This window comes from Artibeus jamaicensis, unplaced genomic scaffold (assembly GCF_021234435.1).
Source record: "Artibeus jamaicensis isolate MK-2021 breed Jamaican fruit bat unplaced genomic scaffold, CSHL_Jam_final scaffold_916, whole genome shotgun sequence".
In the NCBI taxonomy this organism is placed as follows: Eukaryota; Metazoa; Chordata; class Mammalia; order Chiroptera; family Phyllostomidae; genus Artibeus; species Artibeus jamaicensis.
Genome location: NW_026522059.1, coordinates 60351287 through 60495465, shown reverse-complemented (window position 1 = coordinate 60495465; position 144179 = coordinate 60351287). Strand labels below are relative to the sequence as shown.

General features: G+C 36.1%; 1 pseudogene; it reads right to left on the bottom strand.

The window, feature by feature from the left end:
• Positions 1-25674: 25674 nt before the first annotated feature.
• On the bottom strand, positions 25675-116912 carry LOC119034533 (Y-box-binding protein 1-like; annotated as a pseudogene).
• Positions 116913-144179: the final 27267 nt, after the last annotated feature.

The following is a 144179-nucleotide window of genomic DNA, read 5'->3' as shown; positions in this document are numbered from 1 at the left end:
ACTAGCTGATGCTGTGTCTGCCTTGCACATGGGAGATAGTGTACAGCCAAAATATCGAGTGATTCTCATTCCCCATGGCTCATTAAGATGAGATGAAAAGGGGCGAGAATCACATTTTCAGCTCCACATCTCTAATAGGGAAATGTCAATGGGCTGTGGCAAATTGCAATGACAAAATATTACTCTTTTGTGTATTTCCAATGAAGACACAGGGTATGATGAAAATGTGTACATAATTGTGTCAAAATCCAGAAAAATAATTCCAGACCCAATGCAATGATGTTCTCTACAATTGTCTGTGTTAGCCTGACATAAATATTCTTTCCGATGTCATGGAAGCGGATATCTCATGAAATATTATAATATGGTTATATTCTATATATATATATATATATATATCTTTATACACATATGTATACACAGAAGGCTAATACAAAATGAATCTGCTGTTGAGGAATGTTGAGGCTGGTAGAGATAAAAGATAAACACATGAATATGTAAATTTTAACATAATGTGTCAGGTGCAATTGGAAATTGTAGCAACTCTGTCTAGTGTAGTCCAAGAAAGATCCACAGAAATGATACCAGAATTTTGTACTTTAGTATGAAGGGCAGTGAGCCAGGTTTAAAACCATTATAACTAAAAAAATATGTATCTCTAAAGTTGAAAATCTTGAGATATAATACAATAATACTTTTAAAAGCCATAGGTTTTCAGGAACAAGTATAAAGGACACACAGACAAAACCAAAGGGGGGTAGGATGGAGGGTGGGATATGGGGATGGCTGGGGTGGGGGGATTGGTGAGAGAAAATGGAGACAATTATACTTGAACAATAATAAAAAAATGTGGAAAAACCCTACTATAATAAAAAAAAGCCATAGGTAACAGATACATTTGAATCGAAGTAAGCAGCTTGGGGTCTCTTATCTTTCCAGGAAGTGCTGGATATTCAACTGCTTTTGCCAAAACAGTAACAAAGAAAATATTTTGTTCCATTTAGTGCTAATGTTTCACCTCCTAAGGTAATGTTTTTCTTCCATCACAGTCTCATCTGCAGTAGTAACATCATTAAAGATATTATTTTGGATATGAGTATATGGACATAATATTTACCCTTAGTGGAAAATAATTTCTTGAGTTGGAATCTCATCTATTGAATTAGATTCTTGGTTTTGTTTCTTAATAAATATATTGAATTTAAGCAACCTATTTATTATGTTCTTAGAACTTTAGTTTACTAGACTTTCAATTTCTCAGCTTACCTACTACACAAAGTGGAAGTGACAAATGCTCTGTGGATCCTGCTTTATATTGAAAAAAGTAAAATGATATAAATGTGAATGAATGTGACATTATGGAGTCATGATTATCTCTGGCATTAATGTATGTCTGTTGAGTGAGGGTCAAAATGAATGTCCTGTTAATGAGAAACATGTTCTGCTGAGCTTTTCCTTTGAAAGGTGATGGGAGAATCTTAAGTAAAAATATATTTTTTTCTGCTTTGCCCTACTAATTATTGGTCATGTGACAAGTGTCTTACCTTTCTGAATATCAATGTTTCTCATGTGCAAATTGTCAATGGAAGTAATATATTTACATAATATATTTCTGTATACAATAACTTTTCATAGAATGGTTTATGAAGTTAACAACATACATAAAAACAATTGTTTCTTTGAGCCACAACTTGAAGAACTAAGGGACTCAAAGGTTGATTCCTCTCCTTTGTTATTGTATCCCAGGTTCTTTCAAAGAAAAAAGTATCATGGGGCTGTCTTCCCTAATTCTAGTTGTGCTACATTTCTTAAAATGTTGTAGAGATGATGAAATGAAATAGTATATTAATATTTAATTAAATTCATATTTATGCATAAGACACTGTTATTGTTATCATGCTGTAGAAAATAGGGGTGACAGACATGTAACATATTTGTACTTATTTCCATGTATAGATATTTCTTTTAATTCACTCAAATTATATAAACACCTGAATCCCCCAAATCATAAAACAAAGTAAATGTTCTGCTTGGATTTTTATGCTTTGATGATTTTCTATGAGTATGGAATATTTTAATTTAATTCTAGATACATAAGATACAGCATAAATGTCCTGCTAACTTAAGTGTTTTAGGAAAGAAAAAGCCCATCCGAGTCCCAGTTGCTCCTTATTCACACACTTAAACTTACTTAGGTTTCGTTTTAAGCTATGGCATCCTCAAAGAATTAGCTGTGGGCGAGGAAGAAATCTTGATTCCCTTAGAATAATCAAGTGAATTGCCCTGGGATAGGAAAACAGGAGTGAAACAAGGATTTGAGTACTTTCAAGCTCAGTATTAGATTTGAGGACCCTTGTCTGCCTACACTAAGGGATTTTAAACAAAAAGGTATCCATTTACCTTAAGAAGTACAAGGTTTATTCAAGAGCTCCTGATTTTTTAGAATATGATACGAGTCTTGGCAATGAGCAGAAACACATGACTTCACAACATGTCCACATGTGGTTCACACACTCCACATGTGCTCTTTCAATGGGTCCTGTGACCTAGCTGCAAATCGCATGTGTTTTACATATGCTTTGTATTGTTCACATCTGCTTTGAACATATTTTTTTCTGACAGTAGACACTCTTGTTATATTACCATTTGCTATAATAATTAAATTCAAGGAACTTAACTTGAGTGGATTTGTGGGGGGGGAGGGTATGTTGGGGGAGGGTGTTTGTTAGTTTTGATTTATATTTGGTGATGTGTTGAGTGATACCCATTATAACTGCTTATCGTATCTCTTTCTAGGCAATAATATTTCTGTGCGTAACCTCACTGAAGCCAGACTAATCCAGAGATATTCTTAAACTCCTATGACTTATATGAAGTTTATTGTTTTAGAAGAGGCCTTGAAAACATGCTCTGGACTTAGAGTAAGAAAAATTAAATAAACTTACATTTGCAAAGGGAAAAACTTATTTTAAATTTTATGTCGTAGATGCAGAGCTAAAAGAATTTAAGCACATACGGTAAAAACATGATATTAATCATGCAACAAAGATTTAAATTTCAATGAGAATTTTATATAGTAGATAACTGTCACAAAAGAAGATACAAAATTAATGTGGACACCTGCTTGTTTTACTAATATCAGGAGAAAATAAAATTCATATAATTTAATGAATTATTTTCTGTTATAGTACACTTGATTTTCTCCTTCCTTTACTCCCAGGAAGTTTCTTTTTTAAACTCATGGCTGTATCTCAATGCGTGCTACCTATTAAACAGGGAAGCAATACTTTTTATGAATTTCAGTGTATTTGTTTTTATCTGTCTTTAAAGAACTTTCTAAAAATAGAGACTTGCCCCTGAATCAAACAATACCAAGTTTAATTAAGTGTGAGAAGCAGGGGTCCCAATCTGTATCATCTATCAATATGTGGATGTAATGCTTATTAGCCTTAATAATACTTGGGGGTAAATGAAGCGCATTGGATTGCAGTTAAGTTGTCCATACACTGAGGACAAACATGGCACCACCCTATTCATCCCCCACAGCCAACAAGTTCCTAATGCCCCCTTGGCCAAATGTTAAAAGAGATTTGGTTCTCTAGGTGATTAAATCCACCCTGTGCCCCTGCAGACCAGGCAGCCGTAAATAAGCATTTTAAAAGAAGCTCAGGCTTTAATGAAGAACAGGGGAATTTCAATCAGTAACCAGAAACAGCTTTAGACATCTAGGGACAGTGGTATGCATATTTTGATTTGGTGCACAAAACACTCATTGTTTTAGACACATTCCAAAGACTGTATTAGTAAATGGTTAGAGGATTTTAAACATTTTGAAGCATTTAGAAGCAACAATCTAGAGTAAAAAGAAGCATCCTGGTGAGAAATGATTATACTTAATTACAAATAAATGGCATAAAATGAAATGCAGGAAAGAACAGTCACCAGAAAAGGAAAATATATGAAATGCAGAATGTAGCAATTCTAATCCTTCCAGGCACTGCTTATGAATTTGAGTATGTATTTAGAAAGAACTTTTAAATAAAGAAGAAAACATATTTTATCTTATATGTAATAACAAGCACATTAATACAATGTATAAAATCATCCCCACTAATGAGTTATCAGCATTCTCAGAACTAGATAAAATTTCACTCCCACTCCCATATACGTAAATATACTTAGACAAGATCAGAAAAACATGAAAAGGTACAGGTAGGTCAGAGGAAAAAGTGAGAACTGGTAAGGGGAGTAAGGGGAGGAACACAAATTTAGACAGATGCAATGAACATAATATAAAACATGTATCTTCTTCTGTGGGGATCACTATTATGACTAAACTGGATAGTGAAAAGTACTCAATTATTTGGCCTTATTTTTTCATTCTGTTTGTAGTGAACAATTACCCTATATATCTTATTGTGTATGAGACTGAAATTCATCAAGCTATGAATTGAGAGATATAATGTAAGCCAAATAACTTCTAATGGTGAAGTGGTGGCAAAAATGGTACTAAAAATTGGTAAAGTGACCCCTTTGCCTCACACCGGGCAGCTGTATGTCATGCCTGCAGAGATGATCTCTTACAGGTCTGCTAACACCTTGTTGAATTGAGTGAAAATAAAGATATTTTTATTACTTATTATCATACTAACTTGCATGAGACAAATGACCACCATAAGGATGACTCCACTTCGTTGATCTCACTCCCAGAGTAACCACAACTTGACAATGTACTTTGCTGCTTCCATGATATGACCAGGTAAATATCTAATTGTCACTGCATAGTTAAACAAATTCACAACTAGAACTAGATTTCTATATCTCCCCAATTCCCCAACCCTTCCATTCTAGCATTTTGCTGACTCGTTAAAAGTCAAGGCCATTCTCCTAGATACTTACACCTAAAACACTGAAGTTGTTCATAACCTTTCTTTTTATTTTATGTCCACATCTAGCTGTAGACAAACCCTGTTGACTCTCTTCCCAAAGGCTATGTACTCAGAGTACAAATTCTTTTTCCTTCTTCATCATGGCTGCCCTTGTCCAAGATACCACCCTTTTTTTGTCTGGATTCTTGCAACTGCAGCCTTCTAATCTCATTGTCTCTTGCCTTCTTTCAATTTTTTTGCAACACATCAAAGGCATTTTTTTTTTGTAAATCGTGTTTGATGTTGGCCCCTTTTTCTTTTATTGCAACTGTTCATGGATGGGCCAACTTTAAAAAAGATAGTATTCTTAATGGAAATGACTACACACTTAGGTTATAAGCCTAAATATCTTTACTTAATGCATCTATTGCCTAGTAAGAACAGGCCAATTTTTGCATATGTGACTTTAACCACCTTTGAATTAGAACTGTTGAATTTTAATCACTTCTATTATTTATTTATTATTATTTTTAAAAAACAATGATTATATTTCAATATACAACTTGCTTACAAACAAAAAAATAAAACAGCACAGTAAAAAACCAAAAAACATGATATTACATTTGCAGTGCATGAGATATAGTTAGCATTTTAGTCATAAATGAGCTCTTAAGAATCCAGTTACAAAGACACTAATAATCCACAGGAACTGGAAAAAAGAAAATGATGTCATTCAAATGGCAATTAAGAATTAAAGCTATGACGAGTGTGCTGAACAATGACGGAAGAATGACTTCTCTGAGGCACCACACTGTAAATGCTGTGCTCTACAGTCTAACTCTCATGCACACTGACAGATTGAAGAAGACCCTCTACAATTAGGGGTATGCTACCTTTTGACTAAAAAATATCAATTTTGGACATCATTAGTCCCCAGCATTTCTGATGAATTAAAATGATTTCAATGAATTAGTTACTTCTATTATTTACATCATAGACATATACAAGCCCAATAGTATATCTCATAGAATTAAGATGGTTAATGTTTATTTGAGAAGGTATACAATTTATGCTAACATCATATTCAGTATGCTGTCCCATTAGTTTATACTCTTATGTGTATGCAGGCATGAGCAAATGCCAGAGATGCACACACGACACACTCATATGCTTGCATTTCTCCTTGGAAATATTTGGTATCACATACAAAGGTAGATACTGCATTTGATATTGAAACTTGGCCTTTTTTGTCTTGAAACTATGAGAAAAATTCCTGGATTCAGCTTAAGAAAATAATTATTATCAAGAAAATAATTTCTGTAATTTTAGTCTAATACTTCTTATGCCCTAGAGATAGAAGAAACCTAAGAATTTATGGTATAAAAGTGGGGTACAATCAAGAGTGAGAAGTAGGGATGGCTGGAGTGGGGGGAGTAGTGAAGGGAAATGGAGACAACTGCACTTGAACAATAATAACAAAATGTGAAAAAAATACATAGATTTGACTGCCACATGGCTAAACTGAGGCACAGGACAGTTTAATGGTTATGCAAAAGGTATGCTGTTATTAAATAGCAAGAAAGAATTTATTTTATTTAAACATTTTTAAATTTAGTTGTTCAGGTACAGAATGGTGTGTTGCTTTTCAGCTGTTGTTTCATGAATGTGCACACAGAGAGCAGAGACATGTATTTGTTTTAAATAACTAAGCTGCAGGATCCTTACAGATAGATAAAGGGTATATATGGCTCCCTAGGGTCCTTTATGTCACCATTATTATGGCACATTGTTTCTGACCCTTCCTTTTATTCTTATTTTTTTAGTGTCTCTCTATAAAAGGAAACATTGGTACTTTGAAAAAGAAATGCATCAAGTGATAGTATGTTTTGAATTAAATGTAAATGTATATGTATAGATAGCTTAATAGGCAACTAATCTCATTAGCCCTACTTCATTGACAGTCATTTAATATGAAAACTCATAATTGACACATTGGGGAAAGGTGAATCAGGGATATAATGGTTGAAACTGAGCGTCATTTCTCTTCATACCAAAAGTGGGAAAATGCACACTTTTCTCCTTATTTTTTCCTTGCTTTTTGATGGCAATTCATTTTCCATTATTTCAGTCAGGCCTGGTTCTTATATGAGGCTTTATTTTTAAAATTCATAAACTTGGCCTTTATACTTGTACTTCTTCCATAGGAAACACTTTTCTTGGCTTCCTATGTGGATTAACACAGAAATTTAGAGGAAAAGATGAAGTCGTCAGTAGGCCTGTTTATAAGGCATCTGCCACAGTGCATGACAAGTATTCTAGACTGAAGAGCTTTTAAGAAATATAAGCTTTTAATGCCAAGTTTGCTATTGTGTTAACAAATACTTTTGTATAAACTCAAACTCCACAGCTATATGAAACATCTTTCTATTTATTTTCTTGGTTTAAAATTTTTATTGCAGTCAAGAGAACCATCTTTTATGGTCATGCATTTTAAATGCACAGTTGGATTAAGTATTATTACTTTGGTCTAATAAACAAGAAGATGAAAACTGAGCAGCTGAAGAAAGCCCTTAAAACCCTGAACTTTTTGTCACTTGACTAGGCCACCTGGTTACCTACAGCGAGACCTTGACCTATGTCACAAAAGTATTGCTGTGAAGATTGAATAACGCATAGCTGCAAGTAATTTTGAAGGGCAACTCTGAATGACTCTTGGGTGTTAGTTCAGCCTGGATGCCCTGTGAGAGAGCAGACAACCATATGATGCACTTGGACGTTGGTGCTAGACTTGACTACGGGCAGGCAACTAATATGCCTTATTATTTTAATCATAGTATAAGGTCAAAATTAAAATCAAAATACTCATTTAAAGATCAAATTATATTCAGTCCAAAAACAGATGATCTTATAATTCTGGCTTTGCCTGTTTTTTCAAAGAAAGAAGGAGGTGGAGAAAATAATTTATATTCATAATTAAAAAAACTGTTAAGTTCTTCAAAGGGAAAGGTAAGAGATTATCTCTTTAGTCTAAGATTTTATTTTTATGTTTTTTTTTCTTTTCTTAAAATAGGGAGAACCAGTTCTTTGTTAAATTAATTCAAGTTTCATATCTTTTTTCAGTGTAGACTCTGTTAAGAATTTGTCAGCAATCCATATGTGAATTCCTGTGTATGAAAATGGATGTGAGCAGCTCAGTGAACAGGTAAACATTTTAATTTTTTTATTGTTGTTCAATTACAGTTGTCCCCACCCCCCAGTAATCTCCCCTGCCCCACCCACCCCCACCTCCCACATTGAATCATCTCCCCCTGCCCCGGTTGTCTTTGTCTATGGGCCCTTTATACACGTTCCTTGATGACCCATGTACCTTTCTTTGCCCTGTTACCACCCTTCCCTCAGGTCACTGTCAATTTGCTCTTTATTTCAATGTCTCTGGTTTATTTTGCTCATTAGTTTGTTTTGTTGATTAGGTTTCATTTATAGGTGAGATCGTTTTATTTGTATTTTTAAAGAGAGAGGAAGGCAGGAGAAAAAGAGGGAGAAAGACATCAGTGTGTAAGAGAAACATCCATAGGTTGCCTTTTGTATACCCACAACCAGGAACCTGGCTTGCAACCCAGGCACATGCCTTGACAAAAATGGAACTGGCAACCTATAGGTTCACAGGACAACACCCACCCCACCGGGCCCCACAAGTCAGGGCAATGAACAGTAAATACTAATCAAATAACAAAACTGCTTTGCAATTTATTGATTAAAATCTAAGTAAATTCATTTTACTACCAACATTTGATTATCTTTAATTATAAGAGATATTAATTAATAGGGATAGATGCATTTTGTTGGACTCTGTTTGCCATACTTATTCTCGAAAGAGGTTTCCCCTATTTCATAAGAAAAGGTATGCTTTTTGTTCCCAACTTTCACCCTAGCCCAGGTTCTCATCACAGTCCTGGGCAATTGTCTGTCTCTCTCACCATCCTTTCTCTCTCACTAAATCCTTCCTAAACAACATGTGCACTCTATTTTTTCTTATTTAACTTATAGGACTTCCATTGTTTTCTAGAGGATGAATTTCAAAACCCATAGTCTGGTAGTAAAAATCATTCTACACATACCCTTTATTTATCTGCCCAATTTTATCTTTTACTATTTCTCTATATAAACCTTGATTGTTATTATTTTTCTAATGTTCTTCATTTTAAAAAATATTATATTCGTTGAAGTTATATTGGTTAATAAGATTGTATAGGTTTCAAGTGTACAATTCTATGACATATCATCTTTTATATTGCATTATGTGCCCACCACTCAAAGTCAAATATTTTTTGCCACCGTATATTTGACCCCTTTATACTTTACCACCCGAGACTCTTTCCCTGTAGTAACCACCATTCAGTTATCTGTGTCTATAAGTTTCAGTTTTATATTCCATATGTGAGTGAAGTCATATGATTCTTAGCTCTTTCAGACTGACTTGTTTAGCTTAGCATAATATTCTCAAGGTCCACCCATGTTATTGCAAATGGCAATATTTTGTCTTTTTAGAGTTTACATACTTTTTATCAAATCTTCTATCAAAGGGCACCTTGGTTGTTTCTATTGTCTTGGCCACTGTCAGTAATACTTTAATGAACAGAGGGCTGCATATATCTTTACAAATAAATGTTTTCGAATTTGCCAGACAGATAGCCAGAAGAGAGATTGTTGGGCCATATAGTAACTAACTGTATTCTTAATTTTTCAAGGAACCTCCATAATGTTTTCCATAGTGTCTGTGCCAGTTAAAATTCCACTATTAGTGAATAAGGGTTTCCTTTTCTCCTCCACATCTTCAACACCCATTATTAATTGTCTTATTTATAATAGCCATTTTAACAAGTGCAATGTGCTCTCGTAGTTTTGATTTTCATTTCCCTAATAGCTACTGAAGTTGAGCATCTTTCCATATATCTGTTGGCCATTAGTAGTCTTCCTGGGAGGAGTGTCTGTTCAGATCCTCTGCCCATTTTTAAATTGGATTGTTTGTTTGTTTGGTGATGAGTTTTATGAGTTCTTTACTTATTTTGGATATTTACCCCCTTGTTGGGACTGTTTGGAACTATATTCTCTCATATGATTGGTTGACTTTTTTGTATATGTTGGTGGTTTCTTATGCTGTGCAGAAGCTTTTTAGTCTGCTATAGTGCCATTTATTTAGTTTTGTCTTTACTCCCCATGCCTTTTAGATAAAAATTCATAAAATGTTCTCTAAGACCAAGGTCCACATGTTTAACACCTATGTTTTCTTATATGCAATTTATTGTTTCAGGCCTTATAGTTAGGTCTTTGATCCATTTTGAATTAATTTTTGTACATGGGGACAAAAATTGGTCTTGTTTCATTCTTTTGCATGTGGCTTTACAATTTTTCCAATACCATTTATTGAAGAGGTATTTTTCTCCATTGTGTGTTTTTGGCTCCTTTGTGAAAAATCATTTGCATATATACATGTGGTTTTATTTCTGGTCTCTCAATTCAATTCAGTTCCATTGGTCTGTGTATCTATTTTCCTGCCAATACTATGCTGTTTCGATTATCATTGCTCTGTACTATAATTTCAAGCCAGATAGTGTTATACCTCTAGTTTTGTTCTCTGTTCTCAGGATTAATTTGACTATTCAGAGTGTTTTGTGGTTCCATACAAATCTGATGATACTTTTGTTCTATTTCTTTTAAAAAAGTCATTGGGTTTTAATGGGGGTTTTGTAAAATCTATGTTGCTTTGGGTAATAAGGACATTTTAACTATGTATATTCTTCTAATTTTTTTAGCGAGGCCAAATCTCTTTATTGCTCCAATTCTACCCTGACTTTCCTGTTCCCCATAGTACAGTTAGGAACCATTATCAGATTCCAGACTCAAGGATTCCCTTTGAGGACCCAGTGCAGGGGTAGGAAGAACCTAGTGTTCAACTCTTGGAGTTCTCTCAGAGAGTACAGTCCCAGTCCTACAATGCAGGGGACCCTACCAGTTGCCAGGTCTGTCCTCTTGGGGAGAATTTTCAACCCCTTGGTTATGTTTTTTTTCTGGCTTTAGGTCATGGGCTTCTTGGGGGATCCTTCAGCATGTGTCAATTTCTGTCTATCATTGGTACCTGTGGGAGCATTGTAGTTCCCTTTCTTCAGGCGCCTCTATTCAGGCTCTCTCTTTTCATTGTCTTTTTTAATCTCTTTAGTAAAGCTTTGTAATTTTCAGTATATAGATTCTTTACATTATTTTTAAGCTTATTTCCAGGTATTTTAAGCTGTCTGTTGCAATTACAGAAGAATTTTTTCATTTCTTTTTCTGAAATTTCATTGTTAGTGTGGAATTTTGTACACTGGTTTTGTATCCTGCAGCTATACTGTTTGTTCATTGTTTCTAATATTTATTTGGGTGGAGTATTTATGGGTTTGTATATAAAGGATCATGTCATCAGCAAAAAGTGACACCTTTACTTTTTCATTCCCAATTTGGATGCCTTTTATTTCTTTTTCTTGACTGATTACTCGGATTAGGACTCTCAGTAATATACTGAATGAGAATGGTACAAGTAACATACTTTTCTTGTTTCTGATTTTAGAGGAAAAGCTTTTAGTTTTTTACTATTATTATATTGGTTGATGGTTTGTTTTATATGGGCTTTATTATGTTGAAGTACTTTCCTTCTATATGTATATTATGAAGTGTTTCAATCATAAATGAATGTTGTACCTTATGAAATACTTTTTCTGTATCTATTGATAAAATCATATGATTTTTATCATTTGCTTTGTTGATGTGGTGTATTACAGTGATCAATTTGCATACGTTGATCCATTCTTGTGTTCCTGGAATGAACCCTACTTGATTGTGATATATTATTTTTTAAATATATTGTTGCATTCAGTTAGCTAGTATTTTATTTAAGATTGTTGCATCTGTACTCAGAAAAGATATTGGTCTGTAGTTTTCTTTTTGGTGTTATCTTTGCTTCATAAAATGTGTTAGGAAGTATTGCCTCTTCTTTGATTTTTTGGAAGAATTTGAGAAAGGTAGCTATCAAATCTTCTTTGAATTTTTGGTACAATTAAATAATTAAGTCATCTGGTCAGAATTTAATTTGGGGGGAGATTTTTGATGTTATTTCAATTTCCTCACATTTGATTAGTCTACTTAGATTTTCTAATTCTTCATGATTCAGTCTTGGAAGGTTATATATTTCTAGGAACTTAGCCATTTCTTCTGGGTTATTGAATTGTGTGGTATACAATTTTTCATAATTTAGTATGCTCCTTTGTATTTCTGTGATGTATGTGGTAACTTCTCTTTCATTTCTGATTTTCTTTATATAAGTCTTTTCTCTTTTTTCCTTAGTAAGTCTAGCCAGGGGTTTGCCAATTGTGTTAATCTTTTCAAAGAACAAGTTCTTCATCATATTATTTTTTTGCATAGCTTTTGTTTTCTATTTCATTCAATATTGGTCTAATTTTTATAATTTGTTTTCTTCTAATGACATAGGGATGCTTTTTTTCTTCTTTTTCTAGTTCTTTAAGATATAATATTATATTGTTTACTTGATATTTTTCTTGCCTCTGAGATAGACCTATCATGACATAAATTTCCCTCTTATAACTGTTTTTCTGCATCCTCAACAGTTTTGATGTCATATTGTCATTCTCATTTGTCTCATATCTTTTGATATCTCCTATTATTTATTCTTTGACCCAGTCATTTTTAAGTAGTATGTTATTCAGTCTCTACATATTTGTTTGGGTTTTTACTTCCTATTTTTGTAGTTGATTTCTAATTTCAAAGTCTTGTGAACAGAAAATATTCTTGGTATGATTTTAATCTTCTAACATTTGTTGAAGCTAGTTTTGTGACCCAACATATGGTCTATCCTTGAGAATGTTCCATGTGCACTGGAGAAGAATCTGATGTTTTGGGATGAAAGGGCTCTGAAAATGTCAATTATATGTATTTGCTTTCATGAGTCATTTAAGGATAATATTTCTTTATTGGTTTTCTGTTTGGATAAACTATCTTGAGCTGCCAATGGAATATTTAGGTCCCCAATATGATTGTGCTTTTGTCAGTCTCTTCTTTTAGTTCTGTTAGTAGTTCCTTTACATGTTTAGGTGGTGCCTGTTTGGGTGCATATATGTTGAAAAATATTATGTCTTGATGTAGTGTCCCTATTATTATTATTATATGTTCACCTTTGTTTCATGTTACCTTTCTTCCTTGAAATTTAATTTTTCAGCTGTAAGTATGGCTATACTGGATTTTTTGTGGATGTTATTTTCTTGGAGAATCATTATCCACTTTTTAACTTTGAGTCTGTCTTTGTCTTTACAGCTTAGATGTATCTTCTGAAGGAAGCCTGTGTTTGGAATTTTTTTTTGGATCCAATTTGCTACACTGTACCTCTTTATTGGTGAATTCAGTCCATTGACATTTAGGGAGATTATTGATGTGTGAAGATTTCCTATAGGTATTTTATCTTTTGTTTTCTGGTAGTTCTGTGCCTCCATTTCCTCTTTTCCTTTGTTTGTATGTCTGTTATTTTTTTGGTGGTATTCCATACTCCTTTCCTTTGTTTCCTCTTTTTGTAAGCTGTGTGTCAGGTGTTTCTTTGTTGTTTTCTTTTGTTTTTGAGTGAGATTGCCATAATTTTTATAAAGAACAAAGTTTCACTCGTAAAGTCATTTTCTTGTTTGAATGCTTCTGATCTCCCTACTTTGCAAATCCTTCACTCAATCCTCTTTTGTGTTTTTGTTGTCACAAATTAACCTTATTTTATGCTGTAAGTTTGTTGGTGATCTTACTCATAGTTCTGTGACCTTTTGCTCTTTTGTTTCAAATAGAGTCATCCCCTTGAGTAATTCCTACAATGGGGAACTTCTGATGGCAAATCTCTTCAACTTCTGTATGTCTGGAAAAACCTTTATTTCTTCTTCATATTTAAATGATCGCTTTGATGGGTATATTATTCTTAGATGATAATTTCTCTTTCAGTAGTTTGAATATTTTGTTTTACAATCTTCTAGCTTGTAGAGTTTCTGCTGAAAAGTCCAATCATAACCTAATGGGCTTTCCTTTATAAATTACCTTCTTGTTTTCCTTGGCTTCCTTGAGAATTTTTTCTTTGTCATTAATTTTTGACAGCTTTAATACAATGTGCCTTGGAGAAGATCTTTTTGGGTTATGGTAATTAGGTATTCAGTTTGCTTTTTGAATTTGAGAATCTAGATCTTTCCATTGGTTTAGGAAGTTCTTGTCAACTATTTGTTTGAACAGGTTCTTCGTTCCCTTATTCCTCTCTTCTTCTGATATGCACATTATTCTTATTTTGTTTGTTCTGTTGGAGTCACACAGTTTTTATACAGTTATTTCACTTTTTTAATGCTCAAGTCTTTCTCTTCTTCCCTCTGCAATATTTATTGATTTCTGTCTTTGACATCACTAAGTCTTTCCTCTATCTGGTCAGCTCTATTTTCTATGCTTGCTATTTCATTCATTATCTCTTTTATTAAGTTCTTTATCTCCAGAATTTCTACTTGGTTCTTTTTTAAAGTTTCACTCTCTTTGGTGAAGCACTCATTTTGTTCATTGATTTGGTTTCTGAATTCATTAAATTGCCTATGTTTTCTTGCATATTGAGTTTTTTCAAAACTGCGATCTTGAATTTTCTGTCATTTAAATAATATATTTCCATATATTTAAGTTTGTTTTATGTAAGTTTTTCATTTCTTTTCTGACCTGCCTCATTATCTTGGTTATTCATGTATTTGGTGCCTACTTTGTTTAAGCATTTATGTTTGAGTGGCATTTTTCTAGTAGATTGATCTAGTAGATTTTTTTCTGTAGGTGGTATTGAATCACAAAGTTTTTAGCTTTTTTGCACTCCTCTAGCTTTTAAGATCTTGGTAGGGTAATGAAAAATAGCCTGTGTTCCTTGGGAAGATGAATGTCTCCCCTGTGATCTGATCATTCTGGTCCCAGGAAACCAACCGTTCAGGGCAATATGGTGGTTTATGGAGCTCTAAACTTGTGAAATCATAGTACTGTCCTCCACAACCAGACACCTCTGGCAGTACAGTTTCAATGGGTAGGGGTGGGGTGAGATGGGGGAACCTGGCCACCTTCTTCATTGCTTTTTCTCCCAGCTATTGTGACAAACAAACCTCTGTAGCAACCTCCCATGCCTCCACCTAGCCTTGGGGTTAGTGATGGAGGGCTAAGGAAAAAAAGTGTTTCTGTAGTACCAATTCTGGGGTTTGAAAATAATGTGCTCTGCAACCTGACACAAAAGGTGAGTGGAGGGAACCTCAATGAGATTAAGGGGTGGCAGCCAGGCTCCATGGGTTTGTTTCTCTGCCTGGAAGGCAGACAACTGAGGCTGTATCTCTGTGACTTGTCCCTTCCCAGGTCACTGGTCTCAGCTGCAGTTCATACTGCCCACTCTACAAGATTCTCCCTGATTGTTTTTGTTCCTTCCTGCTGATGGGAATGACAACCACAACCTTATTCCTCCCTTCTCTAGGCTAAGCCCCACAGTGAGCTCTGAGCTGCAGAGCTGTGTTTGCAGTTCCTTTGAGCTCTTCTCCCTTCTTGCTTACCTCGTTCGTTCTTATTGACTCATCTTTTTAAAAAAATTTTATTGAGTTATTTTTCAAGTACAGTGTTTTGTCTATTTCTCCCATCCCAGCCTCCACCACCACGTGCACCCCACCTCCCTCCCATTTCCACCCCCCTTAGTTCTCGTCCCTGTGTCCTTCCTATTTGTTCCTCCAAATCCCTCCCCTTTTTCCCCCTTAAATTCCCTTCCCTCTCCCCTCTGGTCACTGTCCCCTTGTTCTCTATTTCAGTGTCTTTGTTTTTATTCTGCTTGCTTGTTTGTTTTGTTGTTTAGCTTCCTGTTAAAGGTGAGATCATATGGTATTTGTCTTTCAACACCTGGCCTATTTCACTCAGCATAATGCTTTCCAGTTCCATCCATGTTGTTTCAAAGGGTAGTAGCTCCTTCTTTCTCTCTGCTGCATAGAATTCTATTGTGTATATGTACCACAATTTTTTGATCCATTCATTTACTGATGGGCACCTAGGTTGCTTCCAACTCTTGGCTATTGTGAATTGTGCTGCTATGAACATTGTGGTGCATAGGTTCTTTCTGACTCATCTTTGGATGTTTCACTGTGCATATCTCTCAGAGGTACTTGTGTTTTGAGAGGATATCTTTTGTCTAATTATAACTGTTCAAATTGTTGAAACTTCAATTAGAAAAATCAAAGGGATCTCTCACACAATCATTCCTATGACATCACTTCCACATAAAACCTTTACTTCAATCAAACTATTAACCAATCCTCATGACCATTAATTCAACAACTATCATCTGCTCTGTGTAAGATTTTGTCTCATGCTTGTGACAATTCAAAGGAATGCCAGGCAATGGCTCTCAATTCCCTTCAGTGGGAATTGCATGCTCTTCTTTCAGCCAGGAAGGTATTGCTCCTTTCTCAGCTTCATGTGGAGATTTTCCTGGAAAGATCTAGTCTTAATGATCAGTTATTTTTTCAACATATACAAAAATTATATCATTGTATCAATAAATTTGCTTATCAGATAATACATAGGAAGTAGGGACCCTATGCTTAATTGTAGCCATTTTAGGCTCTTCCCATTATCCATTATAAATAATTATTAATTGGGAAGATACATAAGGATGTTAGAGAATATGTTTTAGTCATATACAACTTTGAATTCTATTTGTGCCACTGTCTAGTTGTGTGTCCTCAGGCAATTTATTTAATCCTTCTTAGTGCTTTTTTTTTATCTTATAATGGGCATGATAATAACTACTCCATAGGGAGCTGTAAGTACTACACATTTAATCACCTTTTCTCCTCATGATGAAGAGGTACTAAAATTAGAACCTGTGAATTTATTCTTTGGATAATCATTTTATTTTTAAAGAAAAGATTACTGAAGAATAGTAACCCATTGCTGCTACAATCAAACATGAATTATCTTTCTGGTTTATGTATACATTTAACATTTATATCTGTATGATTATATTATTGATGATTTGAGGTTATTTCCCCCTTTAAAAAGGCCTAGTTTTGATATTTTGTGATAAATAGGAGAAATACATTTTCTATTTGCAAGTATCATTAAACACAGTTTTCACAAGACTGGAGTTTTTCTATTTAATCATATTTACCTAGTAAAAAACTTCTTAGCAGAATATTATGAGTTCACATAATTAGTATATTTTGGAATGGCCCCAATCTTTGTTAATATAGACTGCTTATTTACTCAGAAAGAAGTTTTCTCTTCTGAACTGTGAGCTGCATTTTCCCCTTATATGCCCAGGCAATCACCTTTTGGAAACTATAGATCCTGACACTTGGGGGTTCTTAGCATAGGAAACTGTCACCTTAGAAAATTTAGATGCCAACCACTCAACCAGAACAAACCCTCATAGTATTTAGCTCTGCAAGCTACCTAGTTATTTCTTAAGCTTTAATAAGAAATATCTCCAGATTGGGAAGTGTTGTAGGCACTGACAATCTTTTTCTAGGGCCTCAACATCACAGTGCCTGAGGTTTGTGTAGCCACCTATGGGACTTATAAATGGTTCTCATAAAAGCTGAAAGTATAGAAGCCTATGAGATAGAAAGCACCAGCAAATTAATTATTTTTCTTACCTCAGTGGAGTAATCAACCTGAACAATTATGGAAAATAAAAGAATAACAATTTTTTGTTTGAATAAGAAGAAAGTTTAGCAGTTGAGTGAGTGTGATCATTATGGATACTTATTATTTGCATATATTATCTGAGGACTTTTTTTATTTTGACAAAATGTACATAACAGAAAATTTACCATCTTAATCACTTCTAAGTATACAGCACAATGGTGTTAATTATATTCACATTGTTGTGTGTAACACTCACCACTACCCATCCTTCAAATTTTTTCATCATTCCATCTTGTACTCTCTACAGGGGAGTAAATAATAATTCCCCATTCCTCCCTCCTGATTCCAGCCCATGGTAACCACTGTCCTACTTTCTGTCTCAATGAGTTTAACCAATAGGGTACTTCATATATTTGTTTTCCTTCCTTCACTTTTCACCTCCTAAAAATATAAATTCTTACCTTTGTTGTCTTTGGAAATGTGGACTCGATTACAAACAATTAGCTGAGAAGTGACTCAGCCCCATGAGAGCCCATGTGCTGGTATCAATTTGATTACAACCCAAGCAACACAGGCCTGATACCCCTCTGATGAGTAGAGCTTGGTGACCACACCCCAGGGCTGCTCCTCAGGTTTACTTTAAGAGACTGTTAAGTGACCCTGCTGAGGCAACTTTGGATCACAGATGCCCAAGCAAAAACATTTACCATTACATTGTAATGGAAAGCAGATTTTAACATTCAGGGAAAATGTGATTTCAGAAATATTAAAGGTTTTTATGGAAAAGGCAACTTTTTAACTCCGTTCCTGCAGGAAACAAATTCCCCCTTGGGTGTTATGTAACATAAGCATGGTTCAGGCTTTGAGATAGGGTTTAGGCAATTTAATAGGGGACATGCCACAAACCCAAGATATCCAGACTTGAACTTAAAAACAATACAGATGGAAAATATATAAAATAATCAAAATGTACACAACATTGCTCTGATCAGGAAATAAGTTAATCAAAAGAAATGGCTTGCAAAGTATTTATAACTTAATAATTTGAAATATTCCTTTTTTCATAAGTTGTATTTTAATGCTTCATTATGTGATAGATGAAAAGTATAGTATTATATATAATAAATTCCTAAAATTGACTTATTTTTTCATTCATAATTATTTACATGTATAGAGAATAATATACTGCCTACAGAGAATATCAAGTTTTAATTCACTTAACATATAAATTGGAAAAACATACATTAATTTTTCCTTGGATCCTCTCTTGGTGTTATCATCTCTAGTAATGATTATCATAATATTGTATACACTATAATTAAAGTATAATTATAATTATAGTATACACTATAATATTGTATACAATATAATTAAATCATTTTTAAGAAATTTATAAAAATGCTGAAGTTTTTCAATACTCATCTCTAAATATACAGATGTCAATGCTAAGATACCATAAGGCATTAAAACTGAATTATGATGCATTGATTCAAGCAGGAAGCGGTATCCATTGATATCAGTGAAAGAAAATTACTGGTTTAATCTCTCTGATGCACCCCTGAGAAATAAGCTGGCATTTGCATGTTATAAACAGCCAAACAGCATCATTTATATACAAAACTTTACAATCAAATGCCCGTGTTAGATCTGATTGAATTCTTTGGTAGTACAGTATACTGAGTAAAATGCCAGGAAAATCAAGTTTTATAGGAGAATTTCTTAAGGGAAACTAAGTTCAAAGCCCTTCAATCACAACATCAGACACATTTATATTCTTATATTAATTCAATGGTATTAATACTGATTTATAGTCTAAAGGGAAAATAATATAAAATTTGAATAACTGGAGGACATGCAGTAGACCTTTGCTATGACCTCTGCTTTTGCACGTAGGCAATGTCTTCACAGTGGAGATACTACCAGTTTGGAAGCAAAGGAAACTTCAAAAACTATTTGTGAAGCACTTCCCTATATCTGTTTCCCATAACTCCTCACACATCTTGAACTGTCTTAGAGTTTACTAACATTAATGGACTCCTGTAGTACTTATTTTGTATATTACATCCATGCTAAAGTAAAAATTGTCCATACCTTTAAATTTGTATCCATATTTTTCTTTTCCTTTGGATTTAATTTTTGACTCTAATAATCATTGCTAAATGATATCAATAATGTCTACATGAAACATTAAAGAAACCTATGTTTTTCTCACACAGAGGCTGATGTTGCAGTTCTTGCCAGAGAAGAACCTGAGTTCTGTTGGCAATAACCAATAACCACCAGGCAGGTTTTGCAACTATCTGTCACCCACCCTCCCAGCTACACTGATTTTATCATTGCTCCAAACACAACAATCTATTTTCCATTTTCCACTCCATACATTTTTATATTCCATTCTGCCCTATGAGATGCTTTTCCCTCTTCTTTTCAGTGACAATCCTAAAATCCTCAGTGAAGCTTTCTTTAGGCATTCAGACAAATTTTATATATAGCACTTTATCTTTTTTCTGCTTGTAAGTAGATTGTGTTTGCATGTGCAATTCCTAAAATTGTTTTTAATCACATATTACTGCAGGAATGTGTCTTTGTTTGTCCTCTGTAGTCCCTTTAGTGCTAATTTTTATACAGGATAGTGAGGAGTCATGTTTCACTGAAATCTATCGTCCTTTTAAATTATAAGGAGTCAATCAACCTACAAAGATGAGTAATCTGTTCACATGGACACTCTATGATCTCACCTATGCCTTTCTCTTCAACTTTATCCTCAATCTACCATTGTTTTTATGCTCTTGTGGTCAAATTGTGTGTCTTACAGCATGCGCTGTTGCTTGCATGTGTGTGCATGATTTGTAGGCCCTCTGTCTCCTTGTCCTCTCATTTTCTTCCCATTCTCCCAACAATTCTTAATCATCTTTTAGAATTCAAATCACACATCATCTCCTTCTGGATCCCCTAGTCCCCAAAGACACATATCTCTCCATAAGTAACATCTGGCCTTGGATGATGCCTAAGGTATTGGTGTCACTGTGGGCTTCATATTACATAGTATTCAAAGGTACCACTGATGTCTCGCTTTCCCTTGGTGAACTGTAGATTCTTCAAGGAAAAGGACTGTGGCCCTGGCCGGTGTGGCTTAGTTGGTTGGAGCTTCATCTCGTAACTAAAAGTTTGCGATTTCAGTCCCCCCACCATCTGGGCATTTACAATCCCTGGTCCAAGTGCATATGGGAGGCAACCAATCCATGCTACTCTCTTGCATTGATATTTCTCTCTCTCTAAAAGCAATGAAAAAATATCCTTGGATAAGGATAGAAAGAAAAGTGCTCTGTTTTATCTGTCCCTGAAATTTTTGCACATGGCCCAGGACTGTCACACAGCAAACAGGTAACAAATCTGACCAGAACTGAGGCTACAAGAATAGAGTGCCTGTTTCTGAAGTAAATTGTCGCTTTCTGCCTGGGACAGAACTTCAGCGACATCTTTAAGTAGGTTAACAACTATGTCCAATAAAACAAGTGAATATGTTTTTAAAACTCTAAAGATCTGTCAAGTGGTGGTGAATTTACTATGCAAGAGGATTTAACAGTGGACTTGCTTTTTAGTGATTATGAATATACAAATTATTGAGACAATTACAGACTTTTTTTACTTAGTCAGAGTGTTTCTTCACCACAAGCAGTCAGAGACTTGGGAAAAACATGAGAGTTTTCAGCTGCTGGCTTTCTGTTTTTATGTGCAAGGAGATGAATGCTGTCCCCTTCTCCACTGGCTGCATATGGAACGGTTCAGGCTCAGTTTCCTGCCAGCACCGAGCCATCATATCATAGTGCTCCTGGGAGAAGCTCAGGAGGGTGGTACAGTCTCCGAAGGAGACATGGCACTGGGGCAAAGGCCCTGACAGAGGCTCATGAAGCAAGGAAAAAACAGAGGGGCTCAATGAAAGATGGATGCATACACAGAGGTTATTTTGCTCTCAAAATGTGCCCTTGCATTCTACATTCTCCCCAAAATATGTCAAGAGCTACATTTATTTTTATTAAATTTTACTTGTTTTCACTTCATGTTCTCCATTCCTATTGAATTACGCATAAATCTATGAACTCTTGCTCCTTTGTACTTCTACCACTTCATATATTAAATTAAAAAATGGAAGTGTAGCATTCCTAACATCTTTTAAATCTATCATGTATATGTAGAAAGATCTAAGATATTTCAAGGACTAAGATTGAGGGGAAACCTGCAGTGGCTGATGTGTGGACTATGGAAGGGTTCCAGACACACATGGATACTCTCTGTTTAAATGATTGCAGTAGTCAATCCCACCTAAAGCAGTTGTAAGGGCTCTTCTTTAGCATTATTTTTATGTTATTTTTTATTGTTTAAATATTATATTATATCTAATTACATTTAAACAAGATATTATTTAAATAGGTAGCTTAATGCTTTTTTAACTGCCAGTTTCTACTCTGAAATGAGTTTACTAAAATACAGATTTTATTTATCCTAACAATAGAAATGAATGAATTAACCTCCCAATTGATATAAATGCAAAAATCACTATGCTCTCTACCAATGTAAAATAAATTAGATATAACTATTTTTGGGGAAAAATGGGCCATCAGATTTTTTTGGCTGTGAGACTCTACATTGTTAGTCTGGGGCATACTTACTCTCCATCCATGGAAGAAAGGCCATCTTTTCCTGTTTTACACACTGTTAAGTGTGTATCTTATGTTTTCTCACATTTCTTGCATATAATATAAAGAAAAAAGACATATAAAAAGAGAGTATTTTAACTCTTCTTTAATCCTATCCATGTTTGGGGGGGTGGTTTATGGTGTGATTGCTTTTGTATTTTCTCTACTTTTTTTCTAGTTTTACTGAAATGATTGACATATAACATTGTAAGAGATTCAAGTGAACAATCTAATGATTCGATACATGTATATTGCAGAATGATTATCATAATATGTTTAGTTGACATCCATCACCTCATATCGTTATAACTTTTTTCCCTTATGATGAGAACTTTTAAGATGTACTCTTAGCAACTTTTAAATATGTAAAACTATAGTCATTGTGTTGTATCCCCAGACTTATTTATCTTATAACTGCAAGTTTCTACCATTTGACCATCCTCATCCAATTTCCTAATCTCCTAAACCCCACCTATGGCAACCACTAATTTGAGCTTTCTTTTTATGTTTCCTTTTTTTCAGATTTCACCTATAAGTCAGATCATGTAATATTTTCTCTGTCTGACTTACTTCATTTAGTATAAAACCCTCCTACTTTCTTGATGACTTTCTTTTTTCTCTAATTTTACAACAAAATGTTTATTGAAGCTCAGTGTGAATATTAAGACTAAATTTAGAAACTGTCTCACATTCACAAAATGTCTCACAGGTCATTTAATTAACCCACCTCCTGTTTACACATATTCAAACACTACATTTGACTTCTGGTTGACTTTTCAGTTTTTTTTTAAGATTTTATTTATTTATCTTTAGAGGGGAAGGGAAGGAGAGAGGGAGGGAAACATCAATGTATGGTTGCCTTTCGTGCGTCTCCTGCTGGGAACTGGCCTACAGGGAACCAGCATGCAACCCAGGCATGTGCCCTGACTGGGAATCGAACCGTGATTGTCTGGTTCGCAGGCCCTCGCTCAATCCACTGAGCTATACCAGCCAGGGCAATTTTTCAAGTTTTGTTACAGAATTTGCTGGCTACTTTTTATTCATAGTTATTGATGAGAATAATCTGTAAAACCTGAAAAAAATATTTGTGTTTCCCTGTTTTTTAGATGCATGAGATAAATCCACTCTTCCTCAGACACTGATATTTATTTACATCTTAGCCATGGTGGCTAAACATTCATGTACTTTACATTAATGGTGAAATTACCTTCCTGATACAGGGTTAACCTTACCTTCAACTATGCTTTGATCAAGTGTGGGACAGCAGGGATAACTGGTACTTTACTCTGTCCACAAGAGAATGTGCAAACACTAGCTATGAAAAAGCAAACTATATTGCTATTGTGACTAAAATAATTTACTGTGTGGGGATGTGCTTACTTTATTTCTTACTCTTGGGATCCCATCTGCTTCTCTTTTTTCTTTTATGCTGCATATGTCAATATTTAGAGCCAACTCCATTCTTCAATGATGTGAGAGAAATATCAGTTTAAACTCATGTCACTGATTACAAGAGTGAATTGGAACTATAAAAAGTGATTATGAATTGGGGACTACGCCTTACATTAAGTGAATCAGAGAAGATCTGGAACTTTGCCACCAAAGACCCATAGGCACTGAAACTATAACTTAGTTATAAAGGAAAAGAACTCTAAGAAGGAAAGTATTAGTTAAACTGAAATGAAAATAGATATGGAATATATTAGCTAAACAAATCCAGAAATATTTTAAGAGTTTCATTTCGAAATTAGGTTTTCAACATATAAACTTGTTTTTTTTAAACATATTCCTTTAGTAATATGGAATTCTATCTTATTTTGTTATTTACCCAAAAAGTATGATCAATTTTAACAAGCTAATATATTTTTAAATTGATAATAAGTAAATTAAAATGCATTAGGACTCAGCATTCTTAATTTTAATGTGCTGTTAATATTTATGTGTTAATTTTTCTACTTACATCACATAACAAGGTTCAAGTTACCAATAAAATCGTACAAAATTCTGCATATTTTCTTCTAACAATCACTTCAATGAAACAGTAAAATAAAGTTATATAATGCATTCATTAGTACTTAAAATATTTTGGTCTATAGTTATTCAAGAAGAACAATAGAATTAATTTGAAATAGCCTTCATTAAAATAGTCTTCAGCTGCTAACTCCTATTGTGCCATCACCTATTTTTTTAAATGTGTATGAATGATTCACATAAACTAAAAATTTGTATTGAAAACATTCTTACAGAGTCATTATATTTTAGTGAATGGTGTTTTCAAAGTCATGATCCTTCTGGTTGAAAGTGCTAAAAAAATTCAAAAGAAAATTTTCTCAGCTACAAAGTTAAGGAATTAGAGTTAAAACAAACATACAAACAATAAGAAAATTGCCTATCTACCATCATTAGGCTGGAAAAAACAAAAGAACACTTTTATGCAAGGAGCTCAGTCAGTTGCATTCCACAGAAGACAAGGGTTAGAGATAATCAATCTGTGCTATGCTGTGTCATAAGGGTATAGTGTTTTGTTAGGAAATACAAGGTCTGTCCATAAAATATCCAGCCATGTAATCTGAAAAATAGAGACATTTACTGAAAAGATACAATGTACATAAAAAACTGTATATAGGACAATGATGTCTCAGTTTCCTTCAAAGTAGATACCTTGGAACCTCACCCAGTTCCAATGGCCATCAGCTGTCCTGTCATTTTTTCCTGAATCTGACCGAAGGTCTGAAATCTCTTCCCTTTTGAAGGTGATTTTAGTTTTGGGAAAAGTCAGAAGTCGCAGGGTACCAAATCTGGGCTGTAGGGGGCCTGAATCACCTGGGTGATTTGATGGTTTAGCAGAAAAACTGCATGAGATGTGATGCATGAGCAGGCATTTTGTCATAATAAAGCTGCCAAGCATAAGTTGCCCATAAGGGCAGCCATTTTTGTCATACTGTATCTCTCAATATGAATGAAGTCTCAATGAATGAAGGACATTGAGGTAGTACTCCCTATTAAAAGTTTGACCTGGTGGGATGTATTCCTGATGGATAACACTTTCCCAATCAAAAACCACAGTTAACATTTTCTTGGTGTAGAGACCCAGGTGACTTCCCTTGGGATAACTGGGCCTTCATTTTTTGATCATAGCCATTTGTATAGACCCACCATTTATCTTCAGTTATGACCTTCTTGAGGAAATCAGGTCCATCGGTAGTGGTTTGAATCAAGTCAGTATCAACTTCATCATAATATTTCCTTTACTCTGGGAGCAGAAGCCACAGAACAGATTTTGCCACAACATGTTTAATGCCAAGATTCTGCATCAAAATCTCAAACACAGTATATTTTGGAATTCCCAGATCAGCTTCTAACTCTTGCACTGTCCCTTGTCAGTCTTTGCTGATTGCAACCTATAGACTTGCACCATTCTTAGGTGTTCTGCTTGTCGCAGGCCTTCGAGAATGTGGATCACTTTCAACAGATTCTACACTGTCTTTGAAGTATTTGCCACAATTTTTTTGCACTGCACTCATTGCACTGTCCCCAAAAGCCTTCTGAATTTTCTGCATAGGTTTCATGAAGGAATCTTCAAACTTAATGCAAAATTTTGGTGCAGATTCATTGCTTTACTCACTCAGTCAATTTAAATGCAATGGCCATACAGTACACATGCTCACTCAATGGTGGCTACCTCCCTGCCTGACTAGCACAGTGAAGTCATCATTGTTCATGATGTGCATCCCAGTCCACTCTTCTTGGTTACCAGGTTACATTGATGTCACACAAACCACTGCACACACCATTCTCATTATATTAACCATGGTTGGACTTTTTTCTGGACAGACCTCAGTATACATATATGTGAGCTCCTATCTATAATCATATATACATATATATCTATATATGCATGCATGACTATAGATGACTGTATATGTATACATGTATATGTATATTTATATATGTATGTATGACTATAGATGACTGTATATATACACATATATGACTATACATATATGTATATATTACTATAGATATGAACTCATATGTGAGTGATAATTAATTTTGAATAATGTAATATGTTTAAAATAAGGAGGAAACAAAACTGTCACTGTTTGCAGATGACATGATAATGTACATGGAAAATCCTATAGACTCTACCAAAAACTGCTCAAACTAATTAATGAATTTGGCAAAACAGTAGGATACAAAGTCAATATCCAGAAATCAAAGGCATTTTTGTACACTAACAATGAATCAGCAGAAGCAGAAATCAAGGAAAAAAATCCCATTCAATATAGCAAAAAGAAAAATATAATATCTGGGAATAAACCTAACCAAGGAGGTAAAATACCTGTATGCAGAAAACTACACAGCACTGAAGAAAGAAATCAGGGAAGACACAAACAAATGGAAACATATATCTTGTTCATGGATTGGAAGAATTAACATCATCAACATGTCCATACTACCCAAAGCAATATACACATTTAATGCAATACCAATTAAAGTACCAATGGCATATTTCACAGACATAGAACAAACATTTCAAAAATTTATGTGGAACCATAAATGATCCCAAATCGAATAGCAGCTGCATTTTTGAGAAAGAAGAACAAAGTAGGAGGGATCACAATACCTGATATCAAACTGTATTACAAAACCACTGTAATCAAAACAGCCTGGTACTGTCATAAAAACAGGCACATAGACCAATGGAACAGAACAGAGAGCTCAGAAATAAATCCAACTCTCTACAGTGAATTAATATTCAACAAAGGGGGCAGCAACAGAAAATGGAGGAACAATAGCCTCTTCAACAAATGGTGTTGGGAGAACTGGACAGCTACGTGCAAAAAAATTAAACTGGAGCACCAACTTACACCATACACCAAGATAAATTCAAGGCAGATAAAAGACTTAAGTATAAGCTGTGACACCATTAAAGTCCTAGAGGAGAACATTGGCAAGAAAATCTCAGATATTCCACGTAGCAACATTTTTACTGATATGTCCCCTAGAGCAAGAAATATAAGGGAAAGAATAAACAAATGGGATCTCATCAAAATAAAAAGCTTCTGCATGGCTAAAGAAAACAGTATTAAATTAAAAAGACAACCAACTGTATGGGAAAACATATTTGCCAATGATACCTCAGACAAAGGTTTAATCTCCAAAATATACAAAGAACTCACATGACTCCACTCTAAGAAGACAAGCAATCCAATTAAAAAATGGGAAAAGGACTTGAACAGACACTTCTCCAAGGAGGACATACAGAGGATCCAGAGACAAATGAAAAGATGATCAAAATCACTAGCTATCAGAGAGATGCAAATTAAAACCACAATGAGATACCACTTTACACCAGTCAGGATGGCTATCATAAACAAAGCAACAAACAACAAATGTTGGAGAGGTTGTGGGGAAAAGGGACCTTAGTTCACTGTTGGTGGGATTGCAGACTGGTACAACCATTATGGAAAACAGTATGAAATTTTCTCAGAAAAATAAAAATCGACCTGCCTTTTGACCCAGCAATTCCACTGCCAGGATTATATCCTAAGAAACATCAATTTCAAAGAACATATGCACCACAATGTTCATAGCAGCACAATTTACAATAGCCAAGAGTTGGAAGCAACCTAGGTGCCCATTAGTAAATGAATGGATCAAAAAAGTATGGTACATATACACAAGGGAATTCTATGCAGCAGAAAGAAAGAAGGAGCTACCTACCCTTTGCAACAGCATGGATGGAACTAGAAAGCATTATGCTGAGTGAAATAAGCCAGGCATTGAAAAACAAATACCACATGATCTCACCTTTAACAGGAAGCTAAACAACAAAACAAACAAGGAAGCAAAATATAACCAAAAACCCTGAAATAGAGAACAGGGGGACAGTGAGCAGAGGGGAGAGAGGAGGGAATTTAAGGGGAAAAGGGGAAGGATTCACAGGAACAAGTATAAAGGACACGTGGAAAAAAACTAACAGGGGTTGATAGGGGAGGGAGCTGGGGAGCACGGGGGGGTGGACTGGGATGGGAGTAAAAGACAGAAAACTGTACTTGAAGAATAATTAAATAAAAAAATGAAGGCCACAAAAATAAATTAATATTTTCTGAATCAGCTTTTGGAAGACTACTTGGAGGTCAGGATATAATGTTCTGTCATAGATTCTATTCTGGTTTGTTTGCCGTAAGAATGGAAGGTGGATTAGTGATGCACCTTCCTCAGAGAATGCCTGGGTGGCAAGTGCTCTGGGTGTAGGTGCTTCCTATGTGTCATTAGCTTCCCAGGCCACTGTCTCTTCCACACAATCACCTAGGTCTACTGCTGGACCCATGATGAGTGCACATGTACACATATGCACACATACACAACACTCTACCCACAGAGTTTCTCCTGCTACAGAACTGAATATCATATTCATCTTAATTGTCCCTGAGTTCCCTATTGTTTCTAAATTTTACTGCCTTTAGGCAAGGATCCTCTTTTTGCAACATTATTTTCCTATGAATATACAACCAGTCAGTGAAATGAGTTGGATATTGAAGGACACAATCAGACACCAACTGTGTGAATTCTCCCACTGACTTGTTCAGATATTCTCAGTGGACTAACTTATTTCTGCCTCACAGATGAAATTTCAAGAAAGTTCAACAGTATTTTTGTTTGTTTTTTGTTATTATTACTTAATAAATATTTTTTCATTCCCAGGTATTAAAAAAATCTAAACGAAACTAATACTACATGGCTATTATACAAACTCTATTCCAATTAAATTTTTGTCATATTCTAACCTAGGCTGTCCTAGAACCTCGGAATACAGATTCTGAAGGAGAGAGAGAGGTAAGGTCATGGTGGGTAAGGTCTTACATGAGGATTCCACCGAGATCTAGCAAGGGAGCCTTCTGGGTGTTATACAATTTCAAAAATGACCCTTTCTTTCCCAGGTGGCATTTGCAGACCTTCTTATTTAGAGACCTTCACCTACAGTTCTTAGTTTTGGGACATACCCCTTTTCCAGCTGGCAGACACTTAAAATTTCTTCCTTCTCCTAAGCTTTTGACAACTTGTCTCTTATTTTGGTATAGTCCACACTCAAGTGTTCTTCTTGGGCGGCTTCTCTTTGAGGACAGTTCCAGAGTGGCTGCTTCTATGACCATATCTGCTCCACAGAAAAATATGTCATTTGTAGAAAGTAGCTTTCTCTCAACTGCCCTCTTCCATTTTGCTCTACTAGTTCTAGTCGATTGTCATAAAAATTTGAGTGTAGAAGTTAAAAACCCATCTATACTTTCCAAATTTCAGAGACTACAAATCCAGTCTTTATGAGTGCTTTGACAATAGCTTTAATGTGCATTGTGTTCTTTCTTCCAATCTCTGCTTCTGTCTCAAGGGATCCTGACCAATAGCTCTGAGGAATCTCACTAGAGGCCTCCTCCACCTCAGCACCCACTGTAGGACAGTGATGGGCAACAGAGGACAGCACAAACGGAATTTATGAATATGTCCTTCATGTAAGCATTCTTGGCAATTGTATTATTTTCTTCTTTTGGATACTTAGTTGAAAGAGACCATTTCAATGTTTTACTATATTTGTCAAAAGTTTCAATTTGATCTTGTCTTCTCTATTTCTAATAGGAGCCTTGACATTATTTTCTGGTCAGTGAAGAGGTACTGTTCTTGTTTTTCTGAACATTTATGGTTTGTGAAGTAAGTACCACATCAATCACTTTTGGGGACCTAGAACAGCAATGGAAGACTGGGAATATAGGTTCAGTTCACAAAATAAAAGTTTTTGAGTTGTTTCACTGCTTATAGAATATGTTACTTTTATCCCCAGGCATCTTCACCTTTTAATCTAAACAACCGCATCCTAAAGCATTCAACTGTGTAGATGAATAGCTTTCCTTGAATGTGCAGCGGTATTATAGAGTTCCTGTTTTCTGCCAGTCACTTAGTATTCTAATGATCAACAAAATGAAAAAATATTGTAATAGAAAGATAAATGCCTGCTATATCGACACACATACATATTATTAAGTATTTCAAATAATGAGAATTGATAAAAGAATACATAATCACAGAATCAGGAACACTACAAGGCACATGTATGTGTTTGTGTGTGAGCAGCATGCAGAGGAATGTTAGACACAGGAACTTTCCTAGACTTTATTTTCACCTCTTGACCCTTGGCCTTGGGTCAAGTGTTCATTTAGGTAATTTTATTTCTAGTTGAATCAGAATTCTAGAAGCACTGCCAAATTTGGAAAGGTGCCATAACTTGAACTTTTCTGGGTCAGTGATATAGGTTTTCTTTTTGCCATAGCAGTAAAAAATGCTGCCAAATGCCATTCTCATATTTTCAGATGGTCATTTAAGACATTAAGCAAAGACCTTGATATTCATTTTATCTGCTAAAAAACAAGGCAGCTTGCAACCATAAGTCACTTATACTTTGATCTTCCTTAAACATTCTGCAAAGTTCCTAAATAATTTTTCTTTTTTAGTTGATGCTTTGTTATGTGTTGTTGTGCTGGTATGGTTTTGGTTTTATGTCACACTTGATGTGATGTCTTATAAGCTATATTGCTTCCTATCATATTGCTCCATTATGCACAGAGGGATTAATTCAGTGATTCATTTTATCAATGCCTACTTGCACATCCTTTGAAAACTCTTCTCAGAAATAGTGTGAAGGGTAAAACTAAGGCAGCAATTTAATCTCTAGAAGCTCTTTGTTCTTAGTTCCAAATTTGTTTTTCTAAATGGGAAGCAAACTTTTATAGTGACTCAGGTTCATCTTCATACTTAGCATTAGGAAAGTATCCTCACCTTTACCAGTCTGACAGCTGTATTGGGTTGCCAGGTACCTATACCTGGTAGCTGGTATGCGAAGATCTATAGGTTATTGTGGACCCAAAGAGACCATTTACCCATTCCTAGTGTTCTAGGGCACTCCAGGAAATCAGGTGAGCATCTATTTCTAATGTTTTTCATATAAAAATAATTACAATAGTACTAAATTAAGCATCCCAAGTCCCCCTCTATGGTGCTGAAGAGCAATGACCCTGGCTTCAGTGCCTGTGGAGTGATGGCATTCCCCAATCTCATTACTGGAAATTCAGCCTTGTCATTTCATGTTTTGTGGTGCATGCAATGTTGCAGGTGGGATTTTCTTTCAGTTTAAATACATGACTGTAGCAGAATGTTGGAGTTCTCTTTCTCTGAAGGAGGATAAGTAGCAGCATTCATTCATACATATATGGACACATTTTCTTAAGTACCTGTTGTATGCTAACATAATGACATTTGCTGAGGGAGTTAGAGAAGTATTCATGATCTCAAGAGTAGGGCTGGTTACATTGAAATCTTCTATTTTATTTGAACTTATCCTTAACTTCACTTCTTGCTGAGCAACAATGATGACAGGCACCACTTTTTGGTCACTCATCACATTTCAGACATCATGCTATGTACCTTGTAAAATCAGCTCATTGATTGCATTATTATCTTTACAAAATAAACCCTACCAGTTTCCACATTCAGAAACTGAGTCAGAGAGAGGCTAATATCTTGCCCCAAGCAACACAGTCAGCAAATAAAGTCATATCACAATAAGTAAAATGATGGAGCTGGGACCTCAATTCATATTTGTTGTACTCCGAAGTCATTTATTTTAACTTATGTTTTATACTTCCTCCAAAGGACTGAATTAAAATTGAGGTTCTCGTACTCTCAAAGTAAAGAAAAGTGAAAGCAGGGAAATGATCATTTAGAAACACTGTGAAGCCTGCTTCTGCATCAGACGCCTAGGAGACACTGCAGAATATCTTCTTCTCATCCCTCACATATAAACCTTTTCAAGTGTCCTTCCTCTTTATACTTAGTGTTGTTCCATTGCAACAGTTTCCTGACTTTTTCCTCTGTCTCGGATTTGGTCTTGTTACTCCATCTTCTTCATTACCACCTAATGATCATTCTAATACTGACCATGTCACTCTCCTGTGGAAAACTTTCAACAGCCCTCTGTCTTGCAGCCTTTCAAGGCTGGGCAAGTTCACTTTGGGATTGGGGAAGATGGAAGAAAACCCATGGAGCTGTGGGAATGCTTTTAGTCAAGGGTAGGGCAACCCATGCATGCCACAAGCCACATGTAGCACCACGGGAAGTCAAACTCCTTTATACACTAAACAAACATAAAGCTGGCAGGGTGCCAAGATGTTGTATGAAAAAGTGTAATTCTGCTCATGTGGGCCCATTCTCAAGATTATGGGAATACTGCTTATTGTGCCCAGTGGGGGAGCCTGACTGATTCCATTTCCCATACAACACACCCCTTGAGGGTTTGTCACCATATAATCTACACAAGGGTGTCCTCCTTGAGGGTCCCTTGGTGAGAAGGGCAGAGGCCTGCATTCAAATGCTGCAACAGCAGTATAAACTATAGCAGCATGCAACCAAAACACAGGCACTGCCACCCAAGACAGCAAGGACCCATCGCCATTCAGTAGTTAGGGATGCCCACCATTTCTTCAAGGGATCATGAGTCAGGTGTTCAATAGCATGGGTCTCAGAAACTAATGTCCAGCACATAAGAGATAACAGTGTAGCCACTGGGTTATTTCTGTTCCTGGTGGGCCAGCAGGCACCATTTCCAGCCATTGCACCTTGGCTAGAGTATCACCCTCATCATTCCCAGGGGAGGCAAGAGGTGCATGCCTGGTCACATGGTGTACAGTTTTGTTTTGTTTTTTTGCTTCTTGTGGCCTAGTTCCCATAGGTCTTGCCACAAGACCTGTTCCCATAATGGCCTATGAATGGCCATCCATTTATTTTCATGCCAGGTAGAGATCCACAAAGTTAGTCCCTGGTACACTACCAAACTGTCTGTGCAAATAGTCAGGAGCAGGGCTTCATTGACCACCATGAGCTACACAGCTCAGTTCTGCCCCCTGGCACCACTATCAAACCAGATCATGTGTGTTTCTGATTGAATTGCCAGCAGTCCACATGGCAGGCTGACCCTTGCTGGACCCATAAGTATCCCATGCATCTGAAGGAATAGGTGCCTACCCTTCATGGAAGGGGCTAGCTTCCATTTCTTCTATATGGGCAGGAGCAGTAGATTTTTTAATCTACATAGGTAACAGGGCCCAACACTTTCTGCAACTTGACACAAAGGGGACTAGTCAACAGAGTACTCCTTTGTTGCAGATAAGCCCCCCACTTAGCCAATGTGGACATCTGAGCTGTCCCACTGTGAGGCTTGGCCATCCAGTCCCATAATTTTCCTGCCATGGGATAAGTGGTCTTTTCTGCCACAGGGCAGTAGCCTCTGTGGCCAACAGGGCAGCATATGCAGCAGCCAACTGCTTTTCAGTCAAAGAGTACCACACCTCTGCTCTTTTCCAGAGTTGGGACCAGAAACCCAAGGGTTGACATAGCTATCCAATCACTGCTACAAAACCCACCCAAAGCCTTATTGTGTCATATGCATATCTAGCTCACAAGGTCTAGCAGGATCCAGAATGTACAAGGCCTAAGTGCATTTATTGATAACGCTATGCTATTTGGAACACTTGTTCCCAGGTCAGGGTCTAGTCCCAGCTCATTCCCTTGTTCAGCAAGGCATACAAAGGGTGAATAACTTGAGCAAGGTGTGGTGTAAACCTTCAGCAGGACCCCAAATCTCTGGAACTGTTTCACAGTGGTAGGGGTAATATTGCCCTGAATTTTATCTCTTACCGGAGCAGGGATTACTTTTGCTTACCCAAGCAGACAACCCCCAAGAATCTGACAGATAATCCAGGCCCTTGCTGTTTGGCTTTGTTGACTGCCCAACCACATGACTTCAGGTGTGACAGCACTTGCAGCACTGCTTTCTCTAACTGTAAGAGAATCACTGGTTAGCAAGATGTCATCTATGTAATGGAAAAGGCACACTTCTGCAGGACGTGGTCCTTTAACCAGGTCTTCCACCAGGAGCCTGTGACAGATGACCGGGCTGTGCAAGTACCCTTGAGGGAGCACTGTAAAAATTCACTGTTGGCCCTCCCATGTGAAGGCAAACTTATTTTGACTCTTCAGAGCAATATCAATGGAGAAAAGGGCTTTTGCTAAATCAGCTACAAAGTGGTAAGATGCCAGCTCATTAGTTAACCAGTGCGTCAAGTCCACCACAGAAGGAACCACTGCATGTAGTGGAGGAACAACCTTACTGAGCTCCTGGCAATCTACCATTATTCCCCATGTGCCATCAGGCTTTCTCCCTGGTCACATGGGGTAGTTAAATGGACTGTGAGCAGCCCTAATTATCTCCACCTTTTCTAACTCTCCTATAGTTGACATAATTCCCTCATGTCCCCTGGGTAACTGTTATTGCTTCACTGCCATTGCCTGTCATGGGGGAGGCAATGGAAAGGGGGGGATGCTCAGCATGTCCCTGCAGAATGGCTTTTACCACTCATACCCTCAGGTGAAAATCTCCTGCAGTGGTGTGTAACCACAGTCCTTGGAGCACATCAATATGCAGGATATACTCAAGAGTAGGGGACACATAAACAGTATATTCACTGGGGGCAAACATCCAATACCCAGAGAGAGCTGCATAGCCTTCACCTTTATACTATGTCCCCCATGACTATCAATAGGGGCCTCAGGCCCCAGAAACTTCTCAGGGTTTCCATACAGGAGGGCACACTTTGCTCTTGTGTCCACTAGAGCCAGGACCTGCTGAACAGGTGACCAATGGATTGCCAATTCTACCAGTGGCTTCTGACCCCCATCCATACCCCATTGATGGATTCCTCTGCCTGCCCCCTATTCAAATTTCCACAGGATATCTCCTCCCTCTTCTTGGGAGGTTGGCACAGCCAGGTGGTCTTCCAGTCAAACTGGACAGGCCTCTCATGTTTCATTCCTGGGCTTCCTGCTCATTGCTTTCTTCTTCTGGAGCTGCAGGAAAGGTTGGTCAGCCTGCAATTATTTCCAAAGTTCTAATAAGTAGATGTTTGGCTTCCTATGAGTCTTAGTTCGATCTACTACTCCATCTCCTAAAAGGTCTGACCAAATCTGTGTCTTGGTCCCCCACATGGGGGTCTGTTTGACTGAGAAACAGAGGAAGTGTGGGACACCACCTGTACTCCTTTCTGCTGCCTGTGAGAGTCTGCCTTCCAAAAACTCACCACCATCATGGTGGTGCCATTAATGTGGCAGCCAACAAATGAGACCAAGATTGCTATGAGGAATCCAAACGAAGAGGAGGGGAAGTGTTGCAACAGTAGATCCCACATTCCTGCTGTAAAGTATTCATCATCAGGGCACTGGGTATTGGGATTGAACATAGGTGGGCGCACGTCAGCAGCTCCCACAGGATTTGCACTAAGTCTGCATAGGACTGCTATTTACTCACAGTGTCTGGCACTTCTCCTGCATCTGCCCAGACTGTACAAATAGCAGCCATGACCCACTCCAACAGAGGATGTGATCCCTGCTCCACTTTACAGCACCAGCTATTCTGCAGCCATTGGTGCAGAGATGGGTGAGTCATGATGAAAGCTAAATTTTCCATCTTATTATCAGTGTACATGATGCTGTACATCCCTAGATCCCAAAGGTATAAGAGCTATAATGCTAAGGGCTTCCTGGGTCACTGGCAAAACTAATTCAAGAGATCAACCAGTTTATTCTGTGCATAGGAAGGAAAGGTTGTGTGTTCAACCAATTGTGCAGGGCCAGCCAGATATCCTCCAGGCGCCAGGGGCTGCTGTGACTTCATCTTCTGTAGCACTACTGGGCAGGCTCTCAGAGAACTAGGCTCCCCCATGTCATCCTCCTCACTCTTGTCTGCTATGACCAGGGAGGGACAGAGCTGTGACTCTGCCATTTGGAGGTCTTACTTCAGGGTGCAGATCCTAACCTCCAAGCCTTCCTCTTTTCCTTGAAGTTCAGATAATTCTGCTGCATTGCAAAGCACAGCCACCATCCCAGCTCACTAAGAAGAAACCCCAGCTGGGGGCTGAAAGAAACCCCAGCCCGAGGCCCCCACAGTTGCCCTAGAGCTTGGTTTCTGTAGGGTCTGCCCTACAACCTGTAGGGCCCTCTCTATTGTGTCAGATGGTGACCAGCCACCCTTCCAGTCCCTGTCTGGGGGTCCTGCTGCTGGCTTCTCCATATTCATATCCTACTACGATGAATCCTGCCTGCAGTGCCAATTGTGTTGCAGCCTTTCAAGACCAGGCTGGTTCACTTGGGATTTGGGCAGATGGAAGAAAATCCACTAAGCCGTGGAAATGCCTGACATGCTTTTATTCAAGGGTGGGATGATGGACAAACAGAGCAAGCCATGTGTTGTACTGCAGTAAGTCCAACTCCTCAATATACTAAATGCCCAGAAAGCTGGCAGGGTGACAAGATATTATATAATAAAGTGTGATTCTGTCCTTGTGGGCCCATTCTCAAGATTGTAGGAATACTGCTTATCAGCTGGTAAGGGAGCCTGCTTGACTCTACTTTGCCTATATCCTCCATCATTGGATCCAATACCCCATATGTGGCCTGAGATTTAGCCCCAAATTTCCTCTACTGTCAAATGGTTGCTTCCTACTAGAATCCCAGCCTGTACAAAAACGTATATATCTTTGTATACGTTATTCTTTTGTATACATCCTTTACATGTGTGATTTCTGTCTCCTTGAATGCTTGTGGACCTCACTGTATTTCCAATACATCCAGCACACATCTCTATCTTAGAACTTCCCATGTGAAGTGCTAAGGTAGAGGTTTTTTTCTCTCCCAGCAAGCTCGACTCCTTCAGTTTATGTTTTTTCATATTTGAACCCTCAGTGCCTAAATAAGGGCTTAACAGGAAATGTTTGCCAAACTGAATTAAAACAAAATGACTGCAAAATCAACCAATGAAGAAACAAAAATCTGAGACAGAGCTAGCTCTAGTTTTCCTAGTAAAACATGGAGATTGCTTTGATGAATATTTTGAGAAATTAAAAGAGGTAGGTTTACCACATTTTGCATTTATTTGTTATGTGATCTCAGACCAAATGCATCAGGATCTGAAGCAAATCTCAATTTTCTAATTAGTCGAGTGGTTGCATTGGGTCATCTTTGGACATTATTCCAGGAGTAAACTCAACGTTTACCATTCTAACTACCCTGCATAACAGAAATGACACTTCGGGAAATATAATTCTTCTAGAGCCCACAGTATGAATCAAGACAATACCTACACACAAAGAAAAAGTAAACCATAATAAAACGTTTGTTTTGTAATCAGAAACTGCTCCCCTGACCCAACTACCCACCCTAAAATGACATGGCACTAGATAGAAGAAACAGAGCAAGAAAATGAAGGCAGACAAATACAATATAGCACCCCAAGAGGAAAGAACACACTGGGGCTCTCTCATGGCCTTCATGTGTTTTAGTATTTTATTGTACATTGAAAGCTGTCAGCATGGTCCTACACTGTGCTTTGATAGCTAATGAAGGAGCCCACTGAAACCTTACAGGTCTGAAGATTTGGGAGCAGCCATCCTTGGCTCCAAAAAGCCCTGCTTTTTCAGTGAAACAACGGAAACAATGGTTTAGCTTGAGAAACAGGATCAGCTAAGGCCTTGGATTCCGCATGAAAAAAAAATCCCTCATTTGTGTGGCTGGGCTATCGGTTTTCTGGGGCTGGCACTTCAGCTCTTTAGCTACAACATACTCAAGTTACTGGTCTTTGAATGCCATCCATCCATAGAGTTCACAAAAATGATAACACATTGCCTGCAAGTCATACACAGTATATTTCAGTCAAGTCCCCTTTTAGAAGGCTAAAATTGTAGTTCTAGAATTTAGGGTCTTTATGGGTTGAGTGAACACATGGAAATAAAAGTTTGTTGTCAATTTTTTACATTGTTAAAGGTCTAAGACTTTGATAAAATGAAATTAGGTCACAGTTAGCTGGTCCCTGAAACTAGAATCCTTTAGAAGTTATTAAGAATCAATTAAACATTGTTTTCTTAGGTATTGCCATGGTCCTTTGGCAATTTATCCAGGGTTTGGACATTCATAGCTTTTCATACATTCATAGGTGCAGTGTATATAAGTATAATTTAGATGAAGGATAGTTTTAAAACTCATTAGTGGATCTCAGGGGCAGAATAAAAAAAAGTTTTGCCAGAAATTTTCTCAGCTAACTTCCCTGCATGTGCCCAACTTTAAAGCATTTAGCAGTTCCCACAACCTTCTTCAGAACAAAGTGACAAAACTAAGGACCATCTTTACTAAAGTCCCAATAAAAATTATGCTGAATTATATAAACATAAAGAAAAGTATATAATTTATAGTAACATCAAGACTTAAATTTGTTTTCAGAAAAGTAGACAGTTGGTCTTACTCTAGGAAATTATGAAAGTCATAATTTAAAAAACCATTGTTGAGGGATTTGTTAAAAGCAGATTCTGGGTCTCAGCTTTTCACTGAATTTATGTTGAACCCCCCGAAGCAGACATTGCAAATTTGTACATTCTAATGAGTGAACTAAAAACACATATTTCAAAGCAAATAGCACTCATAAATTACATTTATGACATGAGGTTGCGGACTGCTGTGCAGGGAGAACCCGATAATGGTGCTAATATGCACTCTCCCTTGATTTTCTCAGTTCCCAACATGCTCTAATTCTGCACTACAAATCTTTAAATGGCAGTTATATTTTAATTAATGTGATTATGTGCTGCCATTAGCAAACCCTCCTCCAGCACATTTCTCCTGCCAAGCCCACTGATGCCAGTAAACCATTAACATAAAAGGGCTGTTTGCTTATTAAATTCATCTACACAAACAGGCAAGGGTTGCAGTTGTTGATTTGCCACCAAAAGATCCGAATGAGAAGGACTTGTTCAGATCCTGGCTGTTGCAATTATCTGGTGTAATTAAGTCTAATTTATAAAGCCCCCCTCAAAAGAGAAAGTAACAATTTTTGTTAATTAACAAGAGCATTTGTGAAGCTCGTTAACTCCATCATTCACAGCTGCCTGGAAAAAATGAAAGCATATGGCTGTTTCATAGGACATGTTGTATATGAGTATTTGGGCATTAATCTGTTTTCAAGGTCTAATGATTGAAATGGGAGCTAGAAATGAATGTTATAGTGTGGAGGAAAGAAGATCTACTGTTTCCATGTATCTTTACAGCAATGTGAGTGCTTTGTCATTATCTTGTGCATACAGTTTCATTATTCTGATACAGCACTCCACACAGCCTCATACCACCGTGCCCATAAGCCTGCGGGGTACAAGAGCACTTATCTTTCCTGATGACTGTTGAATCATTTAAAACACGTTATTAGTGAAACAATTAAAATGATATTGGTTCACAATTGTATTTATAGCTGGCAGGCATAATGGAATATTCTGAACAGCAGTTGGGGTTTCCCAGAATGGATGGAAAATACTGTTAGAGACAAGAGAAACCTCTAAAGAAAATCTAAATTGCAAGAGCACATTAATTGTGTTGCAGTATTTCATTTAACTGAGAACAAAGGAAAGGTAAGAATCATATTATCAATGTTTTATGAACATGAACAAGTAGGAAAATTACTATGTCATTTGTCACATATCTTCTATTGGAAATGAAAATTAAAAAGGCAGTATTTAACTTTAACTTGAGCACACTAAGTGCATCATGTTGTTAAACATTTTCATTTTCAAAGGGGGCACCAAAATAAAATACAAGTAAATTAATTAGCCAACAAATAACAGAGAAAGACATTGGTCAGAATCCATGGGAAGATTTCCAATGAAACTTAGAGATTATTAAATGCCTATAAAGGACAATGAAAGTTGTCTCTACTGAGTTCCACTTATGATCCTTAAGAAATTACTGTAATCAGATTATTTTATAAGGGAATACAAATATGTTATTTCTTTCTTGCCTTGGTCACAGAAGTCACTGGAATTAATCAGAGATGGTTGGCTGCATATAGGTAAATGAATAACAAAGTTCTTCTCTCAAATAAACCAATTCATTTGAAACAGGCCATAACTGGTATTGTGAATTGAAACTGTCAATTATACCACATGGTGTGTGTGCACTATGTTTATATCTGCTTGGAGGAGGTAGGAGTAAAAGACAGAGTTGGGGTAGGTGACAGTAAGAATGATGCTGACTGGAATAAACAAGGTTCAGATTAGTTTTCCCCTATGGAATCAACTCATTTGGGAACTCAGATTTTTTTTTTTTTTAGTGAAAGGCCAGTTTATTAAACCAATGAGCTGAACTCTATAGTTCAAAACAGTTTATTTTGGGGTTGTATTCAAAATACAGACCTCAATCTAGATAGTTTTATTGCTGTCAACAACTTTGCTGACAAAAATTTGATTGGGTTAAACATAAATATAGAAAGTCCAAGTAGCTTAAGTGTAGCACTAGCTATCAATCTGAGCACAGTTAAGTCCACAGCATCAATTATTTGGATAAAATTGGGAACGCACAGAGAGGGAACGGAGAACAAGTGTTTACATACAAGAAGACATTAAAGTGGGAAATTAAAATAGTGAGATGAGGTTAGATGAAGGCATGTTTTATTGGTTGAGAGGGCCTGGACCTGTTGAAATGACTGCATCAAAAAACGCAGACAATTTAAGGAAACTAGCAAGATTGTGGATCTTAAAAGTAGTTGATTCCAATAGTAACAGCTAAGTTTACTCAATCACTACATACCAATCATTGCTCTAAATTTATGAACCATCTTAAAAACTACATGGCAATCCTTAACATAACTCTGTTAGCTACCGATATCTTCATTTAACAGATGAGGAAATTTGTAACTTGCCCAATGACACATGGCCAGCCACTGAGAGAAATTTTTTCAATTGATTAGAGTAGTTGTAATCTATGAAAAACGCAACATATATGTAGCTTCTATTCACATACCACTTCCATTGAGAAGTAAATATTTAAAAATATTTTCTATGACAGTTTCCCCATATTTGTTTTTTTCAGTTCTGAAATTACTAGACTGTCTATTTACCTTGCAAGTCTATCTTACTTAGAATTACTAGGACCCACTGTTCAATGAAAGTACATCTATTAGAATTATGTTGGAGTTTCTTATCTGTGTATACCATTCTATTCCATTTTGCTCAAATTTCATGTATATATAGACATATATATGTATATATCTGTATTTATTTTCAGAGAAGGCAATCTAAAATCTGTAAAAATATTATGAAGAATTTAATGAGATACTGCAGTTATGAAGTTCAAAGCTTGAAAGAAAGAATTGCTTTCACTTGTTATATTAATCATAATGTCCTGATGGGTACCAGACTTATTGGAATACTTTGTCAGGCATATTAATATCTAATCACTATGTTGTACACATGAAACTAATATAATATTATATGTCGAATGTCATTGAAAAATAAATGTAGCAAATTTTTTTAAAAACCTAATGTCCATAGTGAAATAATCAACAAGATACAGATACAGTTAAAAATACTGACAAAAGAAAGACAAGAAAACTATAAATGCATGTGTTGTTAAATACTGAAAGGTTCCATCATAACAGCTTGTTGTATTTCCTAGACTGAGAATTTTAGAAACCATTCTGGATTTCCACCAAGATGGAGGCACAGGTGGAAACACTCTGCCTCCTTTCACAACCAAGTTTAAAAACAACCAAGTTTTAGCAACAAAAACTCAGCCAAACCACAGAAAATTGAAAAATTGAACTATACGGAAGTCTGACAATGAGGAACCATTCAACCAGACTGGTAAGAGGAGCAGAGCCAGCAGCAGAGTGGGGTCAGGCAGGAAAGATCCGCCCGGACTGACCCAGGCGTGCAACCCAGGTGCGCCAGCAGCCGTGGGCGGATCCCAGGTGTGGAGTATCAGCGGGTGGACCCACTGAGGGCTGACCATGGTCACACATTCGAGTGCAGACCACCGGTGAAGGAGCGAGCAGTGAGACTGAGACAGACTGCGCAGGCTCCAGCACTGGGAAGCAGCAGAGGGGATCACTATTGTCCCTCTCTGACCCTGACCCCACATACAGTGTCACAAACCAGTGACCTGGGTGGACCCACCCTGGTGAACACCTAGGGCTCTGCTCCTCATACCTAACAGGCCCAAACAGAGCAAAACATTATGGCTCAAGAAGAACAGCTCAAAGCCCAGAGCCTATAACTCTAAGCGACCAAGAAATAGCCAACCTATCAGATGCGCAGTTCAAAACACTGGTGATCAGGATGCTCACAGAACTGGTCGATTTTAGTCACAAATTACAGGGACATATGAAGGCTAAACTAATTGAAATGAAACCAATAGTAATGGAAAGGAAACTGGGATTCAAATCAAGGGAGCGGACCAGAAGGAAGAAAAAAATGACCAAACAGAAAAGGATGAAGAAATAAGAATTCAGAAAAATGAGGAGAGTCTTAGGAACCTCCAGGACATCTTTAAACATTCCAACATCTGAATTATAGGGGTACCAGAAGGGGAAGAGGAACAGCCACTAGTGGAAAATTTATTTCAACAAATAATTAAGAACTTCCCCAATCTGGCAAAGGAAATAGACTTCCAGGAAATCCAGGAAGCTCAGAGAGTACCAAAGAAGGTTGACCCAAGAAGGAACACACCAAGGCACATCATAATTATATTAGCCAAGATTAAAATGAAGCAGAGAATCCTAGAAGCAGCAAGAGCTAAGGGGACAGTCACCTACAAAGGAGCCCCCATCAGACTGTCAGCGGATTTATCAAAAGAGACCTTACAGGCAAGAAGGGGCTGGAAAGAAGTATTCCAAGTCATGAAATCCAAAGACCTACATCCAAGATTGCTCTATCCAGCAAAGCTTTCATTTAGAATGGAAGGGCAGATAAAGTGCTTCTCAGATAAGATCAAATTCAAGGAGTTCATCATCACCAAGCCCTTATTATGACATGTTAAAGCAACTTATCGAAGAAAAAGAAGTTAAAGAAACATGAACAGTGAAAGGACAGCAAACTCACAGTTATTAACAACCACACCTACAACAAAAGCAAACTAAGAGGACAGCTAGATCAGGAGCAGAACCATAGAAATGAAGATCTCATGGAGGGTTATCAACAGGGGAGTGGGAGGAGGAGAAGGGGGGAGAAGGTACAGAAAATAAGTAGCATAGATGGTAGGTAGAAAATAGATAGGGGGAGGGCAAGAATAGTATGGGAAATATAGAATCTAAAGAACTTGAGACAGGTGGTCATAAACTAAAGGGGGGAATGGTGGGAGAGGGGGTGTGCAGGGTGGAGGGGAATGAAGAGGGGGAAATAGAACAACTGTAATGGCATAATCAATAAAATATATTTAAAAAAGGACTTTTAGAAACCATGGAGAATTACACGTATAGTTTCTTAGGAATCTCAGAAGAAGATATTATATAAAGGAGTCCTCATCTAGTCTGATGGATTTAAAAATGTTTACTAAACTGTATTTATAAAAGAGTCATGAGGCCCTGGCCAATTGCTTAGATGGCTGGAGCACTGTCTCATACACCACAATGTTGATGGTTTGATCACTGGTTTGAGTGTGTATGGAAGAAAGCAGATTGATGTTTCTCATTTGATGTCTCTTTCTCTCTCTCCCCTACCCTCTCTCTCTAAAGTCAATAAACATATTCTCAGGTGAGAATTTTTTTAGATGACATCAGAAAATAAGGTAACCCAAATATACAGTTCAGCATTTACTGACATTAAAATTGCCTAAGTAATATGTTTGATTATAGCTTCAAACATTTAACTCTTAAGGCACTATCATTTTAATTACTCCATCAATAGACTAAAGCTTTTTAGCTTTACAATGGACTCTACATTGTAAGGCAACTTACATGTCATTCATATTCTCATTGTATAAAAATCAATTTATACAAGATGATAAGTAAAAATATAATAACCGCTAATAGCTAGTTCTCTTCTATATAATCAAACTCGATTTTAGTTTAATATTGAATTGTAGCCAATGTTAGTGAGAAGTATTCCTGCTTTGTGACAATGTCATATACATTTGACTTGAAAGATACATACATATATGGCAAAACTACCTTCAACTCTCCTGTACTCACAAATCTACCTGTGTATATGTATAGTTACCCTAAAACCAATTTCAGAATAAGTCAAAGTTTAGCAAAAATTATCCTTCTCAAGGGAGTTAATCAAATTGAATTTTACTAATCAATGTCACCCAATTAATTTAATAAAAAAATTTTAAAAGGTGAATAGAATTCATCTTTGCTCTACAGCACCCTTCCAGCTGGTGGCGCTATGTGGCTGGTACTGGATTCTGGTTAGTACAGTGTTGTAAGGAGTGACTATGGCTGCAGTGCTTTCCCAGCCTGGCCAGCTTCAAGACCACTGTGAGAGAGGGGAAGGTACTAGGCAATGCAAGTAATAAGCAGAAAAAAATTATATATTAACTTTCCTTAAATATTTTTAAATCTTTATGGTTAAATATTTCTTAGAAAAAAATATTAGAATTCACTCAAATAGGTTGTTTTTCACATTTAGGGGGTATTTATTTATTTTTTTAAAATTTTTTTATTGATTAATCTGTTACAGTTGTTCTATTCCCCCTTTCATTCCCCTCCACCCTACCCCCCCATCCCCACCATTACCCCTTCTTTAGTTTATGACCATGTGTCTCAGGTCCTTTAGATTCTATATTTCCCATGCTATTCTTGCCCCCCATCTATTTTCTATCTACTGTCTATGCTACTTATTTTCTGTACCTTCTCCCCCCTTCTCCTCCTCCCACTCCCTTGTTGCTAACCCTCCTTGAGATCTTCATTTCTATGTTTCCACTCCTGATCTAGCTGTCCTTTTAGTTTGCTTTCATTTTAGGTGTGGTTGTTAATAACTGCGAGTTTGTTGTCCTTTCACTGTTCATGTTTCTTTAACTTCTTTTTCTTAGATAAGTCCCTTTAACATTTCATATAATAAGGGCTTGGTGATGATGAACTCCTTGAATTTAGGGGGTATTTAAAAGGGTGTTACATGCTGATTTTTTTAGTTCCTTTTGTTTATACTGAATTAAAAGAATAAAGAGGAATATAAAACTTAACTTTTCTAATAATAAACTTTATTATGCCTAATTTTTGCCCTCCTCATTTAGAGAGAAAGAGATAATGGGTAGGAAACTAAAGTGAACCTGAGTCCAAAACTGAAGTGGGTTATTTCCTTATCTTTCCCAAATTCCAATATTCTTAAATATTTCTCTGGCTTCTCCATGGCCCCTCCAAAGAAGAAAAAACCAGGAAGTTGGGGAAAAGTTTGTTTCACTATACTAGTGAAGCAAAATGATAGTGGAATTCAGTGTGGTTTCATAATGGGTCCAGTTAAATTTAACTACTGTTTTCCTTTTTTAATTATTTTTTAATTGTTGTTTGAATATGTTTGTTTCAATTTTCTCACCACTACTTTCCCTAGCCCCACACCCCTATCTTCCACCCTCTATCCTTCTCCCCTTTGGCTTTGTCCATGGCTCCTTAATACGTGTTCCTTGATGACCCTTCCCCTTCTTTTCCCCGTTATCTCCCTCCATCTTCCCCTCTGGTTACTGTTAGTTTGTTCTTTATTTCCATGTTTCTAATTATATTTTGTTTGCTTGTTTGTTTTAGTGATTAGGTTCCACTTATAAGTGAGATCATATGATATTTGTCTTTTGTCACCTGGATTACTTCACTTAGCATAATATTCTCCAGTTCTACCCATGCTTTCATAAAGGGTAAGAGGTCCTTCTTTCTTTCTGCTGCATAGTATTCCATTTATAAATGTACCACAGTTTTTCCTCCACTCATTTACTGATGGACACCCAAGTTGTTTTCAGCACTTGGCTATTATAAATTGTGCTTCTATGAACATTGGTGTGCATAGGTTTTTTTTAATAGATTCAATGCAATTCCTATTAAAATGTCAATAACATATTTCACAGATATAGAACAAACATTTCAAAATTTATATGGAACCACAAAGAATCCCGAATAGCCACATTAGTTTTGAGAAAGAAGAACAGAGTAGGAGAGATGACTATCCTTGACAACAAACTATATTACAAGCCCACAGTAATCAAAACAAACTGGTACTGGCATAAGAACAAATACATAGAACAATGGAACAGAATAGAGAGCCTAGAAATAAACCCAAGTCTCTATGGTCAATTAATATTAGACAAAGGGGGGAAGAAACATACAATGGAGTAAAAATAGCCTCTTCCACAAATGGTGTTGGGACATCTGGACAGCTACATGCAAAAAAAACAACAAAAAAACTTGACCATCAGCTTACAACGTACACAAAAATAAGCTCAAGATTGATAAAAGACTTAAATATAAGTCATGATACCATAAAAGTCCTGGAGAACATAGTCAGGAAAATCTCAGATATTATATGCATCAATATTTTCACTAGTATGAACCCTAGAGCAAGGGACATAAAGGAAAGAGTAAACAAATGGGATCTCACCAAAACAAGAAGCACCCTAGCTGGTGTGGCTCAGTGGATTGAGTGTTTGCCTGCAAACCAAATGTCACTGGTTGGATTCCTAGTCAGAGCACATGCCTGGATTGTGGGACAGGTCCCCAGTAGGGGGCGCATGAGAGGCAACCACACATTGATGTTTCCTTTTTCTCCTTCCCTTCCCCTCTCTCTAAGAATAAATAAATAAAATATTAAAAAATTTAAAATGATTAAAAAGCTTCTGCACTGTGAAAGAGAACATCAGTAAAATGAGAAGGGAGCCAACTGTATGGGAAAATATATTTTCCAATGATATCTTGGACAAAGGTTTGATCTCCAAAATATATAAAGATCTTACACAACTCTATTCCAGGAAGACTAACTTCTGTTTTTTCAGTTGTGTGATCATGACATCAGACTCTGCTCTGTTGGAGTCTGTCAAGTATCTTGGTGTGTTCACATGCTACCAGAGCAGTTAGGTACCAAGTGGAACATTCTCTTTGGCAAAACTCCCATAATCCCTTTGTTTGACCATCATTTCCAAATGTTATTTTCTAATTACATTTATTTTATTTTTTAAATGTTTTATTTTATTTTTTCCATTACCATTTAGTTCCCTTCTATTCCCCTCACTTCTGCAACCACCACACTGTTATCAATGTCCATAAATTCTTTTTCTTTTTTGCTCCATCTCTCCACCCTGTAACCTCTGTCCCATAACCCTCACTAGCTGTCATCTGCTCTCCATTTATGAGTCTGTCCCCATTCTCCTTGTTAGTTCAGTTCATTAGATTCCACATATGAGTGAAATCATATGGTATTTGTCTTTCTCTGACTGGCTTATTTCACTTAGCATAATGTTCTCTAGGTCCATTCATAGTGTTACGAAGAGTAAAATGTTCTTTGTTTTTAGAACAATTAGTTATGCACTGTGTATATGTTCCAAAGTTGTTTTATCCACTCACCTATTGATGGAGACTTGGGCTACTTCCAAGTGTTGGCAAGTAAATAATGTTGCAATGAACATAGGGGTGCTTATGTTCTTTTAAATTAGAGAGGAGACAGAGGGGAGACAAGTTGTCAGGAGCTACTGTAAAGGACACATGGACAAATCCAAGAGGGAGGGTGGAACAAGGGAGGGAGGTGGGTTTGGCTGGGTTGGGGGGCAGTGGTGAGGAGAAAAGGCAGACAACTATAATTGAACAACAATAAAGTAATTAAGTTAGAGTTTTTGGTTCTCTTGGATATATTCCCAGAAGTGGTATCACTGGGTCAAAAGGCAGGTCCATTTTTAATTTTTTGAGATCTCTCCATACTGCTTTCTACAGTGGCTGCACCAATCTGCATTCCCACCAACAGCGCAAATGGTTCTCATTTCTCTACTTCCTTGACAACATTTGTTGTTTATTGACTTATTTATGATAGCAATTCTAACATGTGTGAGATGATATCTCATTGTTTAATTTGCATTTCTCTAATGATCAGTGACATTGAGCATCTTTTTATATGTTTATTGGCCATTTGTGTGTCCTCTTTGGAGAAGTGTCTATTCAGGTACTTTGTCCATTAATTGAGGTCTTTTTCTTTTGGTGTTCAGCATTGTAATTACTTCACAAATTTTGGATATTTATCTCTTTTTTAAAATTTTTTTATTGATTATGCTGTTACAGTTGTTCTATTCCCCCCTTCATTCCCCTCCACCCTACCTCCCCATCCCTACCATTACCCCCCTTTAGTTTATGACCATGAGTCTCAAGTTCTTTAGATTCTATATTTCCCATACTATTCTTGCCACCCATCTATTTTCTATCTACTGTCTATGCTACTTATTTTCTGTACCTTCTCCCCCCTTCTCCTCCTCCCATTCCCCTGTTGCTAACCCTCCTTGAGATCTTCATTTCTATGTTTCTGCTCCTGATCTAGCTGTTCTTTTAGTTTGCTTTTGTTTTAGGTGTGGTTGTTAATAACTGTGAGTTTGTTGTCCTTTCACTGTTCATGTTTCTTTAACTTCTTTTTCTTCGATAACTTGCTTTAACATTTCATATAATAAGGGCTTGGTGATGATGAACTCCTTGAATTTGATCTTATCTGAGAAGCACTTTATCTGCCCTTCCATTCTAAATGAAAGTTTTGCTGGATAGAGCAATCTTGGTTGTAGGTCTTTGGATTTCATGACTTGGAATACCTCTTTCCAGCCCCTTCTTGCCTGTAAGGTCTCTTTTGAGAAATCTCCTGACAGTCTGATGGGGACTCCTTTGTAGGTGACTGTCCCCTTAGCTCTTGCTGCTTCTAGGATTCTCTGCTTCATTTTAATCTTGGCTAATATAATTATGATGTGCCTTGGTGTGTTCCTTCTTGGGTCCAACTTCTTTGGGACTCTCTGAGCTTCCTGGATTTCCTGGAAGTCTATTTCCTTTGCCAGATTGGGGAAATTCTCCTTTATTATTTGTTCAAATAAGTTTTCCACTGGTGGCTGTGCCTTTCCCCCTTCTGGTACCCCTATAATTCGGATGTTGGAGCGTTTAAAGAGGTCCTGGAGGTTCCTAAGATTCTCCTCATTTCTTTGAATTCTTGCTTCTTCACTCTTTTCTGTTTGGCCATTATTTGGTTTCTTCTGGTCCACTCCATTGATTTGAGTCCAGTTTCCTTTTCATTGCTATTGGTTTCCTGTGCAATTCCATTCATTTCAATTAGTTTCGCCTTCATATATTTGTCTAATTTGTGGCTATAATCAACCAGTTCTGTGAGGATCCTGATCACCAGTGTTTTAAACCGTGCGTCTGAGAGTTTTGCTATTTCTTCATCGCTTAGATCTATGGGCTCTGGGGCTTTGAGATCTTCTTGATTCATTTTTGGTCTGTTCGCACCCTTTAAGTGTGAGGAGTGGAGCCTTGGACTCCCAGGTCCATGTGTTATGATGCTGTTTGTTGAGGTGGGGTCAGAGTAGGGAAATGGCGGCGCCCCCCCTGCTGCTGGCCGTGGGGACCCGCTGGGTCCCGGTCCAATCACCCACTCCCTTGCTTGTCTATCTGCGCACCAATGCGCGACCACAGTCAACCCGCAGCCCTGCTCCCTCGCTGTTTCCCCGCGGTTGCTCACTTGGTCGCTCACTCAGTGGCTCACTAGGTCCAACCCTGCGCCTGGATTCCACGCACCTGAGTCCGTCTGACGGAGTTTTCCTGTGCACCCCGCTCCACCAGCTGCTGGTTTCACCCCTTACCAGTCAGGCTGAAGAATTTGTTGTTAACAGACTTCCGAAAAGATCAATTTTCTGTGTTCTGGCTGTGTTTTCTGTTGCTAATATTTAATTGTCTCTAAACTTGGTTGTGTGAGAAGGTGCGGTATATCCACCTATGCCTCCATCTTGGCGGAAGTCTACTGGATTTTATCTCTTGTCAGATTTCCTTTGCTGTACAAAAACTTTTTAGTCTAATGTAGTCCCATTTGTTTATTTTTTTCTATTGTTTCCATTGCCTGGGGAGATATATCTGATAAAATATTGCTACCAGCAGTGTCCAAGATTTTTCTGCCTTTGTTTTCTTCTAGGATTTTTATTGTTTCAGGTCTAACATTTAAGTCTTTGATCCATATTGAATTTATTCTTGTGTATTGTGCAAGAAGGTGGTCTAGTTTCATTTTTCTGCATGTATCTGTCCAGTTTTCCCAACACCATTCATTAAATCAACAATCTTTAGTCCATTATATGTGTTTGCTTCCTCTGTTGAATATTAATTAACTATAAGGATGTGGATTTATTTCTGGGCTCTCTATTCTGTTCCATTGATCTATGTGTCCATTTTTATGCCAGTGCCATGCTGTTTTGATTACTATGGCCTTATATTATAGTTGATATTAGGTAGTGTGATTCTTCCAACTTTGTTTTTGTTTCTCAGTATCACTGTTATTATGTGAGACCTTTTGTGGTTCCATATAAATTTATGGAATATTTGTTCTGGTTCTTTGAAATACATCATTAGAATCTTGATAGGAATTTCATTAAATCTATAGATTGCTTTGGGTAGTATGGACATTTTAATGATGTTAATTCTTCCTATTAATGAACACAGTATATGCTTCCACTTATTTGTATCTTCTTCAGTTTCTTTCTTCAGTGTCTTACAATTCTCTGAGTACAGGTCTTTTATATCATTGGTTAGTTTTATATGCCAATAGAAATGTAACAGAAAGGGAAATTAAGAAACAATCCCATTCACAATTACTTCAAAACATATGAAGGAATAAACTTAACCAACATTGTAAAAGACCTATGCTCAGAAAATTATAATTGCATTTAACTTGATTTTGTCACATCTCATGTTCCTGTGATGCTTTGTCACTACCTAATCTTCTAGGCCCTCAAGTAATCCTCTGCCCTGATGCTTCTTTGCTTCATTTCCCCCTGCTTCTGTTTCATGGCCTGTTGAACAATCCCAGGGATATTCTTAAACTTTATAAAATGCCGCACACTCCATATTCATCCTTAACTAGTTATTTATTACAGGATCCAAAGCTTGGAAAGGCATTGTTGTACTGTCTAATTGCCAGCTTCTGACCACATGTGCTGCCCTGGGTACCCACCTTCCCAACACATTCTACTGACTTTCTCATCACTACTATCCTCCATTTTTTCGTAACTGCTCTCTAGTTAAGGGCTTGTGTTGCTGTTCCATTTCCCAGGCTCCATGCTCTGTGAAAACCTTCTCACATGGTTGTCCATCCAACTGCCCGTGTTCATGGCTCTTAACTTTGATCTCCCCTGATACCTCTACCCCACCATCCATGCACACTTAGATGCACAGAATACACACTACATTTATCCATCCCCACAAGTAAATAACAGATCTGTCATCTAGTAATGCCATCAGATTGAAACATTTGAACTCTAATTCTTTCATCTTTATTCAAAGCTACATAATTATTGTGACTCTCTTTTGCTCTCACATACATGTGGTACTTTTCATGATCTCCATTTTCCATTCACCCTTCCTATATCCTTTTCCACATGATACAAGCCATTCATCAGCAACATCTCCACCAAGCTTGGCTTGTAGTGCTCAAGAGTTCAGGTATTATAAACTACCCATTTCTTGATTTATGCAAAGAATGTTAGAAGATAGTATAACAAGGCAGAGTTCATCTTTGATTACCATATGATTAACTTATATGCGTGCAACTTTGCACTTGCTCTTAGCTTCAACTCAGGTTTGGGTTTGTCTGTGGCATAGTTGGTCATGGAAACCATAGATCTACCAATCCTCCACATTACAGTATCTCATCATCTGCTTTCTAAAGTCTATATTTTACATGATATATTTAAATTAGTTGGTGCTTTTCAAACTATACCAGGACCAAAGAGGCAGAATAAAAATCTGTCTGTATCCTATGTTATCAAGTAAATAAAGCATTTGACATTACCTGCCAGAAAACACATTAAAAGAAGCAAATGTACAAGAATTTTCATTTTAATTCTGCATGGAAAAAATCTTGAAAATTTCCAGTGTCTAGCAAATAAAAATTAATTATAAACATATCAAAATACATAACTCCTCACAGCTATTCTCTTAATTTGCTCTTTATTGTTTTATTTTAGTGATGGCAAAATACTTGTATATAGTTTTTTATGCATATACACTCTTTTTTCCTAGGCAATTTATTTTAATTTAATTTAAATTTATTGTTATTCAGTTACAGTTGTCCTGCCTTTTCCCCATTACTCACCCCTACCTGGTCTCCCCACTCCCACAGTCAATCCCCCACATTGTCCATGCCCATGAGTCCTCTATTGACATTCCTTTGCTTCCCCCTTCCCTTTTTCCTCCTGTTATCCTCCTCCCCTCTGGTCACTGTCTCTTTATTTCCAAGTCTTTGGTTCTATTTGTTTATTTTGTTGATTAGTTTTCACTTATAGGTGAGATCATATGGTATTTTTCTTTCACCATCTGGCTTATTTCCCTTGACATAATACTCTCCAGTTCCAACCATGATATCTAGAAGGGTAGGAGCTCCTTCTTTTTTCTGCTGTGTAGTATTCCATTGTGTAAATGTACCAGTTTTTTGAGCCACCCATTTGCTGATGGGCACTTAGGCTGTTTATAGCACTGACTATTGTAAATTGTGCTGCTATGAATATTGGGGGTCATCGGTTCTTTTGAATTGGTGTTTTAGGATTCTTAAGGGATAGCCCCAGCATTACACACTCCCAATCTCAAATCTTCTAGTTCTAGTTTTTTTATAAAGTCACAATTTTGAAATTTTAATATTAGTATTATGCATCTTTTAGTAATATAATCCTGAAGGTTGGAGAGGTAACAATATTTATATTTATTACCATTTTCAAAACCTCAGGTCAGAATTCAAAAATTTTTAAATTATAATCTTTTTTAAAGTTATATTTAATTTTTAATTGACTATATTATTGTTGAAATTATCAAAAAGTCATTATAGCTGGTGTGGCAAAGGGGATCTTACAGCATTTAATTCAGCACTAAAGCCTCAAATGAGGGTAATAATTATATCTATGAAATGATGCCCTGTGGTTGGTAGCCACAGGAAAACAATAACACACACTTATCCTTAATTATCCCAAAATAGAGTGTGTCTGGTGTCTGTATTATAAGTGAAATGAATGGGCAAAGTCAGAGGGATAAATACTGGACTCAAAGCTTCCACTAAGTTCTTTTTGTCCCCTAATTATCAACATAAAACAAGAGAGTCAAATATAGCCCACAGAACACACTATCAGTGACAATGAAAGCTCACCCACTGTCCTTCTGCATTGGCTGTTCTCTCCCCAGCAGGAGTCCACAGGTCTCCAAAATGCTGCTTACAGGGGGCATGAGTGTTTAAATTACTGGCTGAGTCACTGGGTCACATAGACCTCAAATCAGAATTGCTGTTGTTTCTTTAGGAAATGAAAGATTAGTAGAAATATGAAAATTATAGTCTGTCATTTTCAGGAAAGTCTCTTTGTTTTAGGCATTCTGAACAAATATGCAAGTGCTATAAACAACCAAAACACTAAAGTTTTTTTCGATGTTACAATTCAGAGAAATAATAAGTGTAATTGATAGGCTTGGAGATCATGAAGAAGCTGTTGTTTCTTGAGGGTTTTTTTGCACCACAATGTTCTATTACTGAAATAATTACTTTTATATCTGATGCTGATATTGGAATCTGCACATTTCTGGTATAAAATAACTTTAGGCATTTTAAATATGTTTTATGTCCAAGTGAAAACCAGAGAGCAGCCTTGTTGTTACTAAACCACTTTGGTTATCCTGTATTTCCTTCTGTTTGAAGAGGGTACCACAGTCATTCAATGTACAAGGAAAGAAATCTTCTGCTCAAATACTGTTAGGCAGTGGTGAGAACCCTGTCAGCTGAATGACTTCCCAGGTCTGCACAGCATGTTGAACTCCAGGCTGGCTGATTCACTGCTTGCTAAATCACCCCTGCTTTAATATCCTGGCCCTGCTGAAGGCAAGGGGTAGATGGACTCCTCAAGACAAGCCTGCCCCTGCTGGATTTCATTCAGCTGGAAAAATGAATATGTAACAGCCACTGGGAATGGTTTTTGCTTACATGGGAAGTCCTCCCAGCCACTGCTTTAACTCTGGTGACCTTTCCTCCAATACTTGAGACTGCAAGGAACTTGGCAATGTGGGAGAGAGGGAAAAAATTAGTTTTCAGAATTTGGGTTGGCAGGGCTGCAAGCTACTGAGACCATATGAATTCTGCAGCGAGAGGCCAACTGTGAAGACTGAGGTTCACCCCTGTTAGAGCAGAGAGGCTGTTTAATGATACATGCACCTCTTTTTTAAAAAAGAATATTTCTGATCAAGGTGCCACACCTGTTCCTATGCTCCTCCCACCAGCCTGAATTAAGTTCCTTTTGCCCTTTGCATCAGTCCTGGAAGATGTTTTTCTCTTGCTGAAGACTGGATGGTGACTTTTGGTTAGTTAATTGTTAGTCTGTGGACTTGCAGCATTTCTCATTTTATCCAGAGTGAAAACTGAAACCTCCACAGGAAGCTAGCATGTCCTTATAAGAAAGACTGTTTTCTTGCTTGTCAGCACTTTAGGAGGTGAGTGTACACAAAGCACCACTTTTCACTGGACTCAAGTTCCTGTTTGTGTTTTCAGATAGCTACGTGGAGGCAAAGAAGTACCATGTCCTAGACCAAATTAGGGATCTATGGCAAGTCTGTCATAGGAGACAGTAATACATATCATTCCCTATCAAACTCTGCCAGTGTTTATTGTTTTCAGGTTTACTGGCTAAATACATATAAAGTTCTCTTAAAGACTACCGTGCACATTCACCTCTCTTGAAAAATCACTATACACAATTGAATACTGCATTTAGGAAGTACAGATGCTTTTATTATTGCTAATACTACAAAGTAGAATTCAGAATACTTAAAAATCATGAATGCTGTGGTTTCTGTTTTATTGGGAGGAAATCCTCTAACTCTCAACCCTCATTTATTACTAAATGAGTTTGGATCAATAGAGAGAATTGAGAATTGGTTTTGATCTCAAGGGAGAATGATTCTTCAAAGGAATTTGTTCTTTGTCAGTTTGTTACACAAATGGCCTCTAACCCTGCTTTGTAAGGTTTGAAAGATCTTTTTGTATGATGTGGAAGACAGCAATGGCTTGCTTCCCTATTATTCTAAGTGATGGTTCTATTCATGTGAATTTAACTTTCACTGGATAGGTAAGATTGGAATACACTGTTTCTAATTATTTCACGGAAAGATTAGTTAACAAGTTTGTAATTGCAGTCTTGATACTACCTTAGGAGAAACCTTCTCAAATTAGAATAATACGCAATGTCTATGAGACAATTTCATACAGCAAAACACCTACTATTTGATGTCAACTGGACCCCATACCTCTCATCTATGGTGGTTAATCAGTTACAAAGTCAATTGAATCCTCAAATATTGCAGAAATATTTGGCTGCTGAAAACTTTCTGATCTGTGGAACATATTAGCCCTTGATATTTCAGGAACATAGCCACTATTAACTTTTAATAGACATGGTAATTTTTACTCACATGGGAGAAAAATAAAATCCTCTTGATATAGCAATGAAAATGTGCCAGCAAACAAGTAGGAAATTGAAAAAAATTACTCAGTCTTTTCTTAGAAAAGTATACTCTGTATTTATATCTTATGTAGATGTTGACTTGATTTACTTTCCATACCACAAGGAATATCTTTTGTAAGGTGATGTTAAACTAGTTTTTGATGATAGTGGATTAAGTTTATGACAATTAAGTAATGTCAAATTAAAGTTATGACTCTAAAAATAAATTTAGTGATTTTTAGCTTAAGTTTTGTTACATGAAATCAGATGAATGTTAGACAAATACTCTGCATGAGATATTGGTTGGACTTAAAAGGTGATGATAATGTCTTAATTGCCAATATTGCTTTATGAAATATAGCAGTGAAAAGTTTAAGAGAATAACCTTTCAGGATTAATGCTTTAAATTAACAACTCACAACTTTGTATACTCCATTGCAATCAATCATGTTGGAGAGACATGAAGTTTGTATTCAGGGATACCTCTTACATTTTCTAGGATTTCTTGGCCTTGTTAATTTAGATCTTACTCTCCATGCATGCATGTAGCCAAGATAATTACTAGAAGGCAAGATCAAAGCCAGTATATTACAGTCCTATTCCATTTTCTGCTGCTGTGAGCGATCTGCCTGTCCTTTGATGTCGTGTGCTTCTACAAGGAAAGTGCAGAGGATAAAAATACTACACCATGTAATCTGGCATTTATCCCATGAGAGCAGGATTCCAAATTGTGACACATGTCAAGAAGTTAAAAAAATAACTTAAAAGAGTCCTATGGTTTATAAAGTGACACACTCTGCATTTAAACACCATCAAACATCATTTTCCATTACAAATTTAGTCCCATATATAAAATTCAAAGAATTTTTGTAACTTTAGTAGAAGAAAATAGTTACCATATTTACTAGCAATTACATTTAACATGTGCCTGAGCTTTTATTCCCCTTAATGAGGTTAGTTGAGAGGAAGCAGACACAGAGTGTACACACTACTATTTGTGTTTGTACATCTATTCAAGTATCTATAGTCAGTGCGTGTGTACCCTACACATATCTACAGCTGGTTTTAGTTTGCTATGAACCTTCTATCACCTTATGTCATGAGGTTGAACAACTGGCATATTGCTGGACTACTTCTTATTGCAGAGAAGTTTTTGGTGTATGATATTATATTTAACAAATATTTCCCTTATGACTTATCCCTAGCAATGGTCTATTAGATAATAAATGTTGTTAGTTTGATCTTACTCTACCTGATAATATCCTTCCCTACCCCAGTTTACTTTTTAGACATACATTACGTGTGTGTGCAGTGTGTGGTGTGTGTAGTGTGCTTACCTGTCCTTGAACTTAGAGACTACAGTATGCTTTCTAAATTACCTTTCTTGGTAAATTAAATGTTATTAGAAAATAACATTCAACTAGAAAATAACATTTCCAGTTGATTCGGGTGCATTCCATTTTGGACTCAGAGCCCTCCAAGATACAGTGATCATACATAAAAGACATAAATGTTTGGTCAGGACAATGAAAAACTGTTCATGGCCATCACCTTTAAGGCACACCCCAAGTTGAGAAATTTGGTTCAATAGAATATGACTTCACCCATGCACTTCACTTCAAATTTAAATAGAAATTATTTTTATTTTGAAAAATAACAATTTTCTCTTTTCTTATAAACTAAGTTTTAAAGAACTTCCAATTGCAGAATGATTGTAAGGTGTAATGAACAAAACTACACAGAAATGTATTATCTCTGACTTACTGTATCTCAAGTCTAACTCCTGATTTCTCCTCCAGAACCAATCTGGTCTCAGTTTTCATGCTAATACATGCTGCATCCATCCATTCTTCCTATTCCTTTAAAATACTTGGATCAACCTAGATTCTTTATTGTTGGGCAACCACATGCAAACCATCAGCAAATGCACCCAGTATCTGATTGCACCTTGAGCCCAGCATCATCACCTTTCACCTGGAATCTTGCAGTAACTCTCCTAACTGGTCATCTTGCAGCCAGAGGAGTCCTGTTGGGCTAAAAGTGTGTAATTCCTACGCTGAGTGTCACCTTAGGGCTTCCCATTTTCTGTAAAATAAAATGTGGCATCCTTAGTAGGGCCTAAAATATTTTCTTGATGTGGTCCCATCTAACATGTTTCTCCTCTCATTTCCTTTTCTTAACTCACTCTTTTCTACAACAGGTCCTTTGGATCTATATGCTAATGGCATCCTTTACCAAAGTTGCTCTTCTTTACCTCAGTAGCTGCAGTAGCACCTAACTCACCCCATCATTCTACATTCTCTTTTTGTTTTGATGAATCACCCTAATTTTCAAATTACGTACTCATTAGTTTTTTGTTTATATCCCTCTTTCCTGACTACAACATAAGTGTCATAGGACTGTGGCCTTTTATTTTTTCTATTATTGAATCTTGAATGTCTCAACTATGTTTAGCACTACTTAAGTATCAATATTAGATAACTGAATTAATGAATTAATAAAATCAGCCTTGGCTGGTGTAGCTCAGTGGATTGAGCATGGGCCTGCGAATCAAAGGATCGTGGTTCGATTCCCAGTCAGGGCACATGCCTGGGTTGCAGGCCAGTTCTCAGCAGGGGACACATGAGAGGCAACCACACATTGATATTTCTCTCCCTCTCTCCTCCCCTCCCCCCTAAAGATAAATAAATAAAATCTTTTAAAAATTATCTAAACTACTCAGGTTTGTATATTTCTATTTGTTCTAAAGCATAACCTTGCTCTATTATTCTACAATCGCTTCAATTGTTGACACCATTCAGAAAATAATTTTTTCTATATACTATATTTTAAACTCATAATATCCTTTGCTTTTTTATCTACTTACTATGACTGTGTATTGTGGAAGAGACTCAATTTTCTTATTTATTATTGTTCTAAATTGTGTGTTTGCACTTTCTATACCTGGGCCATCCACCCCCCACTGTAAGGCTCTATTTCCCAGTCTCAGTAGTAAGTAGCTGGGGCGATACAACCACATTCCAGTAAATGGAAGTTGTGTGTGTGTGTGTGTGTGTGCACGCATGCGCGCATGCACCTGCCACACATCTTTGAAAGGAATGTACAGGCTATTTTTGGAGCAGACTTTTTAATATAAAATAAAGTTTGTTTTATTCTTTTTTCATAATAATAACTTTGAACCTGGGAGATAGATGCTCAGACCGACTCTGCATTTCTCAAGCCTCAGTCACTTCTAAATGTTACCATGTAATGACATCTTGCCATTAGGATGAGTAGAAGTGATTGATGGGTGTCATTTTTGAGTGATTGATGGGTGTCATTTAAAACATGGCATACATGTTCTACTTTTTCCCTTTTCTGTGTGCTGAACATTGGACATGATTAGTTCCAGTTTCCACTGTATGAACTAAAACCAAGAATTATGATGAAAAAGTGGAAAGAATCTGTCTCTTATTGACCCCTGAAGTGGAGAGCATAAACTTACCTAACCTGGAATGATGTATGTAAAGGAAACAAAAGTCTGTTCCTTAATCAGTTATTTGGGATGTGTCAGTAACTCAGACTTTGACCCTAAATAAAGCACATTTCCTTATTCTTCACCCTTCCTCTGGTCCAAATGTGAACTTGGAATGTTGGAATGTTGGAGCCTGAACAACCATCTTGGACAATGAGGTGAAAGTTACTGGTAAATGACCTGAGGGACTCAGAGGGCTTTTGATCTTGAAACTTATAAGAACCTTGAGATTCATATCACCAGACTTGTGAAAGAGTGAAAAAAGGGGCTTTATTTGGGGTTTCTTTCACTTGAGCTGAAGCTAATTCCAATGAATAAACCATGTTGTATTTCCTACTAACTGAATTATATACAGATGCTCTTTGGCTTAGGATGGGGTTACATACCAATAAATCTGTCATAACTTGAAAACATTATTAAGTCCAAAATGCATTTAGCGCACCTAACTTCACAACTTGCTTACCCTACCTTAAACCTGCTCCCAACACATACATCAGCCTACAGTTGGGCAATTGTGTTGATTTTCATCTCAAAAATAATTGTCTACCTCTTCTCACCAGAAGCAGGACACACAGCTGGGCATTCTGTAAACATGATGGGATGCAAAATATTCCATATCCAAAAAAATGCAACCAAAGAGTACAGTGCAGAGTGTTGTTGCTTACAATTGTGACCATGTGTTTCTGCTGGCTACCACTGCCCAGCATCATGAGAATATTGTCCTGCATGTCTTAGCTTGTGAAAAGATCAACATTCAAAATTCAAATTGTAGTTTCTATCAAATGGGTATCATTTTTGCACCATTGTAAATTCAAAAATTCAAATATAGGACCATCTGTATGTGCATTCTGTAATTATTTTAGGGCTAGCTCAGAAGCAGTTCTGCTTTGTCTGAATGTTGCCACAGTCTGGACATCAGCACATTTTTACTTATTATCCAGGAGAGCATGGTTCCTCTGCAGGCAGCCCTTCTTCATGAGTTATTATGTCACATGGACAAACGAGTGGGTATTGTTGTAGACCTGAGATACAGGAGTTTTCATTACAAAGTTTCCATTTGTCTTGTTTGAAGAGTTGCCTATTTCTTTTCTGTGATATCCCCAGAAGATAAATTTGTTGCAATAAGATAAAGGAAACTACACTGAAAACCACAGCAGACAATTCAGGTCAGTTTTAAAGTATATTTTCCACACTTCATATTATTAGAGCAAGTCTAGTTAAACTTTGGTGCTTACAGACAATTCTTGCTATTATTTTTAATATAACCTGGTGTAATATCATTCCTGAAACAGCATTTTAGATTCCCAAATCTTCACCAACCCCACCTCACCCTACCTTTACCTGGAATCCTTATGAAAATAAGGAACCCAAATTGTCTCCAAATTCACATCCTAGAGTCTCAGGCCAATATTTTGATTTTTCACATATTTGGAGGATAGCTTTACAATCCATCTCATTTTAGAACAAATTTCTATAATCATAATCAAGAAAGGATAAGAAAATATTATATGTTGATATCATGACTATACATATTAATATAATATATAATACATATGGTATATATATTTTGGTATATATGGTATATATATAGTATATATATATACATACATATGGTGTGTATATATATATATATATATGGTATATGGGGGAACCCTTCTCTCATTTTATTTAGCTATAAAAAGATAGATTTTAGTATGTTTCAGAGTCATAGGCAATTAATAATTGACCATTTTGAAAATAATAGTGACAGGTAATAGTGATGAACTAAAATAATTTAAGTTTAATGTTGATAATCATAATTAATAATTTTAGTACAGTACAGTTTCTGAAAACACTCAAATAGCAATTATTTCATTTGGTTTTCATAGTGTTTCAATGAAGGCAGCAGGGTGAGCAGTTATTAGCATATTACATATATATATGTATATATTTAGATATGTAACCTAAGGCTCCTATAATAAGCAACTAGATAGCACCTGCCAGGGTTTCCAGTTCCAGAACCTATCATCTTTCTACTGGCATACAGGGTACAAATTAATAACTTAAAATTCCTCTCTGGAAGTTTGCATTTCTGTCTAACTTTGCACATATGGGAAATAGTGCCAACGATATGAAGACAGAATATGTAAGAGTTAAGCTTTAATAAGACTTCTGCTTGCTTCACTGGAGTTCTGATCAGTAGGGGGAGCATACTTCAAGCTGAAGACAGGAAAGTTATTAATTAAATATTTTAATGAAGTTAGGTGTTTCTGATACAGCTTCTCCTAATGCAAAAATTGTTTTTACCCTGAAAAAACTGTAAGAGCCAGAAGATAAACATGTATGGGAAACTATCACTCATAATTTTTATCCCTAACCATTACCACCATTATGAAAAATATATCACCTATTATATTTTATGTTTTCTATAAAACTGAAAATTTTATAGAAAATGGGGCACCTTTTGTCTAACACCAACAATGTGTGGGGATCCTTTCTGGTCTGTGCGCATGTGCCCTGATAATGTTCATGGAGAATGATATGTTTTCCTGTGAAAATTCTGGGGTGGTAATTCTGGATACCTTGGAGTCTGTATGTAGCCTGCTGCCTGAATATTTTGGGCAGAGTTTCTACTCAGTATTATCAAACAAAGAGTGATTTATTTGTTGTTGTTTAATAAAATTTAATTCTTCCATGAATCTGCTTGATTGGTATGGCATCTTCTGGGGAGGACCAGTTTCTTTAATGATTATTCCCATGCCTAACAAACAGTGATTTCTTAAGGGAACTCATCTGATATAAATGCCTTAAATATGATTTGGTAGTTTAAGGGGGAAACAAGGAAGTTTGAAAAGGGGTCATTGAGGCAGCTCAGAAACCTCTGTAAATATGTGAAAATATGTGTTTCTCCCCTTTCCCTGAGCAAGTGGCACAGGAACCCACATAAATGATGCACAAAGCTTTCATGATTTAGACCCTAGGTTACGTATTTAAGTGGTCCCCACTGTATTCACATATAAACAGTGGCACTATGTATTAAGAATAACCTTTAACAGGAAGCTAAACAACAAAACAAACAAGCAAGCAGAATAAAAACAAAGACACTGAAATAGAGAACAAGGGGACAGTGACCAGAGGGGAGAGGGAAGGGAATTTAAGGGGGAAAAAGGGGAGGGAATTGGAGGAACAAGTATGAAGGACACAGGGATGAGGACTGGGAGGTGGGAGGGAGGTGGGGAGCACGGGGCGGGGGGGGGGCTGGGATGGAAGAAGTGGGCAAAAAACTGTACTCAAAAAATAACTAAATAAAATTTAAAAAAGAATAACAATAACAAAATAACTATAACATTATTAGCATGATTTTATTTTTATGGATCTTTGGCTAGTTTGACATCTATTTACTGGCTCTTAGGAAATTTCTAAAATGCCAGTTATACATACTTTATGTCAGAGAAAATAGACAGTTTTAGTTCTACTCATGGCAGCATCCATAGGAAAGCTTCCCAGACAAAAATTTGGGGTTCTTGAGTTACAATGAACATATTATATACAGGCTACATTGTTATCAATTAATTCAACTGACTTCTTCATCAATTTTTTTCCCCTTCAGTCTTGATGGTTTCATGACCTAGACCCAGGCAATACCCTTAGGCAGTCCATGTGATAATTGACACATTTTCTAACACGGAATAGTGATGCCCAAGTCACTGCTTTCAGGCCGTGACTTGAGCTGATTGGAGTCTGCAGCAGGGGGGCCTTCATCTTCACACATCAGAATACCTTGACAGCTCTCCCAGGGTATTCTGGCAGGGAAGCATTGCTCTCTCTCCCCCAGGAAAATAGATGCAAACACCTCTGGAACATTGTAATGGTTGCTAGGCATCAAAATGGTGACATCTTTATGATAAACACAGTATGCAGAAGAAGGTCTAATAAAAGAATAACAAATTATTACATCCAGAGAGCAATTTTACAAGATTAACAGATATAATAAATTACCTCTAGAGTCAGAATACCAGGTTACCTTTTAAGGTATTTCACAGTGGAGACAAAATGAACTGGCCTATAAAACCCAGAGAATATAGGAAAAGATAACAAACTGCTTCTTCACATTTCTGAAAGATAACCATGTTACTTGCCTTATATGGTAGTACACTTGGCAAGTAATTATTGTAAAATAGGGTTATTATTTTTCATACTGCTATTGGAAGTTCAGTAACATTGTGATCTATATAGTAACTTAATACAAGATCTATACCAACTTAATAAAAAACTTGTGGCATTTTATTTCTAAAACAACTTTAATACATAAAATGTTATATAGTAAATGCCAGGACTTGAATATATTTTATAATAATTAGCAAGAGTGTTGGTGTTTCTATAAAGGGCAATGAATTTCTTTACTCGATGTTTTTGATCAGGTGTTCAAAAAATTAAAAGTTAATTGTTTCTAGATTTCTATATTTAATTTTATTTTTTAATTCAATGCTTCTTTATTTTTTTCTTGCCTGTACTTATAAAAATGAAGGAATAAATATGCTTAAACATTGGAGACATGTGATTTGTGATCTATGGATTTATTATTTTCTTTATTAAAAAAGTAATAGTTATTCGGACACTTTCAGTGGTGAGTCTAGTCTTCTCCAACAAATGCAGAAAGTTAAAAGAAATAATAAAGGGAATGGAGAAAGGGTAAGAGAGGAACAGAGGGAGAAGAGAGAGGAAAGCAGGAAGGAAGGGAGGGAGAGAAGCATGTATTCCCTCAGGCTCTCCAAGTCTTAGCCTCTCTTCAAATGTCCTGATACCTGAAGGTGAAAAGTTGAGTTTCCATTAAAATATTTTAAGTAGATTCTTTAACTTTTGGCTCATTGGATATTAATAATGCAGCTAGTTTTTATGGGTGATTATTTTGAGCCATTAGTTGTTATTGTGGGTGGGCCATTAGAGTCAAGCTTGACCTAAGGAAATATTGCAGTAAAAAGTATTACATTTACAGTCCTTCCATTATTTTCATTGTGGTTCATGAATCCTTGAGTTCAGGAGTATGTGTATTCATCTCCTTCCCACCACCCTCCACCCTCAGAGTGCTTTCTGTTGTGGCTGTCATATAGTGGTGATTTCTCAGTAGGTGAGTGAACACAGTGTTCTAGGACTTCAAGGGCCTAACAGGAGAGTCCTCACCTGAACAGAATAATAAATATTCCTTTTGACTGATCTTGAGATCTAATGAAGGTGAGTTTGCTGACAAAATAGTTCTTGTAGTGGAGGAGGGGAGGGGTGATTTAATATTGATAATTACTGGTTATAGATTGGAGAAAGAATTGAGGATTGAATAATAAGGAAGGTTTGAATTTCCTCAGAAAGAATTCATCATTATCCTCATTGGGAGATATAAAAAGAGAAAATGGAAACTCAAAGAACTTGAATATCTAATGAACATTAATTAGATAGCTATCTGTGGGAGTCATTACTCATTTTTCTTTTAAATAAGAATTGCTATTCTAATTATTATGTAGAAAATGTTTTATTTATTTCTTCCCTAATGCTCTCCCTTTCTTTGTGTAGATCCAAGTTTCTGACCTATTTCAGAAGAATCCCATGTGTCTAGTTTCCTCATCTGTAAAAATGGGAATAACAGTATTATCTTGGCACATTTAATGCACTTAAAACAGTGCATCTGAAGTCCTAAACAGTATCTTAAGAAAAATGTTCTTTATGAGAGCTGTCATCCTGACTTCAAATTTGGTTCTTGTAGCATTGATTTCAATTCTGGGCTAATCTCTGTAGGCTTTCCTAGGAATATTTTAGCTAATAAAGTTATTTACATTTTTCTATAACAACTGGAAAAAAGCATGCTTACTCACAATGGGATAAAGATAAGGATATGATTTGTTTTATTGGTGTCACTGCAGTAATTGTTATTGTTATAATATTTCCATATAAAAACAGGTTAATTAGTTCTGACTTATTAGGAACCAATTAACACAGATGAATAAAAATGATATAATAGCATTAAGTAATAAATATTCATTTGGAAAATGAAAAATTCAAAGAATATATGTACAAGTGGAAAAACAGCAGGAGTTCTTGCCTAGGAAAAGTCAGGGTGAACCATTGGGCTATGTTTCTATAAATAAGTAGTAGACCGTTTTAAAAGAGGAGGTTTTAGCTTTCTACAACTGTATTCCCTAGGTTGCATGCCTAATATGTGCTGAATAACTTTGAAGATTAGCTCATTTTCAATGTTCCTTATAATGTTTTGTACTTGGCTTGGAATAAAGAAAATATCCCACCAGCACCTGCACCAAAAAATTGCCTTTTCAGCTCTTATTTCAATAAAACATTCTCTGCACTTTATAGTAATTAAATATAGCCATAATCCATGGGTCATTGAAAAAAGATCGCCAGTTTTTCAGTTGCATAGTGACTGTACCTTTACATGCAATGATTTTTGTGTTACTGTGTCATATTTAAAGAGTCTTGCATAGGAGAAATTCAAAGTATTTTATAAGCATTACACCGATTAATCCTACAAGACAAGGGTTACTATTCCCAGGGTAGAGATGAAGATACAACAGTGAGGCTACCATGCCAGGAAAAAAGTTTGTTTTATGTCTTTGCAGAAAGAAAAGTGTAACATATCCAGGACTTTTCAATTAAAGATGCATTGGAGACTGATTTTGGGGACTGAAGAAGAAGCATAGGTCAATGCCAGTTTCTGAAGTTCTTAGAGCTAAGTTAGTCTCAGCTCAAAAAGCTGAGGCAATATTTATGAATTTGTTACCTAAGCGTTCTTACTATTCTGAATTAACAACAGGCTCAAGATACTAGAGGACTGTTCAGAAATCTTGCTTCATTAAATGAGGGCATTTTTCTTAGAGATTTTGTTGCCTGGACCTCAGAGAATGGGCACAAGTATCTTCCTTTGCTTGGATGGGAATTGAGTACTGTTGGGACACAGCTCACCTTGTGACCTCTTTGTTTCCATCTGTCTTAGCCTTTCACCTGACCTCTGATCTTCAGTTCAGTTTAGTTCCATCAATTTTGGGGTTTTATAAATTTTGACCTTTTATTGGATTTTTTATCTGTGGTCTTTTTCTTGACCTTTGTTTTGCTCTCATATACGTTAGATATTCATAGATAAATAAAACTAAGAATATGGCACTCTTCCTACAAGAATCAGTGAGTAAATAAAAGAAAGACATGCCAACTGGAAAGCAAAGGGAAAGTGTAGGACACACTTCTACTAATTTACAGACAGTTGAAATAGATCAATACTTTTTATTTTGTACAAAGAGGTAAAAACTTGAAAGAAATCTTTTTCTGTAAAATTAAAATTCTGATGAATACTCTACTTAATATCAAATTAAAATGATAAGAATATTATAATTCTTAATATCATAATTAGAACCAGTGCTCATGGCTACAAATAAATGCCAAATCTATGGGAAGATTATTCTAGTTAAACTCTGTATTTAAAACTGGTAAATTTAAGTTCTTCAATGTTATTATCATTTGAGAATAACCTTTATATTTTATTTATTAATTATCTAAAGTCCCTAAGTTATTTTTTCAGAATTAATGAATGTAACACCATTAAGCAAAATAAATGTTGTTGTTGTTGGGTTTTTTGTGGCTGAATGTTGTCAACTTTTAAAAAGTAAAAATAGCTCAAAACCCTAAATATTTCAAAATACCATGTATTATTTTTTTAAATTTTCTTAGGGTTTTGATTTGATTTACTCACTGACTATCTCTAGTTCTAGACTGAGCTCTATTTGATCTTATGATCTCTTATGGTGTTCTCTTAAGACTTACTCTAGTTATGTCTTGTGGTTTACAATTCAATATGTTTCCATATGTTACTACTCAAGGAAATGTCATTTTCTTCCTAACTTTGACTTAAGGCTGCCATTTTTGTGCTGATGGAGTACACAGATGTTGGTGTTAACATAGGAGGTGAGTAGATAGCTATATCTTTGTCTCTAGAAACCCCCTAAAGGTTACTTATAAACATAGCCAGAAGAAGACTCATTGTCTAAGCTATTACCTGAATTTGGAAGCCACAAGATTAGGAGAATTCAATTCATAAGCAGAAAGGAAGACTGAAACCAAAACATGGCTGGAGATAGGCTAACTGCAATCAGGTTTAGGAATCTGTATGGTATTAGCTATAAATATTTTCTGAAGGAGATAGAGATAGACATAGAGATTATAGATAGATAGATAGAGAGATGATAGATAGATAGATAGATAGATAGATAGATAGATAGATAGATAGATAGATGATAGATAGATAGAGAAATTAGTTGTTTAGTTCAGGACCCTGTACTAGTACTGCTTTAAAGTATTTCTCTCCTTAGCCTAGGATTTATGTATGAACAACATGATCAAAGGTTGGGAATGTGGCTCTGGCTGGTGTAGCTCAGTGGATTGAGTGCAGGCCTGCAAACTAAACAACTGAGGTTTGATTCCCAGTCAGGCCTGCCTGGGTTACAGACCAGATCCCAGCAGGGGATGCAGGAGAGGCAACCATACATTGATGTTTCTCTCCCTCTCTTTTTCCCTTTCCCTCTAAAAATAAATAAATAAATAAAATCTTTAAAGAAGGGTTGAGAATGTAGAATAAGATTAAGGATATGTCACATTGAAATAAGCCAGGCAGTGAAAGACAAATACCATATGATCTCACCTATAAGTGAAACCTAAGCAAGAAAACAAACAATCAAGCAGAATATAACTGGAGACACTGAAATGAAGAACAAACTGACAGCAACCAGAGGGGAGGAGGAAGGGAATAAGGGAGGAAGAAGGTTTTTCAGGAACATGTATAATGGACACATGGAAAAAAACAAAGGAGGGTAGGATCAAGGGTGGGAAGTGGAGTTGGCTGGGGTGGGGGGGGAGTGGTGGGAGATAAGTGGAGACAGCTGTTCTTGAACAACAATAAAAAAGTGAAAAAATACAAATAAAAATAAATAGTTAAAAAAAGAATAAGGATATGGAGTTGAATAAGAATGACAACATTCTTACTACCCAATAATTTCTTCATTATTACAGCTATGTAGATAGATTGTGGTTGAGAAGAGTTAAAAATTTACAACTGTGATGTCCTCGATAGAAAGGGATCACCCCTTTTTTCACTTAGTCAACTCTTTATAAGTGTTACTTAAATTGATTTTAAATAAAAACGAAAAGTAAAATCCATAAAAAGTTGGTCTTTGTAAAAGGGACATATTAATTATAACAATAATAACAGTTACCATCTTTTGAGTGGCTACTATGCACCAGAACAAGGTTACCCTATTTGCATATAAACCTTAATTTAATACTGTTAATTACCTTGCAAGATAGGAGATGTTATCACCTCGTTTTTGTTGAGGGAGCAAATGAGAAAGAATACATGATCTACAAAGTAAAAAACTGGTTAAGTGATGTCAAAGTTTCTGCTCTCTCCTCTAACATAAGCCATGGTTCTTATCTCCCTAAATATGGTCCTAAGAAATAATTCATTGATTTATTTTTAAAAACATCTATTGAGCACCCACTATATGTCAGATACCATGCTATATTTATGGTAGTAAATTGATAAGTAAAGCACTGTTACAACCTTTGATAACCAAGAATTTTAATGGAAGAAAACCGACAAGTAAACTGGAAATCAGAGAGCATCATAGTAAGGATTGTTACAAAAAAAGTATACTGTTAGGGAAATAATAGCAGTGATTTAAAAAATGGGCATTAGGAAGGGAAGTTAAGGGGAAAAAGGGGGAGGGATTTGGAGGAACAAATAGGAAGGACACAGGGACGAGAACTAAGGGGGGTGGAAATGGGAGGGAGGTGAGGAGCAAGGGGCGGGGGAGGCTGGGATGGGAAAAATAGACAAAAAACTGTACTTGAAAAATAACTAAATAAAATTAATTAAAAAATAAATAAATAAAAAATGGGCATTAAACACATATATACAAATTATACACATATGCACACACATGTACACTCTGGATGTATAGTTAAAAGAAGCAAAAATCAATTTATAGTGAATTTTCATTTTTAATTTTTTAACAGGGATATTAATTGGTCATAGTGAATATAATCAATATATTTATATGACTTGAAAAGTGTCATCCAATTCTCACCAGTTAGAATATTGGAATGTGAGCCAATTAGAATATTTCATTGCTTGTAGATCTAACACTTGCTCATAAAGACTTTTTTGGGGGGTCTTGGATAATATATTTCAATCTTAGCTATTTATCAATTAAATGCTAGATAATTCTTAATTTTCTATGTCTCAGTTAAATAAAATTTTACACTCAGTTCTATTCATTCTCATTACCTTCTTTTTCTATACAATTATATTCACATTCCCCACTTAGGTCTCCCAAATCTGTATCTTCACTTTACTTCACTTGAAACCCATGGGCATATTTTTAATTGTTGATGGTCTTTATAGCTCTAACATATATTTTACTTACCAATGAGATTAACTTACTTTTTCTATAAACTCCTTTGTCTACAGTCATAAAAATAGTTGTAACATCATTACTTGAATTTCTATTGAGAAACTACTCTCTTTTTTTCAAAATAAGATTTTATTTATTTAATTATTTTTTTTACAGAGGAGAAGGGAGAGAGAAAGAGAGGAAGAGACACATCACAGTGTGTGGTTGCCTCTTTCACATCCTACTGGAGACCTGGCCTGCAATCCAGGCATGTGCCTTGAGTGGGAATAGACTGGCAGCCTTTTGTTTTCAATCCACTGAGCACACAAACCAGGGTAAGAAACCAGCCTTTCTTATACGATACTGCCATTATCATATTTCATCTAATTCTAAGATGCCAGTGATTATGACTTATTTTTATTTTACTTTGCATGAAAAATTACAATTATGTAATAAGGCAGTGCTACCTTCTTACTTAGAATACTGTTTTATATTTAAAAAGGCATTGATTTTATCATCAATTTTTTGCACTTACATTAAAAGCAAACTGTGAAAAGAAAATAATTTGTTTAAGCTAATTCTACTTACCCATCAAATCATACACTTCTGAACTACTTTTAGAATTGAAAATTGTTAATAATGCCTGTGCTTTAACATTCATTTGAGTCCTAGAGTGACTGTGATGTAGTATCCATAGAAGAATTAAAAGTCATTGGTGCTCAGGTCTTAAGCCAGCTCTTTTTCGTTTGTTTTAAATAATAAACTTTATTTTTTAGAGAGAACTTATGGTCATGGCAAAACTGAATGGAGAGTACAGAGTTCTTTGTCCCCCCACATATACAACCTCCTCTATTATCAAAATCCCACAACACAGGGGTTACCATCAATGACTATATATTCACACATAATTATATTGCAAAGTTCATAGTTTATGGTTCATTACTGTTGTACATTCCACGTAATTTGGCAAATGTAGTCACATGTATCCATTATAGTACCACACAAAGCATTTTCACTGCCCTAAAAATCCTGTGTGCTTTGCCTGTTCATTCTTCACTCTCTCCTAACTCCTAGCATTCATTGATCTTTCTACTGTTTGTGTTGCTTTGCTTTTCTCAAAGTGTCATATGCTTGGAATTATATAGTATGTAACCTTTTCAGACTGACTTCTTGAACTTCACGATAAGCATTTTAGTTTCCCTTATGTTTTTCCATGGCTTGAAGCTAATTTATTTTTATTATTGAACAATATTTCATTATATGAATGGACTATAATTTTGGTATCAATTCAGCTGCTGGAGGATATCTTGGTTACTTCTAATTTTTGGCAATTATGAACAAAGCTGCTATAAATATTTCTGTGAAGGTTTCTGTCTGGATATCAATAGTTATCTTATTTGGGTAAATGCCAAGGAATGTGATTTCTGGCTAGTAGGATAACAGTGTTTCAAAGTGGGTGTGCCATTTGGCATTTTCACCAACAATGAATAAGAATTCTTATTAATCCAAAACTTTGTCAGCATTTGGTGTTGTCACGTTTTGCATTTGAGTATTTGAATTTAGACGTGTTGTGGCATGTTATTGTTTGAATTAGAAATTCCATGATGACATTTGTGCTGAATATCTTTTCATATGTTTATTTGCCATCTTTATATCTTTGTTCAGATTTTCCCTATTATTTATTTACTTGTTAGTTTCAAGAGTGCTTTGTACATTTTGGACAACATTTCTTTATCATATGTGTATTTTTCAAACACATATTTGCTTTTCGTCTATGGCTTGTCTACTTATTGACATTTTCCTCCAAGAGGCAAATGTTTTTAACTATAATGAAGCCAAGTTTATCAATATTTTCTTTAATGACTCATACCTTTGATGCAGTCTTTAAAAAATTACCATACTCAAGATCACCTACATTTTCTCCTATATTTTAGGTTATTTATAATTTTGCGTTCACATTTAGATATATAATCTATATTTACTTAATTCTTCTTTGTCTGCTTCTAATTTAGGATAATATTTATTGGCCTATTAGAGTTAGAAAGGAGTTAGAAAACATTACCTCTATGTTTTTTCTGTTAAAGTGATTATAAGAATTAGTATATATATATTTTTCTTAAATGTTTGGTAGAATTTAACAATAAACCCAAATGGACTTTTTGCTTTCTTTTTTTTAACACTATTAATAGTTGACTCAATTACCTTTATAGATATAAGCACATTTATCTTGTGTGTTTTTCTTTGTGAGAGTTTTGAAAGATTGTGGCTTTTAAGGATTTTCATTTCATCTGTTTATAGATTGTGTGGGCATAGAATTGAATATAGTATTTCTTTATTAAACTTTTAATGTCCATGGAATCTCTAGTGATACAATTTTTTTATTTCTTATCAGTAATTTGTGTCCTCTGTCTTTTTTTCTTATTCTGGCTAGAAGGTTGTTGATTTTATTAATCTTTTTGAAGAACTCGCTTTTGGTTTTATTAATTATTCTTTTGATTTTTAATTTTTAATATTATTTATTTCTGTTTAGTCTCATTTTTCTGATTACTTTGCATTTAACTTACTCTTTTATTCTAGCATCATAAGAATAAAATTTATTCTTTTATTCTAGCTTCAAATCAGATTATTAATTTTTGGATCTTCTTTTCTAATTCAAAGCTATGGATTTCTCTTTAAGCACTTCATGGTTGCATCCCACAAATTTTGAAAGTTGTATTTTAATTTTATAAATTTGTTCAAAATATTTATGAGTTTGTTTTGAAATTTCTCCTTTATTCCATGTGGTATTTAAAAGTGTGTTCACTCTCAAAGTAATTGGTGACTTCCAGCTACCCTTTATTGAATTCTAGTTTTATTACATGATGTTGTGGCAAAATATATGATATAATTTCTATATTTTAAAACTTGGTAAGGTATGTTTTATGACCTAGAATATGGTGTATATTGGTGAAGGTTCCACGTGACCTTGTAAAGAATGTGTTGTCTATTAGATGAGGTCATTGTTGATGTCATTTACAACCAGTTGATGGAAGTGCTATTGAGTTCCTGAACCACCTTTTCAGTTACCAACTGAAGTTTATATATGCTGCTAAACAAAGCTGATCTACCAACATATCAAACAACCTTTTAATTCTTAGGGATAACAGTAGATGAGAACTCAACTTTGGTTTCTGAGATTTCATTCCAAGTCTCCAACACATATTCATGAGCTGGTTTTGGTGTCAGTGATTTTCACAGTTGAACATGATTAAGCAATGATGCTGTCAGACAACATTTTCCAGACTTGGACATATCAAAGATATAACTGGGTATCCTTTCTGGTGAAGTGCTGGACTTCTCTAGTAAAATTCCATTCTATAGATTATTAGACTTTATGGAGAAATGCACATATTTATCTTTCTGTTATTTAGGCTATTATACAGCTCTACTAAGGTAGAAATTAAGTAGTTAAAATATAAAGCAAGTGATTCTTATTTCTAGAAATAAAAATGCATTTTGTTTGAAAGAAACAAAATTTATGTTGAAAATATAGGCCCACTCATTATTTGTTATTGCTTTAAAAGATATTAAGTCACTTTTGCATTTATTAGGTAATAAATTTCAGTCTTCCAGATTACTTATATGTTTATATTTCTTCTTCAAATTCTCCTTTGAACTGGCTTTACCATCTTAAATGTTTCTTAATTAATAAATTTAACAAATGTGAGACATGAGTTCATTTTCCCCACAAAGATAATTATTTAAGACCTTTACTAACAGGTGCTTGCAGTTTGTTGACTTTTTTGAAAATACCAAGTAGTAAACTTTTGAAAAATTGTTTCACATCTGGTCAAATTGAGATTTATCTTTACAGGTGTATTGAGAAAAAACAGAAAAAAAAGCCCCAAAACATATCAGTCCTTACAAAAAAGAAATATCATTAGATAAAAGTAATAAAACCTTGATGCTGCACAGAATGCAGATAGTTCTAGTCATCTGGTAAAAGAAAAAGCAAGCACTTAAAGTCTTAAGCTCCAGTCTTTAGTTGATTTCTCATGGCTGGAGTTTCATATTTCTTTTATTTATTTATTTATTTATTTATTTTAATATATTTTATTAATTATGCCATTACAGTTGTTCTATTTCCCCCCTCAGTCCCCTCCACCCTGCACAACCCTCCCCCATCACTCCCCCCTTTAGTTTATGACCATGCGTCTCAAGTTCTTTAGATTCTATATTTCCCATACTATTCTTGCCCCCCCCAATCTATTTTCTATCTACTGTCTATGCTACTTATTTTCTGTACCTTCTCCCCCCTTCTCCTCCTCCCCCTCCCCTGTTGCTAACCCTCCATGAGATCTTCATTTCTATGGTTCCACTCCTGATCTAGCTGTCATTTTAGTTTGCTTTTGTTTTAGGTGTGGTTGTTAATAACTGTGAGTTTGCTGTCCTTTCACTGTTCATCTTTTTTATCTTCTTTTTCTTAGATAACTCCCTTTAACATTTCATATAGTAAGGGCTTGGTGATGATGAACTCCTTGAATTTGATCTTATCTGAGAAGCACTTTATCTGTCCTTCCATTCTAAATGAAAGCTTTGCTGGATGGATCAATCTTGGATGTAGGTGTTTGGATTTCATGACTTTGAATACTTCTTTCCAGTCTCTTCTTGCCTGTAAGGTGTCTTTTGAGAAATCCGCTGACAGTCTGATGGGAACTCCTTTGTAGGTGACTGTCCCCTTATCTCTTGCTGCTTCTAGGATTCTCTCCTTCATTTTAATCTTGGCTAATATTATGATGATGTGCCTTGGTGTGTTCCTTCATGGGTCCAACTTCTTTGGGACTCTCTGAGCTTCCTGAATATCCTGGAAGTCTATTTTCTTTGCCAGATTGGGGAGGTTCTCCTTCATTATTTGTTCAAATAAGTTTTTCACTTGTGGCTGTTCCTCTTCCCTTTCTGGTACCCCTATAATTCGGATGTTGGAGCATTTAAAGATGTCCTGGAGGTTCCTAAGATTCTCCTCATTTCTTTGAATTCTTATTTCTTCATCCTTTTCTGTTTGGTCATTTTTTCCTCCTTCTGGTCCACTCCTTTGATTTAAGTCCTAGTTTCCTTTCCATTACTACTGGTTTATTGCGTATTTCCATTCATTTCAATTAGTTTAGCCTTCATATGTTCCTCTAATTTGTGACTAAAATCAACCAGTTCTGTGAGCATCCTGATCCCCAGTGTTTTGAACTGTGCATCTGAAGGTTTGGCTATGTCTTCGTTGCTTAGATTTATTGGCTCTGGGGCTCTGAGTTGTTCTTGAGCCATATTTTGATCTGTTTGTGCCTGTTACGTATGAGGAGCAGAGCCCTAGTTGTTCAACAGGGCGGGGCCACCCAGGTCACTGGTTTGTGACGCTATATGTGGGGGCGGGGTCAGAGAGAGACAATGGTGGTCCCCTCTGTCACTTCCTGCCACTGGGGCCTGTGCAGTCCATCTCATCCCTGGCTCCTACACTGGTTTATTGGTTTGGCTGAAGGGTTTGTTTTTGTCGGACTTCCATGTAGTTCAATTTTCTGTGGGTTGGCTGCATTTTTGTTGCTAAAACTTTGTTGTTTTTAAACTTAGTTGTGCGAGAAGGTGCAGTGCTTCCACCTACGCCTCCGTCTTGGCAGAAGTCTCATATTTATTTCTTCTTGTTGGATGACCAAATTGGCTAATAGTAGAGCTGGTAAGCGTATTTCCTCAGCCCCGCCATGCTCAGCCCCAGGAGCCAATGAGTTCTCAGCTGGTGGACTGGTTACTCATGTCTCTTTGCAATGTTGTAGTTTAGAGTTTTCCAGATGTCTGCATCAGTGATTGAGGTTGCAGAGGTACTGATGTTGAGGTGACTGCTGACCTTGGGTCTCAGCTTCTTGATTTTCCTTATCCTCCTCATTTAATCTTCTCCAGGGTGTCTTTAGCAAGAGGGCCCCTGTGGATTTGTGGTCTGTACCTCCATATTTTGTCTCACTGTTCTACCTTGGTCTCCTACACCCTGGTTGCCTGATTGTCAGCACCCTGCATCACTTCTCCCTGTACCAGAGCATTGAAATACTGAGGTTGACACCCATAGGATCTCCTCACGTATTAAGGTGGAACCATTGCCTACAGTAGGGCCAGAGCCATTAGGTCTGGCCTTTCCAAGCATTCTCTGATCCATCATTCTTTTCCCCACTCCCACTCTTCTGGTAATTCTGCTGGTAATTCGGTGGAGGACCCCTGCAATGTGGATAGCATCTATAAGGGTTAGTCTGCTGTGTATTTACGGCCTTGCACTGGAACTCCTCCAGGGCCTGTAACATTTGCTGCCTCTGCACACTTCTCTCTTTCAACATCAGACTCTACAGCCTCTCCATCTCTTCCTATACTTCAAAGATACTTCCTGAGGTTATTCTTCTTTATGGCAGTCTGGTGGACACATACACCTTCCTTGGTGGCATTCCTATTGATAAAACCCTATCAGTTCCTTACATTGAATTATTTTACTGTTCTAAAAAAAGGTTTCTTGTGATGTCCCTCTTGTTCCTGCTGGCAGGTGCCACTGATGTGAGGCCTCTCAGGCCTCCATTCCCTGGGCAACTGCCTGTGGTGTGGGGTTTGGTGGGGGTGGGAGGGCTACTGGATTTGGGTTTCTCTGCTCACAGTTGTGGTGATGGTGACTGGGACCAGTGGCAGCAGCTGTGGCTCCTCCCAGGTGATGGTAACTAGGCCTGAGGTGATGCAGCTACTGAGGGGTCTCTTGAGATCCACTCCTTGCTCCAGCGATGATGAAACTGACATAAGTTCATTTTAAACCTGTATGTTAGTCACGACATTGCACTTCTGAAAATCATACTTTCATATAATTAAATCATGACACACCTATGCTTCAGTGATTATAAGACACTGTATATCCACTAAGATTTCATGCATTTTATTCCATTATTATTATTTTTTGACTTGAAATTTATTGGGTTGACATTTGCTAAGAGGATCATATAGGTTTCAAGTGTACATTTCTATGATACATGATCTGTATATTGCATTGTGTAATCTTCTTCCTTCTTCATATATTTAGCCCCCATTACCCTTTACTACTCTCCCACCTTATTCCTTCTGGTGGCCAACATAGTGTCATCTGTGTTTATGGGTTTCAGTTTTACATCCCCCATATGAGTGAAATCATATAGTTCATAGCTTTTTCTGACTTATTTTACTTAACATAATATTCTCTAGCAACAAGCTGGGAGCCAGGGAGTCAGGCACGGGAGCCGGGACACTCCAAACCCCTGTGATGGCCCTGGGAAGCAGAGGAGACAGCTACGGGAGCCAGGACATCCTCAGCCTCTGTGCCGTTGCCATAGCGATGGGTCTGGACGCTGGGGAGTCAGGTACCTCAGCTTGGACATTCTCAGCCTATGTGCCACTGCCATAGCCATGGGAATGGACGCCGGGGAGTAAGGTATGGGAGCTGGGACACTCCAAACCCCTGTGACGGGCCTGGGTGGCAGCAGAGGAGTCAGCTACAGGAGCCGGGATATTCTCAGCCCCTGTGCTGCTGCCATAGCAATGGGTTTGGGCACTGGGGAGTCAGCTGTGGGAGCCAGGACACTAGAGGCCCCTGTGCTGCTGCCATAGAGAGGGGCCTGGGTGCCAAGGAGTCAGCTACCAGAGCCAGACACTCCAAACCACTGTGATGGGCCTGGGCACCAGAGGAGTTAGTCATGGGAGCCGGGACATTCTTGGCCCCTGTGCTGCTGCCGTAGTAACGGGTCTGGGCACTGGAGGAGTCGGCTACTAGACCCTGGACATTCAGCAGTGGTAGGCGACCAACGTGGGGACCAGCGGGAGGACCAGCGTGAGAGTATGTGGAGACGGAGAACATCGAGAAACTTGAAGCAGTCTGCACCACTAAACATCACAGGTATCATACCACAGAAGTTCAGACCATAAGCCCAGGGTGTCAGAACAGATCAATTTTAGAAGCTGAGACTAACAAGAAGAGTCTCAAACAATGGGAAGACAAAGAAACAATCCACAAATAAAAGAAAAAGCAGAAACTTCAGAAAGAATGTCACATGAAATAGAGGCTGATCAACTATCACATAGTGAATTCAAAGCACTGGTTATTACGAAGCTCAAAGAGCTCACAATGAACTACCAGAAACTACAGGGGAGATACAGTAATCTCTCTGCAAGCTACATCAACATGAAAAAGGAAATAGAAACTATCAGCAAGGGACAAGAGAAAATGAAGAATACAATTTCCAAATTGAAGAACAAAGTAGAAAGATTCAAAAGTAGGATAGATGAAGTAGAGGATAGGATTAGTGAGTTGGAGGACAAGGTAGAAAGCATCTCACAGAAGGAGCAAGAAAATGAAAGGAGGCTCAGAAAGAATGAAGAGGAATTAAGAGAAATGCAAGACAATATAAAACGTAATAATATTCAAATAATAGGAATACCATAAGGAGAAGAAGAAGAACAAGGGATAGAAAACATATTTGAATGAGTAATGAGAGAAAATTTCCCTAATTTGATAAGAGAAAAAGTCACACAAATCCAGGAATCACAGAGAGTCCCAATCAAGAGGAACCCAAGGAGGCCCACTTCAAGACACATCATCAAAATGGCAAAATTCCAAGACAAAGAGAGAATCTTAAAGGCAGCAAGGGAGAAATAAGAAGTAACATACAAGGGAGCCCCAATAAGGTTAGCTACTGACTTCTCAATGGAAACATTCCAAGCAAGAAGAGAATGGCAAGAAATATTCCAAGTAATGAGAACCAGAGGCCTACAACCAAGGCTACTTTACCCAGCAAGGCTCTCAATCAAGATAGAAGGCCAAATAAAGAGCTTCCAAGACAAAAGAAGCATAAAAGAATATGCCTCCACCAAACCAGCTCTACAAGAAATACTGAAAGGACTGCTTTAAGGGAAGGAAGGAAAAGAGGGAGACAGAGAGGAACAAGTATCTATCAATAATAACCTTAAATGTAAATGGATTAAATTCTCCAGTCAAAAGACACAGAATAGCTCAATGGATAAGAAAGCATGACCCACACATATGCTGCCTACAAGAGACCCGCCTAAGGACAAAAGAGCATCACAGACTAAAAGTAAAAGGTTGGAAACAAGTTTTCCAAGCAAACGGACAAGAGAAAAAAGCTGGGGTAGCAATTCACGTATCGGACAAAATAGACTTCAAAAAAGGGCCATAAAGAGAGACCCAGAGGGTCACTTCATTATACTCAAGGGAAGAATCCACCAAGAAGACATTAACATTGTAAACATATATGCTCCAAACATAGGGGCACCCAAATATATCAAGAAAATCTTAGAGGACTTCAAAAAAAATATAGACAGAAACACAATTATAGTAGGGGATTTTAACACCCCACTATAAAGAATGGACAGTTCTTCCAAACAAATTATCAACAAAGATATTGCGGCATTAAACAACACCCTAGATGAAATGGACTTAACTGATATATATAGAGCCCTTCATCCCAAAGAAGCTAAATACACATTCTTTTCAAATGCACATCGAACATTTTCAAAGATAGGCCACATGATAGGACACAAAATGAGCCTCGAAAAATTCAAGAAAATTCAAATCATGCCAAGCATCTTCTCTCACCACAAGAGACTGAAACTGGAAACCAACCCCAAAGAAAAAAAAAACAAAGCACCCCAAATCATGGAGACTGAATGGTATACTATTAAACAACGAATGGGTCAAGAATGAAATTAGGGAAGAAATCAAAACGTTTCTGGAAACAAATGAAAATGATCTCACAACAACTCAAAACTTATGGGACACAGCGAAGGGAGTCCTGTGAGGGAAATGTATAGCAATACAGGCCTACCTAAAGAAGATAGAAACATTTCAAACAAACAACCTAACCCTATATCTGCAAGAACTCAAGGAACAACAACAAAGACAGCCCAGAGCAAGCAGAAGGAAGGAAATAACCAGGATTAGAGCAGAATTAAATGACATAGAAACTAAAAGCACAATTCTAAGAATCATTGAATCGAGGAGTTGGTTCTTTGAGAAGATAAACAAAATAGACAAGCCTTTAAGTAGGCTCATCAAGAAAAGAAGAGAGAGGACACAAATAAACGCAATCAGAAATGAAACAGGAGAGATTACAACTGATACCACAGAAATAGAAGGGATTGTAAGAAATGACTATGAAGAACTGTACGCCAAGAAATTTGAAAACCTAGGGGAAATGGACACATTTCTAGAAAAATACAATCTTCCAAAACTCAGTGAAAAAGAAACAGAAAATCTAAATACACCAATAACAGCAAAAGAAATTGAAGCAGTAATCAAAAAACTCCCATCACACAAAAGCCCTGGACCAGATGGTTTCACAGGAGAATTCTACAAAGCATTTAAGGAAGTGCTAACCCCTATTCTCCACAGACTATTCCAAAAATCCAGAAGGATGGAAAACTCCCAAATTCTTTTTATGAAGCCAGCAACATCCTAATTCCAAAACCAGATAGAGACACAACAAAGAAAGAAAACTTCAGGCCAATATCGCTGATGAACATAGATGCTAAAATCCTCAAAAAAATATTGGCAAATGGCATCCAACAATATATCAAAAAGATCATACACCAAGACCAAGTGGGATTCATCCCAGGGATGCAAGGATGGTTCAATATTCACAAATCAGTAAATGTAATACATCACATAAACGAAAGCAAAGACAATAACCACATGATCATATCAATAGATGTGGAAAAAGCTTTCAATAAGGTACAACACCCATTTATGATAAAAACACTCAGCCAAGTGGGAATACAGGGAGCATTTCTCAAAATAATAAAGGCCATATATGAGAAACCTACAGATAATATCATACTCAATGGACAAAAACTAAAAGCTTTTTCATTAAGATCAGGAACAAGACAAGGATGTCCACTTTCACCACTTCTCTTCAATATCGTATTGGAAGTTTTAGCCACAGGGATCAGGCAAGATAAGGAAATAAAAGGCATCCAAATTGGAAATGAGGAAGCAAAACTGTCACTGTTTGCAGATGACATGATAGTGTACATGGAAAATCCTATAGACTCTACCCCAAAACTGCTCGAACTAATTAATGAATTTGGCAAAACAGCTGGTTACAAAGTCAATATCCAGAAATCAAAGGCATTTTTGTATACCAACAATGAATCAGCAGAAAAAGAAATCAAGGAAAAAATCCCATTCAATATAGTAAAAAGAAAAATAAAATATCTGGGAATAAACCTAACTAAGGAGGTAAAAAACCTGTATGCAGAAAACTACACAGCCCTGAAGAAAGAAATCAAGGAAGACACAAACAAATGGAAACATATACCATGTTCATGGATTGGAAGAATTAACATCATCAAAATGTCCATGGTACCCAAAGCAATATACACATTCAATGCAATACTTATTAAAGTACCAATGGCATATTTCACAGACATAGAACAAACACTTCAAAAATTTATATGGAACCATAAACAACCCAGAATAGTAGCTGCACTTTTGAGAAAGAAGAACAAAGTAGGAGGGATCACAATACCTGATATCAAACTGTATTACAAGGCCACTGTAATGAAAACAGCCTGGTACTGGCATAAAAACAGGCACATAGACCAATGGAACAGAACAGAGAACCCAGAAATAAACCCAACTCTCTACAATCAATTAATATTCGACAAAGGGGGCAGTAACATAAAATGGAGTAAAGATAGCCTCTTAAACAAGTGGTGCTGGGAGAACTGGACAGCAACATGCAAAAAAAATGAAACTTGAGCACCAACTTACACCATATACCAAAATAAATTCAAGATGGATAAAAGACTTAAATATAAGACGTTATATTTAAGTCCATTAAAGTCCTAGAGGAGAACATTGGCAAGAAAATCTCAGATATTCCACGCAGCAACATTTTTACCCATATGTCCCCTAGAGCAAGGAATATAAAGGAAAGAATAAACAAATGGGATCTCATCAAAATAAAAAGCTTCTGCATGGCTAAAGAAAACAGTATTAAATTAAAAATACAACCAATTGTATGGGAAAACATATTTGCCAATGATACCTCAGACAAAGGTTTAATCTCCAAAATATACAAAGAACTTACACGACTCCACTCTAAGAAGACACCCAACCCAATTAAAAAATGGGCAAAGGACTTGAACAGACACTTCTCTAAGGAGGACATACAGAACATCCAGAGACACATGAAGAGATGCTCAATATTGTTAGCTATCAGAGAGATGCAAATTAAAACCACAATGAGATACCACTTTACACCAGTCAGGACAGCTATCATAAACAGAGCAACAAACAACAAATGTTGGAGAGGTTGTGGGGAAAAGGGGTCCTTAGTTCACTGTTGGTGGGATTGCAGACTGGAACAACCATTATGGAAAACAGTATGAAATTTTCTCAGAAAAATAAAAATCGACCTGCCTTTTGACCCAGCAATTCCACTGCTAGGATTATATCCTAAGAATCCTAAAACATCAATATCAAAGAACCTGTGTACCACAATGTTCATAGCAGCACAATTTACAATAGCCAAGAGTTGGAAGTAACCTAGGTGCCCATCAGTAAATGAATGGATCAAAAACTTGTGGTACATATACACAATGGAATTCTATGCAGCAGAGAGAAAGAAGGAGCTACTACCCTTTGCAACAACATGGATGGAACTGGAAAGCATTATGCTGGTTGAAATAGGCCAGGTGTTGAAAGACAAGTACCATATGATCTCACTTTTAACAGGAAGCTAAACAACAAAACAAACAAGCAAGCAGAGAAAAAAAAAGACACTGAAAGAGAGAACAAGGGGACAGTGACCAGAGGGGAGAGAGAAGGAAAGTTAAGGGGAAAAAGGGGGAGGGATTTGGAGGAAAAAATAGGAAGGACACAGGGATGAGAACTAAGGGGGGTGGAAATGGGAGGGAGGTGGGGAGCACGGGGCGGGGGAGGCTGGGATGGGTGAAATAGACAAAAAATCTGTACTTGAAAAATAACTAAATAAAATAAAGAAAATATTCTCAAGTCCCATACTTATTGTCATAATGGCAATATGTCATCTGTTCTTATGGTTGAGTAATATTCCATTATATATATGTACATCTCTTTTATCTCATTATCTATTGAAGGATACTTTGGTTGTCTCCGTGTCTTGACCACCATGAATAATTCTGCAATGAACATAGGGTGCATATGTCTTTGTGAATAAATGTTAACGTTTTTCTGGTAAATAACCAGGAGAGGGATTGCTGGGTCATATGGTAACTCTATCATTCATTTTTTGAGAAACATCCATCTCATTTTCCATGGTGGGTGTACTAGTTTGCATTCCCACCAGCAGTGAATGAGGATTCCCTTTTCTCTACAGCCTTTGCAACACTTTCATTACCTGTCTTGTTGATAATAGCCATTCTAAAGGACAACCAACCAAATGGCAAATAACATTTGCAAACAACAGCTCTGACAAGGGGTTAATATCCAAAATATGTAAACAACTCATACAACTGAACACTAAACAAACAAATGGTCTAATTAAAAAACCTGAACAGACCATTCTCCCAGAAAGACTTACAAATGGCCTACAGATACATGAAAAGATATTCAACCTTGCTAGCTATTAGGAAAATTCAAGTCAAAATTACAATGAGATATCACCTCACACTTGTTAGAATTGTCATTATTAGAAATTTTAAAATGTGAAATTGTACATCTTAAAATTGATGAAATAAAGTAATCACTAAGTCCTATTAATTCTGTTTCTAAATATTTCTTGAATATATCTTTCTTTTTTAGTTTCCACTATCTTTGAGTCTCTGTACTTCTTTCTTATCTGCCTATCATCCATAACTTTCTAACTTATTTGCTTTCCTTTAGTTTCAATTCTATCCAGTTTAACTTTTGCAATGCTGACTGAGTAGTGGTTCTTTATCCAACTGTTTATGTGATTGCTCTTTTAAACCCTAAAATGATTCCATTTTTTGATATTGAAAATTAAGATCTTCATAATTTAAATTCTGCATATCTTACTTCATAATTTACTTAGCCACTCGTAGTATAGTATTACTTTCTGGTTAGAGGTTTTTCAAGATTTTACAATCTTATCATTGCTTCACAATACTTACCACACTCCACACCATTTTATATACCTATTTGATTTGTATTTATAAAAGTGATACTTTCTCCCCCTGGCTAGTGTAGCTCAGTGGATTGAGCGCAGGCCTTTGAACCAAAGGATTGTGGTTCAATTCCCAGTCAGGGCACATGCCTGGGTTGCAGGCCAGTTCCCAGCAGGGGACACATGAGAGGCAACCATACACTGATATTTCTCTCCCTCTCTCCTTCCCTTGCCCTCTAAAGATCAATAAATAAAATCTTTTAAAAAAAGTGATACCTTCTCATTAAGCTTATGAATGGCTAGTTATCTTAAATATTTTTAGTGTGTGCATCCCTTTGGACAAAAAGTTTAACAAATTTTAGATCGTTTACTCAGTACATGTTGAGACTTAATTAAATTTCACATTCACATTTAAAAACAGTAATAATATACATAAATTCTGAAAGTGATTTCAAAATTAATTAAAGTAATAACTGGATATGCCTTTTCTCATTCAATTTTTTACATTTAAGATATAAATTAGGAGTAATAAAAGGAGTTTTAATGAAACACAATGAAAATAAATTTAATTTATACTTAGCATTTTAATTTAAGCTTTTAGTATAGCCTAAGATTGTATGAGTGTATATGTAAAGAGATATAAATACAAATGTGTGTGTGTGTTTAAAGGTTAACATACACACAAATCATTAATTTTTGGCACATATTTTGTAGTGGTGACAAAGAAAGTTGATTTCATATCAAAAAATCTGATTAAATGGTAGATTTTGTAATAAAATAAATTATATAAAAGCTATTTTTATCATAGGTAGCTGAGAAACAAAGTACAGAGAAGCTTTATTTGAAGATAATTTCTTCTTTGTAGTTTTTAAAGTTGCATAAGAAAAAGTTATCATATTTTTAAAATCTCTTTATTGACACACTTTTGTTCCCTAGCTCCTGAGTCACTAAATTATTGAACTAGATTCCTGTTAAAGGTGAGATCATATGGTATTTGTCTTTCACCGCCTGGCTTATTTCACTCAGCATAATGCTTTCCAGTTCCATCCAAGCTGTTGCAATGGGTAAGAGCTCCTTCTTTCTTTCTGCTACATAGAATTCCAGGATGCTAAACACAAAATAAGCAAGCAAAATAAAAACAACACTGAAATTGAGAACAGGGGGACAGCGACCAGAGGGGAGAGGGGAGGGAATTTCAGGGGAAAAAGGGGAAGGATTTGCAGGAGCTAGTATAAAGGACACGTGGACAACAACTAAGGGGGGTGGAAAGGGGAGGGAGGTGGGGGGCAAGGGAGGCTGGGATGGGAGTAAAAGACAGAATATTGTAGTTGAAAAATAATTTTTAAAAATTATTGAACTAGAAACTGATTTGGGGAAAATGGGTCATTATTTATTCATAGAAATATGAGGATTTTTAAAAATTTTAATCATGTAAGACATACATATTTTGTATCATGATTTCACCTTGCAAATTTGGCCTTTTTTCTGAGCTATCTATATGGAAAAAAGTGCCTGTTTTTTTTCTTTTAATTTTTGCTATGGACCTTATTTAAGTGAATAACAATCTTTTAAAATTTTTTTTATTTCTTTATCTTTACAGGATAAGGGAAGGAGAAAGGGAGAGAAATATTAATGTATGGTTGCTTCTCATGCGTCCCCCATTGGGACCTGGCCTGCAACCCAGGCATGTGCCCTGACTGGGAATCGAACCGGGATACCGTGGTTCACAGGCCCGCACTCAATCCACTGAGCTATACCAGCCAGGGCAAGAGTGCCTGTTTTTATACATTTACTAATCTAAATTTTTGTTCTACTTAAGTCGATATATCATACTGGATATATCATACTCTTTCTCTTATTTTGCTTGTTATATACAAAGGTGGGAAAAAGTAGGTTCACAGTTATGATAATGTTAAACAGTTTATTCTTGTATTATTTATTAATTATTATTTATGCATTATACTTATACATTTTACAATTCATATAATGGATTGGATACCTTGTTACATATCTCAATTCACTTACTTATTATATGTATTATAAAACACATTTTTCCTTATTTTTATACCTGATTTCTTCCTGCTCTTCAACCACTTTTTATTCCCTGAGCAGAACACACTAATAGCAAACAAACAAACAAACCATCAAAGTCTAAGTTGTGCATCTGAAGTAACTTTCTTTCTTCTAGACTTAAAGCTATCTCTTTCAGGTATCACTGTCTCAGCCAATTATGAATTTCTGCTCTGTCATTTGTTGATTCTTATCCTCAGTCTGCTCCTTCTCATCTGCTTGGTAACTTTTATAATTTTTAGTGAATTTAAATATTATGTTGACCAAAGGAAGTCCAGGTCTTATGCCTATTTATTTTGAGGTTAATCTCCACTAATCTGATCCCTAAAATTCCTTCACTATTATCCACAAAAATATGACTAGAGCCACCCAGGTGTTTGGACACTGGGCTGGAACACACAGCTAAGTCCACAGTCTCCGGTCAAAAAAAAACCCATTTTTTTTCTTGCCTTATCTTCTAAAATTCAGATTTCTTTTCATTATTTCTATATCTCTCTTAGGCACATGGAATTACTTGGATCTCCTAAATCGATGGTCTTGATAACATAAAAGCATTTAGGACTAAAATTGTCCAGCAAAAATTAAAGCAGTGGTATCAGTTTGTAATAATAGTTATTTGCCACCACAGCAAACCAGTATTTTATAAATAACTAGTTACAAAATTGGTAAAAGCACCAATCAAAGCATGAGATACCAGTGGGGTAATAGTGTATGGTTAGGAAAGTACCACTTGTTAAGTGTTGGCATAGTAATATAAAAAGATATTTATACCCTGGCTGGTGTAGCTCAGTGGATTGAGCATGGGCCTGCAAACCAAACAACTGTGGTTCAGTTCCCAATCAGGGCACATGCCTGGGTTGCAGGTCAGTTCCCAGCAGGAGACGCACAAGAGGCAACCATACATTGATGTTTCTCTCCCTCTCTCCCTCTCTCCTTCCCTTCCCCTCTAAAGATAAATAAATAAAATATTTTAAAAAATAAAATAAAAAGATATTCAAAATTATCTTTTAGAATGTAATTGAAATAGTCCTATCATTTCCATCTAAATGCTTGGGTATGGCTAGATACTCTTCAACAATAACAATGCACTGCAAATGATATGCTGTTGACTAAAGAAGGAAATATATAGGAAAGCAGCTGTCTTTTAGAATGACAGAAATGAAGAAAATGTTAAATTTCTCTTATCACTGTTTTTAAAAAATACTGAATTTTCATGAAATAGTTTTTCATGCTTAGATTAAATTTTCTGTTTGAATTTTCAACACAGTAACACCATACACAAACAGGGAACTTGGGACACTTCTCAAGCTTATGATGAGATTAAGCCTTCCCTCAACTAATTTCATTCTGCCCTTTCAAGTACACTATATTGTCCTGAGAAGCAAAAAAAACATGTTTATTCATCTAGACTTTTCTGTCATTTATCACTCCTACATACATCTGACTTCTTAGTTTCAGGTGTAGTTATTTAATATTAATATGCATAACTAAATGATCACCATGGTACATCTAGTAACTCTCTTTTTGTGATACAAAGTTATGATGACATCATCTGCTCTATATTCCCTGTGCTGTACATTGCATCACCTGACTTATTTACTTTATAGTATAAATGTGTATATCTTATGCCCCTTCAACTGTTTTGCCTTTCACCTCTAGAAATCATCAGTTTGTTCTTTATGTTTATGAAATTAAAAATAAAACAAAACAAAACAATCTAAAAACAGAACATTCACATACACATCTGAGTTCTTAATTCTTCCTCTCTCTTTTCAGAATACACTTCTCTTTCCACTCTCTCCTCCACTCCAACAGACTACAAGTGCTTTATAGTTGAAAAGTCAAGCTTTTGAGACAAATTACACACAGCATACAATATAGTCTTAAAAGTTTATTTTAAAACTCAGTGTTTAGAAATGAAGCAACAACTTTTATTGTTCTAAGTCATTTCTGCACTTAATGGTTAGAAGATTAGCATTGGAAAATAATTATATACATACATTTGTACATGGACAAAAAATAAAGTAAGTTGACAAATATATCAAAACATTGTTTTACTAATGTTTTTTTTTTCTCTGCATGGTGCACCTTGTTCATATTCAACCATCCTATGGGCCATATCTTTCTCTGATAACATTCTTATTCTCTCCTCTTCGATAAGTGGCTTCATGTATAAATTTTGAGATTGAATACTGTTATGAACTGAATTATCTCCCCCACAAAAATCTATATGTTGAAGTCCTAAAGCTCAGTACCTCAAGATGTGACTATTTGGAGAGAGGACCTTTGCATAGGTAATTAAGGTAAAATAACATCATTAGCATTGGCCTCATCCAAGGTGACTGGTGGCCGCATAAGAACATATTATGGATAGAGATATGCACAAAAGAAAGACAGAGGGAGAAGATGGGAATCTATCTACAAGCTAAGGAGAGAAACCTTGGTATAAATCAACCCTGTTGGCATCCTGACCTCACACTCCTGGCCTCCAAAATTGTGAGAAGCACAAATCTAATTAGACTGGTTATCCTAGGTGGTCTCCACAAATATTGTTTCTTCTAAGAATTATTTTTAACATCCCACCTTATTTGTATGCTTGTCTTGCTTGCTGTGTTTTCATTTCATAATGGCCTGCATTTATACCTTTATGATATTATTTATCTCACTAGACTGAAATTGATAATTCACTTGATTCTATTCATTTTTACCAAATTATATTTGATAGATGAATCCATGTTCCATTAAAATTTTCATGCTAAATAATTTATATCAGCATTAACCTAATGGAAATATAAATATTTTTCCTGAGCATGAAAGGGCCATAGTGTTGGAAAATCTTTAAATAAGTAAAAAGATTACAGGCTAGTCTTTCAATAGAATACTCAATGTTGTTCAGTAAGCCCATGGAGATATTTTATTCTATAGGGCTCTCTTTCCATCATTGCTTTTACCTTGTCTATTTTGCAATTTTTAGAGATAGAAGTTAATTTGTATAGGGCTGATAATTATACAAGTAATCCCTGTTCATAAAGAGGTTAGTGTCTTGGCCAGTGTGGCTCATTTGGTTGGAGTATAGACTAAAATGTCACAGGTTCTATTCCTGGTCAGGGCAAATGCTTGGGTTGAAGGGTTGTTCCCCAGCTGGGGGTCATGAAATAAGCAATGAATTGTTGTTTATCTCTCACATCAATGTTTTTCTACCTCTCTCTCTTCCTCCTTTCCCTTCTCTAAGCATGTCCTCAGTTAGGATTAAAAAATAAATAAAAGATGCATGTTTTTTCTAGTAACAATGCAGAATCCATTCTCCCTGCCTTAAGAGATGATTCCAAACATCCAAACCTACAATTTATTGCCCTTTGTATGTAAAGCAGTTGTACAGTCTAATTTGTTGGGAACCTTACACCTGGCTTGTAGCTAAAAACATTGTGTTGGTTACAGGAACCTGTGCGCTTCACAAGCCAATCAGCTACAGGCACTTGAGGTGTCCACGAGTACCAGTTGCACCCAAGTAACCAATAAGCGGGCCCTTCTTTGTCTGAAGCTAGCCAATAGCAAGCAACCTAATCTTCTTCCTCTCCCTCCTCCCCTATATATATACCCAGTTTGGAAAAATAAAGTTTGCAGCTTGATCAGAATCTTTTGTCTTGCTGCCATTCTTTGCGCCTCTTGTCCCCCCAACCCATTTGTTCTAGGTAGGTGGTGGAGCTCCAGTTGACTGCTCTGCGGGCCGGAGCACTAATTGCAGATTAATTACAGTTTTTCTGATTATGTGTGTCTGTATGTCGTTGGATATGTCACTTGCTTTAACATATTGCTGATTCCTTCACTTATTAATGAGTTAAATTTTGACATGTTTATTTTATATATACATGTGAATTATACATTTCTCCTTTTAACATAATCATTTAACAATATTATATTGACAAAATTATCTCTATAACATATTATGACAGTTTACCCAATTGTACCTTAAATAGAAATTCACTTTCTATTTGCCAATTTTTTAGTTTATAAAAATCTGAAAAAGCTAAACTTAGACTTTTAACTAAATAACAAACAATAAGATATAATCAGCTATTATATTAAGATTGTTTTTCCATTCCCTCCCTTTCTTCCTTTCTTTCATTGTTCTTTCTGTTTTTTGAATTATGTTAACTGTATTTGAAAGAGATATTTGTATCATAGTGGCCACATCACAGCACCACTAGCACTTTCTTTGATTGCTTTCATTCTTTATCATTTCTTTTATGTATCAATTAAGTCATTTGAGTGAGGCATTTTTTAAAATTCATTATTTCTACAACATTGTTAGTATACTGTTATCCTGAAATTGTCTTGCTTAAGGGCATTTTAATATAATTTTGTTTTATTTTAATTATAATACATTTGGCCTAATTAAAAATGTGAAATCAGGATGGACGATGGCAATGCTCAAGCTTCACTTCAAACGATCTTAGAGTCATTTCAAGAAGAGGTCAAAGAAATAATTGTAACTCATTAGACGGGGCCTCTGCGTGATCTCCCGGCTATCCTGGAAATTGGTAACTCTTCTTGTCTTTTGTTCCTATGGAGTTTGAGTACCAAACTGATTGTTAAATATACCACATGGACTGACAATAAAATAACAGGCTCTGTCGACATGTACAGAATAGAAAGGGCTATTAATTTCACAAAAGACCCTTTTTGGTTAATATTTACAAGCAATTTTTATTTCAATAACTTGTGACATACCACAGACAAATTTCTAAAGTACAGATGGTCTGAACCTTTTCTGCTTTTTGTTATACAGAAGTGGTTTTAATGATATCTCAAGCAATTATATAAAAAAGATCCTTTTGAGGAGAGAATAAAAACATTCCACATGTTTTATTTATGGAGAGTGATATGCCTGTTATTGGGGCATATAATTAGCTCCATTAATAAGCAACATATTTACATATCATTATTTCAGTGAACCAACATTTTTTAAGAGTAATATTTTGTTAAATGTTATTTTTATTATTATTCTTAGTGCTTAATTGTTGGATCCTTGTCATCTTGACTTCATGGGCAAATATCTTTGGTATGATTCAAAATTCTCAGAATTTATTAAGTGCTTGTACTAGGCACTCCATAAAACAAAAGATACATTAGCTCTCTTCTGGAATGCAACTGTTTTGAGTTGGTTATTATGACATAGATTAAATTATTGAAATTGGAAGTCAGTATGCCATAGCTAATAAGTTAACTGTATCTGGATAACTATTGATGACATAACCATTATAAAATATCTAATTCAAAGAGACAGAGGTAAAGATAATAAAAATGAATTATTTTAATAATTTTAAAAAGTATTTTAATGATAAGTAATTTGCAATGTGGAGGGGGGAATAGAACAACTGTAATGGCATGATAAATAAAATATATTAAAAATAAATAAAAAATAATAAGTAATTTCAGAAACATCTTTTCATATGTCCCCCAGACATTAAAAAATATGCCTTTCTTGGTGCTCTCTTCATATCTTAGAGTGTTTTATATCTTGTTATTATCAATTTATGTATATGTTTGTTTTAAGGTCAAAATGTCAGTTAAATTATTCTCTGTCACTTCCCTGCATCGAGACTTTAACAGGTTGAATCACTCTGAATCTTTGTTTTCACATTGCATTATTGTAAAGAGCAGATGAATGAACATGTCAAAACAGTTTTGGACATAGAATCAAGGTAAAATTATGTTAGTCCTGCCTTTCTTATTGAAAATACCTCCCAACAAACTCTGCAGTGCCTCTTTTCTTCTCTTGCTATTATTACCACCATCAAAACCATTCTGAGTTCCAGCTTGGCCTCCTTTACCCACTTATGCAAATTATTCATTCAGCACTTGTGATTAGTAGCCAGTCCTGCAGTGAACCAAATGCTGCTTTAGACTCTGCACATGTAACAGTTATTCTTTCAATTAATTTTTTATTTTGATATAATATTACTTAAAATTCAGAATTAATTTTGTTACATACTGAATTTAATGCCTCCTGTGTCATCACAATGCCCACAAATTAAGATCTGACTTTCAAATCTGCCCTGTTGTCCTGAAGGACCTTGTCTACAACTCATTTTCAAATCTCCCAGTTTCCTTCCCAAACCTCCAGGTAATCTGTCATTAGTGTACATGTCACCTCATGTACACCATCTTCTAGGGACATTTTTTTTCTGCTGACAGTTCTTGCTATTTTTTGGCATTTCTTACATTTAATATATCTGAGATTTCATTCTTATACTGGAAAATATCTATTTGGTCTTCAAATTTTACTGGTTCTTTTTAATGTTTTCTGTCTTCCACATTTTACTTGGTGTGCTTATTTATTTCAGATATGTGTTTCCAGAACACTAAGCCAAACTTGCACAGTACATGGTTTAGCCTTGTAGAACTTAACAGCACTGAGCATGAGCTCTGAGCCCATGCCCTGTGTTGACATCCAGGTCCCAAAGAGAAAAAGGAGCTGAAGGTACCAAATTTACATGAAGGAATCACCAATAATTAAGATAGTTCTCCTCTCCATGGAATGTGTTTTACATCTGGATGTTTGTTTACTTGGAAATATGAAAGGTGGTCAAATAAATGTCTGCCCCTTCCCCTAAAACTTGCTTAGTTGTTGATATCTGTAGAAAAAAATAGAGCTGTTTAGTAGGCACTCAGAAATGCTTGCCTGGATCATAGAAGAGGCAGGACTTGAAGAAATCCGTTGGGGATTAATTTATAAGTCTTCTATCATTTGGTGATTAGTCAAGTAATCACCATATTTCAAATGATCTGGAGATAACATTTATAAGTCAAATAAAAATTGTTGAAAATATAAAAATAACAAATAAGGAAACATCAGAATAAAAGAAGCTAGTCTTGTGAATGAAAGAGAAAAAGAACATTTAAGAGACCCAAAAAATTGTAGCACCTTAGAAACTGAGGGAGATTTCAAAATGAGACATGGTTGGTAGTATTAAAATACTACCAAGCATGGTGGTATTTTTTATGAAATCCTGTTCGTAAAAAACAGGATTTTGAGGATCCAAAGACCTCAACTTGATAATAGTAGGAATTACTGGAGAAAAGAAAAGTGACGTAAGAGAAAGAAGGAAAAATAGGTGCATCTAACCTTAACAGGAAAGAGGTAAAGGTGTGGAGGTGGGAGGAGAGCCCAGATAGACAGTATAGGTTTTGGAAAGGATTTCAAGTACCAGAAGGGAGTAAAGCCAGGTGAAGAGATGAAAGTGTTTGGGAGGGAATTTGCGAAGCTCATGCTATTAGCTGTGCTTAATTTTGATGTGGCAGGGAATGGGTCATCTGCTAAGTGTGGAGGCCATCAGGAGGAGAGGGCCTGGTGAAAGTCTTGGAACAGCTGTGGTGGAAAAGTGCAGAAACAGTGGGCTGTACCTAAGTTTGGGGGTAATGATTGCTGGGGAGACATCAGAGTTTAAATGTTTCTCTAAGTCATTTAAAAGATGATCTAATCTACAAAAGTGCTGTTCTCACCAATTGTTGTGTAAGTGTGTACTAAAGTTTTTTCCCCTTTTTCTTTTAACCAAATATTTATCTTTTAATAAAGAACAAAACAAAAGCCTTTATTTCAGAATTGCCACAGCCTTTGCCCCTGAAAATATCTATGCTTTGAAGAACTATGTAAGGCCTTAGTAAAACATATGTTTTTTTATTAATCCCTGTTTATTTAAGCCCCACTTCATTATTTTATAAACAGTAGCACAGATAACAAAATTATGGATAGTTATTTTTGTTGGAGAAGTGTGTTAAACAGTGCGCAACAAGAATTAAAAAAAAATGCTGTCATGAAAAATTTTCAAATCTCCCTTTTTGAGGAAAGACTGGTTAAAGTTTTAATTTACTTGTGCAGAAAACAAGTCTTTTCCTATTTTAAGTATAAATGATGGCAGTAGAAGGTTGCAAGGGCTTTCTAAGTATTTGATAGTTGAGACTCGGTGGTTGCACAATGATGAGAACACTTCTGTGCTGAAATCTAGGATACAAATTATGATGGGAAGGTGCTTCTATTTATCTTGTGATGTTTAAGGGAGATTTGGCCTTGGATGGTAAACACATAATGCAATATGCAGATAATGTATTGATGTACAATATGAAAAATTGTACACTTGAAACCTATATAATATTATTAACTGTCACCCCAATACATTCAATAAAAATAACTAAAAATAAAATTATAGAAGCTGATAGGAATAAACTAGAGTTTCAAAATAAGAAGTATTACCTGGTCATCAGCCATCTCCCTGTTCCTTTCAAGGGCTGAAATATATTATCTGATTGTTGGGATGAGGAGAGGAATTAGCATGTATAGCTCAGCTCTTGGCTCTCACTTTTTCCAAAGGTTTATCCATACCATAAGTTTTTACAGGTGAGTCCATCACATAATCTGGCAGTTATTCTCTGACTGGGACTAAATGAGCTCCTCAATATAATCTAGAGGTTCAGGATTAAAATGACTATCACTGTTGCAGACATAATACATATCCTCAAACTTGGCATTTTTTAAATAATATAGGTGAAATTTTTCTATTTGTCTACTGATAACATTTGTCTCTTTCTTGATGAAATCAAAACTCAGGTTGGGGGCAGATTTATCATCAATTGAAAATTGAGAAGATCAGTTAATATCCTTCACCAGAAAATATCCTGATGATAAGGCCAGAACATACAGTGGTCACACTGTCATTTCACAGTACAATGAACATGTGTCTATTATAAAATTTCTCTCATTGCTAAAATGGTTAATTTATTTATTTATGATTTATCTCTATGCCAAGTTCCTAGTTCAGTGAGTAGTGTATAATAGGTACTTCATAATTATTTGTGTAATGAACAAATGAGTAGAATCAAAATATCCCTAAGGAATATCAATTCCCTTCCTTTTTCTATATTTTTAATTTAAAAGTAACAAAATCTGAACCTTGACACCTACCAAAAATTGTAGCCCTGAGTATTTGAGAGTTTGTCTAAAACACTTATCATATTATAAAGGAGAAAACATCCCATATTTTAAGACTAATTTGTTATTTTACAAGTACTATATTAGGTATGACCCTGAATTTTAAAAGGGTTCTTTTAATTAGGTACAGTGGTCATGAAGTAACAGAGATTGAAAACCATGCTATTGATCACAAAGGGAAAAAATGATGTGGAAATCAGAGGCAGTATAATGTAGACCATAGTACCATTATTATTAGTATTATTATTTCTGCAAATAAATGCTACCACCAGATTTAATGAGATTTTTACAATTCAGTTTATACAAACTTTGATCTAAAGATTAACCATGGGAATTGTGGATAAAATAAAATTGGAAATATAACTACAAAATCCTGTGATGAGTTAAGGACAAATTGATACAAAACATGTGTCCTTGAGTGTGAAAGCACTTAGTTTAAAACCTTCATGGAACTAGCTGGCTTTCCAATGATACCTGTACACATGTCTACACAAGGTTTTGAGTGAACAGAACATGCATTTTTACAAAGGAACCTGGATGCCACATAATTAGAATGAGAGAACTCAATTTGAAAATTATTAGAGTAACAAAGGCTGAAAAGGATATTTTACATTATTCCAATATGAAGTCATAAGTTTATATAAGTCACCTTGGAGCTAATATGTATGTTAGATAGTTTCTCAGTTAGTTAGAATTACATTCCAGGGTACATAGTATACTAAAAACATATCTATTCCCAAAATCGATGTAGGAAATTAGGGACTTTTCATTAATATGACCAAGAGTTACTGAAGCCAATGAATATCTTTGTAAATATATTTTTCAGTGCAAAAATGTAGTATTTAATGGGATCATTCACTATTCACATGACTAGTATTTGCTCTTGATGACTTGATGTAATATTTTAATAAGCCCAATATTGAATAAGCAAATTAAAAAACATTTATATGCAAACTTCATTACAATAGAGGCTTTTGCTTAAGTTTTGGCATCGATTTTGTGGGCTTGACTTTCTATATAATGACAATGTGATCAAATCTGCATGTGCAATTTATAACCTCTTCATATTATACATATAATATTTTAATATGATAATAAAACTAGCCATATGATGATAATATGGCTAGACTGTTCTTCTGAGTTTTCCCAAATAGATTTTTTATCTTGAGAAGAAAGTGGGAATATACTCAAGCATCCTTATACAGAATAATGTCAAATAATATTCTCATAGACAATTGGCATAGTGCTTATTTTCTCCCAACCACTTCAAGCAGCTGTTACAACTCATATTGTCAGATTCCAGTGAAAGACTGGGCATTTCAAAACCAATTTGAAAGATTAATAATTTGGTGAAATGCTTCATAAAATATAAAATTCATGATAAAACAAAAGAAAAGGAGTGATATGGCACTAAGAATTAAGGCAGATGGTCTGTACTTCCCTCCAACACTCATGGCAAATCCATGCTCTCATTTTTATGATATTACAGGGTCATATCAGAGAAGATGGGAGCATATTAACAAAAGAAAATTTTGCATGCCTCTTTGGGAAGCTGGATTTGAAGAGAGTTTGAAGGTTTTGAAGAAGTGCCACCATCCAGTCCTAACCAATATACATACATCTGCAAGACAGACATTTCCATTGTACACTTTGTTTTCTATAATGAAAGCTGTAATATTCCTTTCTTTTTCTTAGAAATTTAATATTTTTTTCTGGAAATTGACTAGAGAGTTCAATACTTTAAAAAATATTTCAAAATTCCAAATTATTAACTAGTTTTCAAAGTTATAATTATATAAACCATAGTATAAATCTGGCACCAGTGATTCTTTTAATAAATGTAATTTCACAAAAATCAAATTTCTTTCTTTACAGAGTTGTTTATGGAATTCACATTAAATAACAGAAAAATAATTTTGTACAAATATATAATCCCCATGATAAAACAACATATTTTCTGCGCTGACAGAAGTTAAATAACACATATATATATAAATTGATTGGAAGTGTTTTTCTCCTAGAAATCTATTCTTCCAAGTACAGAATTTTGTAAAAATTTATATTGAAGTTTGTTAGTATCTATTTCGCTGTGGATATTTTCTACCATTATTAGAGGTGCAAACCTTCTAGAACTCTGTGTCTTTGTCTGGGACTTGGAAACTATCCTTTTCAAATATACTTATCAAGATAGATAGACAGTCTCCTATCCTAGTCTCTGTGTGAAGGTAGGAGCCTACTTTCTATGGGGACAACTATCAAACATTGACAGACCTGAACATTATATTCCTCCAGTTTTTTCCCATTAGCTTACCTCATGTTTAAAGATCCTCCCACCTTTTATTTTAGGGAAGAATCACATGAACAATTCAGGCTTGAAGAAATATTACCTTACTGATGCTCAAGACAGTATAAAGCCTGAATTCAAAAGTAAAAATTGAAGCTTACTATCATTCATGTCTTGGGAAATATAAATTAATGGATATAATGTATTTATGGCTGATGTTTTATTTTAATATCATTGTCAGTGGGAGGAGTCCTGTTTAATTGTAATAATATTATCATTGAAAATAAAAAGTATTTTTGCATTTTTCACTCAAGCGAGTATTATTTATTTTTGTCAATTTATTCAAACCAACTCAATACATTGCAAATTTTAGATGGGCAATCATTATAATATGAATTTGGAAGATGAAAGAAAGAACCTATGAGGGTAGGGGCTGCTGTGGGGTGTCAGAGAGTAATGGGGAATAGATTGGAACCACTGCAATTGAACAACAATAAAAAATAAAATAATCAAATAAGAAGTAAAAACTATTCGTATATTCTTATATTACTGATCCATCATTTCAACTTTTAGAAATTTAGGTTATACATATACTTACCTGTGAGCACACAGATATATATCAAATGCCCATGGCAGAATACTTTGTGTTGTAACTGTGAGAGAATAGTTAGGATGCTAAACAGACACCAACAATAATGATGCATATTATGCAGATTGTATGGTTGTATATGCTGATACATTATTAAGTGAGAAAGGCAACACATGTGTGCACATGTGTATGTGGGGTGTGCACAAATGCATGAAGATGTCTGGGACATACATAAGAAAATGTTTCCAGTGTACTCCCAGGAAGAGGTTCTCAAAGTGCTATTTTCTATTGCAGTGTTTGGTTGTTTAAATAAGTTTATCTAAATTGATCATACTCATTAAATGCATTACAACATTTTTATCAAAAGCAAATGTTCTTGTCTATAAACTAGTAAATGCAGAAATGATAATTGCAGGAACATAATATATGAGGTTGAAATTATAGCATCTTGTGATATAGGGTGGAATATATTTCCTCTACAGTTTTGATCAACAAAAGTCAATGCCCTTTGCTTGATAGAGGCTTAGAAAAGACAGGGATCCTTTGTTGTGAATGGCAATGCATCCCTAGCCAGAAGAACATCTTGCATAATTGAAGCTAGGGCCCTGGACTGTCACCTGTATCACAGCACACTATTTCATATTCAGGCCTTCAATACATGTTTAGTGATACAACTGACAACTGGGTCTTCAAATTCAGAATTGAATAGCTAATATAGATATTCTATCTATATCTATAAATAGATATCTATAAAAACCTAGATATATATAGATATCTATAAATAGAGATATCTATTTATATATAGGTATCTATAAATGGATATTTATAACTATTTGTATATAGATATTGATAAATAAATATATCTATATATAAATAGATATAAATTGATTCTGTGGAGTGTTGTTGTATTTACATGGAGACACCAGAAAGTAATCATTTAGATAAAACTAGTTAAAAAGTCACACCTCTGATTACTACACTTAAACATTCAATTCCATTTAAGGCAATTAACTTTGCACATTTAGGGGAAATGGGAACTTTTCAGCTGTGGGAAGGGTAGTGTGGGCTTGTTAAAGAATCCATGACATATGAAGGGAGTTAACCTAAGTCGTATGCACTGAGCGTGAAATAGGAAATGCAGAGCTCAGAGATACCGGTTAAGATCTTCTTATCTCTCAGCAGAAGGAAACTGAACTTTAAGTGTTGCTTGTGCTAGTGAGGTAGCCTCCTATGTTTATCACAGACAAGGGCTGGGGGGCTAGTTAAAAGGATTTTATACTCTTTCATCTTCAGCACAAAACCAGCTGCAGAAATATCCACCCCTACTCCCATGTTCACCAAACACAACCTATTAAGCACCCATATCCTTGTGGATTCCATCAGAGTCAGACTAATGGAAATCAACTCCAAATACAGCCAGCACAAGGGTAAATGAACATTCTTTATTCTGTATCACTATTTTTCTTAGAATACCCTGGTATTTCAGGGTTATGAGATATTGTTTGTTCTTATATTTCATTTAAGAGGTGGGAGCAACTCTCAGACTCAGGAATTTGGCAGATGTTAAACCATATGCAAAATCTTATTATTTATAGTTATTGGAATTTCAATCTCATACTTCTGAGTTTTTTTTACCAGCTTGGCTCACTTGAAATTAAATTTAGTGAAAGCTATTGGATGATGAAAATTGTCTTCTTATTTGCTTTTACCCATCACAAAGTCTTAACACATTTTATTCCTGATGCCGAACTTACTTTTCTTTGCCAATAGGTTTAGTTCAAACCATATTTATCTATCCTTGAAGTTTATAATTCTTCTTTCCCAATGTATCTTGGCCAAGAGCATCCCCTTCAGAATGATAAGATCAAAGTTTAAATGTCTGCTATCCCCCTGAAATATGCTACAAATGGGCCCATATTGAAAATAACATGTATCCAAATAGATGTCTGCAGATGGAAGATCTATTTATACGAAGTTCTCTTGACAGCTGGTGAGATCATATGAACCACTGCCCCTGAATCATGGCCTCCAAGTATGATTTCAGATACAACTCTGACTTATTCAGGAAATTCTGAAATATAGGGTATAATTATCCTTGCATATTTAAAGAGAAAAACAAAAATGACACAAAAGATAGCCTTCCTTTTATATACTTGAATATCCCTGAGAATTATAATTCAGCTTTAAGACTTCTATGGAAGTTGGAGAAGACAATATTCTGAAGCGGTGGTTTGGACATTAAATGGCTGCATCCAGGATCAATTTTTGAAAATCAAGGCTGTAATTCCATTAAACAAAAAGAGGAAGTAAATAATTCAACATTACTGTAATAAGGATGTTCTATTACATGGAAAAATTAAATCAAATGAAATTAATCCTGTTTCTTTAATGCACTCAGATATCCACAGATTAAAAATTAATCAAAAACTCTAGAGAAGTCAGAGTTTTATGATCTTAATACATTGAAATGAGTTGTTTGTTTTAAAAAAATCTTGGTTTTTAAAAATGAAGTACCAGAAATACTAGAAATCTTAACAAATTCAGTAATCACCATAAATTTTGAAAAAATACAGAAAGCACTCTGAATATATAATCTGCCTCCAGGGCTGTGCTCAGTCCTGGTAAAATATCCATTGAATCATATAAGGTAACTTGATAGACCTGAGATAAAGAATGGGAGAGAGAGCACTGAAATTCCAGTAGTTTTGTTAAATAAAGAGGAAACATTTTTGTGATCAAGTTTTAGGTATTTTCTCTTGGCTTTCAGCATCTCCAATTGTAGTTTTTCCTGAAATTAACTTAATTTCTAAAATCTGTGTTTTACACAGAGGATGGTTTGGTGAAAAACTTCGACTATCTTACAGACATTCATGGTTTTGGCTGTTGCATCGGCACTGACGCTGACCTAAACCTAAACCTACACATCACAATTGGAACAAATAATTGCATAGGTGCTAGCAGTGTTGTCTATAGAACAAAAAGACAGTCAATAGGAAGAAGGTTTTTGTTTATGTTAGGATCCAGTTTTGGGGACAGCTGCTTATTTACTCTGACCATGAAGCAAGATGGGGAAAGACAGAATGCCATCCACAAAAATCTCCTGTGATAGAGCTCTAACTACAGCATTTCCTACCACTCTTCTTTATCTTCAGAGAAGCGCAGCTTTTTTTCTTTCTCTTGTTGTAAGTGTTACCTTAATGTACGCCACAATAACCCTTCCCCAGGCCTTGCCAATTTCACTGCATCATTGTTTTTCATTCTTCTCATCAGGCAGGTCCCAGTCTAAAGGACCTTTCTCAGAGATAATTTATCTGATCATTATAGCCAGCAAAGATCCCCCCACTGCTTTTTTTTCTGTACTTACAGAAACATTTTACTTTTTATTTCATGACACTTTGTTACAATTTTTGTTATATATTTCTGATTTCTTTAACCATATTACCTTGTATTGTAATCCTGATGAGGACAGGAGTTAAATATGTTACCTCAGATACCCGCCTGCAAGCCAAGAGATTTTTAGCATGTGCTAGATGATTGATGACTACTTGAATGGATAGATGCATAGAGCTATTGGTTGGTAGTTCAAAGTAATACACAGGCAACATCCATTTGAATATGTTAGTCCCTTGGAAAATCAGACGTCAGGGTAATGAGGAGTGAGTCTGATGCTTAAGTGAAGAAATATAATTCTTATTGTATAGAATTGTATTCCTATTGTACCTTCCTGCAAATTACCACTATTGTTAAATCAGTGAAGTCCCATGATGTTGGTGTTACTGTTCTGATTCTTTGAGCACTTTTATGTGTATACATTACTTCCACTACTGGGGAAGTATGAGTCACAGTACTTATTTCACTTTTCATTTGCTTGTGTGCTAAACCAATGGGGACAATTTTATTTCAGTAATATGGTTATGAAATTTCCTTTATTAATGTATATTCCTCTTATGAAATAATATGACATCTTTTCATGTATAAAAATTAAGTTGCTACATTGTAATATTGAGATAACAAATCTAACATCAGAATTTTTAAAATGTGCTACATGGGTAAATTGTCCAGGTAATACCAGGATAAAGAACAACTTGTAATGACAGTGCAGAAATAATGACATTTACCAGTTAGATTTCATTATTAGGTATATTGGTTAGAAATTACATTTAGCTACAGGTAAAGGAGACCTTAATATAGTAGCCTAATGAAGTTGGGATTTTATTTTCCCCACAAAACAGAAAATTATTTGTTGATATGGGTTCAGGAGCTCATGAATGTTGGGGACAAATTCTAGGATTTCTTTAGCCTTTTCGTTATGGCCATTATGTGGTCACAAGATTGATCTTGAAGCTCTGGTCTTCACTTCTGCATTCCAGTCAGGAATAAGGATAAATGAATCACATTCATTGAGAAAGTATCAGGTGACTTCCACTTACATCATATTGACCAAAACTGGATCTCATGACTATGCCTAGCTATAAGGCGGGTTAAAAATACATTATGTTTATGCTAAGCAAAACAAGCTAGTCAAAGAAAGACAAATGCCATATGATTTCACTTACATGTGGAATCTAATAAACAAAATAAACTAACAAAATAGAATCAGACTCATAGATAAAGAGAACAGACTGACAGCTGTCAGAGAGGAAAGGTTTGTGGGGGCTGGGTGAAAAAGGTGAAGGGATTAAGAAAAAAACCTCATAGACACAGACAATAGTATGATGATTAACAGAGGGAAAGGGGGTAGGGAGGATGTTGAAGAGAGTAAAGGGAGAATAAATAGTGACAGGAGACGACTTGAGGTGGTGAAAACACTATACAATATACAGATGATGTATTATAGAGTTGTACTCCTGAAACCTCTGTGATTTTGTTAACCAATGTTACCCCAATAAATTCAATCAATATTTGCCTTTGGAAATCAGGGTTATATTAATTATGAAGAAAGGAAGAATGACTGCTTGGTGACAAAGTAAATAATTTTACCAAGGTATCCAATTCTGTCTAGTAAAGATTTTATATATATATATATATATATATATATATATATATATATATATATATAAAGACTATGTGCCCAATGGCCATATTCTTAATGAGTACACTACAGGTCCCCTTCCTCCTGAGACCACTGTGCATTGGAGCTTAGAGAATGACAAGGTTTTCATTTCTATTACCAAAAGTGTCCTTTTTATGAATTGAAGTTTAATAATAATTTCTTAGGGAAGAAAAGCCAAGTCAAAATTTGCCACTGGTATACAAAATACATTGCTAGAGTGAGAAAGTGCTCTTAGCCAAAGCTAAGAAATGACAATACATAGTTCCTTATTCTTTTGCATGTGGACATTCCATTGCCCCAGCATGATTTGTTTTGTTCTTTACCCGCTATATTATCTTGGCATTCTTGTAGAGATAAAGTGTCCTAAAATGTGTAAGTTTATGTGTGGGCTCTCCATTTTCTTCCATTGATCAATATTTCTATCCTTATGCTGTTATCACACAGTACTGGTTATTGTAGCTTTTTAGTAAGAATTTCAATCAGAAAGTAAGAGTCCCCCAACTTTCTTCTTCTTTCTTTTTTTTTTTTTAATTTTATTTAGTTATTTTTCAAGTACAGTTTTTTGTCTATTTTTCCCAACCAAGCCTCCCCTGCCCCTTGCTCCCCACCCCCCTCCCATTTCCTCCCCCCCTCCTTAGTTCTCGTCCCTGTGTCCTTCCTATTTGTTCCTCCAAATCCCTCCCCCTTTTTCCCCTTAATTTCCCTTCCTTCTCCCCTCTGGTCACTATCCCCTTGTTCTCTATTTCAGTGTCTTTGTTTTTTGGGTTTTTTTTTTTCTGCTTACTTGTTTGTTTTGTTGTTTAGCTTCCTGTTAAAGGTGAGATCATATGGTATTTGTCTTTCAGCACCTGGACTATTTCACTCAGCATAATGCTTTCCAGTTCCATCCATGTTATTGCAAAGGGTAGTAGCTCCTTCTTTCTCTCTGCAGCATAGAATTCCATTGTGTATATGTACCACAATTTTTTGATCCATTCATTTACTGATGGGCACCTAGGTTGCTTCCAACTCTTGGCTATTGTAAATTGTGCTGCTATGAACATTGTGGTGCATAGGTTCTTTGATATTGATGTTTTAGGATTCTTAGGATATAATCCTAGCAGTGGAATTGCTGGGTCAAAAGGCAGGTCGATTTTTATTTTTCTGAGAAAAATCCATACTGTTTTCCCTAATGGTTGTACCAGTCTGCAATCCCCCCAACACTGAACTAAGGACTCTTTTTCCCCACAACCTCTCCAACATTTGTTGTTTGTTGCTTTGTTTATGATACCCATCCTGACTGGTGTAAAGTGGTATCTCATTGTGGTTTTAATTTGCATCTCTCTGATAGCTAATGATATTGAGCATCTCTTCATGTGTCTCTGAATGTTCTGTATGTCCTCCTTGGAGAAGTGTTTCTTCAAGTCCTTTTCCCATTTTTTAATTGGGTTTGATGTCTTCTTAGAGTGGAGTCGTGTAAGTTCTTTGTATATTTTAGAGATTAAACCTTTGTCTGAGGTATCATTGGCAAATATGTTTTCCCATACAGCTGGTTGTCTTGCTAATTTAATACTGTTTTCTTTAGCCATGCAGAAGCTTTTTATTTTGATGAGCTCCCATTTGTTTATTCTTTCCTTTACATTCCTTGCTCTAGGGGACATATCAGTAAAGAAGTTGCTGCGTGAAATATCTGAGATTTTCTTGCCAATGTTCTCCTCTAGGACTTTAATGGTGTTATGACTTACATTTAAGTCTTTTATCCACCTTGAATTTATTTTGGTGTATGGTGTAAGTCTGTGCTCAAGTTTCATTTTTTTGCATGTAGCTGTCCAGTTCTCCCAACACCATTTGTTGAAGAGGCTATCTTTACTCCATTTTATGTTACTGCCCCCTTTGTCGAATATTAATTGACTGTAGAGAGTTGGGTTGATTTCTGGGCTCTCTGTTCTGTTCCATTGGTCTATGTGCCTGTTTTTATGCCAGTACCAGGCTGTTTTGATTACAGTGGCCTTGTAATACAGTTTGATATCAGGTATTGTGATCCCCCCTATTTTGTTCTTCTTTCTCAAAAGAGCAGCTGCTGTTCGAGCTCGTTTATGGTTCCATATAAATTTTCGAAGTGTTTGTTCTATGTCTGTGAAATATGCCATTGGTACTTTAATAGGTTTTGCATTGAATCTGTATATTGCTTTGGGTAGTATGGACATTTTGATAATGTTAATTCTTCCAATCCATGAACAAGGTATATGTTTCCATTTGTTTGTGTCTTCCTTGATTTCTTTCTTCAGGGCTGTGTAGTTTTCTGCATACAGGTTTTTTACCTCCTTGGTTAGGTTTATTCCCAGATATTTTATTTTTCTTTTTGCTATATCAAATGGGATTTTTCTCTTTATTTCTGCTTCTGCTGATTCACTGTTGGTATACAAAAATGCCTTTGATTTCTGGATATTGACTTTATAACCAGCTGTTTTGCCAAACTCATCAATTAGTTTGAGGAGTTTTTGGGTAGAGTCTATAGGATTTTCCATGTACACTATCATGTCATCTGCAAACAGTGACAGTTTTGTTTCCTCCTTTCCTATTTGGATGCCTTTTATTTCCTTTTCTTGCCTGATCGCTGTGGCTAAAACTTCCAATACTATATTGAATAGAAGTGGTGAAAGTGGACAACCTTGTCTTGTTCCTGATCTTAGTGGAAAAGCTTTTAGTTTTTTCCCGTTGAGTATGATATTGGCTGTAGGTCTCTCATATATGGCCTTTATTATTTTGAGAAATGCTCCTTGTATTCCCACTTTGCTGAGTGTTTTTATCATAAATGGGTGTTGTACCTTATCGAAAGCTTTTTCCATGTCTATTGATATGATCATGTGATTTTTGTCTTTGCTTTTGTTTATATGATGTATTACATTTACTGATTTGTGAATATTGAACCATCCTTGCATTCCTGGGATGAATCCTACTTGATCATGGTGTATGATCTTTTTGATATGTTGTTGGATGCGATTTGCCAATATTTTGTTGAGGATTTTAGCATCTATGTTCATCAGCGATATTGGCCTGAAGTTTTCTTTCTTTGTTGTGTCTCTATCTGGTTTTGGAATTAAGATGATGCTGGCTTCATAAAAAGAATTTGGGAGTTTTCCATTCTTCTGAATTTTTTGAAATAGTCTGTGGAGAATAGGGGTTAGCGCTTCCTTAAATGCTTTGTAGAATTCTCCTGTGAAACCATCTGGTCCGGGGCTTTTGTGTGATGGGAGTTTTTTGATTACTGCTTCAATTTCTTTTGCTGTTATTGGTGAATTTAGATTTTCTGCTTCTTTTTCACTGAGTTTTGGAAGATTGTATTTTTCTAGAAATGTGTCCATTTCCCCTAGGTTTTCAAATTTCTTGGCATACAGTTCTTCATAGTAATTTCTTACAATCTCTTCTATTTCTGTGGTATCAGTTGTAATCTCTCCTTTTTCATTTCTGATTGTGTTTATTTGTGTCCTCTCTCTTCTTTTCTTGATGAGCCTACTTAAAGGCTTGTCTATTTTGTTTATCTTCTCAAAGAACCAACTCCTGGATTCATTGATCCTTAAAATTGTGCTTTTAGTTTCTATGTCATTTAATTCTGCTCTAATCTTGGTTATTTCCTTCCTTCTGCTTGCTCTGGGCTGTCTTTGTTGTTGTTCCTGAAGTTCTTGCAGGCGTAGGGTTAGGTTGTTTGTTTGAAATGTTTCTATCTTCTTTAGGTAGGCCTGTATTGCTATAAACTTCCCTCTCAGGACTGCCTTCGCTGTGTCCCATAAGTTTTGGGTTGTTGTGCGATCATTTTCATTGTTTCCAGAAATGTTTTGATTTCTTCCCTAATTTCATTCTTGACCCATTCATTGTTTAATAGCATACCATTCAGTCTCCATGTTTTTGGGTGCTTTGGGTTTTTTTCTTTGGGGTTGGTTTCTAATTTCAGTGCCTTGTGGTCAGAGAAGATGCTTGGTATGATTTCAATTTTCTTGAATTTGTTGAGGCTCCTTTTGTGTCCTATCATGTGGTCTATCTTTGAGAATGTTCCATGTACATTTGAAAAGAATGTATATTTAGCTTCTTTGGGATGAAGGGCTCTATATATATCAGTTAAGTCCATTTCATCTAGGGTGTTGTTTAATGCCACAATGTCTTTTTTGATAATTTGTTTGGAAGATCTGTCCATTTTTGATAGTGGGGTGTTCAAATCCCCTACTATGATTGTGTTGCTGTCAATATCTTTCTTGAAGTCCTCTAAGATTTTCTTGATATATTTGGGTGCCCCTATGTTTGGTGCATATATGTTTACAATGTTAATGTCTTCTTGGTGGATTCTTCCCTTGAGTATAATGAAATGACCTTCTGGGTCTCTCTTTACAGCCTTTTTTTTGAAGTCTATTTTGTCTGATATGAGAATTGCTACCCCAGCTTTTTTTTCTTGTCCGTTTGCTTGGAAAACTTGTGTCCAGCCTTTCACTTTTAGTCTGTGATGGTCTTTTGTCCTGAGGTGCGTCTCTTGTAGGCAGCATATGTGTGGGTCATGCTTTCTTATCCATTGAGCTACTCTGTGTCTTTTGATTGGAGAATTTAATCCATTTATGTTTAAGGTTATTATTGATAGGTACTTATTCATTGCCATTTTTGTACCTGTGTTCCTCTCTGTCTCCCTCTTATCCTTCCTTCCCTTAAAGCAGTCCTTTTAGTATTTCTTGTAGAGCTGGTTTGGTGGAGGCATATTCTTTTAGACTTCTTTTGTCTTGGAAGCTCTTTATTTGGCCTTCTATCTTGATTGAGAGCCTTGCTGGGTAAAGTAGCCTTGGTTGTAGGCCTCTGGTTCTCATTACTTGAAATATTTCTTGCCATTCTCTTCTTGCTTGAAGTGTTTCCATTGAGAAGTCAGTAGCTAACCTTATTGGGGCTCCCTTGTATGTTATTTCTTTTTTCTCCCTTGCTGCCTTTAAGATTCTCTCTTTGTCTTGGAATTTTGCCATTTTGATGATGATGTGTCTTGAGGTGGGCCTCCTTGGGTTCCTCTTGATTGGGACTCTCTGTGATTCCTGGATTTGTGAGACTTTTTCTCTTATCAAATTAGGGAAATTTTCTCTCATTACTCGTTCAAATACGTTTTCTATCCCTTGTTCTTCTTCTTCTCCTTCTGGTATTCCTATTATTCGTATATTATTACGTTTCACATTGTCTTGCATTTCTCTTAATCCCTCTTCATTCTTTCTGAGCCTCTTTTCATTTTCTTGCTCTTTCTGTGAGATGCTTTCTACCCTGTCCTCCAACTCACTAATCCTATCCTCCGCTTCATCTATCCTACTTTGGAAACTTTCTACTGTGTACTTCAATTCGGAAATTGTATTCTTCATTTCCTCTTGTCTCTTGCTGATGGTTTCCATTTCCTTTTTGATGTTGCTGTAGTTTGCAGAGAGATCATTATAATTTCCCTGTAGTTTCTGGTAGCTCACTGTGAGCTCTTTGAGCTCTTTGAACTTCGTAATAACCAGTGCTTTGAATTCACTGTCTGATAGTTGATCAGCGTCTATTTCATCTAACATTCTTTCTGAAGTTTCTGCTTTTTCTTTCATTTGGGGATTGTTTCTTTGTCTTCCCATTGTTTGAGACTCTTCTTGTTAGTCTCTGCTTCCAAAATTGATCTGTTCTGAAACACTGGTTTTATGGTGTAAACTTCTGTGGTATGTTCCTTGTGAAGTTCAGTGGTACAGACTCCTTGAAGTTTCTTGATGTTCTTCGTCTCCACCTACACTCACGCTGGTCCTCGCACTGGTCTCTGCGTTGGTCGCCTACCACTGCTGAATGTCCCGGCTCTAGTAGCCGCCTCCTCAAGCACCCAGGCCCGTTACTAGGGCAGTGGCACAGAGGCTGGGAATGTCCTGGCTCCCGTATCTGGCTCTCTCTGCCGCCCAGGGCCGTCACAGGGGCTTGGAGTGTCCCGGTTTCCGTACCTAACTCCCCGGCGTCTAGTCATGTCTCTATGGCAGTGGCACAGAGGCTTAGAAAGTCCCAACTCCCGTACCCGATTCCCCAGTGTCCAATCCCCTTGCTATGGCGGCAGCACAGGGGTTGTGACCCTCCCAGTTCCCGTAGAGGGATCCTCTGCCACCCCGGGCTGTCTCGGGTTTGGAGTGTCCAGGCTTCCGTACCTGACTCCGCGACGTCCAGTCCCGTTGCTATGGCAGCGGCACAGGATTTGAGAGCTTCCCGGCTCCCGTAGCTGGCTCCTCAGCTGCGTCACAGGGGTTTGGAGAGTCCTGGCTTCCGTACCTGACTCCCCAGCGTCCAGTCCCGTCGCTATGGCAGCGGCACAGGATTTGAGAGCTTCCGGGCTGTAGCTGGCTCCTCAGCTGCGTCACAGGGGTTTGGAGTGTCCGGGCTTCCGTACCTGGCTCCCCGGTGTCCAGTCTCGTCGCTATGGCAGCGGCACAGGATTTGAGAGCTTCCCGGCTCCCGTAGCTGGCTCCTCAGGGTCCAGGCCTGTCTCTATGGCGGCGTCACAGGGGCCTTTGGTGTCCCAGCTCCTGCAGCTGACCCTTCCGTTGCCCAGGCTAGTAGCTATGGCATCGGCACAAGGGTGTCCCCGCTCTGGTTCCTGACTCCTCTGTCTCCCAGGACCGTCACAGGGGCTTGGAGTGTCCGGCTTCCGTACCTGAGGCCCCGGCTCCCAGGCCTGTTGCTCTGGCGGCAGTACAGGGGGCCGCGTGAGACCCAGCTCCGGTAGCTGACTCTGCCGCCGTCTGGTGTTTCAGCGTCGGTCACAATCTCTGGTCTTTTAATTTCATAAATGCTGGGTAACCGATGGTTTATTGTGCTGTTTTTCCATAGATCTGCCAGGATTTTCACCCATGAGTACAGGAGCTAGTATCCGCTCCATCTTACTCCGTCGCCATCTTCCCAGCATCCTTCTTCTTTCTTTCTTCTTCTGAGTCTCTTTAATTTCTGTAAGAATTTTAGGACTAACTTATCAAACTCTGCAAAAAAAGGCAACTGAAATTTTGATTGGAATTGTGTTAAGTCTGCATATTCATTGGGGAGTAAGTATTATTATTTTAACAATACTGTTTTCTAATTTATGATTGTCGTTTTGTTTATATAGGTCTTATTAACTTATTTCAAATATGCTGTTGTTCTTTTCAGTGCGCATCACTTTTTTGATACATTTATTTGTAAGGATTTTACTTTTATTGCTATTGTAAATACAATTTTCTTAATTTTGTTTATATGATGTTTACTGCTAGTGTATTGAAAGAGAACAATTTTTAAGTGATCTTATCTCTTATAAACTTGCTGAACTCTTAAACTCTACTTCTATTTTGGGGGACAGTTCACTCAGGATTTCTTATAAAATCATTCCATTCGCAGATATAAATATTTTTTCTTTTTCATTTTTAATCTGGGAAACTTTTATTTCTTTTTCTTACCTAATTACCCTAGCTAGAACATGCACTACAATGTTGAATAGGAATGATGAAAGTGAACATCTTTGTCTTGTTCCTAATCTCAGAACTATATTTATTTATTTATTTATTTATTTATTTATTTATTTATGTATGTTTTTATTTATTTATTAAGATTTTACTTATTTATCTTTAGAGGGGAAGGGAAGGAGAGAGGGAGAGAAATATCAATGTATGGTTGCCTCTCATGCGTCCCCTGCTGGGAACTGGCCTGCAACCCAGGCATGTGTCCTGACTAGGAATTGTATAGCAATCCTTTGGTTTGCAGGCCCCCGCTCAATCTACTGAGATACACCAGCCAGGGCTCTTAGAACTATTTTAGTCTTTCACTGTTAAGTATAATGTAGTTATTATATTTTTGTAGATGACTTTTGAAAACTGTCACATTCTTTCCTAATTTGTTGATTTTTTTTTAAACAGGAAAGGTTGCTGAATTTTATTTAATTTTTCCTGCATCTGTAGTGATGAACTGATCATCTGGGTTTTGTCCTCTTTTCCCTATTAACATGGTAGGTGGATTGATTTTTATATGCAGAATAAAACTTGCATTCTTAGAATAAAATATGGTCATGGAATATAATTTTCTTATATATTGCTAGATTTAGTTTGGTAGTATTTCTGCATGTATATTTATAAGGCATATTAGCTTATAATTTTCTTTTGATAATTTTGTCAAAATTACCAAAGTAATATTGGCTTCATAGTCAATATTCAATTTCATAGGATGAAATAAGAAATGTTCCATCCTCTTTATTTTGGGAGAAGAATTTGTGAAGTTATATGTTAGTTATTTTTAACCATATTGTGAGATTAACCAGTGAAGCCATTTGGTCTTGGACTTTTTTTATCATTGGGATTTTATCTATTATTTATTGATTTATCAATTTTATTATAGTTTTGTCTCTTTACTTCAATTTAGATTTTTAAATTTTCTTCTTGAGCCAGTTTCAGTATTTGTATCTTTTTTGGGCTGTTATTTCATCTAGATTATCTATATGTTGACATAGAATTATTCATAGTATTCCTTATAATTTGTTTATTTCTATAAGGTCAGCATTAATGTCTCCATTTTCAGTTCTCATTTTTTAAATTAGGATCTTCTTTCTTTTTTCTTGGCTAGTCTTGTAGACATATGAATTAGTTGTGGCTGAGTAAGTTTAAAATCTTTTCCTCAATACAGAGGAATGAAAAAGAAACTCATAGATGGTAAGGTGTGTGATATGGAGGGAAAAGAAAATATATAAAATAATTATTTGGTTTTCCAAAATATAAAATAACATAAAAAAGAACTGATCCTAACTATGAAAAAGTTAACTAAGATAAAGAATACATGAAGTAACAAATTTAAAATCATTACCTGTACCATGCAAAATTAGTGAAAAAGAGCACCCAAATATGTCGATAAATATTTATTGTATTTCTACCATGTGAGAAGTACTTACCTTACATGCTAAACATAAATCAATCTACATCTTGCTTATTCTTCACAATCAGACTATGGAATAGAAGTTATTTTGGATCCTATTTGACTGATGAAAAAGTATATTGTATATGAAATATAAAAAAAGTAGACATTCTGACAATAAAATTGCAGTTTACAGGGACTGGGAAGTGAGGAGAATGGGGAGATGTTGATCAAAGCGTATAAACCTCCAGTTCTAAGATCAATAAGTTCTGGGAGTCCAATAAATGGCATGACTACTATATGATAATTTCATTATAATTTACTTCATTACCTTAGATTTTTAAAAAAGGAAAATAGAGGTGCAGAGAGATTAAAGAAACTTTTCCCTGGTCAGAGAACTGGTCTAAAGCAGGGCCAGATTTCAATCCATAGATGTATTTCTCCATTGCTCTTGCTTTCCAAATACAACCTTTCACTTGTGGTTTTTGCCTTACATTTGGTTCCCTTCCAGATCACCATAATAAAGCATATGTTACAAAAAAATGAGTCACAATAAATCTTTTAGCTGGTAGATGGTCCAATAAAGCAAAGTGTTATAAAACAAAGTATATCTGCATTGATTTGGTTGTTGACTAAAAAATAAGATTCTATATATGTGTATGTATATATACACATACATATATTTTTATATCTGATTACATATAATCACAAAGTTATATCAATGGAGTTTAATATGAGTTAATTGATTTATTTCTTTTCTGTAACTTAAAGCAAGTCCAGGATGCTCAACAGAATATATAGTTTATGCTTTGTTCAATGTCCAAAATGAGAGCACTACATTTACTAAGGGCATGCACTGTTTTCTGCCTTTTGGATTATGCAATTTATCTCATAATTCCGCACATATATGTGACAGTTTAGACCTGAAACAAATATTGCATACATGGAAACTCCAGACCCAGCAGCTGATGTAGTTTTATGTTTGTCCAGTGACTCTCCAAACATGTGTTTGCATGTTAAGAAGATCAGATGTATAACTTCTCAGGAAGAGGCTACAGCAAAGTAGGATCAAATAAGCAAAAGTCAGTATTAATTGCTGGAGAAATGTCTGTGACAGGAATAGACAGTGATTCTTGGATGTCATGAGAGCAGTGTTTCAGAGGTGTTGCAGCCACGTCATGGGCCTTTGCAGAGGTTACAGAAAGCAGCATGGCTTCGGAATATCACCTTCAAATGTTCTTTCCTTCAAATGTCATCACTCTTCCATGTAATTGCAGATTTGAGTTTAATCGTGGAGTTTGTCACCTTGAAAATGTCAAATTTGGGGCCAGAATGTGTGGTTGTGATTTGCAGTCCAGTCCTTAGCTTCTGGGTGTTTTACCCTCTCTGCACCTTGGCTTCCTCGTGTCCAAGGGGCTGTCAGGAAAAGGGTTTAGAAGAGCAACTGGTACTGAGCAGGGTTTTAATAATATTAATGGTATTATTACAATTACACCAAAGTTAGATTTTAAAAAAGTTACTTGCCAACTAATCTCTAACAAGGTATTAGCTGTTTCAGTCAAGGTGTTTATATTTATACTTAAAGGTGTTAAAATTTAATGAGGTGATTCACTAAGGTTAGAAAACCTTCAAAGTCCTAAAGGCAGGATATCTAATTGTGTAATTTCAGATACTCTGGGTCAGGCCCAGGAGAGGAGGGGTGGTTATCACAGTGGTTTGTGTGCCTGGCACCCCTCGAATTACTGTGCATGAACAAATGCTTTCTTCATATGTTTGCAGAGGAGGCCTGAATAAGGAGTCAAGAGAGTAAATAAAATTAAACTCACAGGAGGAAGTGGGCACAGGCTGAAGAAAGAACAGAGGGACAGCCCCATGACAGGTGGCTATTTTTATATACTCAAACTGCTTAATGGAATAAAGTTGTGACTTTTTTTCAGAAATTATTGAAATAGCCTTGATTTGTGGTTTCACTTGGCTTCCACATGAATCTTGAAAATGTGGGAATGAGTGACAAATGGGTTTAGTCTGTTTACAGACCAGACATTTGATGAAATTATCTGAATGAGAGAAGTGTGCATGTAGATGACAAACCTCAGTGACCTTTGACTCTCTTCCCATAATTTTATATTCATAAGGAAGCTACATTAAAACTCATATGAATAACCAATCAAGTAAACCATAAAACAATGAAAAATGAAAGAATATAATATAACTTTTATTTCTCCCATATATCAAGAATTATACATTTGTGTCTGAATTGGTTGTTGGCGAGTACAATGAATTGACAGAAAGAAAGAAAAGGAAGGAAGGAAGGAAAGAAGAGAGGAAGGGAACAGGAAGTAAGGAAGATAAAAATGGTGGAGATGCAAAAGTTCTTGAAATAAAATAGTAATATTAAAACTTAGCAAATTGGGGGTGTTACTTTAGTCTCAAGCTCTGTGTAGGGAGCAGTTGCTTAACCTGATGAAATGATTCTGGTTGGGAGGATCAGAGAAGTGAATCTGATGGCCGTTTGGCCTATGGATGGCAAATGTTACACTCTTTTCCTTTGAGTATTTCCTTACATTTTCTCTTACAGAATGTATGAGACATTCCGTTCAAGATACTTTTGGCAGGCTGCTTCTAAAAGAATTATTAGTAATCTTAATCAGCTCTCTGTTTCTTCCTTGCTTCCTCTGATGAAACCCTTTCTTGAAATCCCAAAAGATACAAGTTGGGGGTGCAAATCTCCAACAGTGGTTACTGCTAGGCCATTCATTGTGGTATTTCAAGAGGCTAGATTAAGCCAGTCAATGTTGTAAAGGCTATCTGTTAAAGAGTGTTTCTAATTAGCTTACTGACTATTTGGAGAAAGTTCTGGCTTTTCTGTGCGTGGTGCTTGTTGAGTGAGCTATTGCTGAATGAAACAAATGAAACAAACACCCTTGATAAGGATGAGGTCATTTTTATGCTTATTGGTCTTTAAACAAGATATTTCTTAAAAACTGAGGTATTTGAGAGAGAGAGAGAGCACAAAGATAATGACTTATAGAAGGGGAAAATAAAAGCTATTTTGTGTATGTGTCTATGTATTTTATTAAAAGTTTTAGTGGCTACTCCAAGAGCAAGGTGTCTGTACCTTTAATCATTTTCATTTAAAAAACAGAGCCTTATAGTTCCACATCTTCAGCTATCCCAGAGGGCAGTGAGGCCAACTTGAACAACATTAATTTTTCTTTATGACAAGACTAGTGCTTCCCCAGGTCTTCAGAACTGCCTAAAATGTCTGGGAAAGTAGATTATGAAGAGGATATTAGAATTGTAAACAAGAACAATTTTGTAATAAAAACCATATATTTTATCTATTGGACTTGGGGCTTAATACTGTGGCTGCAAAAGTGTCACGAGTCATAATTTGTTGATGGCTACTGAGCATTAGTTACAGTCAGTGCGTTTGCAGAAGGGCCAGGCCTCCTGGCATCCCATTAAAGGAGATCTTGGATGGGCAATGGCACTTTCATTCTAATGCATCTCTCCTATTTGAATTTGCTCTGTGGAGCCTAATGAAAAGAACATGTGTGTATTGTAACTTTCTAGGCTGATCACAGAGATACGTGTGCCCTGATGCGTAGGTATTTTGCACAAGTTTAAAGGACTGATGAACAGTGAATGGGAAAGAATCACCTTACTAAAAGTCAAAGGAGACCCATGTCCAAACCTGGACTTCCTCCAAAAAGTTTAGGAAGGCTCTTGACTGGATTCTTGGAAAAAGGAGCTTTTTCCTCCCTGGTCTGTGTTTCTTCAGCAGTGCATTCCGCCTCCCTCTATCTCTTCATCCTTCCTGCTGACAGGGTTTATGAGTCTGATACAATGAACTAAGAAACAGTAGATTTCCCCCCAAGAAACAGAGTGTTCTTCTTTGTCTGCACGGAATGTGGAAGCCAAGTGTGAAATGCAAGCATTATCATCTGTTAATGTTATGAAAAGTGCTACCTTCCTGTCTTAAGGAGCATGTCAGCTGTGAAAGTTCATACTGTGCTTAACCTTTTGTCTTCCCCTCATCCTTTGTTATAACGACTCAAACGGAAGAACCGTGAACAAATCATTCTACAAATATAACTATTTCCAATGATACTGTTCTTGTTTGCATTTCATATCTGTTTTTATTATACTCAGTGGCCTATGTTTCATAATCTAGTCCCTGAATTTAGTTTTGCTAGTAAAACAAAGATGCACAAAGCCTCTTTATTTCTTTGGAGATCTTTTTCTATGGAAGGTAATAAAGACCATATTTATATTTTCAATTAGCCAGAACTTCTTTGCACATTGGTGTGATTTTCAAGATTGGCACTAGCATAATAGCATCTTTCAAAAAAAAAATAGACAAGGGTTGTTCTAATGAAGGCTACAGTAAGATCTCATATATTTTAATTTTGAAGTGGAAAGAGAAGGCATATGGTGTTTTATGAAATCTTTTTAAATATTGTGATTTTCAAAATAAGGGAAGAAACCTCCTATATGCATCTATTGACACCTCCTTTTCTTCCCGCAATTGGGATGTGCAGGTAGTCAGCTTTATCCCTGCCGGGAGAGCAGGCTAGTGTGGGGCCTTTCAGATGAACCAGGGCAGTGGGATCCTATTCTGAGACAGAGCTCACTTGGGCTTCATGAAAGATAAAAATGTGCTCTCTTCCACTATTTAGGCACCTATCCAGAGGTTGACCAAAAAAAAAAAAAAAAAGAATGCCTTGTGTAGATTTAGCTTGAGAGAGGAGAGATAACCACCTCGCCTTCTGCATCTAATCAGATGTGAACAAGGGCAGAAATAATGAGTTTTACATTGTATTTTACATGTAAAAAGCCCTAGAAACAAAACATTCTGGACACCACCAGTGATTCAAGTCATTTTCAAATGAAAAGGGCTATTTGTTTCCAAATTACAGCAGCCACTGGAATGCATACGTTCATGGCTCAGAAATCCTCATTTTGTGAAGTAAAATTACCTTTCAGTAATTTAGTCACTGCGGGCTTCGTCCTGCTGGCTGGTCAGAGCTATCACATAGCTTGCAGCTGCGGGCTGAAGCCCTGCCATTTTTTTTCCCCAGGACAGGCAGTTAGCTAGTAGAGCCATCAGGGCGGCATCTGTCATCCTGCTAGGCCCAAATTGTTTTCTATGATGGATGTCACAGTCTGTATGATCAAAATAGAAGCCCTGCTGGTTTTAATTGCAAAATCGGACTACTTGCACATTTGTTATTATGCCAGGGTTATTACCTCACACAAAATGAATTAACAGGTGAAAATAATTGATGAGAGGAGTCTAGGGATTTTTAGCCTCTTCAAAGAGACTTTGTAATTATGGCATAATGAGTGTTCTGAGACATATCTGTGGGGGGCAGCATGAGACCACCAATGATCTCTTCAGATGGATGATAAATTCTACTGAAATCTATGGTAATATTGCTTAAATTTACTTAGCAATTAGTTTAATAGGCCTACATGATTCATGCTAACATACTGAGAATTTTTAAATAAGTTTGTTTCATCCATCTATAAATTAAGCTACTTACCTCAGCTTTCTTCCCAAGGTGATGATGAAACAGACTTTCTCACACAAAGATGACGGAGGATAGGGGTTTTGGCCTTGGAAATATCTGACCAAATGTTGCACCTCGGATGATTTCTCTGCCTCTCTCCCAAGAGCATGTGAAAGAAGCCTCCCAAATTTTGTCCAAATACAATATAGTTTTAAGAGTTTTGTGCACATAGACACTCAGCATTTGTCCTGTGAGGGAAATCATAAATCATTTAAACATTTTACAAGCTGAAGTAATTGCTTTTGGCTTTCTGACCACTCTTGCATTCAGACTTGGTCATATTTCAGATTCCTTCAGCCCTTGAATGCCTTCAGAGTGATGGCATCCAGCCACTCTGTCCTTCCTTGTGACATTCTGAAGCTACACAGGGGCATCCCTGTCACCCAGAACACAGAAGGCCCTTCCCCAGCGAACACAGGGTAGCAACAGGCTGGAATATTGCTTTTAATGTGTGCTTACCTAGGTACAGACTGCAGTTGTAGATGGAATACCTAAAAGTTGCAAAGGCAGCAAAATATTATTAAATACTACAAGGACCTTTTAAGGAAAATGAAAAAATAACCCCCAAAACGTGAGCATATTTCTTTTCCATAAACACATATTATCCACATACTATATGATTTCAATTCTTAAGATAATTCTTAAATTAGCAAGAGGCAAATTACATTCATTGTAAATACTATTATGAGTAATATAAAGAAAGGAAACCTCAAGATGAAGGGAATCTTTAGTTACAAGTAGAAGAGAGAAAAAGAAATGGAAAACAGGACTGTAAGTTTTGAGAAATTTTAAACTCAGCGAAAGGGTCACATGTTTAAAAACATCTGTATTCATTTTTTTAAATGACAGGGTGCTTTATTACAGATTCAAACTAGATTGATTAATCTATATTTCTAGAAGATATGCATTATTTACCATTGGTCTTGTGCCTTTTGTCTCTCTCTCTCTCTCTCTCACACACACACATGTGTGCACGCTTTCCTGCACAAAAGTGACACTTTCCTGCACAAAAGTCAGTATCATCTTTGTAAAGTGTATCATCTATTTGAAGTAGTTTTAATGACTGTTTATTTTTATTCTTGTCTGAAGTTTAAATACAATGCATATTTGGGTCATGCAATTGATATTGGGCTGATTCTTTTTACATTATTTATATGACATTATATATAGTATAAAATGTAGTGATATATATCATGCTTTTCAGACTTAGTATTAACATATCCTGTTTAAGAGTTTATAATATCAAAGAGTCTCAATAATAGGAAGAAAAAATACATGGTAAGAAAATACAGTGAAAGCAAGGCTGGCAGGGCTGCCTCGCATATGAAACAGACTGTGGTCCCTCGTATCAGGCTGCCTGCCACTTGCAGACACATTTCTTTGTAAGTCTTCTCATGCCTGCATTTATCTTCAGTATAAACCCCAAGATGAATTCTCCAAAAACATTATCAATAGGTAAATGGTTTTTAAACAAAATAGTTTATTTGAAAAAAAATCTGTTACAAAAGTAAGAGAGTATTATACACTTGAACTTCAACTGTGTCAGAAGCTACAACACCAGTTGTAATATTACTTTATTGTGGTTTTAACTGTAATTCAGAAGTTAATGCTGTAAAATTTTGATGCCCATTTCATTTAAATTATATTGGGTTATTGTTATGAAACACCATGGAAAGCACTCATGGGTTCCAATTTGAATAAAAACAATACAGGTAAAAAAGTAAATTTAAAAGAAATATTTTAATGACAGGTACGATGTTTGAAGTACGAATACTAAGGACAGTTCGAAACAATTTCCATAATACCAACCAAAGAGCAATAGACGACACAATTTAAGTTTCAGTGTAAGCTATACAAGCACAAATAGATGTGTCTTACCCAGAAGTGAAGAGTGGAGGGATTGGGTGTGCTTTGTGATAGCTTTGTAATAAATGACGCATACACAGAGTGCAGCATAACTGACTCTCCAGGAAAATCAGCTGCTTCTTTTGGTCTTCTTTGTTCTGGATATAACATGTGCAGAGGTACAAATGTTTAGACTATGTCCAGTGACTACAAAGAGCTTTCGGTGCAGTGCGTATATATTTACCCAAGAAATTGTGTTATAGATGAGAAAATCTGATGTCCTTTTTAACAACTGTAGACTGTGAACTAGTGAGGAGTTTTTGTTTTATTCATGGGCCACTGCAAAATAACTATTGTCTGTCATAGGGGCTGGTGAGCTCATGGAGTCTGAATCACTGACTTACCAGACAGATCCATTTCCAGGAAAAGAAAAAAATTGTAGATAATTTAATGAAGATGCAAATAATTCCTTGATAATGCTAAAATTTGGGGAGTATTAGTCTGCCTCTAGCATGTTATGAGTTCTATGTAATTAAATGGAATTGGATTTTGGACCTGGTTTTATGTAGATGGCACTGGTTTCTGAGTAATACCCCATTCGAACACCTCACTCTGATGCATTGCATTAATAGATCATCAGAAGCAGTTGTCATTCCAATGATGAATTAGTGTAATACATGAGAATGAGACTCACTGATGATGTATTCAGTACTTACAATGGCAGTGTCCAAAGAAGAAATGGGACCAGTAAGGAAGCCATTATAATTACAGGATGAAGTCAGTCAGCATGCAGACCTTTTCCAAGCTTTTTCAGGGGACTAAGTTCACGGATTGGTGCCAAAGCCACTTTTAGGAAACATTTGCTGGCAACGATAACAGCACTGTTTTTTCAGTTCAAAATAATTTCCACTGGTGAACTGCAAGCTCCTCTGCATACATGTCTGGTTACCATTCGGTACGTTAGTGCATGTCATCTGTATTGGCAGAAAATGTTGTGTTTTGTTAATCTTGGCTTGTGTGTAAAAATATAGGTCTTAAGCAGGATTTTCTGGGATGATACTCAAATATATTATTGTAACAGCAGTTTTCCAACGGACAGTTTCTGCCAAAGGGGAAGTCTTGCTGGTAAGTGTCTACATGCCACCAATCATGGGCACAGCTTCTGGCATTAGCTAGAAAGGCAGATATTTTAAGTACAGCATTAAACTTAGGTCTGACTGTCATACATTTTCTGCTAATAGAGCTTGCAACACCTACTATAAATGTAGATGAATTAGAGACTCCTAGTGACCTCCATCTACCTCCTGCTGGGCTTTTTCTAAAAGGGTAAAAGAGAGGCTTGTAAATGTTTATTACATGGGGCTAAAAAGCCTTTTTTATGCAATGGAATAGCAGTCACTGTTCACCTTACAGCAGCTGATTGCATCATAAATAAAAGAGTAGGGTGAGTACTAGTCATCCCATCTGTGGGAAAGATGTACCCATAGAGCAGCCAAATGCATTGGGAAAAGACAGGAAGTTCCTTCCCATGATCTGGGCTGGTGAAAATTGAGGCTGCTGTAGATGTAGGGTAGATGTGCTGTAGATGTGCGTGTATATGAGGGTGTACATGTGCAGTTTGGAAAGAGGAAGTGGAGGAGGAAACAGAAAAGTGACAGATGCTGAAGCAGGGTTTATTCCCACTCTTAGCCAGGCTGGTCATGGCTTCTCAGACAACATTAAACAACCAAGTTGAGAGCAGAAGACTAAATTTGGAAGGAACACAGGGGACAGTCTTTTTATTAAAAGTGGCGTTTCTGTTCTCAGATATATTATCATTTCTTAAATCTAAAAAAAGAAATCACTTTATGATTTATGAATAATAGTAGGAAATATTTCAACAGACTTCTTTAATCATTCCTGTTTTGTCTAAAGACTTGGAAATTGTTACAGAAAATAAATGGTCTAATTTACAATAACAAGAAAAATAATTTTGGAAATCTTAATGTACAGATCTCTTTTAAAGAATGACTATTTTATGTAATACCCATAATGCATTCTCCAAAATGCCTATTGGTTTTCCAACTTGTTAATCCTGAATACTCAGTTATTTTTAGGTTTGTTAGTAACACTGATAAATACTGGATGGTTATTATATGATGTAAGTTATCTTAACATTTTGGAACTATGGCTTAGTATATAAGCCTGAACTTGAGGATGAATGGAAGTCAGGTAAAATTTTAACATATATTTTTGTAGGTGCATAAAATGCTAAAAGAAATAAATCATGAACATAAACTCTAAATTATTATATTACAGCTAGCCACCAATGATTTTTATTTGACATAAAAACAGTTTTTCACATTAAGTGAGTATTGTCATATATTTAAAGGCTCACTTGTATTTAGTTTTGCCTGAAACATATTTGCATAAAACATATTTAGTTATTTATCTAAAGAGTTTGAAAAATCTTTATGTTGAAAATGTTCATGACTAAGTCAGTAAATATTTGCTATAGATTTCCACGTTATTAAGTAATGTGTTTTACCATGTTTCCACACATCTCAGCAACTGTGCTAACAATATCTAAAAGAAAACCCCAGAGATTTTTTTTTGCGTTTGGTAGCAGAAACAACTTAGACATTAGCCCATATTTCCTTCCCCCCCCACCCTTCTCCCCTCTTCTCTTCCTCCCTCCCTCCCTTCCTTCCCTCTTTAGGTTTAAGTAGACAGTAGAGGAGGAAGATTAGAGAGACACAGGGAGATACAGTGTCACCTTCATTATGATAACCATGAAATAATTATTTACCTAATAATTTGTAATGTTTCTAAAATGCCACATAGTTGCAAAGGTATGTTATTGATATTTTCTTAAGATAACATGCATTTTTCTACCTATAGGCATAATTGTTGTAAATGAGTAAAAAGCATATAATTAACTGTAGAATCAATGATAAAAATATTTCAGAAATGAAAACATGCTTCAGCAAAACAGAAATCTACCTCTTCCACCTAATGCTAATATAGAGAAATCTTCATTAATTCAGTAATTATTTAAAGGATTCACTAAAATTCCAGCAGTGTTCACACTTTGATACTGTTATTTCTTTGCTTAAACAGTTTTGGCACCTGAGGGTTTCCATAGACTTTCACTTGTAAATCCACCCTCTGTATAACATCAGTTTATCAGCTGTAACTATCATTTCCCATGGAATATGTGGTGGTTCTATGAGGGTAGTGCCTGTGTCTTAATTCTAGCTTTCTCCCCACACCTTGTCTCCCAGTGGTTCTGTGTGCATCTTTTTAATTCTCCCCCCCAATTCATTTCCCTCTCTTCCCCTCCCGTCCCCTTTTCTTTCCTCCCTTACCCCTCCCCTCCTCCTCCTGCTCCTCCTTGTTCTCTCTCTCCCTCTACCTCTCTCTCCTTTTCTCTCTCTTATAGGAAATAGTCTAGGTTCCTGTGTTTTAGCTATATAAATGTTCCCTTCTCACTTAATATAAATTTCCCTCACTGCTATTCTTTATCTTTTCAGGTTGTCTAGTCCTCTCATTCTGGAAATGACTATTCTTTTACTTTTTACATGAAGAGTTATTTTTCCCATTACTAGCTTTCACATTCACAGACATAAAAATGTGATTGTGCACTATGGTGCAAATGAAATCTGAAGTTATCAAGGGCAAAATTAGCATTAAAATCATAAGACAACAAACAACAGGGCTATTATGTAATTTTTATAATTGTGTGAAACTGGTTACTTTGGCAGTAATTGTGCTTCATTAACATACAAAATGGCTTTATAGACTAACTTACACACAAAAGAAATAATTTTTTTGATGAGAATCATGCTTTGTTTAATTTTAGATGCCATTGTATTTACTTTCCTAATATAACAGTTCCAATTACTACCTAGCACTCATCCTCAGTGTTTTAGCTTGAACACTGTGAAGGCAACAATGAGTCAATACTCCGTGGCAGTCTTTGTCAGTACCTATCAAAATATAGCTAAGCCTTTAAAAGTTCTGATCTAAATACTGAAAAAGAAAAAGAAAAAGAAATGTCAATGGTCCAGAAACATCGTGTCTCCAGATAATTAAAAAAAAATAAAGTTGCACATTAGGGCTTGCTCAGCAACAGATACCATTAATGCTACCCAATGAAATGCCCCCTTTACAAAACTGGATTTGTCCTAATAAGTTTTTAGCAGTGTTTTCATCATCTGATCTTTATATATTTGCCTGATTCATTTGATTCTACCTTTCTGTTGAGGAAGTCCAGGTAGATAAATAGCAAACCTTTAAATAAAATCATAAGTACATGCATTCTTTCCAAATGTGATAAGCAGTTTGTTTTAAAAGCATCAAAACTATCTGGAGATAGGAGAAGATGGCGGCCGAGTAGGACAAGGCATTCCGCTTTCCCCCACGCATGGGAGAAAAACCCCGCAGATCTGTGGAGGAACCCAGCAAATAGCCAAAAGTGACCCAGCGTATAGGAAAATAGGAGTCCAGAAATTGTAGTGGACACTGAATGACCAGATGGTGAGAAGACAGCTGCAGGTTGGTAAGGTCCGAGGGAACAGTGCAGAGGCCACAGGCTGAGGTTCCTGCCTCTGCCAGGTTGAGCCCCAGCCTGGACTGGGTCTGCTTCGAACACTTTGGGAGCCAAGGGCTGGGAGCAAGGTCCTTGGGAGAGAGCCAGGTAATCAGCTCCCTCCCTACCTGGTCTGGTGCACTTTGAAAACCACTGGGAGAGATCCATTTGCTTAAAGTGTCAGAGAGAGAAATGGGCACAAGGAAGCAAACAAGGGGGCTTTGATCACTGTTGGAGTCTGTGGTCCCGGCCTTGCATTCCCTCCCACCCCGTAGCACTGGGAAAGGTTTGTGCCCAAGCCTGAGGGACCAGGGAAGCCTGGTCTGGACTCCCCCACACTCCAGTCCAGGTCTGTGACTCCTGGGGAAAGTCTGCTCTCAGTGGGGCCCTGGAAAGAGGCACCGGTCCAGATCTTGAGAGAGCGCTCGCAAGACTGGCTTAGTACACTGAGAGAAGAGAGAAAGGCCAAACCAATTGCCCCTCAGACTGCTGCAGCAGTGTGACTAGAAAAAACGGTTTGGTCAACTGGAAACCAACAGGAGGTTTTTTGTTTGTTTTTGTTTTATATTGTTTTGGGGTTTTTTTTGTTTTTGTTTTTTTAAATAATCTTTTGTTTTTTGAACTTCATTATTGTTTTATCTTTCAGTACTTTTACCCTCTCTCTTCATCTTTCTTGTTTTATTCCTTCTTCCTTTTTTTCAAACTTACCACTTTTTCCTCCCTTCTGCTGCCTCTTTTTTTTCTTCCCTAACCCCCGACAAGTGAGACAAAAACTTGGAATGGTGAAAAGACCAGAGCTGGACCCAAAGAGGGGGCATCCCAACAGTAGAGACAGAGAGACAAATTCCACTTTGCTATAGCAGGAAAAGTACAAGTTACTGCATATTTGTATTTTCATTATTCTTACATCTTTAATTTTAATAGTATCTTTGTATTCCTCTTCTTTCTGTATAGTCTTCTTTACATTGGCTGGATATATTGTATCACTTGATGGTTTCCCAGTCCCCTCTTTCATCGTGTATTGCTAATTTACTGTCCTTTACTTCCCCTTGCTTCATTACCACACTATTGAAAGCCCAATACTCCCTAATCTTGGTATCTCATAGATTCTGTCATATGATTGTTGCTCTAATATTATTGTAAATAATAGCTGTTACATACTATTGTAAATACTACACAATACCCCCCCCCCCAGATCATAGCCCACTTCATTGTTGCCTGAACTATAATACTGTAGTGGTTAACTCTATTCTCTCACACATTACACCTACTTACTATCCTTTGTTCTCACCTTACCTCAGAATCTGACCTCCCACAACCTCACGGCTTTCTAGATTCAACTCACAACCTTCCCTCCCCAACAAGAGCTTTATCTTCTTTCTATCCTTTCTAAAAAGTGGAAAGTTGGGTTGAAGATTATGGTTATCGCTGTACGTAGCCATGGGACCTCCTATCTCTTCTTTACCGGCTGCTACTGTAAATATCATAGAATATTCTCCTACTGTCATAAACCATTTTGCCTTCCCCTCCAATTGATCACACACACACACAAAAGAGCCCAAGTGGTGAACACCAGGATACCCACTAGAATAGGAAACCCAACAACAAAGGAGTCACCAACAGAGAACAACAGAAGGTGAAGGAGAAAGTGGAAAAAACACAAACCTCAAATCAAGATATATCTGGAAATACAACTATGCAGGGGAGAAACTACCCAGTGCAAACAACTGAATGAGAACAAGAGAATCCTCAAAACCATGTACACACAGAAGAACTAGCTTCAAGACAACCTGCCCTAACCAGCACAACAAATTAAAATGAGTAGTGGACAGAGGGACCATCAGTTCACCAGCTGGTGGGAATGGCCCACCAAACAAAGACCAAAAAAACAATCAAAACCCAAAGAAAAACTCAGACCCAACATAAAGGTCAGCCCAAGACCAGTGAGCTGGGGAGATCAAGGAGACTAAACCACTGAATCTCACAAGTACTATACCACAGAAGTTCACACCATAAACCCAGGGAGCCAGAACAGATCAATTTAAGAAGCTGAGGCTAACAAGAAGAGTCTTACAAACAATGGAAAGACAAAGAAACAACCTCCCAATAAAAGGAAAGAAAGAAGCCTCAGAAAGAATGCTAGATGAAATAGAGGCAAGAAAGCTATCAGATATCGAATTCAAAGCACTGGTTATCAGGAATTTTAAAGAGCTCACAATAAGCTACCAGAAACTACAGGGGAATTACAATGAACTCACTGCAAACTATATCAACATGAAAAAGAAACTAGAAACTATCAGAAAGGGCCAAGAGGAAATGAAGAATACAATTTCAGAACTGAAGAACACAGTGAAAGAAATCAAAAGCAGGATCAGCGAGTTGAAAGAAAAAGTAGGGAAAAAACTTCCAGAAAGAGCAATAAAAGGAAAAGAGGCTTAGAAAGAATAAAGAGGGATTAAGAGAAACACAAGACAATATGAAATGTTATAATATCTGAATAATAGGGATATCAGAAGGAGAAGAAGAAGAGCAAGGGATAGAAAACCTACTTAAAAAAGTAACAATGGAAAACTAACCTAATTTCATGAGAGAAAAAGTCACACAAATCCAGAAAACAGAGAGAGTCCCAATCAAGAGGAACCCAAAGAGGACCACTTCAAGATGCATCATCATCAAAATGGCAAAATTCCAAGGTAAAGACATGATCTTAAAGGCAGCAAGGGAGAAATAGAAAGTAACATACAAGAAAGCTCCAATAAGGTTAGCTACTGACTTCTATTTGCTCCAAGCAAGAAGAGAATGGCAAGAAATATTCCAAGTAATGAGAACCAGAGGCCTGCAACCAAGGCTACTTTACCCAGTAGGGCTCTCAATCAAGATAGAAGGTCAAATAAAAAGCTTCCAAGACAAAAGAAGTCTTAAAGAACACACCTCTACCAAACCAGCTCTGCAAGAAATACTAAAAGGTTTGCTTTAAGGAAAAAAAGGGAAAGAAAGAGACAATGCAAAACACAGGTATAAAAATGACAACAAATAAGTACCTATTAGTAACAACCTTAAACGTAAATGGATTAAATGCTCCAATCAAAAGACGTAGAATATCTGAATGGATAAGAAAGCATGACCCACACACATGCTGCCTACAAGAGACCCACCTCAGGACAAAAAACCTACACAGACCAAAAGTGAAGGGCTGAAAACAAATTTTCCAAGCAAACAGAAAGGAAAAAAAGCCAGGGTAGTAATACTTATATCAGACAAAATAGTCTTCAAAAAAGGGGCCATAAAAAGAGACCCAGAAGGTCACTTCATAATACTCAAGGGAAGAATCCACCAAGAATACATAAACATTGTAAATATATATGCACCCAACATAGGAGCACCCAAATATATAAAGAAAATCTTAGAGGACTTCAAGAAAGATACTGACAGCAATACAATTATAGCTGGAAATTTTAACATGCCACTGTCAAAAATAGACAGATATTCCAAACAAAATTTCAACAAAGATATTGTGGCATTGAACAACGTCCTAGATGAAATGGACTTAACTGCTATATATAGACCCCTTCATTACAGAGAAGCTAAATACACATTCTTTTCAAATACACATGGAACATTTTCAAAGACAGACCACATGATAGGACACAAAACAAGCCTCAACAAATTTAAGAAAATTGAAATCATACCAAGCATTTTCTCTGACCACAAGAGACTGAAACTGGAAACCAACCCTAAAGGAAAAAAACCCCAAACCCCAAATCATGGAGATTGAATGGCATGCTATTAAACAACAAATGGGTCAAGAATGAAATTAGGAAAGATATCAAAAAGTTCCGGGAAACAAATGAAAATGAGCTGACAATAACCCAAAACTCATGGGACACAACAAATCAGTTCTGAGAGGGAAGTTCACAGCAATACACACCTACCTAAAAAAAGATAGAAACAAACAACCTAAAACTACATCTACAAGAACTTGAGGAACAACAACAAAGACAGCCCAGAGCTAGTAGAAGGAAGGAAATAATCAAGATCAGAGCAAAATTAAATGACATGAAGACTAAAAGCACAATTCTAAGGATCAATGAATCCAGAAGTTGTTTTGTTAAAAAGAAAAACAAAATAGACAAGCCTTTAAGCGAGTTCATCAAGAAAAGAAGAGAAAGGACCCAAATAAACACAATCAGAAATGAAAGAGGAGAGATTACAACTAACACCACAGAAATACAAAGGATGGCAAGAAATTACTATGAGGAACTGTATGCCAAGAAATTTGAAAACTTAGGTAAAATGGAAAAATTTTTAGAAAAATATAATCTTCCAAAACTCAATGAAGAAGAATCAAAAAGTCTGTATAGACAAATAGCAGCAAATGAAATTTAAGCAGTAATCAAAAATCTCCCGAAGCACAAAAGCCATGGACCAGATGGTTTCACAGGAGAATTCTACAAAGCATTTAAGGAAGAGCTAACTCCCATTCTTCACAGACTATTCCAAAAAATCCAAAAGGATGGAAAACTCCTAAACTCTTTTTATGAAGCAAGCATCATTTTAATAAAAAAACAGATAAAGATGCAACAAAGAAAGAAAACTTCAGGCAAATACCACTGATGAACATAGCTGTTAAAATCCTCAACAATATATTGGCAAACCACATGCAACAATACATTAAAAAGATCATGCACTATGTCAAGTGTGATTCATCCCAGGGATGCAAGGATGGTTCAATATTCACAAATCAGTAAATGTAATATGTCAGATAAAGAAAGCAAAGACAAAGATCACATGATCATACCAATAGATGCAGAAAAAAACTTTTGATAAGGTACAACACCCATTTATGATAAAAACACTCAGCAAAGTGGGAATAGAGGGAACATTCCTAATATAATGAAGGCCATATAGGAGAAACCTACAGCCAACATCATGCTCAATGGGCTAAAACTAAAATCTTTTCTGCTGAGATCAGGAAGAAGACAAGGTTGTCCACTTTCACCACTTCTACTAAATATAGTACTGGAAGTTTTAGCCACAGTGATCAGAGAAGAAAAATAAATAAAAGGCAACCAAATTGGAAAGGAGGAAACAAAACTGTCACTGTTTGCAGATGACACGATAGTGCATATGGAAAATCCTATAGCCTCCATCTAAAACCTGCTCAACCTAATGAATGAATTTGGTAAAACAGAAGAATACAAAGTCAAAGGCATTTTTGCATACCAACAATGAAAAAGCAGAAGAAGAAATCAAGAAAAGAATCTCATTCTATATAGCAAAAATAAAAATAAAGTATCTGGGAATAAACCTAACCAAGGAGGTAAAAAACCTGTATGCAGAAAACTACACAACACTGAAGAAAGAAATCAAGAAAGACACAAACAAATGGAAACATATACCATGTTCATGGGTTGGAAGAATTAACATCATCAAAATGTCCATACTATCCAAAGTAATGTACAGATTCAATGCAATACCTATTGAAGTACCAATGGCATATTTCACAGACATAGAACAAACACTTCAAAAATTTATATGGAACCATAAATGCCCCCAAATAGCTGCAGGAATTTTGAAAAAGAAGAACAAAGTAGGAGGGATCACAATACCTGATACCAAACTGTATTACAAGGCCACTGTAATCAAAACAGACTGGTACTGGCATAAAAACAGGCACATAGACCAATGGAACAGAACAGAGAGCTCAGAAATAAATCCAACTCTCTACAGTGAATTAATATTCGACAAAGGGGGCAGCAACATAAAATGGAGGAACAGTAGCTTCTTCAACAAATAGTGTTGGGAGAGCTGGACAGCTACGTGCAAAAAAATGAAACTCAAGCTCCAACTTACACCATACACAAAAATAAATTCAAGGTGGATAAAAGACTTAAATATAAGCCATGACACCATTAAAGTCCTAGAGGAGAACATAGGCAGGAAAATCTCAGATATTTCATGCAGTAACATTTTTACTGATATGACATCTAGGGCAAGGGACATAAAGGAAATAATAAACAAATGGAATCTCATCAAAATAAAAAGCTTCTGCATGGCTAAAAAAAACAGTATTAAAATAAAAAGGAACCAACTGTATGGGAAAACATATTTGCCAATGATACCTCAGACAAAGGTTTAATTTCCAAAATATACATAAAACTTACAGGACTCCACTCTAAGAAGACAAGCAACCCAATTAAAAAGTGGGCAAATGACTTGAACAGACATTTCTCCCAGGAGGACATACAGAGGATCCAGAGACACATGAAAAGATGGTCAATATCGCTAGCAATCAGAGAGATGCAAATTAAAACCACAATGAGATACCTTTACACCATTCAGAATGGCCATCATAATCAAAGCAACAAACAACAAGTGTTGGTGAGGTTGTGGAGAAAAGGAGACCCTAATCCATTGTTGGTGGGATTGCAGACTGGTACAACCACTGTGGAAAACAGTATGGAATTTTCTCAGAAATTTAAAAATGGACCTGCCCTTTGACCCAGCAATTCCACTGCTAGGATTATATCCTAAGAACCCTAAAACACCAATCCAAAAGAACCTATGCACACTAATGTTCATAGCAGCACAATTTACAATAGCCAAGAGCTGGAAGCAACCTAGATGCCCTCCAGTAAATGAATGGATCAAAAAATTATGGTACACATACACAATGAAATTTTATGCAGCCGAGAGAAAGAAGGATCTCCTATCCTTTGCAACAGCATGGATGGAACTGGAAAGTGTTATGCTGAGTGAAATAAGCCAGACATTGAAAGGCAAATACCATATGATCTCACCTTTAAGAGGAACCTAAGGAACAAAACAAACTAGAAAGCAAAATATAATCAAAGACACTGAAATAGAGAAGAGGGGGACAGTGAGCAGAGGGGAGAGAGGAGGGAATTTCAGAGTATAAAAGGGAAGGACCTACAGGAAATAGTATAAAGGACACATGGACAACAACTAAGGGGGTGGAAATGAGAGGGAGGTGGGGAGCACTGGGTGGGTGGACTGGGATGGGAGTAAAAGACAGAAAACTATACTTGAGCAACAATTAAATAAAAAAATTAACATAAAAGTCTATCTATATTCACTGCATCGGAGAGTTGACTCTATTAGGCAAAGACTTTGTGAATGAACTATCATGAAAAGTCCAATTTGATTCCAATGTGGAAAGAACACAGGTCCTAGTTTGGGGCCTGTTTCTGGTTAGGAGAACACAGATTTAAAGACACAGGAGATTTAAAGACACAGGAGAGGATTTCCCAACTGTCACTGAACCACATTTCCTTCCATTCACAGAATTGACTGTAAGAGACCACACAACTGGAAAGAACTAAGTTTATTATGAAATGCTGTCATCAATGGGCCCTGACCCCCCAAACATATCAAACATAAGAACTGTTACTTTGGGAAAAATGAGACAAAGGTAAAATGTTTTAAACCTTTTCTTCATAATGGGCTCATAAATAATTATGTGAATACTTTTTTTTGTACTATATTACAGTCATTTCTTTTTTCACAAATTTTAAAATTAGTTTATACATATATTCTATGTAACTTAGGTTTCACCTAAAAAGTTTTTGTCTTAAATTGATGATTTGAGTCTCTAAAAAAATACCTAGAAGTAGAATTTCTGTATCAGATAATAGTTCCATTTTAATTTCTTTGAGGATGCTCCATACTGCTTTCCATATTGGCTGTACCCATTTGCAATCCCACTAACAATGGAATATTCCCTTTTCTCTACTTTCTCACCAACACTTATTGTTGTAATCTTCCCAGTTTAGATGGGATTGGCCAGAATCTGTAATAGATTCAGGAAAGCATTTTCTGAATTACAATTGTTGAAATTTGTTTCTCATTAAAATCCAACAGAAATAGCTCATATTAATGTTATATAATATTTAATATTTAAAGTGAAATATATATAAAGTGACTATATTATTATCCACATAATTCTGAGTATTTGGACTCTTGAATTATGAATCATCAATGATGAAATATTTCTAAACTCTTATGGTAATATGTGAGTCTTTTGAAAAAAAATTGCTTATGTTACTACAGTTGTACCAATTTTCTCCCTTTGCCTTCTTCTACCCAGTACCCCCCATTCCTTCTAGAAATCCCCCCTTAGTTCGTTTCCATAGGTCTCGCATATAGTAGTTGACTATTCTACTTCCTATACTGTTCTTAAAATCCCCCTGACTATTCTGTACCTACCCGTTTGTACTTCCTAATCCCTGCACCTTTCCTCCCATTCTCCCCTATGCCCCTCCCATCTGGCAACCATACAAATACTCTCAATATCTATGATTCTGTCTGTGTTCTGCTTGTTTGCTCAGTTTGTTTTCTAGATTCCATTTTTGATAGTTATGATTTTATTGCCATTTTATTGATCATAGTTTTGATCTTATTTTTCTTAAATAAGTGTCTTTGACATTTCATATAATATGGTTTGGTGATTATAAACTTTTTTAGCTTTACCTTGTTTGGGAAGCGGGGAAGCACTATCTGCTCTTCAATTTTAAATGATAGCTTTGCTGGATAGCATAACCTAGTTTGTAGATCTTTGCTTTTCATCACTTTGAATATTTCTTGCCACTACCTTCTAGCCTGCAAAGTTTCTTTTTTTAAAAAAATATTTCATTTATTTTCAGAGAGAGAGGAAGGGAAGGAGAAAGAGAAGGAGAGAAACATCAATGTATGGTTGCCTCTCATGTGTCCCCTACTGGGAACTGGCCTGCAACCCAGGCATGTGCCCTAACTGAGAATCAAACCGCGCTCGCATGGTTCGCAGGCCCCCCGCTCAATCCACTGAGCTACGCCAGCCAGGGCGCAAAGTTTCTTTTGATCAAGTCTTATGGGAACTCCTTTGTAGGTAACTCTGCTTTTTTCTTGCTGCTTTTTTTATTTTATTTTTTTTATTTAATTATTTTTCAAGTACATTTTTTGTCTATCTCTCCCATCCCAGCCCCCCCACCCCGTTTTCCCACCTCCCTCCCATTCCCCCCCCCAGTCCTCATCCCTGTGTCTTTCATACTTGTTCCTCAAAATCCCTCCCCGTTTTTCCCCTTAAATTCCCTTCCCTCTCCCCTCTGGTCGCTGCCCACTTGTTCTCTATTTCAGTGTCTTTGTTTTTATTCTGTTTTCTTTTTTTTTTTTCAGTTGTTTTTTGTTGTGTGTGTTTCTGTTTGTTTTATTGTTTAGCTTCCTGTCAAAGGTGAGATCAAATGGTATTTGTCCTTCAATGCCTGGCTTATTTCACTCAGCATAATGCTTTCTAGTTCCATCCATGTTGTTGCAAAGGGTAGTAGCTCCTTCTTTCTCTCTGCTGCATAGACTTCCATTGCGTATATGTACCACAATTTTTTGATCCATTCATTTACTGATGTGCACCTAGCTTGCTTCCAACTCTTGGCTATTGTAAATTGTGCTGCTATAAACATTGGGGTGCATAGGTTCTTTGGTATTGGTGTTTTAGGGTTCTTAAGATATAATCCTAGCAGTAGAATTGCTGGGTCAAAAGGCAGGTCGATTTTTATTTTTCTGAGAAAATTCCATACTGTTTTCCATAATGGTTGTACCAGTCTGCAATCCCACCAACAGTGAACTAAGGACCCCTTTTCCCCACAACCTCTCCAACATTTGTTGTTTGTTGCTTTGTTTATGATAGCCATCCTGACTGGTGTAAAGTGGTATCTCATTGTGGTTTTAATTTGCATCTCTCTGATAGCTAACGATATTGAGCATTTCTTCATGTGTCTCTGGATATTCTGTATGTCCTCTTTGGAGAAGTGTCTGTTCAAGTCCTTTTCTCATTTTTTAATTGGGTTAGATGTCTTCCTAGAGTGGAGTCGTGTAAGTTCTTTGTATATTTTGGAAATTAAACCTTTGTCTGAGGTATCATTGGCAAATATGTTTTCCCATACAGTTGGTTGTCTTTTTAATTTAATACTGTTTTCTTTAGCCATGCAGAAGCTTTTTATTTTGATGAGATCCCATTTGTTTGTTCTTTCCTTTATATTCCTTGCTCTAGGGGACATATGGGTAAAAATGTTGCTGCGTGGAATATCTGAGATTTTCTTGCCAATGTTCTCCTCTAGGACTTTAATGGTGTCACGGCTTATATTTAAGTCTCTTGCTGCTTTTAAGATTCCATCTTCATCTTTAAACTTGGGCACTTTAATTATAATGTATCTTGGTGTGGTCCTATTTGCATCCATATTGTTTGGTACTCTATGCTCCCTGGACTTGTATGTCTATTTTATTTCATTATTCTTTCAAATAAGTTTTCAATGTCTTGTTCTTTCTTTTCTCCCTCCAGTACCTCTATGATTCAAATGTTGCTATGTTTGATGTTGCCTCAGAGGCTCCTTACTGTGTCCTCAATTTTTTTGTATTCCTTTTTCTTCTTGCTGTTCTGACTGAATGTTTGTTTCTAACTTGTGTTCTAAATCATTGATTTGATTCTTAGCTTCATCCACTCCACTATTGATTCCCTGTAAATTTTTCTTTATTTCCTTAGTGTAACCTTTATTTCTGGCTGGGTCTTTTTAATGCTTTGAAATACCCAATGAGTTCATTGAGCATCCTAATAATCAGTGTTTTGAACTCTATGTCTGATAGATAGGTTTTCTCCATTTTATTTAGTTCTTCTTTTGTAGTTTTATTCTGTTCTTTCATTTGGGCTGTATTTTTTGTCTCCTTATTTTGGCAGCTTCCCTGCTCCAACCACATGTGTTTCTGTTTATTAAGTAGAGCTGCTTCGACTCCCTTTTTTAGTAGCATAGTCTACTGTAGAAAAGTGCACCTGTAAGTTGGATGGGCAGAGCCTTAGATAATCACCTGGGCAGGGCAACCCATGTAAACCAGGTTGATGGAGTCTAGATGTGTTGCTGCCCATTCTTTGGCTCTGTGTGAGTGAGGGCTCAGAAAAGGGACAAGGACCACTGCCTAACCTCTGGAGTTTTGTCCAGAAGGAAGCTGTCCCCTGGCACTTGCCCTGTTTCCAAACACTTCAGTTTCTTCCTGTATGCTACTAGCGCCCTTCAAGTTGTTTCCCTGGTGCTGGAGCCCAGAGGGAGTGAGTCTGCATAAGTCCTAAGTTGGTTTAGGAGGAGATGACTGAGAATACTGCAGTTTTTGCTGTCACCCCACCCCTTACTGGTTTTTATAGGCAGAAGTTATGGTGACTAATCTTTGTGGCACCAGAACCCTGGGCTGGATGGTCTACTGTGGGTCTGGGATCCCTGGTTTCCAGATATTTTCCCTACCAAATTTTATCCATCACATGTGGGTGTGGACCACCTGTTCTCCATCACCATGTCTCTGCCCCTCCTACACATCTGAATGAATGTGACTTCTATAATTCCTTGGTTGTCAGAATTCAATACAGTTAGATTTTCTGGTGATTCTAGGTGATAGTTATTTTGTAGTTTAGTTGTCATTTTTGCTGTGGTTGTGCAAGGCAGTTAGCTGTGTTTACCTATACCTCCATCTTGACCAGAAATCCAATATGTGTGACACATCTACTTACTTATGTTCTGGAAGAATTTGAATTTAAGGAGCCTTAAAAGAATTGCTGGTCACTTCTTTTTCCAAAATTTTTTAAAGAAAATTTTCTCCCAATTTAGTTTGTAAAGGTAAATGTTACATCCCAATCTTTTCATGTTACTGCCTCATATTACATCTCTATTCTTATTTTTTTCACCAACTTGAAGTCATCTCTTATTTTCTATTTTTTATAATTCAAATACTACACAATGAAGACAAAGTTTTTCACCTCCCTTTTAATTTTTGCACAATATAACTATTGAAAATTTTATTTTTTTAAAATTTTATTTAGTTATTTTTTCAAGTACAGCTTTCTGTCTATTTCTCCCATTTTAGCCCACCCTGCCCCGTGCTCCCCACCTCCCTCCCATTTCCACCCCCCTTAGTTCTTGTCCTTGTGTCCTTCATACTTGTTCTTCCAAATCCCTCCCCTTTTTTCCCCTTAAATTCCCTTCCCTCTCCCCTCTGGTCACTGCCCACTTGTTCTCTATTTCAGTGTCTTTGTTTTTATTCTGTTTGCTTGTTTGTTTTGTTGTTTATCTTCCTGTTAAAGGTGAGATCATATGGTATTTGTCTTTCAACACCTGGCCTATTTCACTCAGCATGATGCTTTCCAGTTCCATCCATGTTGTTGCAAAGGGTAGTAGCTCCTTCTTTCTCTCTGCTGCATAGAAAATTTTCTAAAGTTTTACAATTTTTGCTACAAATAACTTAAAATCAACAAGTAAAATAAAGTCTTTTGTGTGATCCATTCTGAAGGAAAAACTAGTGAGCAAAATTTTGATGAACAAGATAATTGACACATGAATAATAGAATCCATAGATCAGAATGTTAAGCGGGATCTTGAAATCTTCCATCCACATCCTAAACAAGATAATTAAAGACTCTAGCTCCTTTGATATAGAGTCATTAAGCTTCTGTTTGAAAAAAATTAATGATTGGAAACTTATTACTTTATTCTATAGTATCCTGTCACAGTTCTTGTGTTAGGACATGATTTCAAGTGTCCTCTTTACCCTTTTCTTCTGTATGTTCTCTAACTTGTCAATTAATCTCTTAAAAAGTGAAATTCAAAATCTCTCTCTATCTGTCTATCATCTATCTATCTATCTATCATCTGTCTATTTTAATATGCATACTATGTTCAGTGGGCAAAGTGCTAAGTTCTGAGTGCCACATTAATTCATAATCATGACCCTAAAGTAACTTATAAGTCACTAATAGAAAAGACAAGTAATAAATTATGTTGTTCAATTATAAGTATGTGCAATGATTTGTTGAATAAATAAAAAATAAAAGCAGAGACTTGTTTTAATGAGAGTGGAAAAGAAAGTCAGTTTTCCTTGAGGAAAAAAAAAGACTTTTTTGAAGACTAAATAATGTAAAGATTATAAAACTTCTAGTAGGTAAAAGACTACACATTGTAGCTTTTATATTTTAAAAAAGAAAGACTGTTTTTGGCCCATTACCTGTTGTATATATTAGAAAATCAATCATTATCAAGCAAGAGCCTCATATGATGTATACTTACATTTTTATTGTGACTACATTTGAGTCATGACAGAATAGACCTAGACTCATTCCACAAAATACACTTTTAATTTGGGCAAGTATCTTAACTTGTTTTGAACAGTTCATTAAATGTAAATGCAGATTCCTGCATTCGCTATGAGATATTCACCTCAAACTTTTATAGTCTAAGAGAATTCTTTTGAGGATCTCAACCTTCTTTGAACCCTTACTCACTGTATGACTCTTCCCTTAATCAAAATCATCCCACATTAGATTCTGTACATTTTTCAGAATCCTTAAATGCAAAGAATAACTACAGTGTCATTCTAAACAGTGGGAAATGTGTAGGTGCTTTTTTTTAGAGTAGATAATACTTCAATCACTAATAACATTTTTTTCTCTAATTTTGTGTCCCATTTACACCACACAGTGATATATTCAGGATAGCTTTTGATGATGAGGAGGAGAAATCATAGCCCATTTAGTCCTCCTCAATGGCCACTGACAAATATAATAACATTCAAACACACTTCTATTCTTCATTCCAGTAATACACAGACCTCATCATCAACTAAATCTAAGCAATGTGTGTGTTTGGGGAGGGGAGGTGGTTTGCAACTGTGAAAATAATCAAAGCAGAGGAATAAATACAGCCATCTGTATGGAAATTGGTAAACTGCAAATTGGTCCCCTAACTGGAATTAGGGAGAATACATGTTTTCCCAAGCTCTGCTCCTTTCCCAGAATCTCACATACATCAATAACAATGGCTTTTACTTACTTCAGCTGAAGATGGAGAGAGAGATGCTTTAGAGATATCAATGTCAGGGAGGGTTTTTCCTGCATAGTTATAAGCCCATTATTTAAAAGAACAAAATGAAGGCTCATTTCCTACAGTGAATTTAATACATTTCCTGCTCTGTGTTATGATGACAGTACTGAAAGGTAGAGTCAGAAAAAAAGGAAAACATAGAAATGAATTTTTTAAACTTAAAACTAGTGTAACCCTTTCTGGTATGATAACTGCTGGGATACTTACCTAGTAATGTAACCTTTAAAACCAAAAAAAAAATTCTATTAGAGGCAAAAATTGATAAGATTTTCTGTCATTAATCACTATTTTTACAGAACGCCTTCCTGGGGTTTCTTAGGAGCCTAGTATAATGCAGTAGAGTGTGATATGTGCACTGACATTAGTGCACTCCCAAAATGCCATTGTCAAAAATGTATATACTGTGAAAAGATGACCAGGAGAGAGGGAAATAAAAGATGATCTAGCCTGAACAATTAGTCCTAACGTTTATTACCTACATAAACCTGAAATATTGAGTTTGTTTAGAGTTCTGAAAAGCTCTACAACCTTTGATAAACTATTTATAATTGGGGAAGAGCACAGAACAGAATATTTAAGATACCAAATGCCTATTTAAAATAAAGACTTAAATATGTCACACCATACAAGTACTAGAGGAAAACATAGGCAGGAAAATCTCAGATATTACATGCAGCAATATTTTCATTGATATGTCCCCTAGAGCAAGGGACATAAAGGAAAGAGTAAACAAATGGGACTATGTCAAATTAAAAAGTTAATGCACGGATAAAGAAAGCATTAGCAAAATGAAAAGGTAACCAAGTGCATGAAAAATTGATTTGCCAGGGATACCCAGACAAGGGTTTGATCTCCAAAATATATAAAGAACTTAGACAATTCCACACCAGAAAGACAAAAAAATCCAGTGAAGAATTGAGTAAAGGAACTGAACAGACACTTCTTCAAGGAGGACACACAGAGGGCCTGGAGACACATGAAAACTGCCAGCATCACTAGCCATCAGAATGATGTAAATTAAAATTGCAATGAGATACCACTTCACACCAGTCAGAATGGCCATCATAACCAAATCAACAAACAGCAAATACTGGAGAGGATGTAGAGAAAAGAGAACCCTAGTACCCTGTTGTTGGGAAGGCAGAGTGGTACAGTCACTGTGGAAAACAGTATGGAATCTCCTCAAAAAACTAAAAGACTAAAAACTGTCTTTCGACTCAGCAATTCTACTTCTGGGATTATTACCCTAAGAATACCAAAACACAAATTCAAAAAGATTTATGCACCCCAGTGTTCATAGCAGCACAATTTACAATAGCCAAGTGCTGAAAGCAACCTAAGTGCCCATCAGTAAATGAGTGGATCAAAAAACTATGGTACGTTTACACAATGGAATACTGCACAGCAGAAAGAACACCTATCCTTTTAGATATCATGGATAGAACTGGAGAGCATTCATCAGGTGGTGAAAGACAAATGCCATATAATCTCACCTATAAGTGGAACCTAATCATCAAAACAAACAAGCAAGCAAAATAAACCAGAGACATAGAAATAAAGAACAAAAGGACAGTAACCGCAGGGAGGGGAGAGAGGGATAACGGGAAAAAAAGGGAAGGGTCAAGTCAAGGAACATGTATTAAAGACAAATGGACAAGAACAATTGGGTGTGACTATTAAATGTGGAAAGTGGGGTGTGGGTAGGGCAGGGGAGAGTAATGAGGGGAACATAGGAACGCCTGTAATTGAACAACAATAAAAAAACCCCACACATAAAAAAGCCATATTTATAATGTTTTTCTGAGCAAAACTATAAGACTTTGAAAATGAATTACATAAAATAACAATTTGTCAAAAATAAATAAAATATCTCATGTACATAAGTATAAAGAGTTATTTCTGATTATAAAATGTGGGCTCTTTCAATTTAAAGGAAGCAGTGAATGCCAGAAAAAAATCTTAAAACATTGCTTTCCTCTGTAAGTATGAACATATGAGTAAGCTGATTGGAGAGAGTAAGATGTTGGCATTACATTGTGAGACAACCTAGTAAAACTAATTTTGGTTGATAGCAACCACTCAAAAAGAGAGATATCTTAATTTTAACATCCAGCATCTATGAACATGGCCTTATTTTGGGGAAAAATCTTCACAGGCATAATTAAATGAAGAATCTCAAGATGAGATCATCCTGGATCAACCTGGTAGCCCCCAAATTCAGGCAAGTGTCCATTTCAGAAGAAGAGAAACTTAGAGACACAGAAGAGAAAACAGACTGGAACCAAAGATTGGTGGCAATGCCCAGGAGATAGGAAAGAAGAAAATAATTATTTCTTTTTCAGCATCTCTAGAGGGAAACCTGCCCATACCTTAATTTCTGACTTCTGGCCTCTGGAACTGTGAGAAAATACATTTTTAATGTCTTTTAATTGTTATTCAAGTACAGTTGTCTCCATTTTCACCCCACCATGCCTCCTCACCTCAACTGTCCCCACCTCCACCCTTGAACCTACCCATTTTGGCTTTGTCCATGTGTCTTTTATACCTATTTCTTGATGGCCTTGCCCCTATTATCCCCTATCATCCCTCACCCCCCTCCTTTCTGTTTACTGTCAGTTTCTTCTTTATTTCAATGTCTCTGGTTGTATTTGTCTTGCTTGTTTGTTTTGTTTATTAGGTTCCACTTATAGGTGAGATCATACAGTATTTTTCTTTTACCACCTGGCTTATTTTGCTTAGCATAATGCTTTCCAGTTCTACCCATTCTGTCCTGAAAAGTAGGAGCTTCTTCTTTCTTTCTGCTGCATAGTATTCCATTGTGTAAATGTACCAGTTTTTTGATCCACTCATTTATTGATGGGCACTTAGGTTGCTTCCAGCAGTTGGCTCTTGTAAATTGTGCTGCTGTGAACACTGGGGTGCACAGATTCTTTTGAATTGGTGTTTCAGGATTCTTAAGGTATAATCCCAACAGTGGTATTGCTGGGTCAAAAGGAAGTTCCATTTTTAGTCTCTTGAAGATATTCCATACTGGTTTTTATAATGGCTGCACTGTTAAGTTTTCCAGGTAGTGGTTATTTGTTGTGGCAGCCCTAGAAAACTAATACACTAATTTTCATAAATTTCATTCAAGTATCACACATAGCTTTCCATGTGCAAATTATAAACAGTCATTTTCATCACCTAAAGTGTCACAGATAGCAAAAGACCAAATCTATAGATGAAAATAAAGTTAACAAAAGAAATAATAACTTCAAACTTACAATAACTTGTTTAGGAGGGAATGCAGAACAACTAGACTTCAGGAAACTTTCTCTGGGGCACCTAACTTCTGATTTTCCTATTTTCTAAAGACAGTTTAGAGAAGTTTTATGTTAGCAAGAATATTGAGCAGCAGGTATATGGAGTTTCCATATATGCCCTACATACATACACAGCCTCTCTGTCAACATACACCAGAAAGGGAGATTTCTTATAATCTATATTGACATCACTATCATCCAAAGTCTGTATTTTACATTAGGGTTCACTCTTGGTGTTTTATATTTTATTGGGTTTGACAAACATATAATTACATGTATCCACCATTAAAGTATTGCACAGAATAATTTCACTGTCCTAATCATCCTCTGTCCTCTACCATTCATTCCACTCCCTCTCAACCTCTGGCAACCACTCATCATTTCACTGTCTCCATAATTTTGCTTTTTCCAGAATGCCATATAGTTGGAATCATATAGTTAGTAGCTTTTTCAGATAGACTTCTTTCATTTAACAACATTCATTTATTTTTTCTATGTTTCTTCATAGCTCAATAGCTCATCTCTTTTTAGCATGAATACTATCCAATTGTCTGGATGTACCATAGTTTATTTACCCATTCACCTACTGAAGGACACTTGGATTACTTCCAAGTTTTGATAATTATGAATAAATTTGCTATAAACATCGGTGTGCAGATTTTGTGTAGACATATGTTTTCAACCCATTTGAGTAAGTATCAAGGACACAAAATTGCTGTATAGTATAGTAAAAGTATGTTTAGTTTTGTGAGAAACTATGAAACTGTCTTCCAAAGTAACTATCATTTTGTATCTCCACCAGCAATGATTGAGAGTTCCTATTCCTCTACATCCTTGCCAGAATTTGGTGTTGTTAGTGTTTTGCATTTTGATCATTCTAATAGACATTAAGTGAAATTTCGTTTTTGATATGCAGTTCCCTAAAGATGTATGATGTCGATCATATTTTCATACATTTAATTGCCTATTATTTATCTAACATATATCTACCTATGTATGTATCTATCTATCATCATCTTGGTGAGGTATCTATTTGTGCATTTTACCTTTTTTAAGGGTTATTTGTTTTCTATTGTTGAGTTTCATGAATACTTTATATATTATGGATAATAGTCATTTATAACATACAGGGGGGCAGAAACATTAAAATTTATTTATTAAAAATGTGTATTTATTTTTACATGTTTAAACTTCAGCCATCTTCAAAGTACTCTCCACTTGATGCAATACACCTATCAGATATACTAATTTAAACCCATTTTGAAAATTTTATTCAGCTACCTTCAAATAATTAAGTCTTTAGAGATATACTTACTTTTTTAAAAATAGGCTAAGTTTTGTAACTGGAAATAAGCAGCAGTTTAAAACTCTCCATTAAGGAAAATAATAAACTTTTAAAAAGAGGTATCAGTGCTGGCCAATATTGCTCATTTTGTTGGAGCATCACCCTGCATACCAATTGGTTTTGAGTTCAGTTCCTGGTTAGGGCACATACACAGGTTACATGTTCAATCTCTGGTCAGGGTGTGCATGAGAATGCAACCAATTGATATTTTCTCTAACATTGATCTCTTTCTTTCCCCCTTTTTCTCTCTCTAAAAACAATGAAAAAATGTCCTCAGATGAGAAGAAAAAAATTTAAAACAAACATACTTTATTTCATTCTTACCAAGACTTTTATCCATCCTAGATTTTGAGGCTGAGAGCCAAGTATGAATTCTCTCATTGCTTTCCTGAATCTTCTACATCAGTCATCAGCAATGAATTACTTATTTATTTATTTATTTTTATTAGAAACAACAGTCCAGGAATATTAAAATGGTCTACAGGACACATCCCTCCCTACTTGAATAACTATACCCAGTTTCATGATGAAGAAAATGCCTATTCATAAAGCAAAGGCCAACTGGTTTATGAATTACCAATGTCAGTGAGAACAGTGAATATTTTCTAGGCAAATAATCATATTTGTGCACATTTGAAAATTAGCAACCTAAGAAAGCTTTCTTATATTTTTGAAATTATTTTTTAGCTTATTACTTCCAGCTCCTTCTTCTTTGACAGCTATCAACTTCTTTTCTGTATCTATGGGTTGTTTCTGTCTTTTGTTTATTTATTTATTTGTTTGTTTTGAATTTTTCGAGTCTACATATAAATTCTTTCTGAAATTAAATGTAAAGCTTAGAAGATCTCTATTTCTTCTTCACATGCCATTCTAAGGACTTGTATACCTAACTGTAGTTGGTCTTGGAACAGTCGCTATAAATTGTCACGTTCAATATATCACTAATTAAGTGTGCACATACATGATACACTTCAGATACTGTGGAACAGGGTTGTTGTTCAGTACTTGTGCACATGGAGTTTCCACTTGATATTTATGTGTGTGTGTGTGTATATATATATATATATATATATACACATATATATAATGTATATACATATACATATAATATTGAGTAGGAATTATTTCCATGAAAAAAATCACATTTATTAAGGGTAGAATGCTGTAGTAGTGTTGGTGGTAGGTGAGAAAATTTTTATGTAGCTTAATTTATATAAAAATCAAAGAAGAAAAATGTTGATAATGTAAAGTTTAAACATAATTTTAAGTCATGAGTTTTTCCTGGGAGAAAGAATATCTAAGCAAAATAAATAGTAAGAACCTTGGGTAAAAGTTACTTGGATTATTCAGAGAACAACAGGGAGGTCAAAAAGCCAAGATTGAACATAGAAAGGAATAAAACCATACAAGCTGAAAGGATGTAGAACCACGTAGGCTGTTGTAAAGAGTTTGGATTATACTCTAAGGCATTTAGGAAACTATCAACAGGCCAAGAACAAGGTTTGGAATGATCTAATTTATGAATTGAGAGGAATGGCTTTAAAATAGATTCCAGAGAAAGAGAAGAAGGCAAACTATCAGTTGGAAAGTGATTTTAATAAAGTGTAGTTGTTAACTGAAAGCAGCCTGATAGGATTACAGGGAATATCTGATAAAATTGGCAGATTCAAGATGTAATTTGACATCAGAACTGACAGTATCCATTTATAGCTACTGTTGAAGTAGGGGTGGGTTATAAAAAAAGGTATCAATGAATAAGTATTATAAAGTTTTTGACCTGATAGATTGAAAATTGAAATTGAGAAAACTATCAGGTGAGTAAGGTTGAATGTATAATCAAAAGTTTATCTTTG